Genomic DNA, 144179 nt, shown 5'->3' on the forward strand with positions numbered 1-144179 from the left:
TGTATATATATGTGTGTATATATGTATATTAGGGGTGCAATGATATTCGTATCGATATTGAACCGTTCGATACAGTGCTTTCGGTTCGGTACGCATATGTATCGAACAATACAACATTTGTAATTTATTTTATCAACTTTCCTTCTGACGATGCTGTCTGTGTTGAGCGCTCCGCCTAGGCTGCACTGTCGAGCGCAGATCCACTGAGCGCTCAACACAGACAGCATCCGGTTGTTCAGTGATGACGCGACGAATCCTACTTCCGGGTCTAAAGTAGTCTGCGTTTAATATGGCTTTTGTGTTGTTAACATGCTTAATGTTATGTATTTTCTTCTATTTGATCTCAAAAAGCTCCTAAAACAGTCAGTGATCACTGTTGACCTCCCTCGGCTTTTATTACCGCTAATCATTTATTTAAGCTCAGTTTTTAAAACCTTAGGATGTAACTACAGCCCAGCCCATGCAGCAGTATATGAATGACTGACCTCGTATTGTGGATGGATTATCGCAGTTGTTCTCCTGGCTGAAGTTTGGTCCTTTTACAGCATCCTGCCATGCGATTACATTTGTTCCTGACCACCGAGAACACTCACGTTAACTTTTATCGAGTGGAAAAAAGTTAGCTTGTTTATATTATGCTAACATAGCTGTGTCGCTAGCGGTCACGTAGCACATCATTATATAGCAGCTAGCCCAACTTCAGTAACCCTACAAACGTCACTGCTGTTTAGTTTTCTGTCTTCATTTATGCTGGAAGTGATAACAGAGCTGTACGTTTTAATTTGTTTCCAAAACCCCGCAGTCAGGACATGCTATATTGTATTTAGATAGAAGCTAGCGAGCTAACTCCCTGCTAACTTCTAACTCCGTTAAATGTCATAAATTCCGTTTTCATGGATGCCTGGATGTTAAACTCAATTGTTACACCTGGTAGAGCAGAACGCTGATCATTTTATTAAGGATGAAAGACTTTAGACAGTTTTTCAACTCTCAGTAATGCCATAGTGATCGTTTGATATATGGACCTGCAGCGGAGTTTAGACCCAGACACTGCTAGTGACGTCAGACTGAACAACCGGATAGTCAGAAGGAAGAGCGCAGGGCACCTCCCCCACCCTCATTCAGATCTGGCGTTTGGAATTATTTTGGTTTTCATGTGACGTATGACCCTGAAGGTAAGCGAGTCATGGACTAAAGTAAAACAGTATGTTGGATGTGCCATGCAATGCTCAATTACATGGGTGGGAGCTAGTGTGTTAGCGCAGTTAGCTCGTTAACGTGTTGGCCGTCCAGCCCCATGCACGGGGCGATCGGCGGTAGCTCGTTAACGGAGATTTGCCGTGTTGTGGTGTTAAGGTCATTTCAACGAGATTAACCTGAAAGCACTAGTGGGAACACAACGAATATGACTGCACATTTACGCCGACATCATCCTAGTGCAAAGACAAAAAAAGCAAGCATGCTACTAACTTTAGCCGAGTCATTTAGACAGCTGTTAGCACATGATTCTCCTTATGCTGCTGAGAATATAGCCCAGAAGAAGCGGATAGTATAGCTTTTATTTTGGAAAGAGACATTTCTCTGTAATAAACTCTCTTTTCCAAAGATGCATGATTCCTCAATCAGATACAGGGCTTGCAATATCGCTAGCCTGACGTCCTGGGGCTAGCGATTTTTTCAGTCGGGCTACCAAAATCTCTCTCTTCCCTGCCCGTCGGGCTATTGTAGGAAAAATATATGTCAATGCTTTTGCATTCTTTCAGAAATGTAGCTGGGTAATTATGTCATTGGCATCGGTGAGCCACTGTCAATATGTGACATATTGAAGTCGCGTTTGAATTTGCGCTTGTTTTTTTGCTTTCACTTTGCAATCGTGTGAACTGTGTATAGAGAGCGACAGCACTGATCTGTGAGTGATGATAATTTGTGCACCAATTCCTCTGACATCGTCTTATTAATTGTTAGCTTACTATGCAAACATGACAAGTGAAATCTCCCGCAGCAAGCTTAAACATGTGAGAGGTTGATCGCGCAGAGAATCGCTGAGCTTATGTGAGTGCCTGTGTAAAAGCAGCAGGATTTATATTTGACTACGATGACCTGGATGACTGAGAACCTTCACAGACAGATATATATTTTAGTTCTGCTGAGCCAAATAAGACAGGTCAGGGTGAAGAAGTGACAGCCAAAGAAAAGCTTACCACAAAACGGAGAAGTTATGACAAATCAGACTATAAGGCAAAAAGAAAGTGCAGCTTTATGGTTTCATGGACAAAAGAATTTCTGTGGCTGCAAAATGATGAGCTAAATAACCAGGGCTGCACATAAGTGGTCCGCAGGTGCGCATTCGCTGTCAAAATAAAAAACACGCACAAGGGTTAGGGTTAAATTTAAAAACTGTACTTTTGAGTTAAAATATATATTTATAATTTTAATAAATGACAAATTAAAAAGGCATGAACATTTTTTTTGTATCGAAAAAATATCGAACCGTGACACCAAAGTATCGAACCGAACCGTGAATTTTGTGTATCGTTGCACCCCTAAAATATAAATATATATATAAATATATATATATATATATATATATATTTATTTATTTTATTAATGGCGTTTACATGTGTAAAAATGATAAACCTAATACCTAATATTATGATAAAATACTGCTACAATAAACTCAACGAGGCTTAAACTTGCTACAGTTACCATTTGGGTTTATTATATAGTAAGATGACAATTTTAGAAGGTTGCCACGCCCACAGTGCTGTTTGAACTTTTTCCACACTGACCCCTTGTAAGTGTCCCTCTGTGTAAAGTCCGTCAAGCATCCCTCAGATTTGACAGTTAACTCGCATTGAACGATCCAAGTCTGTAATTTCACAGGCAATTAACATTTATTGTTCAATCTCATTAAACTTATGCATGCCTTAAGAATAAATCTTTAGATTTTTTATTATTCCTTCTCCATAACGTCAGTTTTATGGTTTATTTGAAAATAAACAGCACAATTATAAAATACAGTCTGTGAAATTACATTAATTATAATTGTTAACTGTGTTTTGACAGCTTACTAATATTTGCAGATGTTTTATACATTATAAACACCAAACTTTGTGAGAAATGTCAATTTTGTTTATTCCGTTTTTTTCTCCCCATTTTGCAATTTTATTGATAATTTATTTACAGCTATGTGTATCGAACTTAACGGACAGAATGTTTCATTGCAGATTCTTTTAATTTTAAAGCATAAAGGAATGTTTTTACTTTAAAGTATCGAACACTGTAGATTTCAGGCTAAAATTGCAACTTCTCAAAAAATGTGTTGTTGTCGAATGTGTCAATTTGCCAGGAATCAAGAAGGAGAAAAAAAAAAAAAGGGAAACGATGCTGCCTCATGACTCAAATCCTCAGGCTTGCTCACACATGCCAAATGCACTCAGAGGATTGAGAGCCACCTGTTTGCCAAGTGATAGACGCAACAGATGCACTGTTGCCTGACCTCTGGCCAATTTACACATGTACGCATGCACGCACACAGCTTTTGTTTTTAAGGAAAACTGCTGATACAAGAACAAACGCACCCACCCACAATCACGACTGTTAATCACACCGAATACAAAGGCTACTGCGTTTTGCGCAACAATACTGCCGTTCGTTTCAATTTGCAGCAATATTAAATAAGAAAATAAATAAATGCAAGAGATTTCTCACATGTTTTTATACATTTATTGAACAAATGATCTAATCAGTTAAATTGTTTACGTGGAAGGTTACAGAGGTGGTTAGTGGCTGGCTGGAAGTTGAGGTGAGTTGGGAGGAGATGGTGGAGCTGCTACTTCAGGACCCGGCACATCCACCTGTGTAGAAAACAAAAACGTGAAAACAGAGAGAAGAGAAACTAACATTCCCAGACCGTTACATCCCCTCTCCATCCTACTTTCATCAGAAATAAGCTAAAATATCTTTTTGCATATATTTTTAAAAAGAAAGCTTCCGTAGTGGTGGTAGTGGGTTGTGGGGGCATGATGCCCACCGTGGGGGGAAATTTGGAAGAATCTTTTTGCAGTGTGGGCGGTGGTGTTTTGGCCAGCTGGAGGCAGACAGGGGACATGCCTCCCTACTGCCTGCAGCCGGCTCACAAAACGCATCCGCCCACGTCTCGCTGTTTTTATAAACCTGTTCCTGGAGAGTCCGTAGGCTGGCACATACTGGGGGTGAACCAAATAACACTAATCTTTCAACTTAATGATGTAACAAATTACGCCTGTCAAAAAGGCCAGACAATTTGACATCAGTGCAAGATTCAGAGGCTTCATGAGCCTTCTGAGGCAGAAGACAAAGAGCTAGAAGCAGGGATGCAACACATAAATAACCAAAAAGTGTGCATTTTAAAAGAAAAACCTTCGTGTAATCCCAGCGAATGAACCTTAACAAGTCCATTTAGATAACTGAAGTTTCTCTCTCTGTTGTCTAGATGTACGGCGGGTTTTAGTATTGAACATGTCATCTATTTTCTAAGTAAATATATTTCTAAAGCTGCTATTAACATGAAATTCTCACTGGCTGTTGGCAGCAACTTATCCAATCCACACACACAAAGAAATCAAACCATAGAGGTCCAAAAGCACCACGCCAACAGTGAAGTTTGAAGGTGGGGACATCATGGTGCAGGGCTGTTTTTCAGCATATGGCACTTCCTTCATATAATTAGAGCAAGAATGAACGGACAAATTAAAATCTGCTTCCATCTACCAGGATGACGAAGATGAAACGAGGGTGGACATTTCAGGGAGAACATGCTCCCAAACACAGCCAAGGAAACTCTCAGAGAAAGAAAATAAAGCCAATCATCGGACCCGAATCCAGCTGATGATCTACAGAAAGAACTTAAGCTAAAGAAGGAACCCATGTAAGCCTGTTTGTGTGGAAGAACGGGCCAAAAGCTGTCATCACCATCTATCTTTGATTTCTTTGCATGTGTGGATTGGGCGGGTTGTTGCTGACATCTGGTGAGGATTTCATCTCAACAGCACCCTAGAAATATATTTACTTAGAAAATTGGTGACAAGTTCAATATTTCTTTTACCAGCTGCATGTCTATCAGAGAGAGAGAGCTGTTGCAATTCCAAGCCCCCCACTTCATACCAGCATTATGATTTGCAAAACGGTGCAGAAGAATCACCTAAAGCCAAAGGACGCTGCGGGTCATTTTTAAAGACATACTGCCATGTTGAGCAAACACAACATCTGTAACCCTCAAACGCTGCAATTTAAACTGCGATCGATCGTCACGGTAAATGTTGTAATTTAGAAAATTGTTTTGGTAGTCTGACATCATCTGATGAAATGCTGCTTTGACTTAAAACAGCTGAACAGTGAACACGAGTCACGAACATGGTGACTTTCACCGTAAAGACCGATCTACACTTCACAATATGATGTCAGGCACCAGAATGGTGACGATGCTAACAGAGTTACTGCTATCTATTCCTTTAACCTGCCAGATTCATAATAATTGATCATTAATAATCACACTTAAAGGCACAGGCTGAAATAAAAACACACGAACCTGGATTTGAAGCATTGCAGTGAATCCAGCCATTGTTTAACTGTTTAATAGTGAAGGTTTTTTCTCAGCAGTTTTTCCCTCCACATTAAGGAAAGACAGCTTTATTTCAAAGAGCTGAGCATGACAAGAACAGCCAGCCTCGGGCTGCTTAAAAGGAATGAAAAACACTCATGTGGTCTTAAAATGACGTCTGTTTGCCTCTGCAGGCTGCAGAAGAGAAGGAGAAGAGGTGCATTTGGCATGTCTGCCTGCATATGCTTTCTTATGGTGCAACATAGCTGTCCTTCAGAGATCTTCTAGGCCTCTTTCACTTTATAGCTCTTCCACTGATTAGCGGTAGCGACGTTCTGATAACACGGGACAAACGGGACAGAGCGGCTGCCCTTCGTACACCTCGTGTGCACGACAAACACGGCATGCATTAGAAGGTTGGCTGATAATATATAACAGTGACCTCCAAGACTATAAAACTGATGTGCAGCCTCTCCTGGAGGAGGTCAGCATGCTAATCCTGCGCTCTTAAAAACTCCATAAATATATGATCCAAATATTTCACAATTTTAATATCAATCCAACTCAGGTCTTCAGACTTTTGTTCTTAAAAGTGCCATTTTCAATTCCCCGAGTATCCCATCTCTGTGTATAAAATGTAGGCCATGGAGCACAGTATATCATCAGTTGCCAAATTAAGTGCGTCTATTAATGAGTACATCTTTTTTTTTTTTTTTTTTATTACGCAATCAGTGATGCACCGAAGATGCCAGAAAGGCTGCAGCGAAATCTATTTCGCCTAGATGGCTCCATCCAAAATTAACTCATAACCTAGTTTGAATTTGCAGAATTGATGCGTCTATCTTTCAGCGCTCGAGTCAAGCTCGGTTATGCAGACGGAGCGGATTCACCTTTCGCATCAATCCAGGCGTCTAGAAGTAGAGCCTTGAACATGCAGAGATTTAAAAATATTTTTCCCTCGGATCTTCACTCGGCGTTTGTGTTTTTGATGTCGACTTCAGAAAGCAGCCTTTGTCCTTCATGAGGAGGATGAGACCTGCCTTTTCCTTGAGATTACAGCCCGCAATACTTCCTGTCTCGGTTTTTGCCAACATAATAATGCACGGTAATAAAAACAGAGTGCTAAATCCTAACCTCTGGCTACTGGACAAATACTCAACACCGTCCAGACATTAAGAGTTCTCTCTGGGCTGGTTTCAGTTCTTCAGAGCTAAAAAACAGAGACATTTGCTGTTCTTTTCTCAAACATATTTTTATTAGATTGAAGCACATTTGCTGTTCTTACCAGTTTCTCTGCCCGTTGCCTCAGTTTCCTCCAGACTGTGTGGTGAGCCTGCAGAGAGAGGAAAACGTGACTTGGAGGCACATGTAGACACAATAAAGTGCTTTTTATACATCATACAATTCTTGGCAATTGTGCATGAAAAACTGTTGTAACAGATGGACAATCAAGTGCCATTTGATTAGCTTTTGTTCCACTGCTGCAACGCTTTTAAGGATATTAAAACAGAAAAACATGGACAATAAAGCCTTTATTTAATGTGGGCTGGACTGCTTTACATCACTTTTACAGTCCTAACAATCAAAGCACTAAAACATGTATGAAGTTTACAATCATATGTCTCTCAACCTGCCAGTGTCCTTAGTATGTGCGAAGATACTGGAAGAAATTATGCAATTAAAAAAATGGATAACTGGTTCCTATATATACAGCTTATACTAAACACACTTTCTCACCTGAAGCTGCAGAGGCAGGGAGAGGCCCTGTGCTCGACGATGGAGGCCCCAGGATCCCTGTCCCAGGCTGTGGAGGGCCGTCACCTCATACTGGGAGCACAGGCCTGTTCTGGCCACCAGGGGGCCCCCACTCAGGAGTACATGGTCGCCACATCTACCAAAACGGGTACATGGTTGAGTTCAGGTAAGTGCAGGAATAATGAAAGATTCTACTCTGCCCGTCATGCAGTGCAATAAGGAAAGTTTCAGTCTACTGGTGTTTGCTCAGTGTCCAAATACTGTTACACATATTTGCTAAATGCAGAAGCACAGCCTGCAAAGTCAAAGGAGACGCAAATTCATAAACTCTAACTAAAGTTAGGATACCTGTCTCGAGTTTAATACCAACTTCAGTGCCAAATAGTTCTCTTAGTTTAAGTGACTGCTCTTAAAGGTGGTCCCGCTCTTGATATGTTACTGCATATGAGATATGCCGATATCTGGATGTTGTGTTTTCTTTCTTGAACTGTGCGTCAGTTGTATCTGTTCGTTTATTTGAGCATGCATTGGTTGCGTTGTGTGCTGCTCTCTTGGCCAGGTCTCTCTTTTTGTACTTTAAATGCAGTGTCACCTGTAGAGCATCACTGTGCCTTTGGGATTTTGAGATGCTTTCTGTTCCACTTCTTCCTGCTTACACCTGCCAGAGTAGGAGAAAATACAACAAATAAAGCATTTAAACCTAAATGAGTCGTGAAAGGAGGTACGTGGAAGTGTCAGCTGTCTACACAGCTGAGCAGTACTCAGATGCCAGTCTACCTGCTGTGTGAGAAAGCCTCCAGTGCCACAGAGGGCGCCACTTCCAGAGGCTCCCAGGCCAGGTCTTGGTGGATGAGCTGCTGGGCTCCTCTGGTCAAAGAGCGTAATGACTCCTGAAAAGAAACAGACAGTAAAACATCAGCTGATTTTTGAATGGAAAATCTCATTAAAGAGAAACTTAACATTAGCCGGATGTCACTACTTCTTACAGTAAAAACTACAACCTGCCTGAACAGTTGTAGGTTTTTCTAGAGTCACAGGGCTTTTTCCAGTCGGGCTACCAAAATCTAACTCAGCCCTGCCCGTCGGGCTACCAAAATCTAACTCAGCCCTGCCCGTCGGGCTACCAAAATCTAACTCAGCCCTGCCCGTCGGGCTACCAAAATCTAACTCAGCCCTGCCCGTCGGGCTACCAAAATCTAACTCAGCCCTGCCCGTCGGGCTATCATAGAAAGGAAAAATATATGTCAATGCTTTTGCATTCTTTCGCAAATGTAGCTGGGTAAGTATGTAATTAGCATTGAAGAGCCACTGTCAATGTCTCAATGTCACATGTTTGAATTTGCGCTTGTTTTTTGCTTTCACTTTCACTGTGCGTATAGAGAGCGGCAGTATTGGTGAGTCACAGATTAATTGCGCACCAATTCCTCTGACATCGTCTTATCACTCATTAGCTCACTATTCAAACATGACAAGTGAAATCTCTCGCAAACTTGAACATGTGATACAGGCTGACTGCACAGAGAATCACTGACCGTGATGTGTGTGTGTGTGTGTGTATAAAAACATGGATTTATGCAGGTATTTTAGTTCTGCAGAGCCAAATAAGACAGGTCAGGATGAAGAAGGGGCAGCCAAAGAAAAGCTTACCACAAAACAAATCAGACTATGAGGCAAAAAGAAAGCGCAGCTTTTTTTGGTTTCATGGACAAAAGAATTTCTGTGGCTGGAATATGACGAGCTAAATAACATAATGTTCTGCCGGGTGTGTCGTGAGTTTCCCTCGATATCTGCGTCGACAAGCGCCTTTGTTACTGGGACCAGTAATTTTAAGAAAGACCCATCAGAACCCATGAGAAATGCAAGAAATGCATTATTGCCCAGTCTGCAATATCTTTCCCGGAACAAACACCAATTGCAAAAACATACTAAAAATAAACAAAGCACAACAAGAAGTCCTGAAAAAGCTGTTTAGAACAGCAAACTATGTTGCACAGAGTGAACTACCATTAGCAAAATTTAGCCGTCTTTGCAAACTTCAAAAAGCAAATGTTGTAGATCTTGGTTCCACTTACCTCTTACCCGGGACTTCAGTGGAAATTTGAGATTCAGGATCTGAAGTTGTTTCCTTTACAATATTATGCATTAAACTATAATATTGTAAAGGAAACAAAACATCAATCAGAAAATTGTTCTCTTTTTTTTTTCCGGGCTACTTAAATTTATTTTGGGCTACCAAAAACTGAAGAGAGCCTGCCAGGGATTTTGAAATTTTGCGAGCCCTGAGTTGTATTCAAGAGGCCATGAGTAGCTGCCACTGCAGTAAAACAGATGAATATTCACCATCTAGGTAAACAGAAATGATGTCGGCAGCGAGTGCAGTGGCGTAATAGAGCGTTGGACCATACACGCACCTCAGAGGGAGTCCATGAGTCGAGCTGGGGGTCGAGCACCACGTCACAGCAGAAGGCCCCAGAGAGGACTGCAGGGAAATACAAAGTCAGCACAGCAGAAGCAGAAATGTCAAAGCAACATTTTCACTTAAAAAAATGCTTAAATATCAAATATCAATTTTGTCACATACGTCATTAACTAAACACTACCTTGTTTTTTTAATTATTTAACATCAGTCAACAAAGACCAGGTCAAACATCAAAACACTCGAGGTCAAACTTCTGAAGACACATACTCGGGGTCAGGGTAAACAGTGGTTTTCTACCTGGCACTTCCCGTGTGCTGAGCAGCTCCACAGTATAATCATCCTTGAAGGCGGTCTCCAGCACCTGACCCAGCAGGGCAGCGCAGGAACGCCAGTACGCCTGAGCACAAGACAAGAGGACAGGACTAACACTCAAGTATTCACTTATTCTACAAACTGGCTTCCACGTCTTTACTGGACTTGCAGCTCTGATGTTCTGTTGTCAACAATATTTTCTTTTCTCAAATAAAAGGTGTGATCCTTCAGCAGCAAGCTGAATTTATGAGAGAACGTTTGTCTGTTAAAGTACCTCGTTGACCAGTGTGGGGTCGTTGTCTTTAAACGTGAGCAGAGTGAGTGAGCAGGAGTGGGTGAGGGGCTGGTGGAGAGGCCATGGTTCTCCGTCCACAAGAGCCAGAGCTGAGTTTGTCACATGATGCTCCGTCAGATCTGAGAGTGACAGAGCGTTTGTTTGGAGTGTAACAACACGTTATTAACACGTGCAACTGAAGCTTACGGTGGAGAATTTATAATCGGTTTGTTCTTTTCACTCACGTCTGGCGCAGCTCAGCGGGGTGGACATTCCTTTGTTCATGACGAGCAGCGCACCGTCCAGCCCGGGGCCCTGCATGGACACCTCGATCTTCTCGATGCGGGGGTACAGAGCTCTCTGCCTGGCCTGCTCTCTGGAGAAGACGGCGTTACGCTGACTGCGTACCTCAGCCAGAGATGGACGCTGAGCTGCCACAGCGGATGCAAAGCCTGTGGATGGGCAGGATGGATGGAAAGAAGAACTTAAAGGAAACCAGAGTGTAAACGATCCTGTAATGTGAGGAAGTTGAACACACGACGTACAGGTAGCAGGTCTGCCGTTAATGGTTAATTGAAGTGAATTATCTATGTTATCTATATGTTGTAATTTATATTTTATTTCAGAGGCTCTTTCGATGTCGAAGATTGCCGACTCCTGCTTTAGACCTTTATACAAATATTTATTGTACAATTATTTAAGGAAACAAAAGCTAAGAAGTAGACTTTTTTCATCATCATCATTATTATTCGTCTGCTGTACCCAACCGTGACTCCAAAACAGAGTTTTAGAAATTTGTACCGTTATACACCCGCGCACATACAAGGCGCTTTATTAGGTACACCTGCTGTCACTGAGCTGGACCTCCTTTCACCGGAAAAACTACTATGTACTTAACCTGTTCCAACACATCCCAAAGCTGCTCTAACATTTCTTGCGGTGACCCTCCTGTTTCCAGTACTTTCTCTTTACAATATAAAACCGTAAAAAATATCATATTTTATTGTATTACTTATTTCTATGACAATTAAATCCAGCTTTAAAGGAGCATTACTGCAGCTTACAGCTGTCACAAGCCTGACCAGCTACATATGCTAGTGCTACACGGATAACAACTGGTACTCACGTCGCTGGAAAACTCGACATACGGTCCTGCTCGCCATTTTCACGACTGTTCCTACAGCCACGCAAATTTTTTTTTTTTTTTTTTTTTTAACCGCAAACAGATAAATGTCTTTTACAAACGTCTATGGTTGAAGGACGCCATGCCTGACTCGTGTGCAGCGCATATTTAGGTCCGTAGAGGAACTGATGTTTTCGGAAGCTAAAGTTCCACGTGTAAAACGACACGCGGTTTTAGCTTACGACAGCAGGTGTCGCTGCTGGCAGTAGTTTCAAAGAAGCTAGTGTAATTTTGTATTAAGCCAGTCAAGAAAATATATCGTTTACTGTGATATTTTTACAGGCACTGTTCCTAACATATGGTGTCTAAGATGTATTTCAGCATCACTTCAGCTTCCATACCTTTCTAAGTGCTGAAAGACTTTTCCTCTTATTCTGATTGGAGGGAATCCAAAGTTATGATCCTGAATCTGGAGTCTCACATGCCCCCTTAGTTTCATCCTCTTAATGGACTCTAATGGCACTCCAAATTTGACAAATGCCCGCTGGATTTTTCAGGACCAGAATCTGCAGTAAGCGTTGGCACTAATGGCAACCGGCAGGGGCAGTAGCACAAGGACGACCAGCCAGGGGAACGCAGACGCAGGACCAAAACATCATAAATCATCTCGACGCAGGCCAAGGCAGTGCCAGATTACTGCTAAAGAGCAAAGCTGAAAGGCGGCTATGTTTTCTCAATGAGTGCAAATCTTATGACCTCTGGAGGTTAACATGAAAGGAGAGCGGTAACTTCAAAGACTGGGGAGGGGAAAAAAAAAAACAAAGGCATTTTTTGATGACACACAAAAAACCACGATCCAACAAAAAACACACACGACACAGTTGTGCATAAAGATTTATTATTTTGTTGAAAATAAGTGTTTCTGACATTGAACCACTAACATATCCGATGTGACTAAAGATAGATGAGCTACACACTGACACTGATGTTCACTTCGTACATTGTAACAAGGCATTTGTATCATCTGTAAGGTGTCTGCAGAGTGTTGGTACATTTTATCGACTGACTGACTGATTGATTACCGTCTCTTTGGGTGCGATTGATTGTACTCACTTGAGAGTGTGACAGTACAACTTCGTGCTCACGTCATCCACAGTTATTATCTGTGACATGAATGGGACATGAATCCCCCCCTAAAGGTGCGGCCTTTTTTGTTTGTTTGTTTGTTTGTTTGTTTCAAACACATTCGTTCATCCTGTCATTCATTTATTGTTAAGGTGGGCCCTGCTTCCAAATGCACCTTCCAGTAACGACTCCTTCACAGTGGTGTTAACTTATCTCTCCGGGTACTCGGTGAATGGCCGTTGCACTGGCAAAAAAACCAAAAAAGTGCAAAATAGAACAACAAGCAGAAGAAAAACAGGACAGATAGAACTGCTGAGCACGCCGAGCCGTCCTCCCATGGACCTATGGCTGCTTTCCCAAAAGCATTTAGCACTGTGGTCCTCTTTGTTGATGGCTTTTAAGATGGTTTTTGGCACCGCGCTGCCTTTGGGAAAACCCCGGGAATTCACTCTGGAATAATCAGCAAAAACCGTGATAGTAGCAGGAAGGTCGTGTGTTTTTGTTTTTTGTTTTATTTTAAGAGGGAAAAAAAATCCCCTCTGTGTTGGAGAAGTAGTGAATGTCAAAACTGAATTCCCCTTAACCTGCTTTCTCTGCAACTTCCTACATTTCCCAGAATCCTCTAGGAAGCAGCTAAGAATAGTGACACCAAAAGTGGGGGTTTGCTTCCTTTAACCCTGCCCCCTCTCCAATCTTCAAGTTTGTCTAACATGAATACATTTGGACTCTAATTTCTACTCCTCTCCAATCCATCCACCAATCACTCCTGCTCCACCTCCCCTCCGACATTCAGCTACTGTATGCTACAGGCGGGGCAGCAGGCCTCTCTCCGGTCCGGCAGAGGGCAGAAGTCCATCTGCCTGACGATCTCCGCGAAAAGCTCATCCACCATGGTCTTGCTCTTGGCCGACGTCTCCATGAAGGGGCAGCCCCAATCCTCAGCCAGCGCCTGGCCCTCGCTGGGGGACACCTCCCTCTCATCCTCCAGGTCCACCTTGTTGCCCACCAGAACCACCGGTACCTGCTGGTACCTGCAAATTAAGAGAGAAAGTGACATCAGTGGAATTGCGCTGCCTTCGCCACCCCGCTGGGTGTCTTTTGGTACCGACTACAGGAACTTCTTAATTCCTACGGGACGAAGAAAGAGAGGGAAAGAGCCATAAATGTGGCTGCTTTTGTGTGTGTGAGTGTGTGTGCATTGTTGGCCTACATACTGTATTTGCTCAATGCTGAAACAATAAGGGGTTTGAAACAATGCACAATAGAGAGGAGAGGAATAAACCCAGCTACACTCAGCTTGAGCTTCCCAGGAGACTCCTGCCGCTCAGTGGGCATCCGGTACCAACAGGAGGTTCTATCAGAAAACCGCCATCATGAAAAAACCCAACTGATGGTCCATTTATTGCTGAATACATTACATATGTGTTTGCATGGTGCGCAAGCTGCATATTTTAATGGATTCCAATTCTTGTTTAAAAATCGTTAGCTCTGCACTTTGCACTTGCACCATTTCCATCGTGCACTGAGCACGTCTTAAGGATCAAAAGCTTTCTCCCCCAACGCGTGGGGCTGACAAGCCCAGTCCTCTTCCCCTCTGAGCCATCGATACGAGGAAACCAGGCTGGGGAGAGTAATGGAATAAGTTATTGAATAATTGAATAAAGCTAATGTGCTGCTCTCACATGGGAGAGACATGAACACTGGGGCACTGGAAACAACTATTTTCTACTTCATATTCATCTTTGGCTATATTTGATGCTTGTTACTGCTGTAAAAACTCCAAGGCTTAGCATGAATTTATAAAGAGCCGTGTACATTACTTCTGGCTTTGAGAAGAGGCTGACATCTGTAATTTGGTAAGTAACTCCTTAAAAGTGCACTTTGCTCAAATCACACACACACACTTCTTCAAAACAGCACTGCCTTCATTCAGTGGGGACAGACAGACAGTGGGTCTATGATCAATATTTCATATTTTGTGAAATGGCCTGTGAAGAGGCCGAAGGAGAGCTCAAAGGAGAATGAACTGGACTAATATTCATCAGCATGAAGCAGAACTGCCAACAAACGCTCATTTTGCTGTGTAACTGTTGCTGGATCTCTAAAAAGCAACTACACTCACTGGCCATTTTACCTATTAGCTGCTTTTTAATGCAAATGTCTACACAGACAATTGCATGGCAGAAACTTGACGCATTTAGGCACGCAGACTTCGTCAAGACTACCCGAGCATCAGGATGGCAAAAAAAGGTGATTTAAATGAGACTGGTGGTGACAGACCATCTGGTCTGAGTATTCCAGAAACTGCTGATCTGCTGGGATTTTACTACAGGATGGTCTGAAAAAAGAGAAAATATCAGCAGTTTTCTGGGTGAAAATGTTTTGTTGATGTCAGAGGTCGGAAGAAAATGGCCAGATTGCTTTGAATTGATAGGACAGTGACAGCAACAGTGACTCAAATAACCAGTCACTGCAACCAAGCTATGCAGAAGAGCATGGGTTACAGCAGCAGAAGGCCACACTGGGTGGTCTTCTGGTGGTCTTGGCACACTTTGGGCCCTTTAGTACCTCGTTTATTCTGTACCACAGAGAATCTTTGGGAAAAAGGGAGTCCAACTCAGTAATAGCAGGGTCTACAGAGCATTTACTAATTGGCTCGTAATAATTATTGGTTGCAGTTCCTCAAATGGCCACTTGACGATTCCTAGGTGCACTGCCGCTTCACTGAACCAGACCTCTGTGCTGTTTTTCTGAATGCAATCATCCCGTTATTGCACAACATGTCTCTACTCCATTTTCCACAGTGTATGGACGCAGCTTGCTAGAGTTGATGTCAATGTCAATGTGACCATCTTTTAAATACAGTGACTTATCGCAGTTTTCCAAAGGTGGCAAACTGTTAGCACACTAGTTGCTACTTCACAAACAGACACTTATATTATACTTACATGAAGCGGGACCCCACTTTATTCAAGCAAAAGATATTGCATTTCAGTTAGATGCCCTTCATGTTTCCCGCGATTAAATAACTACACAATATCAATTAAAGTGGGTGTATATTCTCACAACAGGTAATAGCATAGACTACCTAATAGCCTTGGCCATCAGTCATTCCTAAGTGCTTTCCCAGCCTGCCTTATTGATCTGCTGGCACTATTGAGAAATAGGCTCTTATCTACAAATTGGTGGCCCGCTGCCACGCTGCTCAGCTGGGAGAAGAGCTGAGGCGTGGAAAAGAGCTGGCAAACGTTTCAGCGAGCTTACAGGGGCCAGAGAGCTGCAGGAAATGAATGCAGGCAGCAGGGCAGAGGACACTTATGGACCTGCTCGAGTGTCATTCAGCAAAGGGTTCTGAGCTCGACCTGTATCTGCACCTCGTTTTGGATCTCAGAAGCTTCTCCAAAGAGCATTTCTTTTGTCTTAATTGCCTATGAAGACGCTTCAAACTGTCAGACAGACGAAACTCATTCCACACAGCCGAAGACTTCCTTCCCTGCAGCCTGACATTTTCCCTAACAACAGCCACACTGTACAACACAAACGCACGCACGCACACACATGCAAAACAACAGCTGACCTCAGCAGGACAACCATCTCGCATGGCCCGTGTGTTTGGAAAGCTGGAATCTAAAGGGTGTGAAGTGTGAACAAGGAGAGTACCGTGGAGACAAACACAATCTGACAGCCTTGCAGGAGAAACTCTATATATATCTACAAAGACACAGGGAGAGCCAGATTCTCCGGGGTGGGGCGGGGAGTTTGCACGGCGACTGTTTATTGCAGCATCGAACTACAAGCCCCTCCTCATCAGATGAGGGGGGAGCAGCTCAGCGCACCGTGGAGAAAAGTTGTCCCACAGGGATCTATAGGCCGCTATCACTCCTTATTGACTAATATCTCAGGAGGTGTTGGAGTGAGAAGCTTAATGTCTTTATCTCAAGCATGACTCTTCACTATAGCTATGTGCTAACTGTGCTCGCTTTATTGAAGTGTTCATTTGCTTTTTTAGTTGATTGATATGACATAAAACAATGAATATCTCTGTTTCCACGTGATGCAGTGTAACTCGGTCATGGGTCCTTCTACCTTTGGGGAAGACCTGACTTAATTTAATCTACAAGTTCTACTAAATCCTTTAGATTAGGATTTGGATGATTAATAACAGGTAGAACAACTCTCTTTGACGACTGCTAGGGTATAAACCTAATTTCTCTTTTCTGAATGTTGTCATTCTGGCTGCTTACAGAACAAAATGATTGGGTGCGTGTCAGACGTTAGTGAGGGTGATCGGTAGGGATGGGTACCGGTTCTGACATAAACGGTAGTAACCAGACCGAAAAGCAGCGCACATTTCGGTGCTTTATTTCGGTGCTTTTTTTTCCTGAGCTGTGATACACTTTAGATTCTAGCCAATCATTTTACGTTTCGAGGATAGTAGGCGGGTCCTGGTACGTACGTTCTTTTAGAGCAGAGCTACAGATTAAAAATGCCCAAGGCGAAGCGGTCAAAAGTCTGGCTGCACTTCACAGCAAAATATGCAAACTCAGCAGCCTGCAACAAGTGCTTTAAGCTGATACTGTGATACTGTCAAAGGAGGTAACACCTCAAATCCGATGAAACACCTGGCGATGCATAGCGTTTTTTTTAAAAGCCGAGAAATGCGCAGTATTTGATAGCTTGCTGCGAGACCTCACACCGAGCACATCTACTGAGGGTGTGGTGCCTGTTATCGGACCCGGAGTTAGCAACATCCCCCAAAAACCCGAAGAGTAGAGTCCTGGCCCCTAGCCCTGTCAGTGTAGCAGAAATGATGAGGATGATGATGCAGCAGCAGCAGCCGTTCTTCTCTGCGTGAGTAGCTTAATGTTGTTTGTGTGTAATTTACGTTGAATAGGCTAACCACGTTATTACATTAATGCATGTAAGGTGAACTAGCAAACACCATCATAGTTACATGCGGCTGTCTTCTTGTTTGATGGCAGGTACTCCCTTCACCCTGGACAAAAAGGCTAAAATGACCAAAGAAAAAGCGGAAAACAGTTAAACATGAGAGGTTTAGGACAAAGTTTGTGTTTTTTCCATTGTTTAAGCACTGCTTCCAGCCAAGAGTGATACCATATATGCCACATAGCTGCTAACATTGTTATTTTTTTTTACAAAAAAACAGCTGAACATGAGAGGTTTTTGGACCAATTTTGTGTTCTCCATTCTTTACGCACCGGTTTGAGCACCGTTTAAGCACCGGCACCGTTTCAAAAGTACCGGTTTGGCACCGGTATCGGATAAAACCTAAACAATACCCATCCCCAGTGATCGGCTTACTGAGGTTATATACTGATATATAGTGAGGTCACAAAAAACGACATTACGGGTACGGCTGAGGTCGTCAAATGTCATTTTTACGGGAGGAAAAAGGTTAAATACTGTTTTTAAAATACATATTTTGTGCTTTTATTTTGAAATTTTATTTTGAAATCTTTTGAAAGCAGCTATAAAAACCCGTCCTTTAGCCTTTTTCAGTTCACTGTAATGACCCAAAACCCCCATATAAGTATAAAAGACCAGTTTCCCAGTTAAAGGCAACTGTTCTTTTTTATTTCAAAAGAGGAAATTCTTTTTTTTTTTTTTTTATTCTGTACATATTTTTAGTTATTTTAATTGAAATGTATCTTATTATGTTTACTTGGATGCATAACTTTGCACTAGTTTAAGGTTTAATATGTCGAGAGCATCAGTGAGGATTGTTTTGTATAATGCCTTGTGTTTACACACAGCAGCACTTTGAGCTAAAAAGTGAAAGTCCGTCTATATCTCTGATGATCTGCGTACTATCAGTTTTTATGACCCTCTTTGAGGAATGGCACCCTTCATGCTCTAAGCACTGTCGTCTTGGAGCATGAAGTGTTTGAATCCAGTCCGGGACTTTTTGCATGTTCTGCGAGGGTCCTCTCCATGTACTGTGGCTTCCTCCAACAGTCCAAAGACATGCACAGTGTGGTTAACTGGCCTCCATGTGATAGCCCAGAGACAGACCTGTCCAGGTAGTACCCCGATGGCATTGATAGGGTCCAGCCCCCCACCACCACCACGACCCTGTATTGGATAAGCAGAAGAACACGGATGCATGGATCTGTGACAGTTATTCCAGTTATCATGATACAGAATGTCCTCATGACTATTGGAGCCTTAACGGTATGTTTACCAGTGTTATGTTCTTCCTGAAGTGTTATTTTCCCGGCTGTATAAATATAAATCAGGAGAAACTAACAAACGCTTCTGACTCGTTCCTTTTACAGCACTTGGACACTACCTAGTATGGGGATTATCTGCACAGTTGGAACGTGTTGGGATTGGTTGGCTGAACTATACAGTTGTATAAATGTGCAGATTTTAGATTTATAAACAGAGCGTGAGAAACAATGCTAGAAATATAAAGTGGCTTAAGATAGCTTAAAAAACTATACCGATTTATTTTTTTTTAAAGTCTGTATTGATGTCTAAAATATTGCAGCATCCCTATGATGCACGTATAAGCCTGAAATAAAAGTTAGACACAAACGACTTAATGCCATTCACCTCTGCAGGCTGTTATTTCAGCTGCTGGCAAAGAGGCAAACACAAAACGCACCCACCCACCCACACAGAGAATCAGCGTTTATTCCTCACATAAAAAAGATGGCCTCCACATTTTCCATTTAGCCTCGGGGTACAACAGACTTGTTAAGGCTACCTGCTGTGCTAAATAGCTTCAGTGACCTCACTTACCTTTTGTTTTCGTTTGTTTTGTTTTTTTACAGGGCCCACAGCAAAAAACACTCATACAAATTACAAAAGAACAGTCAGACATCGCCTACACGAAGCCCTCCAACCCTGCAGCCATCTCTTTGCTCTCTGGATCTGCTGTTAATTACCAGTTGTAGCAGCAGCAGCGCTGTGTGACAGCCAGCCACGTATCTACATGTAGAACTGGATAGAGAAATCACACAGCCTATAGTGCCCACACTATGTGAACTCCCAAAGGGTGTGTTACTGCTGGAGAACAAAGCTTTGGTATCTAATGATTCTGTAATGCCTCGGTATCATGGAGGAAAAACCGCAAACATTCCTGTGATACACAGGCAAAGAGAGGGGTCTGCACAGCAGATGGAGAAGGTGTTATTTTAAAGATGAAACCCCAAGCTTCATTTCCGCCTTTAATGGTGCAACAAAGCTCCCCTGACAATCTTCTTCTCTGTTCAGATAGAAAGACATTAAAAAAGGATGTGAGTTCACGTGGCCAGTGCTGCTTTGTGCTATTATACCTGCTGTTCTGGGCACCTAAATGACAACAAGACTCCCAAAGAGAGAGATAAGCTACTGCAGGAAAGGCTGTTAATAAACCTATTATTAAAAATATTCCAGTTTCTTCCTTCATTGTGAGTGTTGAGCCTGAAAGCAGTATCTCAGTCAAGCAGCTAAAAAGAAGCCAAATGGAAAAGACTGATCTGCACTTCCTCTTTTGGTCACATGAGGCTGATCCAAAAATAAGTCCCCAAAGACCTCGATGTTCCTCCACAAACATGGAGCAGTGGGCTGAAATGTTTCTGAGTGGACCTGTGATTAGTAAGAAGTTCATTTAATTGGCAGTTTTATATATAATGCAATAAAGACTCTTTGCAGGTTCTCGGTCATCCAGGTCATGGTAGTTTTAAGACTTCAGCTCAGTTTTGGTTTCTTACCCCTCCCAAGTGCACACCTGAGGCTGTCTTTATGCTATTTACCTTAGCAATATGCTGGGTGTCCGTGTCTATTTACTCTAGAGGAGGCTGTGAAACTTTGTGCAATTATTCAGAAAGGAGTTGATGAATTGGTAAAGCTCACTTCTGTCCCATGACAGCTATATCGAGGTTGAGTTGTTGAGGGACTTTTCTGCCAGTAAGCATTATTGCTGCAGTAAAGCTCTTTTAGCTGCTGTTAGCCCCTGTTAGCTGCTGTTTTGTCACTGTTACCTGTGACCTACCTACTTAGTGAAACTTCTTTGAATTGGATCGAACACTGTTGGATAATAAATAAATAACAAATAAACTTTCATACAATGTATATGGTGTGTACGACTATAATGCTTATCAGAGAGAATGTCTGATTTTTAAGAGACTTGAGCCTAACATTACCTGGCATGATGTTAGCTTAGAACCAGCTGCTGTTGCTTAGCCAGCTCGTGGTCAGCTGTCGCATGGCTAAAGTAATTGCAACAATATATAAATAATTAAATAAGCATATTTAAGCATGTTTTCATGTGTTAAAGCTCTGACTTCAGTTCAGGATATGAGGCAGAATGGCAATGTCCATTTAACATGACAGGGCAACATGGCACCTTCCACAAACTTGCTTGCACTTGCTTGAATGTATTTTTGTAATTGTGAATGTAATCCCAGCTTTCTCTGCATAGTAAGGAATCAATTATAGCACGCTATAGGAGTTAGCATGACCTGTCACCTGATATGTGTATTACAAAAGGCACAAAAAGCAAACAAAACAGGCCTCCTCTTATTCACAGCCCTGTTCAATAGCACTCCTAGTGGTCTAATAACACTACAGGGTGCCTTTAACATTAGCTGTGCTCATGCTATTTGTACAAGTCAATTTAATACATCTTGAATGGCTGCATTAAACCCATCAATGCTACAAAGCTCTGACTGTTTTTCCCACTTGGGAAGCTGGCATCAATATGTGCAACATTAGAATGATTTAAAACACTTCAATAACTGCAACATAAGAATGCAAACTGATATAATCCATCCATCCATCCATCCAATTCTATTATCCAGTTGAGTGCCAATGCAAGTTGGACTATGCTGCAGTTAGTATCTATAAACAGAGACTTGCAGGAGCTGTAGGTGAGGAACTAGAAGTTTTTGGTAGCAGGTTTCTGGTTTATATTTACAGCCTGAATAATATTGACCAATCACAAGCTTAATGAACAAAGATTGGCACACACGACAGGGAGCTTCGGCCTGGATACCAGCTGGCTCCACGGGAAGCCCCGTATCACTGGGTGCTATCCCAAGAGATCGCGTCATCACATGATGTTTTCCTTCAGTGACACTGAAATGCATATGCCTTGCAGACTTTGTTTTTTTCACTCTGTAAACATTCCCTTAGGAAGTAGAATGACATCACTGTTTACCGGGTTCATAGCTGTGGCTCAAGTGATATTCATCTAAATATAGGAAGGTCCAGATACACATCAAGGCAAAGAATCTTTTGTAACCCTGAGGGATTAAAAGATAAACCGGAATGAATGCGAGATGATTCACAAGCAAGGAATTGTAATTTGCTGCACAAATGGTGTTCACTTTAGACTTTCCTGATGATGTTTGCTTTTTTTTATTGTACTACACTCACCTCTGGGCAAACTCGGCTTCACTTTAAAGGCTGGGAATAACCAGCCTTTAAAGTGGCTGGTCATTCCCATTCCATGGTTCTACCTTGACTGGATCAAGGTAGAACCATGTGTTTTCAGATCCCCTGAATGAGATAAATGGTGGCACATGATGGAAACACTTAAGCAAGCATAGTGCAGCAAATATGTTAAGTCTATAAGACCAAGCACTTTACTGGTGGCTATCCTCAGAGAGCTGGCTACTTAAACATTTCTCTCCTCACTTATGGGCGATGCTAAAAGCCTAAGGAAAAAAAGTGGCTTTGTACCTACACCAAAGTGCCCCCTGGGAAACGTAGTTTTGGTCTCTCCACCCTATTCCCACTCAGTGGTGCGTGCTGCTCACCTCCTGCTATTAGACACAGCATCAGTGCAGCGTGAAAACGCAGCTCCAACACTTTGAACGTGCTTCCTCCTCCTGTGCCGATTAAACTATAAACCTTAACATGCAAGCGAGGAGATCATTAGATTGCGAGGAGGGCTACGCCCAGATGTTGTTATCACAGATAGCGACTTAAACAGGGGTTTATGTGGTTAGACTAAGACCGTGCTGGAGCGTTCAGGGGGGTAAAGCTTATCTGCCGTGGTGTTTGTTAACCTAAATACGCACAGAAAATTGTTCACATATGTGAAGAAAAGCTGCTATACATCAAGTGTCTTTGTATTTAATGTATTTCCTGCTTCTCTTCACCTCTTCTTTAAGTCAACACTGTAATGTTGATGTATATGTGGCGCCAAAGTCGTGTCAGATGGTGACCACATGTCAACTTCAAATGTGCTCATCTGAACACATTTAAACAGATTTTATCATTTATAGTGTGGTTCAAAAACTAAATTAGCTGTTTACCCCTAACTATTAGCATTTCTGTTCCCCCTTTTTTAGCTAACCTTACACTTAGCAATTCATCATGTTTAGTGACCACTTTCTGCATTGTGTTTAGCAAACAAACTATTTAGACTGTATACTTTTAGCAAAGCTTTAAAAGTGTAATTCACACTTTAAGATATAATTTGAACTTCTAGCTCATGATTTCAGCTAGCTATTTTGATGTGTTAAGCTAACAGTTTCGACTGTTAAGCCATCCCTCTTATTTGAATACTTTTGACATTTTACCATAGGTTGTTTCCAGCAGCCAGACGTTCTTATAATATTTTAAAAGAAGCAATATTTCTCCAGTCTTTCTATATTTTCTTTGAGCTATGGTAGCTTTTTCACTAGTTTTCAGTCCATTCGTGTACCTGACTGCTTTTGTTAAGCCACTTCACATTGACCTATGAATCATTCATGCATTAAAAAGGCACATAATTTTTCTTCATTTCTTTAGTGGAATCTACAAAAAATGCTAAAGATAACACAGGTGGAAAGACAGAAAATAACATTTTTATACCAATAAGGTGATTCCCAAAGAGCTATTAACTGAAAATGGTTGGCATATTTCAGTATGGTGTTCAGTGGGCCCTTAAAAATTGTGAAGAAACTGGACAAGTGGAGAACAAAAGAAGTAGCAGCCTAAAAAAAAATCTCCACTGACGCCTGATCAGAAATGGTTTCGGTGGGAGGATGTATGTTTAGAAGCCATTCTTACGGAGGGGAAACGTGGAGAAAATGCTGATTTATCCTTTTCCGCTTATTCTTGTCAGGGTCGTGGGGGGCTGGAGCCTATCCCAGCTGTCTTAGGGCGAGAGGCAGGGTACACCCTGGATGGGTCACCAGTCTGTCCCAGGTCGAACACATAGAGACAGACAACCATTCGCACTCACATTCACACCTATGGACAATTTAGAGTTACCAATTAACCTAATCCAAATTACACAAGAACTGGAATGAAAATCAGTGGCAGTTTGAAAACTCGAAAAGTTTGCATTCAAATCAGTGTCAACATATACAGTGAATATCAAGAGAGAGATACAAAATTGAGCGTGTACAGCTATTTGTAAAACACAGGGGGCTTTGTCATGGTTTGCTCTGCACTCAGCCAGTGGTGTTAGAGATATTGTCTGGACACAGAAAAGAATAGAGCAAAATGCAGCCAACTTCCAAAGAAAGAGCTTTGAATGTCCTTCAAGAAGCCTGGAGAACTATTCCTGAAGAACTGTAAAGACTCGGTTTTTGCCTAATATACTATACTTCCATGTATATTAGCACGTTTCAATAAATCGCTGCACCTATTTCCCATTTTCTACCAAAATATAGAGAAATGAGGGTTGGCTTAAGACTTTTGCGTAGTACTATATTCTAAATGTTAGTATTTCAACCTCTAGCTAGCCACACTTTTAGCTAATCACGTTTCACTTAACAGAATTTACAAGTTTTTTTGATTATACTTTTAGCTAACTATTTCAGAATATTAGGCTAACAGTTTTAGCTGCTTAAGCAGAATTTTGGCAAGAAATTCTGCAACAGAGGTCATAATATTAGCTCACAATTTTAGCTATTAGCCACTTTTTAGTTTAGTGAGATATTTTTTAATGGTTACCCTGTGTTGTCCATTAATTTTAGTAAACTGTTAACTATGACATTACATTCGGGTTTTCTTTAGGTTGGGTAGTTGATCTGTCATACAACGAGTGGACTATGAGACTATGGATTCACGCCTCCTTAACCAAACAGCATATCTCACTTCTTGTCCATGCTTGGCACATGGAAAGCCTTGCATAAGCATTCTGGTTTATATGACTGCCTAATGGAGGCCCGATGTCTTCTTGGCTTTCAACCCAACACAATCCCATTAAGTTCTGGTGAGTGGGCACATACTATATCTCTGTGTGAGGCTCATTGTTACTGCTGCTGGCTCAGCAACAAGTTTGGGAGGAGGGAGGCTGTTTTTCTAAAGACAGCTAATGGAGAGCAGGAGCCGATTGTGACGGACACCTTAACGAGATCAAGTAAACAACCGAGTAGATCTTGCTAGTACTTCTACTTTTGTCACAGACTGTGACTGACCACCGTTTCTAGCCTCACTGACCATTCAAGTTCACACAGCATTCACACCTAAGACCAATTTTAAGCAGCTATTTACAATCATGCATGTCATTAAGAGTGTGAGAGGAAGCCAGGTACAGCGAGGCACAGGGAGAACATGCAAACACTTAATTTTTGTGTAATAATGTCTCTGCACAAAACTCAACAACAATATTATGTTTTCAAGTCTACTTAAGGGTGTTTTACTTATCTGCGGCTTTGCACATACAGTAACAAGGCCCACTTCAAAGCCAGAGCAGTGTGAAATACAAGCATGAAATATTTATAGGTATACACTTGAGGACGGCGATGGCTGCTGCAGTGTGGGCAGCCGCTTTGGGTGCTGGGGCACTTTTTTATCCATCATTACTATTAAATTAATATAAAGGAGTCCCCCCGCCCCACCCCCACGCATTCGCCATCACTGTGCATCGTCAGCTGTGACGCTCTCGAGCTTCCACTCGGCCTGTGACGTCCACACCACAAGAGAAGCACCGAGTTCACTCCTGGGAGGCAGATGGAAAGCGCCGCAGCAATACTCTACTGGTGAAATTATAAAAGTCACAACACTCATGTTCAACAAGCAGAGAAGGGGGCGATATTAAGTGTAATGAAAGGATTTTTTTCTTTTCTCTTTATGATGATAATGAAGTGCATACACCCCCCCCCCCCTTCCCCCCAATGATGATGCTCATGTAAGACCACTGCATGAGTCAGAGCTCCTATCTCACTTTGGTTTCCGTCTGCATGTCTTCTTCGCTGATTTAAAGTGGGGCACTGTTAGTGGGGATTTTTGTTGCCCTAACATAACCACACCTAACACTCCCCCATCTTCACTGAACATCCATGAAAAGTAGCATCAATCGCTCGTCTGTCAGCTGCTGGCATCAAAACAACAACAGCTATAAAACGTTTTTCTATTGAAGAAGTCATAATGATGCGCTTTTGTTGGGAATAAAACAAAGAAAAATACGTTTCACTCCAGTTGCACCCTGGAGTCACAGGCTCACACATTTACACAAGACTCTGAGCCAAAAAAAAAAAGAAATTCCAATGTGTCACTACCGAAAAGGATAGACCACAGCCTTTCTCCCACTCTCTCTCACTCCCAGGCTGTGAGATGAGCTCAGGGGATGTGTTGAGTAATGGACTGAGCTGATCAAAGCCGTGCAGAGTTAGTCATGTGTGAGAGACGCAGAGAATATCAAACCCTGGGAGAGTTCAGCGGGTTGATGTGTGACAGGTGAGCCGCAGCTGGGCTCTTATGAAGAACATATGAGCGGGATGCAGCTTCTCACGAAGGACTGGAGGAGAGCGTGGGGGTGAGAGAGGAAGAGGAAGAGGAGAGAAGACATGGAGAGGATGGCAGTTTTGTGATGTTTCTCAGCCTCAGTTTAAAATGAAAAAAAACAACAACAAAACAAAACACTGATTTGTACGTGTGTGTGTGTGGGGGGGGTGTTCATTACATTTATAGAGGCCCTGGAGGGGCTCCATGGGGTACTCCAAGCATGTTTACTGTTAAATGTGACTGTTTTATTTATTTGAATCAAGGTGTAAATATTTATTATCATATCCTTAACATTCCTTCACCGACACAGACAACTTCCGGGGTCCTTATTGCCCCAATATGGCTATTTAAGGCCCCTAAGACGGGTTTTTTTGCTGCCTTTTGTCTGTGGCATCAGAGCATTTATTTAGAATTACAATGAATTACAGCAAACTGGAAAGCCTCTCACCTTTTCACCCTGATGATCTGATCTCTCATGGGTTTGATGTCCTGAAAACTTTGCTGGTTGACCAGGCTGTAGACCAGGATGAAGCCCTGGCCGTTTCTGATGTAAAGGTCTCTCATTGAGGCGAACTGCTCGGTGCCGGCCGTGTCGAGGATCTCCAGCACCGACGGAGAGGAATCCACCTCGATCTCCTTCCTGTAGAAATCTTCAATGGTCGGGTCGTACTTTTCTATAAATGTCCCGGTGACAAACTGGACCGTCAGCGCGGACTTCCCCACCCCGCCGCTGCCGAGCACCACCACCTTATACTCCCGCATAGCGCTCCCGCGGAGTTAAATCCGGCATGCAGAGAATAAAGTGATCAGCAGCGGATCAAAGAAACGCATGCCCGTGCACAGCAGCCCAGACTCACGCTACAGGCATGACACAGCCTCCGGTAAACGAGATGCTCTTGCAGTTATAGGCGGCCGAATGATGCTGGAGCATTTAGCCCTGAGATGCACAGCCACACTGCCTTCTACTGAAATATTCCCACGCTATCTTGAAGGGACACCATTCCGGAGGCATCCATAATGCAATAAGGCGTCGGTGCAGTTAAAATAAGATCGGCTATTATTAGAAACAACTAGACGGCGCATCTTTTTATGTGCCGACAAAATAAAAGGCTAACACTACATTTCCCCTGCACAGTGGGGTACAGTGGAGTTAAAGGCGAAGAGCACTCTTTGGCTTATAGAAGACAACAGTGCTGGGAATCCACGCCTCTGGTGTGCTTCATCCACTGGATGCTACTATTTCCTGGAAGATATGGAGGGAGATTAGTGCCACATGGCAACAGGGAGCAGAGCACAGATGTGATGGAAAAGAAATAAGAGAGGCTGCTGTGACATAATTGTTTTTGACCTCGTTTTAAACGGAAATATAAGCTAATCTGTAAGGAATGCTGTCAGCAGCCAATGAGAGGCACAAGACAAAGCCAGAGGCTTGGACTTGGTTTGCAGCACATAATTTCTCAAGACAGTGTCAACATATGATGCTTGACTCTGAGCTCTTCTGAGGGATGTTAACTGAAGCCTCAGGTGAACTAAATAATTTGTTAAAAAGGTGAACATGTCAAATTTCCACTCTGCAATTTCAGTTTATTTTTATTTCTATGGCACCAAATCACAACAACATTCGCCTCATGATGCTTTATATCATAAGGTAAAGGGAATAACAGAGAGAAAACCCAACAATCAGATGACCCCCTGTCAGCAGACACTTGGCAACAGTGGGAAAGAAAAACTCCCTCTTAATAGGAATAAACCTCCAGCAGAACCACTGTATAAACACATAGTAAGTCTTTTAAAGGGTTTCCATTTAAACGGCATCTTAGAAGACCAGATCAACCAGAAGGGGACAGTGCTAAGCACAAATGTGAAGGTTCTGCATAATGCACTGTGATTGAGCACTTAAACAATTTTCCTACACATTTAATCCTTTAAAGGTTTCTGAACCATGCCAGAAAAATCAATTTTCTAAAGAAATGTAGATTCTGCTGAACCTTTTAACAAAAAAGTAATTAAAAATATTAATTTGCATTTATATAAGTTTTAATTTGTCTCATACTTGGTACATCTGGCATTTTTTATTTACATTTATTGCTTAAAATGTATCGTTATTAATTTAGGTTTTTATTGGAAAACTAAGAAATCTCAAAAACTCATGTATCAGATATAATACACTCAGAATTAATGGTTTAACCACTCATGGTTAAGTGTGCCCAGGGAAATATGAGTGGTGCAGGGCATGGAGGCTCTTTTTTTGTCTTGTATTGCAGGAAAGCACTTTGGCCTGCCAGTCTCTGGAGCCATAGTAGCCCATGTCTGTATATTAGCTTGTGTTTTGGATTTGCTAAAAGAAAAAAACAACCTGCTGCTGGACTGTCAACCAAGCATCAGATATCAATGGGTGTAATAACTGTGTAAAGACGTGGTGCAAGACAGGAACAAATAATCTGGACAGAGGCTGAAATTCAAACAAATTTTGGGGGCATTTTTATGATGATTCTTTTTACTTTCTTTACAGTTAATCTTTGTCACCATGTTTCTGCAATAACCTGTGTTTTTTATTTATTATAGTTTGTGTTAGCTATACCCTCTGTGATTACTTTGTTCTAGTTGTAGTGTAAATATCAAGAGCACTAGAGAAGGGAGGCTGTGTTCGTGTCATTTGTTCAACGAGGACTGCAGCTCATCGTAATGAATTTAAGAAGGCTATTATCTAATTAGTGACACATGATAAGCAGCTGCTGAGAGGCCCGTCCACTGCTGTCATCAAACGGCAGTTAACTACACATTACCATTGTGGTACTAATAACCCCTCATAGCTGCTTTCCCCCTTCAGAAAAGCACTACTCCACTGCAGTAATGGGAAATGGCAGAAAATAAATAATGGAAAAAGCGCTTACTTGTCCTGCTCTTGGGTCCTCTCATTATGTTTTATCAACTCCGGCAAAAACTTCATGCTGCAACTCTCAGATGTTTTAATGCACGCAGCTTTATAATCTCTTTTCATGAGAGCTGATGTTTATTTGCTTTTAAGGCAGTGGGCTTTAGGGACCACCAGGGGCCCTCGAGAGGGCCTCTAATAAAAACTCTGGGTAAAGCAGGATGTTCGGCACTGCAGTAGACAGAGCTACAGTACTGTTACTACTTAGAGCAAACATCTCTGTGGGTTACTGAAGAGAGAGTGTGACACAAACGAGATCCAAAGCAAAAATCATTACTTTAATTTTCTTTATTTCTTTCTTTCAATAGATTTTACACTATCTTGCTGGAACCAAAGAAACATTTGACTATAGAAACATAAAGTAGCACAAAATATATGCAAAAAAACCCAAAACATTTAAAAATGTTTACACTGAAACTAGAAATCTGACGTGGGTCTTCTTGTCAATTGGTTTTCATGTCTTGACTTTGTTGGTGAGGTACACTGCAACAATGATGACACAGGCAGCCACACTTCTTAACCTTCAGTCTCTGGTATAGTGTCCTCTGCTGGCTAAAGCTGTGAATTGCATGTTCCATTGTAAGGCAATGGGACCCAAACGATTTCACTCACAGATTTGGGAGACAGGAAGTAAAGATCGGTGACTGTTTGCTCTGCTGCAGTCTCCTCTCACTTTTGGCCTTGTGACGCATACGTTAGAACCTTAAAAAAATGATTTCCGATATAAAGATTCATAGTTCAAATGAAACTCTGAAGGGATTTGAGAAGAGAAAGAGAGAGACCCACTTAGGTCTGTTTAATAAATTTCATAAGAGCTCTTTAAAACATAAAACCTTAAGTACGATGGACTCAAGATAAGGCAAAGTGTTTGGATAAGTTGAGTCTGCTCAGTCGGCCAACTGCTCAGAAAGTGCTGTTACCATCAGTCAATCATTGCCAACACAATAAAAAAAAAAAAATTTTCAAGAGAAAGTCCATACACAGGGGGCACCAAATAAGGACATTTTGTGTACAGACATTTTTTTTTATTCACTAGAAACATTCAGTACGTTATAATTTAGTAAGAAAAGAAAAGATTGTTTTCTCTCATGCAACGTGTTGAATTGAAGTCATTTACTGGTAATATCTGCCATTTACTGATGAACAGATTTACCCTTGAAGGAAGTGAAAAACAGAACAGATCAATAAACAATATGAAAGTGCAATCCTAAAGACTAGTGATACATAAGCCTCGAATAAAATGTATCTGTGTGGAACCTAGAGGTCCTTTGTCAGGGGGAAAGTTGAACATCTTATTAATTTATAGATTATTTAGTTCTTATATTTATATATATATATTTTTTATATATATTTATATGTAATCTATGTAACATCGATGAATTTTATATCTCTAAGTGTTACAGTCACAGCACTATAGAGGCTGTTACTTACTAATGAAAATATTAGGTCACTGTCATAATCTCAGAGAAGAATAAGAAATGTTCATATCTTCTTTACAATCTACCTTGTACAGTGTTCTAGCAAAGAAAAAAAAAAAAACAGAAACAAAAACCAACTTAACAATGTCATTTACAAAAATACCCAACTTTAGTAATTGCAACATCTGGTTGCCACTGCAACAAGTTATGTTATGAAATACTATTATACTAGAGTGAAAAGTACATCTTTTTTGAAATTTTCTTTGCTTTTTTTGGTAAAATGTCATCTATACAATAAACATTTTTTTTCCCAACAACACAAGCAACTCTATAACTATGCTCATTACTGCAACACCGTGATCGTTTCTATGGATGAGAAGGCAAGAAAGGTCCAGTAGCTTTCCATCGAGGGGAGGGCTGAGGGCGGGTCGACGTTTAAACCCCTCCCACTCAAGACGTGCGCAACTTCTCATTCGCCGGCCCCCTACGGGTTAGACCTTGAAATGACCAACCGTGCAGAACGTAGCACAGCTCAATAAATTACATTCATTTCAAAATAGAATAGTTTACAACATTGTGTTTTCTTTTTCTGACTAAAATTTTGACCAAGAGTAACATAAGATAAATTACAACAAAATAGAAATTTTTTTTTTTAAACCACCTTCCACAAATATTACACACAGATCAGAACGTGTGTGAGGACATTCAAAGTGAATGAAACTCAAAAAAAAGCATGATTGTGGATTGTCGATGTTAATCAAGCACCATGAAATTACATCCGAATTTTGAAGAATGTCAAATAAAATTTAGTATAATGAGTTAAAACACACCGCTAGTCGTCAAAATACAAAAAAAGAAAAAGAAAAAAATGTTGGTGTAAAATGACCAAAGAACATTTTATGCTCTAAAAAAACAAAAACAAATGATTGTTCCAGGAGGTGGAGGGATTTTTTTTAGAGAGGGGGGGAGGTTCAAACATACTTTGATAGTAGACACAACACAAACTCTTAAATAACTTTGAATACATTTCTAGAACCATGAATATAAACTCTCAAAATAAGAGACACTTTACATACATTACACAGTTTACAATACATGTTTGTCTCACTCACGTTCCTCATGTAAACTATTCAGAACCATGGTAAGAAACAATGGTACACTGTGAAAGTCACCAAACATTCTACAAAGCTATTTTTGATTTGTCGTTTCTTACGTTTCTTTTTCAGTAAAGTCACTTGTGATGTTAATGAGCGCTTAGCTGGAAATTTCCTCCAGGGACGCCAAAAAGTGTGATGTCTTTTCCCCAAAGAGTCCTTGTAGCTCTCGACAGCCCAGTGTGTTGTGTCTGTGACTTTTTAGTGATACACTCTGGATGCAAGTGTTGTTGATGAGTAATTTTTTTAGGCACTTCTACAGTTTTCTAAAATGGAACAGGATTATCGGTGATAGTAGGGTTGGACAGAACAACCGACGGTCACAGATAGCCCTCCAGTTGAAGTTCAAGTCATCTGTTTGCTTGACGAGTGTCGTCGAATGCACCGTTTTTTTTTGTGTTTTTTTTTTTAAATTGTTTAGTCTTAGCACTTAAATCCTTCACCCTCCTCCAGGTAAAAAGCTCTCCTACCAGGCTTGGTGTCACCATCATGTGCCAGATCCCACTTTAAGTCCCAGTCTGCCGGCAGACCATCAGTCTCTAACACACACGCACACATGCACACGCACGCACGCACACGCACGCACACACACGCACAAGGCTTGGCATGTCTGGAACAAACCCTCGCGCTTTGCTGAGCCCTTGGCACACACCCCAGCCTTCAGGCTTTTTCGGTAATGGCCACGACTATCTTCCGACTTCTCCTGTCACGACTGCATGCACAATCTATCAAAGATCTGAACCCAGCAACGCAACTAAAAAAGATGGCGAGTGGGTCCTATTTGCAGTGTGGGCAATGGCAAAAGAAAAAAAAAAGTGACCTCTTCCAAGCCTCAACTTTGGCAAGATGTTTCCAGAGATGAAAAGTTGGCAGAGGGAAGGGAGGGAGGAGCTTCATCATGGCATCTTAACAGCATCGGGTGGCAGATGAGGGTCGCGCAGGAACCCTCGCAGGGACAATCACACGAAGAGCTCATGAGCCTGGCTGCCCCGAGGACATTCAACTTTTGCAGAGAGAAAAGCAACGACCGCAAGACGAAAAACCCTCGTGAAAGCATCGCGTGCGTAGGTGTGTTGTGCATGGGGTCTCTGTGACTCTTCCTTGTCTTCAACATTAAACACTATACTTTCATATAGTGCAAATCAAACATCTGTGTTTTTCTTGACTAACCAAAGGGATGAATATTGTGCAGGTTGGTTTTTAGAATAAATATGCAAGAAGAGGAGATCCACGGTATTCTGAGAGAACAGTTGTTAAAATGACCTCTATAGTGTGTCTGCTATGTATGTACTATACATAAGAATATTTTTTGATGTTTTATTGTTAATAGTTTTTTTTTCTAGCAATACATACAGTATATATCTTTTTATTTTTTCCTGTGTGTGTGTGTGTGTGTGTGTGTGTGTGTGTGTGTGTGTGTGTGTGTGTGTGTGTGTGTGTTACACCGGTACTGCAGTTCTTATGGTTAAATTGAAGTGTTACACTCTTAGCATGCAGGTTGCTGGACCTCTATGGGAGAGGTTAGGTAGTATTTACAGAGGGGATGTTTTGGGTTTCCTAGTGCAGCTTCTTGACACTCCGTTCCCTTCCTGACTCTTACTTCAGGATAATCTGCAAGACAGAGACAGAGAAAGCAACGACAAAGAAAAAAAGAGAGAGAGCGTTTCAGTTTACCTATAAGACAGAAATACAACTTTATCTGCACACACTATTGTGTTTAAAAGCTTTGGAAATTCTTTATAAATCAAAAGACTAGCACTACACCTAAAAAAAATGTGGCCATGTTTTTGGAAGAAAATCAACTTTGTTTATTTCTAAGATTACATAAAATTGATTAGAAATATTGTAAAACACAATCTTCCTCCTCTCACCCCCAACCTGTCAGACAGCTGACCTGCTCTGAGCCTGTTTCTGCCCGAGGTTTCTTCCTGTTAAAATTGAGTTTTTCTTTCCCACTGTCGCCAAGTGTTTGCTTGTAGGGGTTGTTTGATTGTTAGGGTTTTCTCCCTATTACTGTATAAATACACAGAGCCCCATATCCAGCTACAAGCAACCCTGTATTCAAGTGGAGCATGTTGCTATCTAATGCAAAATGTGCCGAGTAAAGAAGCAATAAATCTGAGCATCACCCTCTGTGGCTTTCTAGCATTCCTAACAACAAACCTAATAAGACACTTAAATCCCCATCACCTAGTCAAACATTTTAAAGAAGCTAACAAAGAAAAAGTGGTTAAAGCTAAAGCTGTTCGGAGTTTCGAGCTAGCCACAAGCCAGCAGCCTCGGTATGAGCAAAGGATCAAAGCAGATAAGTGGAAAAATATGAAGATGAGTGAAAAACAGAAAAGTGTCGACGTCCTGTTACTTAGCAGCTTTTAACACACTGAAAAATGTAGTACCTGAACTTTATTTTCTTCGATAATTCTGCTGCACCTGCTTTTGTTTTTGTATAAGTATCGTACATCAGATAAATATGTGTGTAAAACTCATTTTCAGCGTTTTCTCCCTTCCAGGAGAAAAGCACTTCATTTTCGTTAGTTTCACACAGAGAAGGCTATTTAATTGTAAAGTCTAACAACTAATTTATTATGAAAATAATATTCTGCATTGAAGCGAAGTTGATTTTTGTTTGAATGTGTTGTCATTGACGTTGTTGGAATCCTTAAAAAATAGCAATTGGTGCATCTCTAATCATTTTATTTTGGTTCTAATAAATGACAGCTGTTCGAGCTGAAGATTTCATACAGCACCTGCTGCCTGCGGGCCCTTGCTGTTACCACAACAGATAGAAAAGGTCCTCAACTGGCATCTTCATTAAATGGTACTGGTAAATGGTACCTGCTACATCCAGATTATTCAGCTGTTACTGGCATATCTTTATTGAGCTTCAGAAAAAAAGCTCATTTTTTAAAGGAGATTTTGAGACTATACAAAACCTGCAAAGTCTCAGCTGTGCTTGCATGACACAGTAGTATTTTAATATGATAAACGTGGATGATGTAACATTATGGATCTTTGTTATCTCTGCAAAATTCAGACCTAATAGAAATATGATTCCATTACCCATAAATGCATTTTATATTGTGACATTTATGATCAATTTAATGTCAAATATAAATCTAGATCTGGATCAAATCTGCCTTTTGTCTGATTAAACAAAGTCCTTGTTAGTCTGACAGTTTCTAAAACCTCCTTTACAATAATGCAATAACTATAACAATATATTTTTTTTAATTTTAAAAAACAGCCAGGTGTGGAGGTGTTGAAGTAGGAACAACTCAAACTTATCTCAGGGTGTTATTTGCACTGTTTCAAATCATTAGCTGAGCTGGTTAGCGTTAAATTAGTACAGCTGCTTTACAGCTCCTCATATGTGCTCAAGCGGAGGCTGTGACGAACTGTGAAACTTTTCCTTTTAGATTCAGTCCATGTGGCATATTGTGCATAATCATTTCTCTGAAGCAGACTGGCACCAAAGCAACAGGTAGGAGGTGTTTACCACAACAACAATGTGTGAGAAAGGTCAGATGAGCACAGATAAGTATTTGCCAGTGAATAATACATATCTGTCTTACTGATGAGCTGTGGCAACATCACCAGCTTGGTGTTTCATGCAGATAAGAACCAAGCTTCTAACTATTTGCAAATAGCATTTAACCCTCGTCTGGTAACCTCGGTTTGTATTCTCTCTTTAAGAGATTAAGCCTAAACCGCCACACAACAAAGAGAAAGCGAGACAGTGTGAGACTGTCTATAAGGGGGGGCTGACAGGTAGGAGAGATGCTGGCTGCCATCATGTGGGCGCCACTGGCAGCAAGCCAACGCAGAACAAAGCCACATGACGCTTGTTAATAGACAATGGACGGCCAGCAAAGGACAGAAGCCGCTGGTCACACCACACATCACAGGAGGTCACCACAGTGGGAGAGAGCGTGTGATGTGCACAGGTCGAGAGAGAAGGCAGTGCAGTGTGGAAATTAGGGGAAAAAATTTGGGCTGCCAGATGGGTGGGATTTAACAGATAGGACGCTACAAACTAATGCCAAGAACTGTTTGCAGGTCCTGTTTGCCTTTGATTTGGTGCAGTGATACCAGCAGCGTGTTTCAGCCCAGAACGAGTCAGAGAGACAGCAGACGAAGATGACGTGCTGCAAAATCACAGCGGACATTTAAACTGCTGTACTTCCTTTTTTACGCGTTAATATCAGCTAATTATAAGAACTGCACGGTATCACAGTGACCTAGTTTGCAAATTTCATAAGATGAAATATTAATTAAGTGATAAGAATTAAAGCAGGTTCCCTCTACAGCAAGGTGAAGCATCCAACTCTTATGCTCCAGCTGAAGAGCTCCTCGACATAACAATGTGAAATTCTACTTGAGCATAATCTTCCCATCAGTCCAGCAGCCAAAGCGATCCCCTCTAGGCTGCAAGTCTGAGTCGACTGCAGCACAGCGACAGCAGAGGGTGCTGCAACTTCACAATCTCCAGTAATATGTAGCACTTCACAACTGGAGACCCCGGCAGCATTAGGACATGCTTAATATGTGCAAGGACATGCAACGATGTGCGTCGCATGAATAGTTCAGAAGGTCATGAATCGACCAGACTCCTGAGGTCTTAACGAGTGTCAGCATCTTGGCGTCACAGGGGTGTGTAATACCCTTTAGACACAGATTTCCTCGGCTGAACACGACGCCCAATTAATTATCGAGTTCGGCTCAAACTGTCTCGGCCCAGGATTTATGTTAAAGAACCAATATAATAATCAAAGCTAAAAAGCTGACGGCAGGCCGCTAGTATCGGGACAAATGCGCCACTGTTTAGGACAGAGTGACGTCGGCAGCCCCGTACCCTCAGAAAATGCCTGGGTGTGTATTCGGAAAAGCCATATGATTTTTATGACTGCACTGAATGCAGCACAGCTGGTGATTACAAGGGCTAACTGTGTCCGAGGCCCTGCTCATACCTGGCATTAGCTGGAGGGATCTTTATATGGGCTGGAGAGGAGGTGAGAGAAAGAGTCGGGTAGGGGGTGGAGTGTAAGTGGGGGGGGGACAGACGGAGACAGAGAGCAAAGGCTGACGTCAGTGTTTCTCCAGCTCCTTGTCCCACATGCATCTTTAAAGAGCAGCTCTGCTTCCTGCTGCTACTGCTGCTGCATGCCAATTACAGGAAGAGTCGGTGACTCACAGGAAGTGCACACGCTGCTGGCCTATGAGGGGCAATAAAGCGCACAAGTGGTGGGACCAGACCCGTGGTTAATGATGGAAAGGGGATCTTGGAGAAAGCATTTATGTTCCTTTTTTTAATTTGAAATGTGAGCAGTCATTTCTTACGGTAAGAGCTCTAATCTTGATGTTAGATATCACTTTTATAGGCATCATGAAAATGTTTAATTTCAAGGAAATGTAAGGGTTTTTTTTCACATTGAGATAGTAAGCAAAAGTACAAAAAAAGAAAAATATGGAGGAGCAGAGTCTGAAAAAGAGGTGGGGAAGGATTATATTGGTCCTTGGTATAGTAGTAGGCACTGCTATTATAATAAGTGAGATAATTTTACGCATTTATTTGCGTCTTTCGTCGTGTTGTCATGTTGAATGTTTTCCTAAATTCAATTAAGACACACATGCCGTGTGGTGGAAATATTTTTCATGTGCTCGCCCGTGTGTCCTCAGCGTACCTCTATACAGAACTACCAGTAAATGATTGCCAGCTGCATGAGGCCGGTGTGCCAGCATTGCGCTGAAACTTCCAGGTTTAAAATGGGGCACACATGTGTCACTCTGGCATTCAAAAAACTGGCCTTGCTTCCCTGGCTCTTGCTTGACACGTGGCAACAGGAGAGCCGCCGATCAGGGGCCATTTTTAGACAGCTTCTGTGATCTTCTTTTTTTTTTTTCCTGCGTCTCTCACCCTGACAAGTGTAGCCTAGAACTGTTGCCTCACATGATTTATTCTCCCTTTTATCCTGCAACCAGGAAAAGGTAAAAAGGTGAAGCCGAGAGGAGTGGAAAACAGGAATAGATCCAACATAGCTGCTGTTACGAACCGGCTGTTAGGTGCTGCGGAAATCGTCTGTGTGTATTTGCTTGAACGTGTGTGTTTGCAGAGAACACAAGCAGTACAGATGAGGCCCCTACTGCAGATGGAGAGGCTTATTTGACGACAACAACAAGAAAAGTGGAAAATAAAACTAATTTTAAAAAACAAACAAAAAACAAAAAACAAACAGAACATGCAAAAAAAAACAAAAATCAGGAAGTAGTGCAACACAACACAACTACTACTTGCAAATGTGGGAGCTCTGAAGAAGTGCTTATTGGGTTTGCCTAATGCGGGCTGTGATTTATAAGAGGTACACTGCTTTTTGCTTTAAATTGTCTAGAAAACACCCACTCACAGGCTTTCATGCCAGTGTGAGCGTGCTCTGTGCAGGTGCACCGATGGACAGATGGGGATGGGCTAGGTGTGGGTTAAGGTTATCGCAGCCCAGTACTTATTCAGAGCTCCGGGGACTGATGAAAGAAAGCTTTAAAAGGAGCAAACCTGATTGGCTGGTGCTGTTGCTGCGTAGGGGACACTTGTGGCAGGAGTTGTTGCTGCAGAGACAGTAGCAGGCGTAGCACTGTACATCATTGGGACTTTGTTTTGAGGGTGGGAAAGGGAAGAGGGGAGGAAGAGGAGGAATGGGGGTAAGAGGGAAGGAGGTGGTAGCAATGGACAGGTAGGTGGAGCATTATGGTAGTTGTGGTAACAGTTGTGGTGCGTGCGTGCGTGCATGGGTGCGTGCGTGCATGTTGACGGGGTTGTTGTTTATTTTTTGTTGTTGGTGTTGATGGTGGCGGATGTTACAGAGAGCCAGCAAGCCATCGTTAGGGTTACACCGGCAGATGGCATGCAACCATTCACAATGCAAAGCAAAGGAGGTCAGGAAGAAAGAAAGAAAGGAAAAGAGAGCATGGGAGAAAAAAAAACAAGAGGAGAGAAGCTGATTACAATCACAAGTAAGGAAATTTATGTGGAAAATCAGTTTGCTGTTTTTCCCAGAGAAATTAAAGGGCACAAGACACCAATTAGGATGAATCGATGGCATGGGGATGGGAACTTTTCAATTCGTGTGGGCTGACGAGTCAAACAGCAGAGATGTGGCTGTTAGGGCTTATTTCTAGTCATTAGTTTACCTTGTTGCTAATGTTGGACCTGCTGATGTTATCAGCTGAATTTCTGGTAATTCCCATCCCCTGTTGTGCAGCGACAAATGCTCCGGTTTGTGTGTAATTTCTCTGGGAAACTGATTTAAATTTCCTGATCAACACAGCACAGCAAACAGACAAAACTATCCTACAGCTTAAGAACAGATCAGTCTGCGGCGTCCACGCTAACACTTTAAACATTAGCAAGAGAGTGAGTCAGCGGCGAGACGAGCGCTGAAAAGTCACATCTCTTCCAGGTGAAACAAAACGGGCAGCTTGATAATAACTCACAAGTGTTCGAATCATGTCCTTTTGTCTCACCTGCAAGGGGGGCTGCAGATAGTGCCCACTCATAACCCCACCCCCACCCCTCCATCCCCCAAAACTCCCACCTAAATCAGACAGTGTGTGTGTGAGAGAGCAAATAGAAGGTCAGAACCTACCAAGACTGCTAGCGGGAGTCATGCACAAGACTGACCCTGTTGTGTTCATGCAGAGAAAGATAAAGAGAGAAAGGGGGGAAACAGAGAGGGAGAGAGAGAGAGAGGGAGAGAGAGAGAGAAGAGGAAATAAATGGGTTAATCGAGAGGAAGGAGAACAACAAGGTTAGACAAGACACACAGAAAAAAAAAACCCAAAAGGCTTGAGGACTTCACTCAGCTCAGTTGCTATTGTTACTGGAGCAATGTCGGCTGATTATGAAAGCAAGCAGAGATGTATTAAGTTGTTGAGTTATTTATTAGTTAGAATACTGTTTATATGCAGCTGCAGCAAAGTTTAACATAAAGCAAACTTAGGTACGGAAAAATCTGGACAAGTTTAGCAAAGTGCAATGCAGCGCTAATGTAAGTCTGTCTGTCCAGTTTTCCATTTTTCAGGGAGTTTTTCCCGAGGTCAGAGGATATTCATTTTTGGTGACATATTGTATTAATGCATCATTTCAGGCTGCACAATATTTAAAAAAGACTTGAGCCTGCTCGTATTGTATGTTAGGCTTCTTACAACAACATGCTGTTCTGCATGTTTCTTGTTTTGGAATTTCTGAATAGCTGCACATGATTAAATGATCATATCAAAAAAATAAACAGACAAAGAAATCGCACTTTTTGGTCAAAAAAAAAAGAGGCAAGAATAAAACTGAAGAGGTGTGCCAGACAGCAGCATCATGCAGTATCAGTACAATGATGTGCACAGGCTTCTATCCAGATCAGATGGAGATACGTGGGGTTTTTACTGTACTCAGGTAAGCCTCCATCACATACATATTACAGGCAAACAACTCCTGAGACTTTTCTTTTTATCTTAACTTTGAAGAAACCCCACCTATCTGAAATGTAAAAGGTTATTAAAAAAATGCAACTGTGAGCCAGGCTACGCCCCACACACAGATACACACAGAGGAAGGGATGATGAAGCACCATTAGGAATCCCGTACCAAGGGAAACAAAAAGAGCAGGCAGGTAGTGAGAAGAGCGAGGGATAGGAGTTTTATCCTCATGAGTCATGAGTGTGGCTACAGGCTACCATATTAGCTGCAGTTAACTCATTTAGCAAGTGACTCAAGGGCCCTTCAGGTACTGCTATTTTCTGTGCGAAAAGCAGACAGAGTGTTCATTTGCGGGTAAAAATCACTGAATAAATTTGGTAAAACTGGAATAAAATTATCGCCAAAATAACAATAATCACCATATTTTGTATATTTTAGTATTGCACTTGTGCTGAAACAGTTGGGCTTGTTTTGCTCCTTTGTATGCTTGGGGATTAGACTGGCAGGTGTATCATATTGAGGTGGTAATATATGATAGCTTTCATTGCTCTGATCAAAGCGCGCACTGCCCTTCCACCTGGCAGCAATTATGTGTTTATATTTGCAGGCACTAGATCAAAGTTTTAGGGATGGCGCAGTGAATATTGAAAACACACCCTCACAGCGAAGGCCTTTATTAGCATCACTCAAATAAATCCATGCCAAAAGATGAAAATTAGGCTAAACAGATGTAAACGGTCATTTGAGAATCCCCTCTTTTATGCGTGTGAAGCTCCAAAACAACAACACGTTTGGAGGATAGCTGTGCGTCTGTGTGTGCGTGCGTGCTCCGCATACCTATGAGTGCTTTGCTTCTATCTGCATCTGCGTGCTGCGTGTGTGTCTTACCTGTGGGAAAGAAAGCGGGCTGCTGGAGCTGTGCGTTGGCCAGCGCCTGCTGGTAGTGCAAAACACTGGGGTTGAACAGGGAGCTCGCTCCGTTGCTCTTCTCAAGTGCTGGTCTCTTTGGTAGGGGCTGGAGGACGCCGTGGGGGAACGCCTAGCCACCGACAACACACACACACACACACAACAGGAGCACAGCAGATTTGAACTGTATACTCACACAAGTCGACACTAACATTTCCTAAATCTGGTATTTGTCTATGCACAGCACAAGAAGGCAAAAATGGAAACTTGCTGTAACTATCACAAGGACAATGAGAAACTACACCGTAGCAGGGCAATCGTCAACAACACATTAAAGAAAGTGCGATAGCTGGAGTTATTTTAACATTACATTGTAGTTGTTCAGTTAACAAATGTACAGTACAATCTAGACTTGCCACTGGTGATCATAAATGATACGTATTTATATCATTAAAGTCTTTTACAGGGTTTCACAAAAAACAAAAGAGCCAAATTAAATTTTGTGAGTGGCTACAGTACAATTAAAGAAGCTACATGCAAAGCAAAAGGTGAAAGGTCAAAGTACCAGGTCTACAGTTGCCTCGAGGGGTCGCTTCATTGCTTTGGCAGTCGACTGAGTCTTTAATTAGCAGGCAGCGAGCACATGATGGCAGTGGGCCAATGGGATTCAAGCGTATTAACATACAGGTAACAGCAAGCAGAGGTGCGTCATGGGGGACAGCATTGCATTGTGGATAGGTGAGAAGGAAAAAAACAAAAACAAAAATAATCTGAATGCAAGTATACCACATACAAAACAATAGGCATGCACATAAACAAAAATTTGTTTTGTTTCGTTTACTTTAAAGAAACATTGCTACTTTTTGAATTAGTACAAAAGCCAAAAAAAAGCATCTACAATTAAACTTTGGTTAAAAAAATAAGCAAGATTCTACAATGTACTCCAAAGCTACCGGGAAAGCATTTAGTAACTAACTACTTCTGAACAGCAAGAACAGAAAAGTAGTACGCTAAACACGACTGGCTCAGACTAGGAATATTGATCTGACACTTGAGATCTGCGCTGAAGTTCTCAGCAGTGTTCAAAGTAAGACACTACAGACCTACGCACACAACCATTAAGGCGCTCCTGGAGAAAGCTAACCTATTTGATGACGTGAGGTGGTTCGAGGCTGACAAACGTTAAAATGTACACAACAGACTCGGATGTGAGTGAGGTAAAAAAAGACACAGCCCTCACAACCAGCAGCAAGAACTGGATACCTTTGTGAAGGCAAATTTAAAAAAACAAAACAAAACAAAAAACTACAAATTAGTACAGTTACTAGCAAAGGCTAACAAAAATAGTTTAACAACCACATCCTTCTCTGTAGCGTCAATTCAACTACAGACACATCCTCAAACTAAATCTGCGTTGTGAGGGTGTGTGGCGTTGTTAGGTGTGATCAGTGAACTCGGGAAGGTGAGGCAACGTTACAGTTTAATAACATAATGTGGAGCTCTGTTTATTAAAATTCCTCTAATCTAACAAAGTAAAAATAAGTCATTTTATATCAATTGTTTTTGTGCTAACTTCTTAAAAAACATCCTGATATTTGATGTCACTGCTGAGAGGGGGAAAAAAAGAAAAAAGATGACACGGGTGTGATGAACACAGCACTTAAGGGTCCATGCACAAGCCTATGCTTCATGTATGTGGGTTTTTTAATAGTATGTATGTATGTCCAATTAAACAGCAACAATGCATTGCTGATGCACCACAGAGTTAAACATTGCGGTTAGTTAAAATGAAAGATGCTCTATTAAAGTGACATGAAAAGCAAAGATGACTGCATTCGCCTTTGTAATGAGGAAGAAGATCACAGCATGGCAAGCAACACGTAATGTGGCACAGTAAAACAACATAATCTCAGTGAGAGGACCTTTTTACTGTAACTGCATCAGTTAATGTGTAACCTTATCTACTGTGCGCTTTATCCTATTTGCTTTAGATTTTAAAAAGTGAATTATGGATAATGGTATTACCTATTCACAGCAGTGCAGCAAAACAGGTTTTATGGGTCTCTGCTTCAATAAAAGGACTAAAAGAAAATTGGAATAAAGGTGCTGACTAAACAACTCGTTGTCCTAAGGTTAGCCCTCCTCACCTCTAGTGCAGAATCTGACTGCACAATTTGGGAATTGGGTCATAAAGTTGATAAACTGGGGAGGAAGACGGGAGGAGTATGAGCAAAGGATTGTGAAGAGGATGCACCGGCAATATAAACTCGTGGTACCTTTAAGAAAACAGCGCAGTCAGGTCAACATCAGGTTACAGCGCCTTCGGGTCTCAAGGCCTTTTTTCTTATTTATGGATGCTTCAATTTGCTGTTGCTTGAATGCAGCTGCTAATATGTGCACACGCTAGCCTGCCTTATCATCCACGCTGTGGATCAGTCATGAAGGAAGAAGAAGGAGAGCAAGCAGCAATGGAGCCAGCCAATGAGAGGTGTGTGCGACGCACAAAGCATGCCCATGCCATGGAGGAAAAAAAGTCAGTGAGCACACTGGCACAGTGCAAGGTGTGCGAGTGCAGTTAGCCACAGGATCATTCAAAAGAAGCCGCTCAGAGGCCGGGGAAAGGCGGGGCACAGCCAAGACATAATGCCAAACTCTTCTCACTGTCTCTCTGGCTGACTTGAATTCTGTCTGCTCCTCACATTGTTGGGGAAGTTTTATTTATTTATTTATTTATATTTGGTCAAAATAAAGGCAGAGGTAGGATGCTGCATCCTCATCCGTCCCAAATTCAATTTGTATTGATCTGCAGAGAACCGCACTTATCATTGAGAGCAGTGGGGTTGGATGAGGGGGTGAGCCAGGATATTGTCTTTGTACGAAACAAGGGCATTGGAAAATAAAAGAGGACTGCAGAGAGATAATAACAGATTGTTCTTGCGGAGTTACACTGATTTGTTTAGGTCTCGCTAAAGCCTTTTTATTCTATACAAAGGCCACTCTTTGGGATGACTATTGTTGGTGAATTGTGCACTGGAGTCCACTAGAAAAAACCCGGCAGAGGTGGGTAGGTTTTGTGCAGTAATAAAGCAGTGCTCCACATTTTATGTTACTGTAGGTGACACGGTCAGCAACATGTGCTTAGGTTTCGTGTACGTCAAGATGATTTGGATTAATGTTTTGCCTTCAGAGGGCCTATGTGTTATGTAGTCTAACTAGTACAAACTTTACTCAGAAGGGTCTCTTGATCTGAAACATTATGTGATTTGTATAAAGGCAGGTAGCACCAGGCACAGCAGTTTTATTACCACCTCCCCTCTGCTATAATAAATTTGATTTCACTGCGATATACTGTATATATTATGTTGTGCTTCTTATGTCTATCCATAAAACTTCCAATCATCATTTATTTGATGCACAAATAATAGAAAAAAGTATAAAAGTTTTCCACAGCCTCAACTCTTAGAAAGTTCCAGGTATGCTGTATATAAGAGCTATAAAACAGCCCATCTAAATGTTACAAGCTCTTCCACTATAAACACTAAACAAGCAGAAACCTTGTGAAACTAGTATGTTTGTGTCTTTCCTGCTCTACTGCTGTGAAGCCACGAGACACAGAAGGTGGGCTGTACTCTCACCATGGCTGCAGCTGTGGCAGCAGCTTGCGCAGCCACAGCTGTCTGGTTGGCCTGGTGTTGGGCGGCCTTAATCTTGGCCTGCAGGTGGGCGGGGGGGTGGAAGTACTTGCACTTCTCGCGAGAGCAGCGACTCTTGATGTAGTCCATGCACACGGTGACCGTGTTGTCGCTGGTGTCGATCATGGGGCTGTCGCTCGGGTGGGCGAAACGGCAGTCTGTCTCGCCGCGAGCGCAGTTGCCCCGCTGGAACTCGCGGCAAACCTGGAAGCGGGACAGTCACACGCACACAAGGACACACACGCACACAGACAGACACGCATGGACACGTTCACACAGAGGAAACAAACACACGTAGAAGACAAAACAGTGAATGCTTTAGCTTTCGGTACATGTCAGGAAACAAAACAAGGCTGCTCTCATTGCTTTAGCTAGCAGCGGCTCCTTATATTTCTTGTCATCTTAAAGCAAGATGACTCAAGCAGACATCAAAATCTTGATAAGATTATTAGATTTATCTTTAAGGATTTGAAATTTTGTCATCTGACTGTTTTAACTATGACAAGCCTGAAACATCAGGGATTTTCCAGTCGAGAAAAGCTTCTGACACACCCAAAAGATGTCAAAGCCATTAATGCTGGGCATCATTTACTCAAATATTACCTACATTTCTGTTGATCAGATGATCAAAAACAACAGAATGCATGCATTTCTGTTCAATAAGAGATTGCTCTTTTGCTCTTTTTACATTGCTCTCACTGATAATGCTTACAAGCATAATCATCCTCCAAGTTTAATACTGCATAATAGAGCAAAAAGACTTTTTTTCACACAACGCCTATATGATAACAACAATAACAATTACCAACACATAATGAATTATGGCTGCAGTGGTTCATGTGAGTGTAAGGAGTGTGAGAAGCAGCACAGCGGGTTAATAAATAATATATTACATATATGGGAGAATATTAAAAGCACACTGTGAGATACTGTATAAACATTTGCCATATAGATTTATTCATAGTGATGCGCTTCTCTCCAAAAAGAAGATAACTGCAATAACAATCTTCTCTCAGCGTCCCCCAAAATAAAACGTATATGTGATACACATAATATTAAAAAAGGGAAAAATGAAAAAACATAATTTTGTGTTATTTGTTGTTGTTTTTTTTAAATAAGGCTATTAATTAGTTTTGGACACAGTGTGAAAAGGGCTCAACAAAACGTAACAAAACCTAAGTGTGTGTGTTCAACTGTTCAGAGGCTTGGGTGTAATCACAGGAGGGATCTGCTTTTGACTTCCACTCTAGGACTGAGACACACACACATATACAGGCACACACAGACATATACACACACACGTGTGCACGATGGCTTTGTGGGGGAGTATGTAAGTGTCTCAGAGGGATACTGTTTCATTAGAGGCTGCTTCATTCAGTTGCTAAGTGATAGCACTCTGCAGAAAAACACATACAGGCACACACCTACACATCACCTCTAGGTCTTAGGGAGATTATTGTTTATCTTTATAAATATAGCGGGGTAAAAAAACAAAAAAAAAAAAAAAACTCCACTGCCTCACAATCACAGAGCTATTCTCATTCAGCGTCGTTTGCCAGGGGGGCAGATGGAGATGGCTGAAGTTGCTGAAAGCGTCCCAGCCGAACTGCGTCTGTCTAGCAAGTAGCAGTTTATCTTGAAAAAATTCCAATTACAAAATCTTCAATAACACCATCTTATTTATTACTTCTACAAGGCATAACAAAATCATACCCCTTAAGTTGTGTTCAAGGACACAGCTGATATAAAGATCTATGAGGAGAGGAGCCTAATACTGATGTTTCCATGAAAAATGATCCCCCCCTGAAAGACAAAGCCTGGATACGTGCTGGTTATAAAACAGCTACCGCAGTTACAAATCTCACAGCCTCTTTTTTTTTTTTTTTATAAAAGAAACATGATTTGAGATTTAATTGTTTTGCTCCCACTTAACTTTTTCAGAGCCTGAATTGTTTATTTGGACTCATTCCAAGGCAACTTCAAAGTGTATTTATTCACGTCATTTATAACTTGCTTATAAAACAGAATGCTAAAAACTTGCTTACCCTTTCAGGTCATTATCTAAGGTAAATTATACTACAAGTAGCGCATTTAAAAAAGCTAATTCAAAGTGGAGAGTTTGTATATGGCTGTATTTTCATCGCTGCAAACTCTTGTGGAAATTAAAGGAAGTAGTTTGCATTTTTTACCAGTATAAAGAAAATCTTTGGAGAGAGCAGACATGTTTTTGGAAGTACTGCATCACAGAGGGTCCTGTAAAAGCTCCTGAACTATAAAGGATACTCATTTATAATCACAGTAAGATGCTACACTAATTACACTTCACAGCCTCAAAGAGTACATTCACTATGATTAAGTGCCATGCAGGAGAATTCTGATTGGGTGGGTCACCTCCAGCTTGTCAGTACGCAGAAGTTTCTGGTTGGAGGAAGAGCCAGCGGTCACGGAGACGGGCGGGCTGCCGGGGACGATAACCGGAGTGCTGGGCAGGATGTCTGTTGGCACCAGACCCATGCTGTGGGACATGGGAGTCAGGTAGGGTGTGTAGCTTAAACCTGCGCTGGACCCCAGCCCCTGGCTGACTGGAAACGTCTGCTGCAGATGGAGAGAAACGACATGTTTATGACTGCTCTTTCAGTAGCTATTTTTCACATCCTTAATTAAAATGGTAAGGATAGATAAAAAAAATGCTGAACTGAAAGATGATGGATGTAGGCAGGGACAGTGGGAAGTGGAGGGTGAAAGGCAGTAAGAGGGTATGGAGATGAGAAAGAAAGAGAGAAGTAAGGGGGAAAGAGACACCAAAGGCAAATGAACAGAGGGTGCAGCTGGGGAGAGAATGTGGCAGGTAGAGAGAGAGAGAGTGGGAAAGGGATCGGCTTGAGAAAAAAAAAGAGAGAGAGGAGTGTGAGAGTAGAAACAAGAGGAGGTTCAGTTTTTTTTTGTTTTTTTTTTAACTGTTATGTATCCCAGGAAGATTTTGCTGAGCATGCACGTTCTTTTTTTGTTACACCTAGCACTAAACTGATGCAGTTAAACAAAGTCACACCTGGCAGCTACCCAGTGCAACCACAGTATAGGGCTGGCTGCTGAGCAACTCCCTGAGGACAGCTGGGGACTTTTTGTACGTTGCACAAGGGCATTACAAAAGCGAAGAAAAAATTTCTGATCTTCCAAGCCTGAGACGTAATCTAAAAACAGTCAAATCTGAGAGTTTAGATAACAATAAAGTACCTTACCAAAGACTGGATAAAGTCAGTGAATCGCATTGCTTGACGCCAAACTTTTTAATGCTAATCACGACAATGGAATTCACTGCTATTTTCTCAGAGAGACAATCAATTCCCACAGTAGCGAGTTCACACTAACCACAGGTTGCATGGTGGTGCCGGGGATCATAAACTGCATTTGTTGAGCCAACATGGCGGCAGCTGTCTTCTGCTGGATCAGGTTATTTCGCCCGTTGATCTCCAGCTGGGTCTTCAGGTGAGCAGGTGGGTGGAGGTATTTGCAGTTCTCTCGTGTGCAGCGACCCTGAGCACAAGTAAACAAATGTGATGGGGGAGAGGAAGGCGAGAGGGCGAGGGAGACAAAACAAGTCGTTAATGGTCCGAAAACTTCAACTCTCTCATCAACAGCATGAACAGAAAAGCAGCCAGTTTTTTGTTGATAAAGCTGAGTGTGACTAGGCTGTGGGCCTGCCTGAGGATGTGGCAGATACGTGGGCACTGACTCCAAAACATCAGGTGCTTGAAGGCAGCATACATATTCATACAGAGTGTGAAACAGAAATTCATGGGGATGGTTTGTGCTTTTGAGCAGAAACAACGCTATGGAAGATGATTACCATTTGATCTACTAGGTTTTTAACTGGAAGGTTAAAAGGTCATGCTTGCAACATGGACACACTGTCTACCTAGTATTCGTTGCAGATTTTGGGGGGGGGGGGGGGGGGGGGGGTGTAGGCTTGCAGAGGCCATGGTGGATAAAGGCAATTACACTGTCAACCCAGAGGCTAACAGCAAACACAATAATCCAATATGGATCCAGGCTGCTGTGCTTACTGCAACGAGAGTGGGTGGAAGAGAGAGGGGAGAGGAGAGGTCAGGGGGGAGCGACAAAGTGAATGGTAGCATGAAAAAGGACTCTGGAGCTATGTGGAAGATGGTACATAAAGGCGAGGAGAGAAGAAGAAAAGATGTGGGCAGAACAGACTGTTTGGAATTAGCAGAGAGGACAAAGGTCAAGGAGAAAACAGGAGAGATGACACATCTGGCATGACACGGCAAGTCTTGGTGAATGTGATCGAGAGAAGAGGTAACTGAGCTAAGCTTAGCGCAGTCTCGCACAAACGGCTCTGCTGCTTTGTCCGAATGCCCCTTTAACTCCATGACACAGATGAGCGTCACCACAGTGGCCTGATTAGCATTATCATACTCATCACTCCTCTATATGAAAGTATGACAGGTCTGCCTAGCTTCCACGCAGTGATCGGTTATGACTGAGTTTAATTACACAAGCGCTGCTCTCAAACACTACATCCATACCCAGACAGACAAAATGACAACAAACCACCAGGCAAAGCTACACACAGGATGTGTCTCATGTACTGTGGCGGTCTGGCGTGTGCAATGATGTGTATTATATTTGACAGGGTAGGGGGACTCCAGCTGAGTAGTGCAGTGAATTGTGAAAATGCCAATGACAAACAAAAAAAGGAAACAGCCAGCTTCAAGTTAAGTGGGGAATGTATAAATATTATATCAGTCTCCTGATATTATTATCATTCTAATGATAGTTGTGATTATTAGTACATGATCTATATATATTATATATGCGTGACTGAAACCCATGTGCAAATTGTCGCTGCTAAGCAACTTAGGAGGCCTATTATCTGTCTTATGTATACTGTTACAGTAGTAGAGTTGATGTCTGTGTATGCAAAAAGACTTTTTTTCCACACAACGCCTATATGATAACAACAATAACAATTACCAACACATAATGAATTATGGCTGCAGTGGTTCATGTGAGTGTAAGGAGTGTGAGAAGCAGCACAGCGGGTTAATAAATAATATATTACATATATGGGAGAATATTAAAAGCACACTGTGAGTTGATGTCTGTGTATGTACAAGCAATTGATATAAAGTAGTAACTCAGTTTCAGACTTAAGTTTAATAAAGTTTTTCTACTCTTGGATCTGTTTGATATCAAACTGAGTGGAGAACCTTTATAATGGTCATCTCAGGGAGACTATAACTGTGAGCATCGAAGGGGTTCACCCACCTGCTGCTTCAAATTTTACAAGGAGGATGCCAGTCAGAAGAAAAGTGAGGGGGAAAGGAGCTAAAATACTTTGTTTCAGACCTGTTTTTTGTGTTGGAATATCTGAGGTTTAAATCACCAAATGTATCTGTATCGGTTTTAAAAATCCTATATGCATGGCAAAATATACATGAATGATTATTAACTATGATTCATGCAAAGCTGCTAAATAAATAGTCTCTTCAAGTCTCATCAAAGCAAAAACCAATATAACTATCCTGCTATTCTGTTCTTTGTGGCAGATATTAAAAGGCACTCCCAAACACACTGTTAGTGTTGTTCCAATTACAACTGATTGGAAGCGCAAGAGAGCAAAGCCACAAAGGATATGAAGTCTGTAAACACTATAGGCTCCTTTGCAATCACTTTTTCACATGAGTAATAAGATACATACAAACAAAGTTGATCCCAGGTTCAAGACTTTCAGAGACCTGGGTGCAGAACTATGAGTCAAAAGAGACTGACCTCTAAAACCTGGTGTCAGAGCTGCAGTGAGCCGGCTCTGGTGTCAGAGCTGGCTCACTGCAGCCACTACCTCCCTCCTCCTTCATGGCTCACACGCACAAAATCACACCTGCCCACACATACGCATACTAAATCTCTCAATCGCAACAAGCATCACCCACACACACACATACACACACCGGCTTAGGGATGCAGGCTAATGGATATACACACTGTTGTACTCAGCTCCATTCAGGCCTGTCCAGATCAGAGGAATAATGTTAGTGCTGGACCAAAAACCTCAGAGGTGTCCAAACTAATTGAAGCCTTATGCACCGCCACCACAGTCAAAAGTGACAAAAGGTGTGTGTCGGTGCTCTATGTGTGTTTTGTGTCTCTGTGTCCACAAGAGAGGATGCGTAGGCAGGTGTAACTGTGCATGTGTGTGTCTGTGCGTGCAGGAGAAAATGTGTGGGCAGGTATAACTCTGTGTGTGTGAGAAAGGGAGCTGGTGCTGAAGCTGAGCTCTGGACAGCATCCCAAACCGAGTCTGCGGGGAAGCGCAGCATCAATATCGCGCCCCGCAGAGATCACAGACACAGACGGACACAAATAAAGAGACACGCAAAAAAACACACACACCACAGACCCTCACCGCACACTATGTCGCTCAGTTCACTCCAGACTGCACTCTGGAGCCATTACCTCACTTTCTGCTCCATATTCGGTTCATCTACAGCCAGTGAATGACATATGCTTTCTGCAAATGCTCGTCATTAGTCTTCACTTAAAGCGATGAGGTAAATGGTGGCGAAGCTCCTTGTTTTGTGATTCTTACTAAATGCAGGCCTTGGAATTGTAGAACTTTCTCCTTTTATCTCGTCAAACTTTATTTAAGAGCATTTTCTTACTGATCTATTCACGATCTTTCACAGCATTGTGCTTGGTCTTTGCATAAATTTGTTTTAATTTATCCCAGTTTTCATCTAGTCTGTAGGTGGAAGAAGAAGCAATAAAAATAAGTAGTTTCAGGGCTGCCATGGCAATAGAAGACCCAGTACTATTAAACACAGTGAAAGGATTCAGTGCTCGAATTTATTATATAAACATCCCTTATTTGCAGGAGATTGCGGGATATAGTTCGTGTACGTAAGCTATATCGATCTCCGCCTATATTTACAGTGGTGTTTAAAGCAGAATAATCAATGTTCAGTAATTTCCCCAGCAAGAAATTTTTATTTGTTAGCAGGATTACTCAAAAATTTATTGACAGATCTGCATGATATTTGTTTTTATCAGCGGTGGAGATCTTAAAAGCACCTTGTATAATTGATCCAGATCTGGATCTATTCATTTTTGGAATTATTACCAAAAATAATTGATAAAAGACATTTGGTGCCACAGTTTTTAAAACAAATTATCCTGATATTCGCAGGAAAATATCACAAACTAATCTGCAGATATTTTTCTGGACCCAGAGTTGCAGTTTATGCATATCAGACCTTTTTTTCTTCTTTTTGTTGTTAGTTACTGTGTCAAATCTCAAAAGACATTAAAAGTTTATAGTGACACAAAAGTCATACAACTTATGTAGATCCGTGGGACTGAAGTAGTTAAAAACTCAAAGGTTAGCAGATGTTAAAACATGTTTCGGCATAAGTGTGTAAGGTAAGGGTGTGTTGGGGACTAAGGCCCCTAGGCAGTTAGCTACCTTTGATAGAAGTCAAAGTTTACTTAATAAATCCCGGTTGCTAATGTGAAATGGGATCCATGAAGACCAGTTTGAGTAATGGGGTCTCAAGACACCACATCAGACACTCATAATACTGTGCAGTGAGGATCCTTGGACTGTGAAGTTCAAGGCTGCAAGATACTAAAATACCAATTTGGCCGATATAGATAACAATATTTTTACAGTCTTTTAATTTTGTTTTTGTTCTTATTTATTCACCTTTTTGTTTTACGGTAATAAATTAATCTTAAAATAATTTACTGACCTGTTTAAAAGTCTTCAAGCTCTACAGCACACAATTTGTCTACCACAGCTTTAATAAAACTGATTTGACAGCCAACAGGACCGATACTGGGTGATACCTACATGAAGCCAATATATTGATGCATCCCAACTGCACATTGGCTTTTATTGCTATGAAACTTGTCTTGATTATTGTGTATGAGTACGCATGAAAGGCTGCAATCTTTTAGATTGATTACCAAAGCTGGTGTGAACACAGCCTTACCTTTAACGTGTCAAAGTGTCAGAGTTTGTTTTTCTGTTATTGAGTGTCTTTTAAGAGCTTAACCTTCTCTTTGGATAATCATAAGCGGAATATGAATGGGCTATAAATACGTTTAACTGAGCCTCAAAACGGCTTGTAAAACATTAGGTTTCAGACACAAGAAGAAATGAGGTCATTTAAAAGAATTTCAGCTGTGTTCAGACTAGATGTTTAAGGTCAGTGAATCTAAGACTATTACAGGCTAAAGCTAGACATGGAGACATAATAGTTAATGCTGAAAAGTTCAAAGCAAAGAGAAGGTTAATAAAAACGTACACCCCAAGACATAGAATATTCATTATACTCATCCAGGTGGTAATTTTGGTAATTGGACACAGCAGCAAAGAGGGATGAAGATCTAACATATGCTTAATCGCAGACATGATAATAATAATTCTTGCTTAAATAAAATATGGCAAGGCAAATTGCAGTTACGATCTAGTGATGGCTACACATATCAATTTGGGAGTGCGATAATGATGGTCATGAATGAAGGGTCCAGGCTGCAGTTTGAAATGCCACACTTGATGATTCAAAGCACATAAGATGAGGTAAGCTTTGTGGAAAGGCACCGCTGCATCGCACATAAAAACGAAGCGTGTTTATGGCTTATGGTTTAAGCAGTGAGCTGGTTCACCAACGCATCGATGACGGTGCTAAAAAGCTGTGGCTGATGACAGTGCTGTGCCATCATCTGGTTTTAAGCCTTCATCCTTTGAGAGGGTGGCAGGCACATGCAAATACACAAACTCCCACACAGAAAGACACACACGCACACACACGCACAGGCCAAGTGCACTATGCCTTCTGTCTAAGCTACCCACTCAGAGCAGAGCAGAAATCCATTCATCATGGGCATTGCCTCTGAGCAGCTGTCTATGAAAAGGATCTTTGAAAGCACCACGGCACCTCTGTGATTCGTACGCCGGCCGCTGGTGTGTAGCCATAGCTACACTGCAAAATTATACCTTTCTCGAGGATCGCTCACATGGCAATTTCTTATTGCAGGCTGCAGGGTTGCCCTTGTATGGATGAATGCTGTGATCCATGCTTTGGGATACACTAATAACTGCTTTGATTCAGATTGGATAATTATTTGCATCGCAGTGAGAAACAAATGACAATGAAGGCGAGATCAAAGATAAATTAGTGGTTGCTTTCACCTGACATAAAGCCTCAGTTCAAGAGCTGATAAAACATATTACTTGCAGTGATGTCCTTCAAATCCCCACAGCCATTGCCAACAAAACAAAACAGCACTTACTGTTTGCCAAGTTTTCATATACGATTATTGCCCATACAAATGGGCTCCACGTTAGGGCTGTTCCGAGGGGGAAGGGGATAAAGAGACCTAATTTCATAAACAGATTAGGATTACACTCACTTCACCCACTGCGGCTCCTTCAGTTGTTCATGGAAATCAAACAACAATGTTAAAAGCTTTTTTTTCTTTGTATTATATTAACTGCTACTATGTCACATTTACCATATTATCATTTTACTTAATGAGGATAAGTCTGAAGATCTCAGACATTGTCTGGCGTTTGTCTCGAGTGCCTAAACAATGTGTGCCTTACTTTAAACATATATCTACAGACTGATATATAATAAAAAGCGTGTTATTTGCAGACCTAAACTGTTGTCTTGTTATCATTCATGGCACTGAAAAAGAAGGATAACTAATTTTTCTCAGCAATCCGCTGATCACGCTCCCAATCTGTCATGGCCACACAGTTGACAAACCTTTAGCAAAAGGCAAAGTGGGAGAGAAAAACACACGGCAAACATTTACTGCAGCAAACACGCTGGTATGAGAACACAAAACACACACATACACACACACACAAACCTTTTTACACAGTGACAAAGTGCTGAGGAGGGTACAACAGTGCTTCTACACAAACATGACAGAGCTATCACACTGCAACACTCACAGATACACAGAGGCAGGGCTAAGCCTACAGAAAACATCCTCTGACTGTGTGATGCACATTTTAAACTGCCAGTGCTGAACTACTTTGTTGTGATTTTTGTCCTTTTGTATTTTTTTTTCCACGGTCAACTTTGGATGTCTGGATGCACTTCCACAGTGAAAAGACAAATGATTAGGTACACCACAGCAAAGTCTAATTATCTTCTGAGTCAGCTGTGGCTGCTAAGCACCTGATTCAGAGCCACACTTAAATTAATTTGCTACTTTTGTCAGTTAAAGCAATAAAACAAATCGAACAAAAGGTAAATTAAAACTATTTTTTACTATTTTTTTTACACAGGATAATTACTACTACAATTACAAAGCCATAATTACACTACAGCCACTTCTGGAGGTGGCACACATTAGTGAAGTGTAAAATAAATTCACAGGGAACACTGGCTCAAACGGCCCATGTATAACCCTGGCATCTTCATCAGTGGCAGAAACCCCTTCCACAACGCCACCCCGCCTCCTTCATCAGCCCCGGCTGAATGGTCAGAGTGATGACTGTTGTGTGTCTGTGGGTGGCACAGACACAGAGGGCCAGTCTTCCACCCCCTCCACAGAATAGCGCTTCACTTGTGGGCCCCTCCGTTCACCACTGTAACATTTGCATTTTGCCCTCAATGGGCGCTCTATGCTCAGCACTGCTGGAGACAGAGAGGAGCTGCCTATAGGCCGACAGAAGAGCTGAAAATGCCACTGCAAAGATGTCTGGCAACCCGCCTTTATGCTACACTCCTGTGGTTCCAATCAGCCTTAATGGGTAAACTAGGGCCCTGGTGCTTATCCCAGATTGATACGCTCGAAATGAAGCATTGCTTTTCTTTCGCACATCAACACCTCAAACTGAGAAAAAAAACCAAAAAACAATATTGATCAATTAGGTAGTGTTGAATCTTAAGGGTCCTGAGATGTGAGTGTGCATGCATTTCTCCATTAATCCACCCCAGTTTTCGCCAGCAGCACAGAGAAGCTGTGTACATATCTAAGCCCTCGTGATGTCTTTCTGACGTGAGAGTAGCTCTCAGTGACATGATCAATGACAGTGTGATTGGCAATATTGGCAGACTGCAATCCTGAAGAAACAATGAGGGAGGAAAATCATGGGGAAAAGAGCTTAAACACATGCATGGTCAGCACAAACCAGGCACTGGCTACATGATGGCTGAAGACTTTAGAAGTGAAAAGTCACAAAGATGGGACTCTAACTGATAATGTTTAAAGTCCAACATACCTAGCTGACTTTGGCGAACCACAAAAACGACACTAAAATGCTCACAAAGGCAGCTTCTGCAGACATTGCTTTAAAAAAAAGCTTCTGCCTTTTTTCCGACAGGACGTCCATCAGAGAAGCTGTAACAATGTCTTCTTCCCCACATTTATCCGATTGTCCTTCTCAGCGTGAAAGCAGGAGGGCTGCTGTGAGAAACTGATTCAAATTATTCTGACGTGAAGCCTGTGATATGTGTAATCCTTTTACAGCATAGCCAAAGAACCTGTTGTAACCCAACTGACCAGCAAGAAGGGGGTGGAAAGGCACTCGCTCTCTCTTGTCTCTCAGCATTCCCACATATCTCCTTCTTTTCTCTCTCCTTCAGTGCCTTGTCTCAGCAGTGTGCCATTTATATCCAGCCTTTTAATGCTAAGCCATTTACATTGTTGAGAAATGACTTGTGGTCTTCCTTTCATTGGGTGTTTGGTTTACAGGTATTTGCACTTGTAGCTATAAATATCCAAATGAGAACATTTCATGGCTTGCAACACTTACAGTACTGAAAGCTTAGCTTAGTTTGAACCCTCAACACTCAACACATTTTGCTTTTTCTAGGGCATCCATGAAAAAAACCCCAGTTGCACTTGTTCATAATGTCCTTCTTTCTCTCCTCTCTTAGTTTACTCCAATAGTGTCTTGTTCCAAGGACCCTAACAGCTGGTTATGGGTCAGCCTGTAACAGTTAGAGGAAAGTACTTTGGTGAAAGCCCCCAGCTATGAGACACCAACAGGACAGGCACTCTGGTGCTCAGAAGACTGGGGAAAAAAAGCAGACCCAGTGATCCCAGCAGCCGGTAAAGTAGTGAGGCGCTAGATGCACATGGACAGGGCTTCCCTTTATCCTTGAACCCACAGAATGCTCCCTCTTAAGGATCTTGTTTTGTTTTTAGGCTCTAATGGATCTGTTTGGGCTAATGGGTCTGTTTGAAGCGGTGAGGCCCCGGGACAGCAGGAAACACTGAAAATCCATTATGAAATGATAGCCAGAGGCTTTTTGTTTACATTTAGCCTGGTAATGGAGAACAGGAATCAATGGTGAAAAGCGGGAGGAAAACTAGTCATTTAAACTTAAAAACTGTGGCAACTCCAAACTTCCTTTCACGCCTGATTGTACTCTGCTCAACTCTATTTAGCATAACATATACAGAAAAGAAAACACCACTGTAGAGCACAGAGACTTGGTATTTTAGAAGCGTCTGCTTTCTTCACCTTCGCCCAAGACACACATAAGACATGTGTTGTCTCAGCAGTAATTAAGTGCCTTTGTTTCATGAGCTATAATCCCTCAGATGAACAAGTGGTAGTGTTGCTGACACGCTTGAGATTACCCAAGAAGAGGGGGGGGAAGGACAGAGAGTGGGAGAGTGGGATTAAGGTGATATAAAGTGTGTTGTTTCTTCCTTTCTTGTTTGTCCTGGGATGCCTGGATATCATGAATCTTTCTCCCACAGGCCGTAAATCTAAACACTCCCACCTCCATCTGAGGAGTGTAATAAAGCCTGTCCTTGCTGATCAAATGTCTTCAGCAACTGGATGTGTTCATTTTTCTTGTTTGGACAAAACAAGAACAAAGAACACATCGAAATTTCATCACACTGTGTCCTTATAAGTCTGTGTGGTAACATCTCTGAACAGTTGCAGCACGTTGTGCATCAGCTGAAAATCACATGCCCATGATCTCATGACACAGAAATGCACTGGGAGTCTTCAGTTAGTTAAATCCATAAAACTCTATAAAAAGAAAGTGCCTTTAAAATGCATTATTTCTAATGACCAGCAGGTAACGAGGAAGATATGGCAGAATTTGCTTTACCATGTGACTGACAAGCTGCAAGCACACAAGTATGCAGTGTCCCAATGATCATTACGTCTGGTTTCCAAACAATGAGATGACACGGCCAAAATGCTCAGCCTTCAAAGAAATTCACTAATCAATGGAAGAAGGGTTATAGACAGTCTGACTCACACCGCAGATCAGGCAGTTCAAGAAAATGTTGGAGTTGTTTGTCTAAATTCCTACTTAGAATTACAAATAAACGCTACACTAAAGATGTTTTGGTAGTCAATATGTGCCTGACTTCATGAGAGAGAAATGAAAAACAAAATGTTCTTAATCAATACACAGGGTCTTCATTAATTTTCTGCGCTACTGTGGTTAAATAGTCTGCAGGGTATAAACAATTTTCTATCAGGAGCTGTGATATATATACTTGTTGCAGGTTGTGAAAACAACCTATAGTTTAACCATCTAGGGTATGGATCGAGGAGCTTTTGTGCAGTCGTGGAGCAGCGAAAAAAAAAGAAGCCTATCAGCATTCAGCTGATGGCTATAATAACTAACTATGTTGGATACGAGTGTGAGTATTGTAACCGTCTTTTGAGGAGGCAACGTTCAAAGTGTGGCTGCAGTGGCACCGTTGCGAGGCACCTGCAAAGCCCCGGTTCCCGCTGCTAATCCAGCTGGAGGCTGAAGCCTTGCTTCAGTTAATCTGATCATCTGTGACCTGCTGAGACATGAAACCCACCCTGCAGAGCTCATTTACTCTGTACGCACAAAAACGTAAACAAGTATCAATAAGACACATAGAGGGAGATTGGCGAGGAAGCTGACATAGACACTTGGGCACAATCATACAGCGTGTTTGAAGTGAAGCAGCTGTCTCACTTTCCCATACACGTCTAAAACTATATACTATCCAAAAGAAAGGCTCAGCTATGACATTGCCACCTCTCAGTCTGTTGATAAGTGAGTCACAGCTAGAAGACGGAGGCATTAACCTGCTTTCAACAAGCTGTCATTTCCCTATGCTCATCCTGTCAGCTCTGCAATGATATGAGGGCAGTCCTACAACTAACTTCAACTAGCCATATTGGTGAAAGACATCATAGAAATAGGTTATATGATGTTGATGGCCTAGTTTGAAAAGAACTGTGCCACATCCCCAAGAGGAAATAGCAGAAAGCCGGTAGGCTCTTTTTTAAATTTCCTAATTTTACATTTGTTGACAGATACAATTTCAATCATTCTCTAGCGATCAAAGGCAAAACTACTCCACAGTGGTGCAAAAATAGCACAAATCAGCTACAACTGCTAATGAAATAAATAAAATAATGTGGGAACATGAAAAAAAAGGCTAGCCTACATCTTCTTCTCTGCTGACACTATCGACCGCATGTCAGAACATGTTGAGGAGTTGTGTAAATCCATAAAACAGATAAAGGAGGATAATGAGATGGAGGGGAGAGAGGAGATCTATTCATCAAAGCCTCTTTCTAACACACTCAGCAGATAGGGGGAGAAACGCTGGATGGCTGCTTACTCTCCTGTTTGGAGATTAAAGCTTTGGTTGCTGACAAAAAAAAGTTGCGAAGTGCAGGTTTATGATTCAACCTACAAAGAAACCACACAGTTTCTTTTACTCAAGAATTAATTTTACAATCAAACTAATAATTCAGTTATTGAGTATAATCTTGTATCTTTGATGAAACTCCATATGTCGGAAAGTTATTTATGTTTAATAAATACATGGTAAGCAAGACAAACCACACTCTGTGTTTCGGACTAACCTAAACATTGCGCGATGATAAATCAAGAGATGACATTATAAAAGGGAGTTAGATAGAAACAGTATCTGTTCATGCAAGCATTTTAATACACTTTCTAGATCCATCTATATGTGTGAAAAAACACAACACAATATTGCTCATGTACATTGGGCGTGTATGTGCTCACGTAGAAGCCATTGCTTTTTAAAAATTCTTCGGAAGAAGAACCAGAAGGGCAAATAGTAAAACCAGTTTTCTTTGGCTAGGTCGATGATAAAACTGATGTTCTTAATGAAAGGAACACATGGTAAAGGGTGGCGATACCAGCAGAAAACATAGCTTGGGAGTGGCTGCGAAACAAAAAGGCCCGCATATTAGAGCGGTACTGGAAGCATTATCTACTGCCAGAAGTCTCGCCTGCACCGCAGGCAAAAAGTACTCACTACGCACCACTGACTTTGTTTTAAATGAAAATACCTCCTTGTCAATTCTGTTTTTCAGACAGAATTCAGAAAGCTGTAGAGTTGTTTGCAAGTGCCTCAGTTAATACAGTACCTTGCTAAAACACCAAATTAGATCCTGGGCACTAGAGCACTCATTTAATGTAGTAAAGTCTAAAATTTTTAACCAGCTAAATGATTGTTTTTTGTCTTTTTTATGGCTCAGAAGCATATTGTTTTCCACTCCACTGGGCAAAGTTTCCAGTCTATGACATCTTGTACACTATTTCTGTTGCAGTGCAAAAGAAGTACCCACACAAGCATGTTGAAATAAATTGTGCGTAGCTATATCAGCAACTAACTTGGATATCTGTGTCACGCTTTCCAAAAGTCTGATTTTATATATTTACTACTGTGGAATCTAGATGTACATGTAGTGATAATTTAAGGTTTGAAAGTGTCTTCAAACGCAAGTTGTTTTTGTGTTTTCGTTCTATACACAACCAAAGGTGAATAAGAGCAACATCACTTGGTTGTTTGTTGGCCCTGGTGATGAGGCCACTGAGGCCTCTTCTCTCTCCTGTGGGCTGTGAAGGCTCTAATCCCATATGGAGATGATACAAACAGTCCTCATAAGTTTGAGAACACTGAGGAAGACAGAGTAGAAGAAGTGCTCATACCTGGTTAAAGTAATAGCTGCCCTTTGGTCAAAGAAATAAGATCAATAAACCACGGTAGTGACACAGTGACTCAGCCTTTGAGCTGCAGGGTGTGTTTTATCTTAAAATCGTCCGAACGAGGCAAACACATTGATCACGTAATTCACTTATGTCATCACCTTGTCCTTTTCCTGTTTTCTCCAAGGGAAGTCAAAGCTTCCCTTGGAGAAAACAGGTCCAAAAGGAAGTGAAAGCAAACTGAATTCAGTGGCACTATGGAAATGCAAACAGGACCACATTAGAGAGCGGCAACAGTTTATTTATCAAATGCAAAATGTGCCTTTTTTGGTAAGATGGAAACAGGCATGAATCACAGGCGGTGTGCACCTGAGCCGTGCGGCTGTTAAACCTGACACTCTTCCTTCCATGCGTGTTTCGACAATTTGCGGTGCCAATTTATGCTCACCACTGTCACCACTACTCTTTCACTCTCACCCTCCTCTGTCTCCACCTTCATTCCCTCACCCACCATGGGTTGAGCCAACTCTGCGAGGGTGCGCTCTGCCAATTAGTGTCTCCCACCTGTCGCTGTGGGTCACTGGAGCAGGCATCTGCTGGGTGTGAAATTGGCCATCTCACTTTTGTCCATGAACTTTTCAAGCCCCCCCCCCCCCCAAGCTCCTTGTTGGCCCAAACATACAACCACCCACCCACAGGAACAGAAATGCTGCTATGACCTAAAGTTGACCTTTATGGTATGGCCACCCTCTGTGGTAGGGGAAAGGAGGCAAGAGAGTGATACAAATACAAATAATACCTCTAGCTTGGGTTTTAAATAGAACAGAAGGATGCATCCTGCCAAATATGTTTTAGTGCATCAAAGGAAACACAAAAGTTGCCATTCCTATTCTGCGTAGTGATATTGCACCATTCCCACAGGTCAAACTTAACACTCTGTGTGTACTTTGTGCTTTGAGTGCCGTTAGGAATGATATCCAAAACTACATAAATAGGACACAGGTGGAAGTAAACACGGCTCATCCTTTATTAACAAACATCAGTTTATTGTTGCTGTGGGAGTTCATAGCCAAGCCAAGAAAAGAAGCGTCGACAAAGCATCATTTGAGAACCAGTACTGGATCTAAATAAGCAGAGTATGACTATGTTTTCTTAGCTTTCCTTCTAATTACAAAGCTATAAAGGGGGCCTACTGTGCTTTTCCTATTATTCTGCCATATTTTACAATGATGGAGATTCAGAAAATGACTTTGCATATATACAGGTAACACCTGTGAGCCAAAAGCTCAGGCTTCAGACAGGATCTGTGTGTGAGGGGCAGCCAATCAGAAGATAGCTGGCTTAAAGGGAGGTTGTTTAGACAGTGACTGAACTAAGGAGCTGGTAAAAGATACATAAGGATGATTATGAACCGTGAACCATACAAAGCTACTGTAGTAGAGCCCAGCAATTAAAAACGTGGAGCGTAACAGGCTCAGTTTAAGCCTTTCATTCACTAATACAGGAGCCATTTACACTGACGCCAAGACTTTCATCTAGACAGGCTCTATCAAATTACTCCATCATAGAGCTGCTTTAGCCTGACCTATTAAGCTTGATGCTCGAGAAAAAAACTAGACTGGCCTTGAATTAATAGTCTGCTCAACCTTGTGCCACTGACTGCAACAGCATACTGGTTTGGGCGATCGGCCATTTCAGACAAAGGCACAACCCCGCATGATCTCATCAGCCTAATTCAGTCCATATGCTAACTCAAAATAAGACAAGTGACTGTCTCTTTATTATGTGTGCCAGTACAAAGCACCAACTTTTTAAGTGCCATTTCTCAAAATGGGGGTCTCCATTTAGCTCATCAGTATCTGCAGCGCAGCAGCGCGCATTGGAAGGCTTCAACAAGTAATTATGGCAGATTCCACTTTTACTGCGCAGTCCGTCACTGCCACTCAATGAGCCTGAATAGGATATGAGTCAGAACACTTCTAAAATGGAGTTCACACAGGGCACACTCCATTGTCACTTCTCTTTTTCATATGCAAGCCCAGTGTCAATCACTGTCAGTGTAGCTTTTGGTGCTTACTTTATTAGCAAAATGACTTTTTTACAGTGACATACCGACATGTAGGCTTTTGAAGTTCGCAGCACTGACAAGTCTCCACAAGGGATTGGGATGTCATGGTAGGACTGGTTTACAACTGCCTCTGACACAGCCCAACAGTCATTTAAACCAAAAAAAAGAAAAAAAGAAGAGGTCCCCTAAAGATTGCCTTTATGTTGCCTCATTAGATGGAGCCAATTAAGGAGATCTTTGTCTAATTATAAAGACTGGCCCCTAGGAGACAGCTGGGCCTGTCTGTCTAACTGTTTGCAGCTCCCAAGGTGCGTCTGCCTACAAACTGAGGGTGGTTGGGTGGAAGCATCTTGAACTCCGTGCCTCTGTAAGCTTGTCCATTTACTTATCACCAGAGAATTAAAGAACCCCGAGGAAGCAGTCAACACATTCCCAGTGAAACGATTAATTTCAGTGTTTAAAATGGGCTACAGCCAACGCCATATGCTTCAGTACACTGGCAATACAGTGATCATACTGCGGCTACCACTAGGCATCGCTTGCCCTTCCAAAGGGAGGAAAAAAACACAGAAGGCTGAAGATAATGATTTTTTTTTCAAGCATGATATACAGTGCATTTTTAATCTAAGGTTAGGTTCCAGTGAATAAAGCAGGTAAATATGTGCTACCCTTAGAAAACCTGAGTCTGTCTCTCAGTGATGATGAAACTACGTATCAATAATTAATGGGGCTGATACTAAAGGTCAACCGCACAGCATGCCTCCTGCCTCACTCTGGCATAGATCTGCCTTCTGCTTTACTGCAGAGGTGCTCACAACAGCAACAACTACTGCAGCAGTAAGGGAGTTTGAGTCCAGCTGGCTTTGAAATCATCAAATGTGAGGATGCCATTGACTCTGCAGCACTGATTTAAGTTACCTTTTTTTTTTCCACAGGCAGAAAAAAAATAATGCAGAAAATGGAGTACTTTATCAGCACTGTGGGCAGCTGAGAGAGATGGAAAAAGAGGATGACTCAGAGGTAGTGGGTGGACTGAGACCAGGTGAGACACTGGTACAGCAGATGGGCAGATTTTCAGTGCTCAGTCGTTCCATCATGTTGCAGGCAGCTCATTGGATGAAGAACACCTACTATTCAATCTGACATTAAACAACAGTAATGCCATACATCTTTTTTTGCTTTTTTTAAAAGAGAAGACATAATAGAGTTCAAGATCAAAACTACAACCCCATTAGGTGATATAACAAAGGCTGCACATTAGCAGAATGGGAAGCAGAGAGTGCTGAATACTGGACATGTTTATCAGGCCTCATTATAGCACTGATTGGAGCGATGTAAAGCAGAACCGCCTTGGTGTATTTTTGATAAAATAACACAGTTTTTCCTGACATTTACTTTAACAAAAGTAAATACTGCTTATTCTCATCTGTCTGACATCTGAAAACCCATAATTTCCACACAAAATTGCATGAAATATTGTCCGATGATTTTCATTTGGCTCCTTGTTTTATTTTTAGGTTGGCTGCCCACATGGAAAGGAAACATTTTCACCAAAAAATCCTGTTGCTAGAGCACAAGATTTGGAACCAACAGCGCCAACAGTATCCCAGCAATTGAGCTCTGATTTCTCAGAGCAGCAAATGAGAAATGTGGAGCTGATATTGTGGAGTTTTTCAGCTACAAATGGCAGACTCACACAAACAACAACGTTGAAGCACACTGACCAACACAAATGTGGGTCAAAGCGGTGGCCCAGTTAAAATATCGGCGTGTGTTGACTTTGCTGATCAACAGCAGTAGTGTGAAATTTTAACCTGAAATTTAATTTCAGCTAAAAAAACATGTAACATGTCAGAATAACATGAAATTTAAAAGACATGGAAGCATTTTGGCTGCTCCAGATGTTTTTATTGCTATGCCATGCTCCTTCATAATACTAATTATAAAAGCATCTTGATCAGACTATCTTAGTCAGCACAAACCTTTTGTAACACAACAAGTAGAGATGTCAGTACATGTCATGTTGTTATGCCGATATCAGGTAACAACGCCGATAACAACTAATACTGACTGTTTAACATCAATGGATCCCCATGTAATATAATAATATAACACAGAAGACAACATTTGAACTTCTACAGTAGGGCTGGGCCATATTATACCGTTCACGGTAATACCGGTATAATGTTAGGCAACGATAGGAAAATGAAATATCGCGATAGAATGGGAGTAAAACGCGCATGCGCAGTGCCTTTGTTTTCATACGCACATGGCCGATTGTTGAGTGAAACAGATGAACCAGAATTGGTTTGTAAAAATGGTGCAACTTCCGTGATGTGGAACTGGTTTGGTGTTTGTCCGTCAGATACACGACAAAGCACATTTTTTTTGCAGAACATGCAAGCGGCCGTTGTTATTGTCATATTTGTCGGACTAAGATGCTCTTAAATCTGGGAGTAATCTGGGTCCTAAACTCCGTATACTTCAGGTCAAACAACACTGCAGCATCACTTAGAGTTAAAAACTGTCTAAATTCTTTCATCTTTAATAAAACGATCAGCATTGCTGCTTTACCAGGTGTAACTATAAAGTTTAACTTCCAGGCATCCATGAAAACAAAAGTTATTACATTTAACGGAGTTAGAAGTTAGCAGGAAGCTAGCGGAAGTTAGCTCGCTAGTTTCGCTAGTTACCTAAGCATGATATTGCATGTTCTGACTGAGAGATTTCTGAAAAAAATCAAACGTACAGCTCTGCTATCACTTCCAACATAAATGAAGACAGGAAACTAAACAGCAGTGACGTTTGTAGGGTTACTGAAGTTGGGCTAGCTAGTATATAATGATGTGCTACGTGATCGCTAGCGACACAGCTATGTTAGCATAACATAAACAGTGAAGCTGGAGGACGAACACTAACACTTTTCCACTTATAAAAGTTAACGTGAAGGTTCTTCATGGTTAGAGACAAATGCAATCGCATGGCAGGATGCTGTAAACGGACCAAACTTCAGTCAGGAGAACAACTGAGATAATCCATCCACAATACGAGGTTAGTCATTAATATACTGCAACAACATGGGAATAGAGCCGCTGCCAGAGAATTCAACATTAATGAATCAATGGTACAGAAGTGGAGGAAGCAAGAAGAATGAGTTTAATAAAGTTTGATTTATCTGACTGCTTTGTTTCGCTTAATGTGCCTTATAATCCCGTGCACCTTACGGTCCGAAAAATGCATACTGCACACTGCAGTTTAATGTTGCAAAGCACCTCTTTTTAACTTCAGTGGATATTATACATGGTTATGCTCAGGATATGTCAGCCCATTTCTACTGGAAATGCCTTTTGGTTAAACTTTCAGCAAGGAATTTGCATTTGCACTGTTACATTTTTATAAAGCTTTAATGTACATAAAAACCAGCTTCTTGTTTAAGTGAAAATAAATGGAAGGTTGTCTTTTTGCGCTAGTAATGTTGTGGAGTTGTATTTTGTCTCGCATCAATTATATCGTCGGTTATATCGTTATCGCAAATTTTCAAATATATATCGTGATAAATATTTTTGGCCATATCGCCCTGCTCTATTCTACAGGATGTAAACTATCAACCAAATTATAACACACAGTCTCAATGATCAACATATGACCTATAAATGTGACCAGATGTAAAACAGAATTTTCTACACTGCTCAAGGACTCCTTACAAATCCCACTATAACAGTGATCTATCACTGGGGTTTAATGGTGGGTAATATGCTTTCACATGCATAAACAAATGTTTTTGTGGTTCTTCTTTTAAACATTTCCAGCACACAGAGTGACCAGACTGACTAACTAGGCCTGAGTAGGAAACAGAGATCTGATCAGACTTCCCTCTCCCTGACTCTTATCTCTATACCTTTGTAGATGTTTTCAGATAGACTGGGGCTGTGGAGGGGGTGAAATCACATGGATCAAATGAAATTTGGCATGGTTTGCACTGGCAAGATAGTGTGTGTGCATGCATTTGTCTGCCTACGAGGAGGCCTGTTTAAGGAACGGTAGCAGTGTGGGGTCTCCTAGGGGCTCATCAAAAGCATGCCGCATCCACTGCAGCCCCACATTAGGCTCAAGTCAGTGCCTCATTGTGTCTGGGTGAATGACCCTGGGGGGACACCAACTCCTGCTGCGCGGCATACATTCCCCTCCACATGTTTGCTCTGCCCAGGGTGTGGCCCAGTTCGGGAGGATTACACTGAGGAATGTAGCCGAGCCCATCTTTTAAAACAAGAGAGGAGAAGCAAACTGAGGCCACGGGCAGAAAGTTCATGTTCACTGAAGCTTCCCACAAAAATTCAAATGTACTGAGCTCAGAGGGGGGAAGCTATGGTTAAGTTACAGATCCATTAAACTTAAAAAGAGGTCTTTGGGCTGCATTAGTATTTATGTTTCAATGTCTGCTTTCTGTCTTGACAGGTTTATCTGGAGTAAGAAATTAAATCAAGGTAGTAGGCACACTTCTCTTGAATCCTAATAAGAGTTTTTGATAAGTGGCTTAAGTTTTTGCTCTACTTCCCTACCTGGTGAGATCTGTCGTTTACAGACAGGAAACAACCTTAAAGTCCCACCTTCACAGTTTTACTCTTGTATTTTTATTCTCTTAACCGTTCAAATATGAACACCTTCCCTTCTTCCCATGTTCCCTCGCTTCTTTATTTTCAGCCGTCCCACGCCCTCCGATAACACACTTACAGTGGAGCATGCTCTTTTAAAGCACAGTCCGGATTAAGGTGTTCTTACTAAGTGAGGGAAACCAGGGCGCTTCATCCCCATGGGGACTGTGGCGAGCTTGTGATACAAATGAGAAAACACTGCACACCTGAAAGTAGTAGCTCCTATTGTTTGTCCTGCTTCACTGCTTTCTTTTTGACGACTGCAACTTGACGAAACATGATCGCGCTCAGATGCAGCAGGCTACCCCCCACCCCCAGCCCCAACTCTCAGCCTACGGAAGCTCATTCAGGCGTGGTGGTCACCTGGTAAAATGTTACTGGTGCAAATAAGTGTGGGGGAGGAAATCTAAACAGACCGTGCTGTCAGGCATTCAGTCTGTTTTGTAAAGGCTTCAAAGTCTGCAAAGGCACCAGTGAAACTCTAAAATGGCTGTTAATTTTCTGCAGCTGATTATTATACATATGTGTCTTATGCTTTAACTTAGAATGAAAAAAACCCCATCCAGACATGTCAAATATAGTCAAACCTAACCACTGACGAAAGGCTGATGTCTAATGGTTGCACAGTCAATGTGACATCATCACATGACCGGCATGATTGCATTTACTCCATTAAGGTAGGTATTCTCATTCATTTACTACCCAAGCCCTCTCTTCCACTCATCTCTACCACCACCACCACTCTATGATGGTTTCCATGGTCACGGTGCAACAATTATCAAAGAGCTTAAAGGAAATGGCTTCAACCACAACACATCTCTGAAACTACTGGAGACACAGAGCTGCCTCTCTCGGTTTTCTATCATGTTTAGCTCGAATTATGTCAAAGTTGCAACGGAAGAAATTATGTAAACAGATTAAGACAAATCAAGGTTCAGATGACAGCACAGACTTAACGTTCTTGTTTTGACTTACTGATAGAACTATATCTCCATATTTATTTAGTTTAAAATAAGCTAGCTGTATGGAGGTAATTTGCTGCTGACATACAACAATTTGTATTCATATATGACATTTAAATGTCATGTTCTGTCTAGCAGCCACCAAACCTGTCTGAACTTGTTCCATTTGAATGTCATTTTCCTAATTCAGAAGATAAAACATAGACAAGATTGTTAACACCACTAACATATAGAATAGCCTTTTATTCTCATTCTACATGTACAACGAAATTGTGACTATCGCAAAGCAAGAGAACAAACATACTAAAACTATTTGGACAGTTATGGGAGCAGAGCTGGGCTATAATGGGCTCCATAGCCATGTTGGAAATCTGATATGTGGTTGAAAAAACAGTTGACATATCTGAAAAGTTCCCACTGCGAGGTCACCACTCCCAAACGTTCCTGTCAGGTCTCAATTGAAACGAATGATACTTTATAACCCCTCTCATGCACACCGACTAAATGTTAGTTCAGCTTTAGCTGGACAGGGATGAAGAAGCTTCTCCTATTTTGAGAGATGATAAATGTAGCATAGAAGGGCTGTTTCTAAAACCCACAGAGTAAAGCAGGGGACAAAAATAATCCCCTAGAAATTACACCATAGAAATGCTGAGAGCAGCACCGTGTGAGGGTGCTGCAAGCGTTATGATTGAGAAAGTAGGAAGTAAACGAGAAAGGAGTGATCCCTCACCATTATTTAACCCATGCAAAACTCTCTAACAGAAAATGCAAAACCAGATATTTCAGATAAAAGAAACATGCACGAGCGACTGTTTGACCACACTACGAAAGTCCCCCTCTAACGTAGACATGCATTTGCCGTAAAACCCATGATCTGGTGGCTTCACTGCTTGCTGGAGTTTCTTATTATTGGAAATCTAAAAAGCCACGCTGTTCTTTGGGTCTCTTGGGTAAAGACGGATCCCCACACAACAGCAATAAGTGAATTATGCTTTCAAATGCAATTTATATCCAGCAGAACTACAACGCCCAATTGTCCGCCAATTCTGCGAGGTATAACTTTCCACCTTAATTAAGCAGTCCTGCTGCATCATGTTTTAATTGAATTGCACCTTTTAGAAGCTGCATTATGAAAAAAAAATGACCAAAACAAGTCAGAGATCCCTGCAATTTACATATCACCATGCCCCAAGTCATTAGATTTAAAAAAACAAATGCTGTGCAGCCCAAAGTAAAATATCAGTAAGAAAATTAGGGCATAAGCGTTCATCCAAAATAAAATAAAAAGCAAATGCTTTTATTTTGGCAGAGAGCTGACAAGTTTAAGATAAAACTATGATGGTGCAGAGCCGCTGTGGTCACAGAAGTGTTTTTAGAAACTCAAAACAACGACCATTCCTTGGAATGTTTGCCTACTGCTGCTCGACAAGCGCAGCAGCAGTGCTACACCTCCTTCTCTGCTCCTTTCCCAAGCACTACCATTTACGTGTTTATGAGAAAGACCGTTCTGATCGTTGGCCAAGTCATGCCTGGCAGCACCCAACCCTGGCATGATAACCCTATCGGATGAGAAGACCCAGGAAGATGATACGGGCATAATGGGGGTGAAAATCAGCCTGCAATGGACTGAAACACACTTCCTAATGCATAATAAAGCATTCATTCTCTTGTCACGAGGAAAGTCTTTGCGAGAGTGGGGGTGAGTTGGAGTTAAAAAGTACAGAGAATACTGTATTCTCCTTCTGTCAGTGGGCTGGATGGGGAAATTAGGGTTAGAAGGGGTGAAATTTTGTGTCTTTGTCTATACATTTAGCTTTTTAGTTGCATTAGGAGTTAAGCTGGGTTAAGGAGGCAGTCTTCAATGACAGCAGAAGATCGTAGATTAACAGGCTGCCAGACAAGTCCGGGCGGTAAATGTAAGAAATGCTACTGTTTTGCTAGAATACTGCAGTATAATGCAAGCCACTTATGGAAGGGAAAAAAGCCCATGTAGGGGAGAGATACCAGCAAAAAACTCTTATCCTGTGTCATGACCTTTAGATTTTAAATTTTTTTAAAAATTAAGAAACCCCCCAAGCAGTAAACCAGCACTTATATGGATCAGGATGGTGTAATAGCTGGCAACAAATACAACAACATCAACGGTGTGGGAGCAGACTTATCTATTTGTTATACTACCTGTCTATGGTTGTGAAGCTGTAGTTAGGCGTGCTTATCTTTTTTCTGGTCTAACGTATACAAAACACAAATTTGCATGGCATGAAGTAGAGCTGAGCCAGTAATGAAGCCACAATGAAGTTGTATGCTTGCGTAATAAAGTATACCATGCAGAAAAAAGAAAACATTTCACCTTATCTGGGGCAAATTTAGCAAACTTTTCAAGTTTTTGTTTACGTGATTTTATGCATGCAATCCTTAGGACCCATCCACTACTGATGTAAAAGTAATGGATATCTCCCCATATATTTAGGTAGCTTCAGAAACTGTCCCAGTAACTGTCAGGAGGTTTTGCTGTTAAGGAAAAAAAGGCTTACTTGTAGATGGCCTTTGGTCAGACCACAAAAAAACAAGAAAGAAAGAAAGAAAGAAGAAGAAGTCTGGTCGCTGTGGTCAGAAATCCCTTAAGGAAACAAATGGGAATCAGTCGAGGATGCTTGTAGTCCATACCTGAAAATGTTCTGGGTAGAAACTACCATCAAGATTGTGTATTATAACAGAAGTGATAACATAAAGGCATTTTTAAAGTATGTCAATAATGATAACTGAGAACAGGGTTTACAGCATAACTTGAGGCTTTGATATCCAGAAATCCTGAGTGCACATTGTACACATAGACTTTTCTTTTATTCTACAGCTTAAGCCACAGCTGAAGAATGAATTGCCAGATGACTGCCTCAAAGCCAGTGTTTACACAAAAAAATGTCACAGAGCACAGTCTAAACTAAACATAGTATGAGGTTGACTACTCAGGTCATTCTAGTTCCCCTTCAGCCAAGAATGCCAACTTGGAGTTATTAAGGAAATCATAGCGATTGCAGAGATTCCATATCAGGCTTAACCTTACTTGGTGCAACAACAAATCAGTTCTGATTAGAGTCAGCTGTTTGCTCATTAAACAATCACGGCATAAGAGCTCAGAAGATCTGGCAGCTGGGAAAGAATGTCACTCAGTGGCTGACTGTTAGCAATAACTTAGCCAAGGAAGGAGCTTGTAGCAACATAAAAGCAGCTTGTTTCTTTACAGTGTCAAATAAATAAAGACCATGAGAAACTTTGGAATGAAACTGACTTCTTACACATTTTGCAATGTGTTTCATGAAGGTTGCGATCAAGATTCAAAAATGTCCTCTACCATTATTTCACATTTTTAACATTCAGAGAAACGTGCCAATCTAGTAGAACCGCTTTTGGCACGGGCCTTAAAAAATGTGAAATGCACTCACCACACATTGCGCTGTTCTAAATGTGAAATGCAGCTACAGTTTATACCTAAAACAAAGACAAACTCCTTACAGTTCTAGTGTTCTGCTCTAGTTTCTTTGGCTATTTATCATTGTCACATCTGTTTTTCAGTTCTTTTTTTCCCTGCACAGCCTGAAAATAATAAGGGTGCTCTCGGATCTTATTTGCACCATGAGGGGGGCATGTGTGAATCGACCTTGTTACGACTGGGTTGGCTTTAAAGTGTCTGGTGTTGAGCTAATTTAAGTGATGTTTTACTACTATGAAACTGTGCAGTAAAATCTGTTTCAAACGTACAAATTAAAACAATTTAACTTTTGATAAAGGGGAGGGAGCAAACAAATCAACTACAAGCCTTATTAAAGGGATAAACACTTCAACGTGGCTTTGAAGGTTCTAGTGGATTTTCCCTGAACAAAACGTGGTACAATGTAATGCCGCACATATTCAATCCATGTATTCAGGCTGACAAAAGCAGATTATCCGCATTTTGAAGATGTAATGCCTCTTCTTGGATCTGTGTGAACCAATATGACAAAACAAGCACTGACTGGTGTTTGTTGGTTGCATGTGACAGCTGACATGCATCCAGGAATAGAAGCCCTGGAGTGACTCAAGGCGATCAGATGCTCACCCACAAGTACGCATGATGGACAAGGCACAGTAATATTAGAAGAACTTCCCATGAAAAAAAAAGAAAACGAATTGCACACACATGACAAAACCTCTGTGGCCTTTTCACTTCACAGGTCAGACTGGTCGGCTAACAGCAGCACAGCGTGGGGACATGACATGACGCGCTGAGCGCACAACCTACAACACGCTGACCATTTGAGAGCACAAAGCTGTAACATTTTGTGTCAGGTATTATACTGCTTCTGCAGAGATGTAATCCAAGTGCACAAATGTGTTTTATATCACACGGCAGATATAAACTAACAGTAATCACTTCTGTATGCCTGGGATTGACAGATAACAAATCAAGCAGCTCAAATTCTAGACGTCATGAACAGAAAACTGCAGTCCTTACCTTTAACGAGTCAAAGCAGGCGATCACTCTCCCATTCTCCACCTGGCAGCTTTTGGGTGGGTGGGCAAATTTGCATTCTTCATCACTGCGTGAACAAGTCCCGCGTTGAAACTGCCGGCACACTTCCAGGGTCAGCCATTTTGTGTCCCGTATGGAGGCAATGTTTAGAGCCATGTCAACAGCGCTGGCTGTAGAGCCGGGTTGCAGCAGAGCCACTAGGTTTAATGTGGAGGTTATCCTCTGAAGAGGAGCACTCCAGTTAAAAAAAAGAAACAAAAACAAAAATATCCCCAAAAAACAAAAGAACTAAGAAGCAGCAGAATGTGTAGCTATAAATGATCTGCTTCAGGTCAGTGGATCAGGCTTGTCCTTGCAGACAGGAACGTGGAGGTAATGGACTGGCAAAGTCTCTGTGACCTGAACATGGGACTACACTATTGCGCTATTGTGGAGTTTCTCAGTCAAACAGCTAGTTGTTTATCAATCAGTAAGTCTCAGGTGCGAACGTCTGGAAAGGCAGAGGGGGCATGCTCAGAGAAAAGCTTTAGTCGATGTACCCGTGTCCCCAAAATGTCCTCTGCGTGAGTGATGATATCTTTGCAAGGGGTGGATATCAGGGTTATTTTGAGGTACAATGGCACAGTTCAGGATAATACAAAGTTTGTGGCTTTTTATTGTTACCCTCTCTCTGAGCTTTGGCACGTTGGCCAGCTATGCAGCAGCTCCAGCAGCTCTTTACTTTTCCTTCACACAGATCACAGGTGAGGACAAATCAAGGGTCAGCGATCCTCACAGCCGAGCCGTGTGGCGTCACGATCGCAGAGGGCAAAAAAAAAAAAATCTGGAGTTCTTCAGAAACACTCAGCGATCTTCAAGTAGGGATGCTGTCTCACAAGGCACTTTCTGTCAGTGATCTAAAAGGGAGAAGTGAAAGAGAGAAAAGTAGAGACAAGAGACAAACAGAGTGAGGCTATTTTCACAGTGAGAAAATGGCTCGCTAATTATGACGGGAAACAATTTATCTAACAGGCTTCAGCAGGCGTTAACGGTGTTTGTTTTATGCGTGTCAATCTGAAGTTGTGTGTGTACTGCCCCAGAGGAGTGCTAGCTCCAAAGGGGACAGGCCTGATAAACCAGAAAAAAAGGCAGTTAAAAGGTTATTCAGAAGCCATTTGAGTCTAAGTCCCACAGTCGCTGCTGTCCGCCTTCGTACGGGGTGACTGCAAGCCCAGTGGCTTTCCAACATATTGCATACAAAGTGGGGAATGGCAAAAGCCACTGTGCTATGAGACAGTGGACAAGAACGCAGAGTCAGAGCAGAGATAGAAAAAAGCCCCAGGGTCCAACCCGCCCTGTAGAGCCATGCACGGAGGGACGAGTTCAGCCAATAGAAAACCGCGCAGAGCAGCACTATTCCGGGCAGTTGTCCAGCAGCCGGAGAGGGACCGAGACAGATGCATATGCCAGTGCCAGACACGATTATGACGCTGCCCAGTGTCCGGCAATATTCACTGGTCTCCCACCATCCAAATTAGGTACTGGCTCATTGACGGCAGCCTGTCAATTTACATTCATTGGGGGGAGACGTGCGTCGGTGCGTCTGTGCTGCCTGTCTCATCCTGCAAAGACGCTGGTCCCTGTGTTTGGCTGTTGTCTAGGGACTGAGGAGGGACAATTGGTAGAGCAACAATATGAGGAAGTGACCTTTAGTTTGAGCATATGAAATCCATTACGGAGCTACTGCGCAAGGAGCTCTTTCATTGGCACATCTGGAAATATTTTTCTGCTAAATGCAGGCGGGTAAGGGGCTGAGGACACAGACTGAGGGAGGAGAAAGAGAAGGACTGTAAAAATATATAGAGTTCTGGTTAACAGATTACCCCACTGGAAAACATCTTGACCAATCTCACATGGCATATGAAAGGCTACACTTGTTAATGAAGGTTTGTGGGGAATTGTACACCCGTGTTCGCAGGGTTTGTCCCTGACAGGGAAGCAGCTGTCATACAGGTGTATGCTACTGGCAGATTCAGCACAGTATTTATTTTAATCTCTTGTCCACAAGACAGAGGTCTGAAGTAAGACGCACTTATCCTTTCTTCCTGGAATCTACTAAATTCTTCAGTTTGACATCCAAAATAAAAATTACATCTAAAAGTCCAAATGGAGAAGCCCATTTTTCTATAAGATAATTGATTTTTTTGTTGTTTATTTCAGGCATATAGGAGGGCAGATTTTTTTTTAAGCTTCTCTTGAAATTACCCACCAACCTTTGTCTAGCTAATCTAATTGTCCCACTTCAGAGCTGATCATGTGAAATGAGATCAGAAGCTTCCTCGCCTGATCGTACTGACGCCCAGGCTTCACTCTCCAAGGTTGGATTTAATTTCACATCATCACCCCAGGGAAAGAGCCAATCACTGCAAAAGAGACAGTCAGGTAAGAATCATGTCAGATCTGACCTTTAACAATTAATCCCTTCTTATTTTTAGGAGCCATAAGAAGTGTGTGATCAAGCTAACCTACTTTGTCAGAGAGTGTAAAGGGATGATAGTGCCATTTCTCTGAGAAATGACTTACTTTGAAAGGTGCAGCAAGTTGTGCTGAAATAGTAGGGGAACACAACCACTAGTCATTTTCTATTTTTCTATTTAAAGCAGGGGTTTACAGCAATCAAAGTTTGGATGAAAAGAAACAGCCTGACAGAGTGGATAATGCTTGGTCAGGGTCATCTGAACACTCCGAGGTGTCTCAACAGGCAACATTCAAACAATGTTTGCCAAGAAAGATATTCAAAACGAATGGTGAGGACTAGAGATCCAAAGGAGACTTATGTGGGTGGTAATAAGACTAAAACGAAGGAAAAACAGAACATAAAGAAAAACAAAGAAAATCTGTTCTGATATTGTATAGAACTGTATGTTTATGTAGTATTACTGCTGTCAAAAACACAAAACAAAAAACAGAATAGAAAAAGTAAAGTAAATATCTTAATAATATCCAACATCCTGACTAAGAAGCATTTGGTAATAACAAAGACATGCCGGTTCCACCCTGCTTCCAAAGAGCCAATGAACAGCCAAACCTCAAAAGATATTGTGTTGTTGCATTGACATATGCACAGATTAGACTGTTTACGATAGTTTTAACTATGTTGTGGGAGATATATCGACGTGCTATATTGGTAAAAATTTAGGTAAGAGTACTTGGCTCATCTACAAATAGAAATTTAATCGGGTTTTCCATCAAGATTAAGCTCGTAACAAGAGCACTCAGAGAACTCCCCCTCAACAGTGTGACCTTGACCTTGACCCGATTTTTAAACTAAATTAAATCAGCTCAAGCTGTTATTGGTATATACCATCACACAAAATTAGCACATGATATCTTGAACACTGTGGACACTGAACTGATTACATATTTCCTCCCTTTGGGGGGGGGGGGATTAGAGTCTGTGGGGCCAATATATCTGTTGATATCAGCTATTTAACAGTATTATAACGGTATCTGCATTTATAACGGACAATAAATGAAAATTTGAAAAGTAAAGAAGAGATAGCAGAAACACCCTTCAACCATGTTTCAAATTATTGATTTGCATAATTTGTCCACAAGAGGGCAGTCTGCTACATCCCTGATGGCAGCACACATAATTACCTACACATAACAAATGTTAGGGAAAAACAGTTTATGTTTCTTGTTTCTGAAAGAAAAAAAACACAAGAAATAAACCATTTAGATTGGATTTTAACATCACCAAATATTAGTATTGCTCTTAAAAATCCTATATTGGTCAGGCTCTAGACAGAAACAGCAAAATAACTACCCTTTTATCTGGAGGGGTTGCTAAGATGGCAGCAAATTGCTGAGTTGCACTTACAGAGGTTTAGTCATTCATTTATATGCCAAATGTTTAGTAGACACATAAAAATTAATAATATATAACTTAATAAAGGAAATAATCAATAAAGCAGCCCTAGCAGTATTTTTAAACAGACGCTACATGTGCTTCGTTAATGTAACCTTTTAAGAGATGGGATATCTAACTGTAAAGTGATGTAGCCATAAATGCTAGCTAGACACTCTTTAGCGGTGGCAACTGAGAACACTCTTATATCCCTAAAACATACCAAAGCCCCTGCTAGGAAGTAAACTGTTATCATGGGGGGTGAACCTCTTATCTGTGTCATATAATTACACCCGATCCTAAGAGCATGAGAAACTCAAGCACAGCAGAAATAAATTGCTTTGGAATAACTACTATTGAAAACTGTAGCTGAAGTCAGAGGCGGTGCACACACTGTAAATTTAGGCTACTTTGACAATCCTTAACAATGTGACTCTGACATATTTAAAACTGCCTTAGTTTGCTCATGCATTACATCAACATGCAGCATGACTTAGTTTACACTGAGCTCTGTAGTCACGCTTTGAGGACAATGCCAATGATATGAAAGGACGGAAGGGCAGATGGTCAGCAGGTAGGAAGAGCCACACAGCATGTTCTGACTACTGCTTTTCTGCATAGGATCACTACTAAACACTAAATCCTTTTAATACCATTTCAAGGTAAAATTTGCATTAGAAATGAGCCTTTCTGCAGATCCTCATGGCTGAACCAGGCATTGCTTCTGCAGATCTGTGGCCTTTCTGGGGCAGAAAATTGCACCGCGGCTTTTGTTCTGCAGAAATGAAGCCTCTCTGTGAAGGACTAGTATAATAACGTGGCTCCAACAACACAGAAATATAGTCTATTTCAATGTTACTGTAATGAAATCGATTAGCCATTATTTTATAGCTGATGCTTGCTGGCTAAAGTCCACTATCCTGTTTCAGAAAGGCAGCATTTTAAATGACACTCAAACTAATAAACTCATACACATGCACATTAGTGTATATGTTAGGAATTTTTTTGTTCTGTAATTTTTTGCTCTGTAATTTTTTTTGCGATGTTGAAAGAAGACTTTGTCTCCTCTTTGTCCTGTACAAACAGTGGTCAGACAGGGTGACCTGATAAAGCAGGATAGAGATGTAAAGTAAAGCACCACAGTACTAGACTTTATGGATTACTGATGCTTACCAAGGCCAGCTGGCTGAAGCATTATCTTGGTCAGTCTGGTTAGTTGAACGAGAGTCAGAGGGACTGGGGTGTCTCGAGTGAAAGTCATGGGCTTGACCTCTGATTACCACGTATGTAACCCATTATTCTGGTATCTGTGCACACCGGCTGTGCTGGGCAATTTATCTTTAACCGCATGTATTTGTTTAGGGGAGATGATAAGCTACCTGGTTCCTACTGGTCATAAGCTTTGTGGAAACGTTTTCCATGGCACCAGCAAGGTGTTGCTACCAAAATAAAGTCAAAATACAAATGGCTGTGACAGATGAGCGCATGAGCAGGGAGCCTGAGTGGCTGAATTTCCATTTATTACCATTTTGTGCTGGCAAACTGCAATTGTATGGCCATTTGCATGGCCAAGAGGAACAAGTGGTCAATGTTTTTCAAGGCTGTGTAGAGAGGGCCTCATTGTAGAGGGGAAATAGGAAAATGTTCAGTTTCCAGTGAGTAATGGAAAACGAGTGAGGCTTTTAGTTAAGGTTTTATCAGAATGTTCTCTATTCCTAAAAAACCAAACCGAGACGTCAAGTATGACATCACCATCATGTTCCTTTTTGCAAAATCTTCCTTTGCATCTTCCAGTGGGGATCAAGAGCAGGGCTAGACCTTGTAGCCTAATTCGTATTTAATACCCTGGAGGCTCTGATGCTTATGAAATTGTCTTTGGCATAAGCTATGGATCCTTCAGTTCAATATCATCAAATGCCATTAGCAATAAGGATGGGCTCAGCAGAGGCTATACCCGGACTAAGCTACTGTTCGGAGGCAACGCAAGAAGCATTTCACAGAGTCAGCACATAGGTGTGTCCCATATCATAATAGCCTTAGCTAAACCAGAATGACCTGAATAGCCCTGCTCGTGGTATGGGACTGGCCACTTGTTATCCGTGATCCTTTTCATAACTGGATGTATTTTCTATGTTTTTATAACCACTTAATTGAAAACAGGCAGGAGAAAGTTTCAGTAGATTTGATCGATCTTGACCCCTGCACTCAGTAAATGGATTTGTTTTCGTGTTGAAGTGAACCTGTCCTCTACCTAGTTAGCTACAAGGACTCAGGCAAGTCAACTAATTATAGTGCAGCTGGCAGCCGGAGATGAACACTGCTGTTGAGATAAATATGATGATTAACAGGACGTCCAGTCCCACTCCATTTAGTGAAACCAACACAAAGTGCACCTACTGCAAATGGAGCCAAGTTAAAATCTTACTTGAGCACTTGAAAACATAAGAGCTCAATGATTCAGCAAACTTGCCCTTGTATCACAGATCAGTTGAAAAAGCTCTGTTATGCAGAGGATGTCTGTAAAATCTACCAATCACTAAATCCTTTTAATATTAGCTCGAGGTAGAATTTACATTAGTGTCAGAGAGCGGGGATTTCTAGCTGACAAAGTCTTGCAGTAAGGACATGTCTGAGATTAAGACCCCATTATTTTCTCATCAGGAAGGGCTGGACTGATGTTCCATTTTAGAAAACACCCACTTCCCCTTGATCTACAGCCAGACGCATGACACCACTCTAGCCTTTTCCATGCAGGCAGTAATGTCCACTGCTTGGCTGCCACCGGCCGAGCGTCTATTGCAAGGCTAAATGTAGACAGACAGCGGTAAGCTGAAGACACGTCAACCGTGCCCCATCTCACTCAGAGGTTAATTATGAACTGTGCCTTATTAGAACTGCGAACTTCCAGCTCATTTGAGCCATCGGCTATTTGTGTCCACAACACCGGCCTGTGCTCTTAACAAACAACCTTTGCCTTGGGAAATTTGCGCAAGAGTCATGAGGAAAAACTTACACAAAGTGAACAGCGACAGGACAGATGCCACACAACAGGAAAGTTTTTCTCGAGGCAGTGAAAAATATACAGCCCATGTGGCAAAAAAGGAGCTCTTGACATTTGTACTGAGGAAGGGGCAAGTCAACCGCTGTGATAATGCCTCTCCCGCAGGAGCTGAAAAAGAGAAAGTCCATTAACGGGGCTGGAAACTGCAATGAGGACAGTTGCTGCGTGGCTGCAAGCTCCCAGTGCTCCTACGCATTTATCCCACTCTGTCTGCATTTTCTTCCCTTTTCCTTGTTTTTAAGCATTACACTCTTTTCTCTCACACAGATAAAACATTCCCTCTGGTCCCTCCCCACCCAGACTGGTATGCAGCGCACTGCAGCAAAACTCCTGAAAAGAAAAAGGAAAAAAGCCAGCCAATCTGTCGGCTCTTTCCCACCTCCTTTCACCGGGGGTCCCGTAGCTCTGTGTCTGTCTGTCTGTCTGCTGTCCCAAACGCAGGACGCTCCCGGTGCTTCTGTGACGCGGAGCTACAGCGCAGCTCTCCCCTCAGCCTCAGCGACAGGAGTTAATGACCATGTGTTCTGCTGTCATTCCTCGCGAGCTCTTGACTGCTTCTGCCGGAGGTCCATGCCTAGACAGGGATTTTTCTATCAGTATCTCTCTCTCTCTCTTCCCCAAGCTGCCGAGCAAGCGAGCGAGGCAGGCAGGCAGGCAGGCGGGCAAGCAGGCAGGCAGGAAGCAAAGAGTGTCTACTCCAACTATCTGGCTGAAACACTTCCAGCCAACCCCTCCAACACCCCTAAAGCCAGCCCCTTCCTGCCCACCAGCCTGTGGCAAAGACCTGCCCCTTACCATGTTCAGCCAATGAAACAGCAGCTACTGCAAATCTGTGTCTCTCCATTGGAAGAGCACAGACTAAGTGATGGGGTGAAAACTGCTTTACAGTATAACAACCCCTGAATGCTGATCTGAAAAGGTATTTCCCCAATTTCACACCCTGCTTAACCAACTATCACAATATTTATTTCTTGTCTATTCTGGTGATAATATTCAAAATGAAATCATCATTAACTGAACTGCATTTAATAGAATATAGATAAATATACATGTTTGATGTAATTAAAGTGTAGCTGCAGATCCATGCTGAATATCACGTCCATCGCCATCATCACCCCAGGTAACAGGATCACTACATTTCTTCCCTCGCCCCCTCTCTCCTCTACCTCCCATCAGCATCTGTCCTCTGAACTCATTTGCGACATCAACCAGACAGTCAGACAACTCTCTCCTCTGCTCTTAATCACCTAATTCTATCCCCCGCCCCACCTTGTCTCTTTATCCCTACCTGCATGTTTTTCTACATTTCTATAAGCTATCTTTCAAGCTGTATTTCAATCCAATTCCTGAGTTCGCTGGACTGGAAAATTACACAGTAATGAACATTTCTGTTATTGTTATTGCATCAGAATTAGCTTCGAGAAAAGGGAAAGGGGAAAAATAACATGACGGCGGCTGGTATTGGAAGGTCCCTTCCACCCAGCTGATGACATGCTGGCTGGCATCATATGAGCCGTGAAACTGGAGCGTCACAGAACTGATGAGTCAGAGATCCAGCTTCATGACTTTTCGATCCAGATTCAATAGAACAGCTGTACTGTCTGTCTCTCTCTCTCTTTCGCTTGCCGTCCATCCGTCTCTCCCTCTCTCTCTCTCCCGCTCTCTCTCCCTCACATACAAAGGTTGTGGATGACGCGGCAGCCTGGGTGTTTCGTTGACATCAATGAGGATAAAAATGCTTTACAGTTCCACAAGAAACAAACCTATCAGCTGTGTGATTAGGCTTTGACAGTTGATGCTCCACAAGCGAAACATTTGTCAAAATGTTGTGAGAAGATAGATGCTCGGGGTGATTAATCCCATTCGGCATGAAAAAGTGTCTACTTCAGCAAATGATGCCGAACACTGACGTCATCTTAGGGATCAGGGCACCTGTAGGTAAATGACACAGACAAGCGCTCTGCCGCTGCATGAGGCACGGGCTGGGAGGCGGGGCTATGTCATCCTTTGTTGAAAGAAAAAGTGCCACCTTACACCATCAGTGAAAGTAGTTTCACTACTACCGTGTACACAATACCAAGCGATCATTTTAATGATCCTAGACGGTGAACATTAGTTATGACCTGAATATTGAATGTAAAAAGCAAAAAGCAACTTCCACGGATGAATGAAGCTTATCAATCTCTAATTTGCCTGCAGCCAACTTCTCAATAACCCTCACTGAATAACTGTCAATAACTGCATAACAAGCCAAGCCACTGCTAATTTCCACTGGCAGACCTCAGATAGCCTACCTCCTAAATAGATTTGTCCGACAGGAAAACAAACAAAAGCCTGGCAGCCAAACAAGCCGAGCTACTTCCTTCCCGCATGGTATCCCCTCCCCTCTTATTATCCCTGTCCTGTTTGACCCCAAACAGCTTGGCTCACTCACACACAACCAGATTTAGGATTCTGCGGCCCAAAGCAGCTTCATATTCAAATATAATAGGGGAATAATCTGAAACAATGGCTAATAGAAAATGAAAACAGTGATGGGTTAAGACTGTGTTTGAAATACTCTCCCTCAGCACAGAACACTGTCTGTGCTTTTTCTGTTAGTTACATGCGACAGAGAGAGAGAGAGGGAAAAAAAGGGCTCAGAAATAGGGCAGTGAAGACAGATCAATGAAAAGGCAGCTGTCCTTTTCTATTATTAGCTGTAATCAAATATCAAGCAGGAAAGAGTTGTGCTTCCTTCCATTTGAAGCCCATTCTGATAAGTCTGTCAAATGCAGAGTCTGCATTAAAATATAGAAGAGCTTAATGGATGCAAGGGTCAACCAGGGCTTTTTTTAAAATAAAATACACACCAACAAAGCCATTCAAGTATATTTCATTCTCACTGAACTCATACTTTCTGGAAACTAATCTAACATTTGTTTTATCCTTTTCAACATTATTGAGCAAATGTTACATTCCTTATTATACAAAGCTCATTTTCCACCAATTACACTGTGCTGTTGAATGTCATGTCTTACTTGAGCTTTAATAACCACGACATATTCCATCCAAATGGCAAACCAAGGTCTGGTTTCCATATGAAAATAAAGACACTGGTGCAATGCTCTTCTGTGCTGCTGCTTTGCATGTTCACAGGGATTAATAATTGTAAATAACCGATCAGAAGGTATTAACCTTAAATGTGTAAAGGCTCTAATTTGAAAAAGCTGCAATGGCTAAAAGTTTGTCTCCACTCATGCCTCATCAGTCCTTTACTTTTCCTTTAAATCGAACAATCCATTAATCCAAGTAGCAGCTAATTTATCTCAAAATGCAGAAGTTCATTGAATACTGAAAAAAACGCACCGTTAATGACAGCTCAACAAACTCACCTGCAGAATTAATAATAAATGAGTTGTTATTAAATATATTCCCAGTGGGCTTCGTTAGGTCATTTCCCACTTCATAATGCAACATAAAGCACTGGACTGAACACTTTTCGGATACACAGGGAGCACGAAGGTGCAGCATCTGTGGATTTGAGTTATATTATATTATATTTTACTTACGAGCTTTCAGCTGTTTTTATTAGCTATTTGGGCACAGATTGGCGGCTAGCCCTACAAAACAGCCTTCCGTGAATTATTTTTATGATGGTGGAGTAATATTAGCCACCTCTGCTGTTCCAAGAAGTCACTATATTTACCATAACGCCACACCGTGTGAAGTACCATCAGAGTCGAGGTGTGCTAACACTACCTGCTAAGCTAACTACCTGATGCTTACCTGATGACGAACCTGTCACATCCAGCTGCACTTCAGCCGCTACCAACGGTTTCTCGAGAGCGCTGTTTCGGTTGATATGGGACTCACGGTTCGGCACAGGACGGCAGAAACGTTCTTTGACTAACACTTGCCTCTATTTGCGTTCCGCAGCAAACTTTTTCGCTTTCAAAACAGATGTCAGTGAAAGTAAGCTATCAGTCGCTACACGCTAGCTCGCTAACTACTTTTAAGGCTAGGGCAGGAAGCAACAAGCGATTTTGACAGTTCGAGGAAATGTTGAGTGTGCTTCCCTCAGGGGGGGTTACTACTATGGTGTAAACGTTAATAGAGTATTTATTATCAAATGTTTGAGCCACTGTAGATGCTACTGAAAGAAAAACACTTTTCGGTTAGAGTGAAGTGTTACATGTATTCCGTTTTACCATTGAATTCTACTTCTATTCGATAGAGAAGATAGCCCGCTCACCCTAACAGTAAATATGGTACAATCCAGAGTGAGCAAGGGAAGGGGTGGGGGTGGCTGTTACCTAGGAAACAACAGTGAATCTCCCTCGGGTAAAAAATGTGGCCACTGATTTATGAACCAGTGCCTGTCTGTCTGTCAAAGTAGCCTCCAATCGACAGGATAAAAACATTGAAGGCATTTGATAAAGCATATTATCCTTCAAGATGCTCTGGTTAATCCAGATAAGTTCTAACACTTTTTGACTCCAATAACCAATCATTTCTCAGGTAAATATCATTTTTATTAATCGTATTTTAGGGGGTATTTGTGCAAGAGTGATTTCAGAAACATTAACCTTTCCTAAAGTAATATTTGGATTATAGATATATATGCTGCATGGTGGTGTATGAATTTGTTATAGGCTAATGTTGTTGATGTTTCAGATCAGCTGAGAGAAATTATCCTGCTAAAATGATCATAATTCAGCCCATCGTCACTGCTTCATGTGCAGCAGAGCCTGCGCATTTTGCAGCGTAATTGCATACAGCTGGCTGAATTTAGCACTTTGTGACACACAGGGACCCGTTGTCAGCAAGGAGCGCAACGAGTCAACAAGGAGCAAGTCACAAATATCCCCGGAATGAGCAGAGAGGCACAAATTTAGCCCCACTGACTGCTGCCCACGCCATGTGCTGCCTATTGAGCACATGAACAATGAACATAGCCAGATCGCAGACTGCCATGTCAGGGCCGAGGCCTGCTTCAGTGGAATGCTACTTTGGATAAAGGCATCCCAGTTTGTCAGGAGGCAGCAGCGTGATTAGATGAAGATTTTGTTGGTGGGCTGTGGTTTGATGACAACTGTAATAGTCAGAAACTCAAACAGTTGAGTGTTGAGTGTGTATAATTATGGGATCAAGTTAATATTTGTTATAATAATCTGACCAGGGTCAGACTGGCACATACTTTTGGATTGGATTACCTCGTGTCAGATATTGGTCACACAGTTCAGCATGTGACATTTAATACCCATCACACTGCTGACATCTTCATATTTACAAAACATGATCTCAGAAGGGCAGCAGTAAAGGTCTCAAACAACACCAGGAGATTTCTCTTCTCCCTGCTCCTGTTCTTGTCAGCATTTTATCAAGAAAAAAAAAATCACCATGATCTTGCATGCTCATGTAGGATGTTATAACAAGCAGAAAAGTAAACTACATCAAATCACAGCACCACAATGGCGAGAATCTAATGATTATGAAAAACCGCTCACATAGGTCAAGCTCAACCCCATCACCCCCCTGAAGACCTAACATATCGATCCCAATGCAGAGGAGGCATTTGTAAAAAGAACTGAAGAAATCCTGCTGCCGGCATCCTTTTCTAAAAGTCCCTGAACGCCCACACTCTTCAAACACACTCATTGGGGCTCGCACTCATAAAAACGCACGAGTAAAAACAGAACAGGCTTCAAAAATATCAGTTTAACAAGACGCTTTCTTTATGTGACATGTTTGAAATGAAGTTGGAGGTTGAAAATGATGGAGGCGTAGCACTGATGCGCTTCAGTCATTTTCTCCTCCTGCGTTATCCAAGACAGAGTCATTTAAAGTCTGCACACTTGTATGAGCGTGAACAGCATTTTGGGTATAATTTGTGGGAAAAAAAGAAAAAAGAAGAAGAATCTGCTCGGGAAACAGGTGGCTCCTTGTTGCCGGAGACACGGATTCATCAGAATTCAAAATAAATTATTTTCCTATGAGTCATAAATAAGGAGATGAATGTGCTCATATGTATGCATTCAAGAACATAATGTATTTGAAATATACACGTATACACACACACGCGAGCAAAATAAAAAACAAAACAAAAATGACCCAAAGCAGATGCCTGTGTGTGTGTGTGTGTGTGTGTGTGTGTGTGTGTGTGTGTGTGTGTGTGTGTGTGTGTGTGTGTGTGTGTGCTGGGCTCATTAATGGGTTTTGACTCTACATTTGTTGCAGTAGCAGTCTGGACCTTGGGATCAACTGAGGAGGCGTCAGGCAGAAAAACAACCGCAGTATCTACAGGACGCCACTGATAGTTTCTCTCACACAGAGAATAAAGAGAACGCTGTAGAAAACAGTTTGCACCCGCAGACAGAAATCAGTAAACAGACACTCATACGGGGAGAATACATGCAACATACATGCACATCACCGCCGAAGCTCTTAAGTCTGAGGCACACATACACCTACACGCAGTGGGCAAAGCTCCACGTCAAGGACAGTATTGATCTTTTTAAATGAGAACGCACCTGATTATGAAAGCTTTTAACCCAAATGCCTAATGCAGCACAGGTTTAATGGAAAGAGCTTAAAGCGGATACAATACTCAGGAGAGAGGGCGCGTGCGCGTGCGTATGCGTGCATGGTGAGCGTCCACGTGCACTCTCCACTGAGGTGCAGTCAATTTGATTGATTGTTGAGAGATCACCTAGGCATTTTACTCCTGCCATGACGAGGATTTTACTGATCAAAGAGGCTTAAGTAATGATGGATTGAAGATGGTCCCGCCGTCATTAAAAAAAAACAACACCAACAAAATAAAAAACCCTGATCCCAAAAGTAGTGCACAGCACACCAGGCAAGACTATTCAAAATGCTGAGAGGGAACCATTTCGAGGCAGGCTCATTTGTTCACTGAGAAATGACCACTTATGCATCATCATAAATCATCTGCTGCAGCTGTTTGTTCATATTGCTTCATCCATTCCTCCAGGATCCCTTTCAGCATAAAGGCAGATGCTGCATAATCCATAATGAATCAGATTTTATGAAATTCACAAGGAAGTGAAATGTTTGACTCATCAGTTTATTATGCACCAGATATTTACACCAGATTATGAAATGTATTTCCAGTAAACAGTGAAAGCTAACAAATGCATTGTTTGTTTTGTTGAACTTGAAAGTCAATATTTGGTATGACCACCTTTATTCTTCATCCTAGTTTGAACTCTTTCTTGTCATTGTTTTATTAAGTAGTCAGGAATAGTTCTCCAGGTTTCTTAAAGGACATTTAAAGCTCTTCTTTGGATGTTTCTGCTTTTTCTACTGTTCGCTGTCAAGACGATCCCACACCGCTTCAATAATGTTGATGTCCAGGCTCTGGGGAGGCTAATCCATCGATTGCGTGTTTTTCTATCCAGGTATGCTTTTACTGCATTGGCACTGCGTATGGACTCATAGTCATACTGAAAAATGAAGCAGTTGCTGACTAGATGCTTTCCCAAGGGGACTGCATGGTGGATCAAAATACTTGGTGGATCTTACCATACTTTTCTGATTTCATAATTCCTTGAATTTTGACAAGATCCTCAGCTACACTAGCTGAAATCAAGCCAGTACAGCTAACAGCAGGGAGGAAAGCTAACAAATGTATTGTTTGTTGAAGTTTTGTTGAACTTGAAAGCCAATATTTGCTTCCAGTGATGCTTCCAAACAGGAAGTCCAAGGTTTAGCAGTGCCCCAAACCGTGACAGAGACTGCACCAAGTTTTACACATGGCTGTAGACGCTCACTGTTATGCATCCTGGTCTCCTCCACTCATTTTTTTAATCCAGTTCTTGTGTAATTTTTAATGCCTCAGCCTTTTCTCCTGTTTCCCTTCCTTAAGGATGTCTTCTTCACAGGCATCCTTGGACTGAGACCATTTCTGATGAGGCTTCAGTTGATCAGCAGTAGATGATCAACTAAAGGGCCAGATGCATCTCTCAGCTCCTGTGTCAGGTTTGCTGACATTTTTCCTATTTATTAAGGACATACATTTTGGATACTACTGTAGATAGTTTTTTAGTCCACTTGTCCAGTTTCCTCAGATTTTTTAAAGGACACACTGCACACCATGCAGACATGTTTTCGACTGATAGCTCTTTGGGAATCACCTTGTTGGTGCAAAAATACTTTTTTGATCCTGACAAACTGTTATCTTTGCAATTGTTTGTAGAATCAATTCTATAGAAATGGGATAAATTGTGTTCCTCTGACAGGCCAAAAGATACAATTTAAAACCTATTCTTTGCTGTCTGCAATCTGCAGACACAACACTGTGTCATCATTTGAGTTGGTACCTTTTTTACGTTTGAATAGGGCAGTATTAACCCCTTGAGGGTGGCTCAAGAAATAGACAGAGAGGGTTTGGAAGCGTTAATGTAGCACAGAAGGCGCCATTCTTACTAAAACAAATCCTAAACTTTAAATGCTAAAACTGATGCTTCCAAACAGAAAGTCCAAAAACAAATGGGGGATGTCATGGTGGCTACTTCCATCTTTTATATACAGACCATTGTTGTTGGTGTTTTTCTGCTATTCTTTTTATCTTAGCACAGTGGGGAAAGCACAGCCGATATCTTGGTTCCACTAAGTGTGCCACTAAGCAGTGTCATATTTTCACAGACCTGTCTTAAATTAAGTTCAGCCATCATTAACACACCCGAGCTTTCCTATTGTCACAAATCTGCAGTGAAAAGGACTGTTGATTGAAAGAGTGGCTCATATTTAAAACAGACGATTAGTGATCTGTTTGAATATATTGAATGAATTTTCGAATTTTTAAAAGAGACACCTCACAGCCACAGAATCACACGAATAATGGGAGAAATTTAAGGTTGTATCCAATGGCTTCATCATTATTGAACCCAAAAGCATCACAATTTGCAGCAACTTTCCACCATAGCTGCCTTATATTTGAGGTGTTTTACAGTTGTAGGATCTCATCTCACGAGAGAGTAAATCCAATAACGAAGGGTGGCCTTTCAGAAAAGAAAACATACTGGCAGAGTAATTGTGAGAGATGAAAATCTTGGAAATGTCAGGAGAAATGGCATATTACCATGACAACCCAGCTATTGTCTCATCAAGGTTGCAGTGCGTGGAGTGTGGCAACAAAACGAGACCGTGACTGTTGTTCACCATCAGGAGTGATTGCAATAAATCGGCTGTTTTCTACGAGCCATTGTTCAACACTAAAATTGAATTGACTCATTCCCTGAAATTGCTCAGCCGAAAATCAATCTGGTATCATCAGCTTCCCCCCACTAGAGTCCAAAGTGCTTCCAAATACAGTAAAGGAATTTATATTATTCATGAGCTCAAGGTTCACACAAGGCCACCAGCGAGGCCCAGACTCCTTAATGGCTTAACCGCCCTTCATCACAGCCAAGCTGGCCCTGTCATCCTGATCTGGCAGTCACGTAGCCCAAAGGACTAAGGCTCCTCTGAAAAACACTGTTGAAAAAAACAACAACTAATTTTTCACATAAAATGTAAAAAAAAAAACGTAAAAATACGGTTGTGTTTATAATTACAACCCACAATTTACTGTTAATTTTTAATTATATCAGTGTAATGGGGTTTTATGCATGTTTTATGCACGTTTATGCAAACGTGCATGTTTAGTAGATCTTTATTGTTAAAAAAGCTTTAGCACTATAAATTTTAACTGATTTAAAAAAAAGGTCCAGAAAATGTCATTGATAATACCACGACTGTCGTATGTGTTTAACATTTATTGTTCCAACTTCTTATATTTCTGAATACTATTATTTTTCTGTAATTTTTCTAATTTCAGTCAATAAATTTAAAAGATACATAACTACTCGAAAATTAGTCTGTGAAATTGCAGTAATTGTAGCAGTTTTTAATTACAATACTTTTTAGATTTATATAATATAATTAAAAAAAACAATTAACAAAAGAACCCAAACAATTAATTAACAATTAACAAACAATTAAAAGTACAAAAAATGTACTTATTTTCACTCATTGCATCAATGAAAAAAAAGATTAAATGTTATGTTTATTCTTGGTTAAAGTTTTCTTAAAATGTTATTTTACACTATAAATGTTAATTCGCAGTCTGTTTTTTGTATATTTATTGACATTTCCTGTATTTAACATATTATATTTAACATAACATATTATTATAACGTATTATAACAGGGAAATTCTGTAAAAAAAGATTCTCTTAAATCCCAGTATTTTTTACAGTGTATTTAAGAATAAATTAAAGATCACAGACAGAAGTCAGCTAATTATGTTCACACTGTGTTTCTCCCTTACGCAAGCACTCATAAACACCAAGGCAAATTGTGGAGGTAGTAATTAAGTATTTTGCTCTTTGATAAGCTGTAATGATGTAGGAATTTTTGTGAATGAAAAATGAATGGGTGCGTGGGGATGACCTGTTATTCCGCCTTCCAGTGTCTGTGTCAAGATCGGTTGATGTGACAGCAGGAAAAAATGTTTGCGTATATGTGTTCCCCTCAGTGTAAGAGACAATAATAATCTCAAGGCGACCCATCAAGGTGAAATATTGATGCGTCTGCTGCAAAGCTGCTGCAGGAGGTTACAGGGCCACCTCCATTGCCTCACTCCCACAGAAATGCTGACCTCCAAGATCGTGTAACAAACAGTAGATATCCCTACATGGCTTATGCTGGTTCTATCACTCGGACTGTGTAATAGGAATTTTCTATTTTTGCACTACAATTTTTATCAGTTTAAATATTACGCTATGATTTTCCGAATTATAGCGTGTTCGGGTGTTCTTCATTTATACTGTAAACAACATACAACTATCACTTGGCTTCATGATGCTGCTGCTCTAGAGTTCAACCTCCTTGACATAAGAAAAAAATTCCATTGAACTGTTTAGCCGTCAGCAACTGATTGCAAGTAATTACAGCAACCAACTGGGTACTTAAAGGCTGAGTGGGCAACACCCTTAACCTCTGGCCAACCACTTTTGATCATGAGACAATAGTACAGGTTACCGCGCACAATGGGAAGCAACTTGTCTTCAAATAATCCTGGTATGACTTGTACTGACTGCTATCACTCTCACACAGATTTGCAAACACAGGTTAAATTTTAAACATGTGAGTCTGCACTGATGAGCTCAACTCGGTTGAGTTGCCAGCTGGTTTTATTCTGGTTATATTCCTACATAAAGCAGGGTTGCTGGGTGCCTATGTCGTGGAAGAACTAAATTTAGGTTGGATTAGTTTTTGTAAATGTCTGTTTTAATGGGAATTTATGTGCACGTAGATAGCAACTGATTTGAAACACACATCAACGGATTTTGATTTATATTAATATAAAAGTGTTCATCACAAACAGATTGACTCCATTTAATCACAAACTATTAGCAGACTGACTTCACTTTAATGCTGTTAACTCCCATCTCAATGTATCAAGAACCTGGTCCCCATGTTGTAAACAGCTATTTCAAAGGCAACCACACTTTGCACATGGTCACAACAATGCTGGTTGTGCTGTCATGTCCAACCACTGTAGCATAAGTGAGAGGTCTCTGAAGAAGAAGGTTAGCTTGCGCAAAGCCAACTAGAAAGACTGGGAAAACATATGTAGATAACTAGACTGGACAACAGTTTGTTTGTTTTTCGCTAAATCAATCAAGTCTGAAGGAAAACCCTTTACCAGGATGGAAACAGCATTGATTACGCTTTGTTTGCGTGTTTGTCATACTGTGACCAAAACCTCTGGCCTATATTCCAATCCCACATTTCCAGAAAGGGAAAACTAGATGTGTTAAATGTAAGGATGATGTTGTTTGTAACACATTTAAACCACACATAAAATTCACAGATCTTTTCGACTGTTTTTTACTGCTATTTCTTCTCATTTGTTTTATTCACTCCCTATTTTTAAGCACTATTTCTCAGGAGCACCTCTACAGGTGGCATTTGCTCCTGAGGGCACCTGACCTGCAAAAGGCTTGCAGCGTCCTCTAGGCCTGTGGGCAGCCTAAGGCAAGAGAGTGGAGGAAAGAAGGCATAAAAGGACAATTAAGGGCTAAATATGCTGTATAACCTTCGCCTTCCTTTTCCCCGGGGCCCTGTCTCATTTTTCCTCTCCTCTCTCTCCCTCCCTGTTACCTTTTTCCTCATTTCGATCAGGCGCTCCACATCCCAACACACAATTCCCAAACCACCCACACAGACAGTTACACAGATAAAGCCATGCAAATCCACAACACGTCCTTTTACTGTAACAAGCGATAAAGTCTATGAAACAGAGCTTCATCTGAGTGACATAAAAGTCCAGTGTGACTGCTCATGCAGAGCTCGTATTACAAGTGAATGAATGAATAAACAAACAAACCTGATTTAGGGCTCCGTATGGCATGGACAAAAACAGATGAGTCATATATAAGATAAAGAAAAATCAGCTTGGGTCACTCTGAATGTCAGCTTCTTTCTGCTGTCCCTAACTAACTTAAAAGCTCTGCGGGTTCAGGTTAACCTTTCTCGTGTCCTTAACATTGGACAGGCAAAAGTTAAACAGAAATCACTGTAAGATTTATCCATTATATAACAAAAGATGTGACAATCAGGATCTCACTGCTCTATATGTGATTCTGTTAAATGGTCATAATGCTGGTGTGGCTTTAATCCACCTACCATTTACATTTATAGCATGCTTTTGTAATGCGCACAAAACCTAAATGACCACAAACGAATCACCACGTTAATGGTAAACTCAGGGCCTTAAAGCCTGCCCGAGGGCTTGAATTACCCAGCTATTAGTCCAGATATGGAAAGATTTTTACACTGAACCCAAATAAGATCCTGAACTGAAGAATTCAGAAATATTCACTGATATGATATTAAATTTTAGTCAAGCTTTTGGCCTGGTCTGTCCTAAAAAGTCATGATACACATACACAGACACAGAGCAAACAGAAATGTCCACTGTCCAATGGTCACAATGTATACTTAATCTTCTCACTCTGTTTTCTGCACCACATCCTGCTTAGTGGATCAAACAGACATTCAAACATCCACTTTGCCGCTAAATGAATCCAGCATTGCAAAAATTTCACCGTAATTATCGATTTCTAAGTGGCCTTACAAGCAGCATCAGTCAAAGTCTCCTTCAAACACAACAATTATTATATTACAGTAACCATGGTGATTTATTTGCTGTATGATTTGCAGTGGAAATGTATTTATGGATGGGAGTAGGCGGAGGATCAGCAAGTGTGTATGTGTGAGTGCGTTTGTGCCAAGGGCTAAATCAATTAAATACCTTGCCAACATACACTCTCGGTCTCTCTCTCTCTCTCTCTCTCACACGCACACACACACATACACACACACACAACCCCTTTGACCTCTGAGCTATGAACACAGATTTATATGAGAACGAGATGCTTAAAAAGTCTTCCGCATTTATTAGTAATAATAATAATATTGTTGCTATTTGCAGACATTTAATTGGAAATAAAGGTTAAGTTGGTTTGCTGCTAATAAAACAATAAAATATTCATATAGATGAGTAGGCAGATATTAAAAATGCTCTGACTTAATTATTCTTCAAGCATGTGTGTTTATTTTGAAACATTTTTCATCAGTGGTACAAAAGCTGTTAACCACTGAAATTCTTCAATCGCAACAATGGGTGTATTGCTCCATCTAGTGGACATAGATGGCATAAAAACATTGAAAGCTGTTCTATAATGCACGGGCTTATAGATCCAGCGCATTCAGATTGAATATACTGAGTGGACTGGTGCTTTTAGACTGAAAGGTACACTTCCTGCCATGATTTCCCTCTGTGTCCCCATCCAAAAATAAATAAATAAATAAATAAAATAAAAATCTTTTCAACTGATAACCACATTTCACTTGTTTAATCTTATACAGAGTCATTTTTTCTTGTCTTGTATATACTACATACACTATATTTATTTTATATATTTATTCAATTTCGTTGTTCTTAAAAGCACAAAGACAATAAAAATTCTGATTCTGATCTGAAAAAGTGTTGGTTAAAAAAACCTCCCATCAAACAGTGTTATATCTATTCATTCTCACAGCGGGTTATATTTACATGATAAATATTAGCTTATTATTGGAACACCATATGCAATAAAGAATCACATACACATGCCATAGCAAAAACAACAACTGACTAGAAGCCCAATAATCAACAACATTCTTATGACATGACTAACAGCTGCTTTGGTATACCTTTCCCCAGTCACCCCTTACCTAACATGTGGATTATAAACAACCCTGTAAGCTAAACAAAAATGACACTGGTTAGACCCAGATACACAAATCTGCCTTTAAGCTGCTGGGTGACTTTCTGTCTATATATACTTCACTAGTAATTAAACCTGGAGTACAAAGTTCTGAGTAAAAACACTCAGAGGTTCTTTCAGACTGTTCTTTGCCAAAGTAATGTATCCTTAAATGTTAATATTCCTCTGTGGTCCAGCACTGAAGGCTTTTCAGGGAGTTTTTTTTAAACAACCTGATAATAATAAAATACAAAAGTCCAGCCTAGAAGTAATAAATGCATGAACTAGTTTTTCACCATCACTCTGAGACAGCCCGTAATAGTAATTTCTTAAGTCTGCTCCCCCCCCAGCAGCTCTTTATCCCAGTGGGTCATATATCAAGATGGAGGTAGCCATCATGATGTTTACTTTGTGAATTCTGGATTTAGAAGCGCCATCATTGTGTGATGGAGCAGCCGTGCTCCTGCACGAAACGATCGATGCTGACCTGACCGTGATTCACAAGCCAGAAGTCACAGGTCGCGATTCTGTAAAACATTTTGCAGAGGCAAGTCATTTATTGACTCTATGCACTTAAAGTCCAAAAGCCTGCCATGCTGTTCATCTCTGTAAATGGAGCAGGAGGTGGATCCAGGAGGTGGGTAAAACGAGGGCCAGTTTCTGGCACTTCTGCACTGGCTTTAATTTTCAGCTCCGGAGGTTGATTCACCGAGTTTTGGCAAGATCTATTCTAGTTAAATATTGCTACAACACCTAGCTGCATTTATCTTCATTGTAAACTGTAACCATGTTTCAGTTCAGTTAGCCAGTGGGTGACCCTTGGCTTACTACATCCAAGCAGCACGGCTCTGTCCTACATGAGTGCAAATATCAGCTGGAAAACAGGCAGCCAACAATCAGAAACATTTAACCAGGATCTGCTCACATTTTTTGAGTTAACGCGCAACTAATGATATTTGCCTCGACAACCTTATGCTTATGAGTTTTTCAGCTGTGAATACTCAGCATTACAAAGTGTTATAGTAGATCTACAACCAGATCCACTATAATATTTCAGATGTTTCAAAGGCAAATCAAACATACTTGACAGATGTAATATTTCCAGCCCTCACTAACATGTTTCACCAACTACCAAAGGCTTAATTTTTATTCTACCCAATACTTCCAGTCATTTTCCCTGAACACGATCTGTGCTGAATACTATTCTGTTGAGAAAAAAAACCAAAGGAACAGCTTCAGCTTACATTGTATTGTGCAAATTATAGATTTTTAGGGATAATAGCCTGAATTTGCTGTAATTTTGTTCAGTAGTGCCAACTACCCTGAGCCTAGTTCTGCCAAAGCTTTATTCATGTCTGGTCTTTACCTTACAAAGTAAAGTGCCTTGATATAGCTGTTGTTGTGAACTGACCACTGAACTGGTCATTCAAAGGCCGGCCTATATACAAAACGGCACAAATAGTGCACTTCTCCCGGGGTGTCTGAGGTCCTCAATAACTGAATTGTTCTGACCTTGTCAACACTGCCAACATAAACACACATTTATGTCAATATTTAAAGGATTTAAAATGAAACTACCATAAAAAGAAACTGCACAATGTCAGCACTGGTTATCCCATAATGTGCCACTACCTTGGTCTGCCACTGGAGTGCAGCATAGCAAAATAAATGTCACAGAAAAAGCAGCAAATAGGTTTAACTATATGTTACATATTGAAGTATTTATTTGGATGGTCTTAGAAGATAATCCTTGAGCACAAATAGCACAGTTTTAAAAACAGCAAAGTAACTGGCAAGTGAAAATGTTCAACTAGGGGCACTGACAGTCTTACTCTGTTCATTTATTACTGTGATAGAGTCACTATGTGACCTGTAAAACTGCAGAACTGGCATTAAAATATGACCATCTAACAGAGCATTCATGTATTTGAAATCTGCTCAAGGCAAGTAACATTTAAAAAAAAAATCAAATATCTGTGTCTGATTGATCATGTCTGATGTTGAGGCAGGCTGGTTGCTTCAGCTGCAGGTGGCAATGTTGCTCTGTGATAGATGGCTCCGTTTTTTTTGAGCTCCTGTGTGGAATAGAGACTTCACTGAGGCACACATCATTAAAGGTAGAACAGATTATTCTTGACAAATTGGATTCGGCCTGCGTAGACAACAAATCATAGCGGCGGAAGAGCGGCAAGCTGAGATGTAGGAATTTCTTATTTTGCATTATTTTAAAGTGATGCATCCGGAGTTTTGGTAATCCATGAAACGTTGATTTTAAAGGCTCTGGAAGAACATGAAAAACAAAAAAAACAATATAGATCAACCAGGTTTTTGAGTCTGGACTGCAGATTAATCTGTGGTCCCCTATCCTCAGCAGCCACAGGTGTCAAAACAGGAAAAAACTGTACATGGGTGTGATATAGGAAGCTAGTGGTGGAGAAGCAAGTAATGGCTAATATATCTTACAAACAGGTTTAAAGGCTGACAATGTGGAAAATCCTGTTTTCTTTGTTCCCAACCTGGAAATTGTGCTGCCGATTTATCAGCCGTTGAAAGATATAGGCCCAGTGCAGGAGATAAGCAGGAAAGAGGGATCATGTATGGATGGTGTGGCGGGATACATACGTCTCACGCACACGGAGGGAAATGACTCTCCGGGGAATGAAAACCAGGAGGATGGGTCGGAGAGAAAAACAGGATTCTGCCTCTGTATGAGGCAAAAGCAAAACAGAGGTGCTGACGGCTTCCTCCATCCAGACCCGGTGGGAGCGCTTATCCAGTTTTGCGTTGTGAGATAAGAAGGGGATTTATTTATTCAGGTTGATAGCCCTGGCACACTTTGAAGGATAAAGGGTGTGTGCGCGTATGTGTGTGTTTGGGTGCTGTGTGTTCATCCACTTTCAGCATGCCAGTCAGGATTAAAGGTCATGGTCTATAGGACAAATGTGTGTATATTAGAATCCATAAATGAGGGGTGTGAGTTTCTTCATTTTCTTATGCCTTTGTCTGGAGACTTGTTCCTGTTTCGTGCACCTGAGAGCAGCGATCAAACACATTTCCATTTAAGCACATGAAAAACATGAGAACAGGGGGAGTGGGTGGGTGGGTGGGGGAGCTCAGATCAAACGCGAAGGCCAGAATATTTTCATCCATTGTCTTCCAAAGAAAACCACATCTAAAGTGGGAATAAACGGAAAGGGAGCCCTTTGTTGTGGTTATCCTCCTGGTGGTTAAAAGGAAGGTGTTGGGTTCACTGTGCAATGGATCTGATGTTATTTCAGTCAGAAAAGACATCTGTTCAACTGTAAGTCACGTCCGTGCTAACTTCCCTGGTGCAGATGCTTCCCTGCGCGGTGATTTATTTGTCTCACATGGCGAGTGTTTTGGGCCGGCGAGGTTCTGAGCGGTTCTGTTGGCGCAGCTGACGCGGAGCCACGGGGAGAGCTGGCCTTCGGGAAATACTTTCTTTTGGTTTTAGGAGATGTTGCGTTTGGCTCGTGCACCACATCTACATACGGTTAAGAGGAGAGCTGCTTTTGAACCACAGAACTGCAAGCCTGAGAAAAGTTTTCAGTGAATTAATTCTTCCTCTGCGCTCCCTCTTTCGCAATCTTTAGTTCTGAATTGGCTGTCCAGATGTGGAGCTTGACTCAACACTGACATCCCAAAATATGCAGTTGGCTGAGATTTGTTCCACTACCGCATGCAGACACAGGCTGTCCCTATTTTTATTCTGAACATTACTTCACATGGTCCCCCCAAGATATTTGACTTCACTGAAAATTTTAAAAGCAACCAAATGAACCTTTAAGTAATACTTGTGGGTCAGGATACTATTTGTGAGACTAATCGCGAATTGGGCAACATCATGGGAAACACAGGATGTAGAAAGACAAGCGAAGTCTAAACAAGGGGCTTTATTTTTAATCTAACAGTGGTAGATGCTGGGTTCAAATCTCTGTGGAGGTTTCATGTTCTCTCTGGGCCTGCGTGATCTCCCGGTACTCCGGCTTCCTCCCACAGTCCAAACACATGCAATGTTGGGTTAACTGGTGATGCTAAATTGGCTGTAGGCATCAATGTGAGTGTGACTGATGTCTCTCTCTCTTTGTAAGCTTTGCAAAAGACTGGTAACCTTTCCAGGGTGTACCCAGCCTCTTGTGCTATAACAGCTGAGAAGGGCTCCTTAACTCGGTAAGCAGAAAATGATGGATGGATGGATTTGCAAGAATAATTTGAATGTGAATTTTTCTAAATTAATTCAATGAGAAATGTAATTCATTTAATTCATTTGGCCCAACAACAACATCCAGGACTAAACATCAAGCCATTTAAGAAGTTGCTGCAGTTCCTCAAATGGCCACTTGAGGCTGGCTCCAAAAGTTAGTCAAATAATGAACGCTCCGGTGTTTTCTCCCTTTATGACAAATGCAATTGGTGGGTCAGTGTTTATATAAATTACCTGCTTAGGTCTAAAAGCCTTTGCAAGAAAAAAAAAGACATGTAATCGAATGAAATGAAAACATTTGCAAAACTTTTTAGGCATCCGGTGAGTAAAGTTAGGTGTAATTACAGGTTTGGCTGTTTCAAGTGACAGCCCAGCAAACATGGTTGAGACCCAGACATTATATCTCTGGTCAAACTGTTTGAAAAATTGAACCGATCTGGACAGATGAAAACGTTTGTACGTAGACTAGATGTCTAGTAGGATTGTCTCTTACCAAGTGACAAGTTACTGCAAAGGATTTAAATGCATCTGTCATTGATTTCTTGTGACAATGGCTAATGTAATGGTTATTAAGATAAGATAAGATAAGATAACCTTTATTAGTCCCACACGTGGGAAATTTGTTTTGTCACAGCAGGAAGTGGACAGTGCAAAAGTTATGAGGCAAAAATTAGAATACAATAAGAATAAATACAGTACACAGCTGTACAGAATAGAATAAAATAAAATACTATATACAGTAGAATAAAATAAAATAAATATACACGGCTGTGAACAGCTGTGAATAGAGACAGACTCGTATTTCCAGATTTGCATCTAGAATTATGCCTCATTTGTTTGAATGGTGAACTTGACATGTGAGACTGTTACAAATTTGACTCCTCTGTCCACAGTGTCAGCATCATAACCACAGGGAATGGACTGGTTAAGTTTGAAGTCAATTAGTGCAGTAGGCTGAAAAAGAACAGGGCTTGAAAGTGTGAGATCTCAAGTTAGTGTCACCATCGAGCACAAACAATTCTTTAGGACAAATCTTCTCTCGCTGTAAAGTCTGACAAAGACGTCTAGGCAATACTGAAGATGTATCTCAAATTGACATCTTGGTATGTCCTCAGCGTTTACGGTCAGAGGTAGGAAACTCCAGGCTGGGAACCGCATAAAGGTCTGTCTGCCAGCGCCATAGGTGGCCCCACGGGACCCTTAGAGCCTGAATGACAAAACAAATTTCACAATAGCATCAAGTGGAAAAAAAGAGATCAGAGAGCCTCCATCAGGGATGTCTGGGGATACATTATGGGGGGGGAGAGTAAAGGTGTGGCACTGCAGGTCAAGCCACTACTTCCCTCTTTCCTCCTCTGGGAGAGACCCCAGTGTCTCTTACAACAGGAAGAGACTGAAGGTCAAAGCACAGACCCATTGTCTTCCTGCCTGTGTGACAGACGTCTGTCTATTTTGCTTTATTATCTCTGCCTCAAACATGCTTAAACAGACACCTTTGCATATGAGGTAACAAAGAAACATGTATTTTATACATGAAGAACATGAAAACCTCTAAGTGCTCAGCAAGTATGCGCTTTAATGGCAACAAGTGGCTGCAGTTACTTAGAGTACATTTTTAAATTTCAACTTTTTATGTTTTACTTCCTGTGAGCTGAAAAGCCTTGCAGCCTTGTTGCAATTTTAAATATAGGCTGTGATGCCCAATATTAATCTGTACTTGTGCTAATATATCAAACATTTGATGAGATATGTGTGCACATGTGGACACAAGAAACAAGGGCACAAGAAATGTGCTAGGTACCCACTCTAGGAGGATGTCCTGCTGGGGATGTAAAATCTGCCCTGTATAGCACAATTCTGGCAGCTGATAAGCCTCCAATGTATTGGTAAATGGGCTGGTTCTTATATAGCACTTTTATACTCTACTAGAGTGCTCAAAGCACTTTATTCGATATGCCTCATTCACCCATTCATAGAAGTACTTTTTAACCACAAAAACATACTCGGGGTTCAGTATCCTGCCCAGTGCTAGCATGCAGATTGGAGTAGCCGGGGATTAAACCACCAACCTTTGGATTAGTAGATGTCCTGCTGCAGTACGTCTTGAACCACAGCTTCACCAGTGGACATATTACTCAGGCTGTTCCTGTGGTTCATGTTCTGTTTTCTTACCCATCCAAATTAAAGTGCATAATCCTAGCTATGGTGGCTGCTGAAGGACAAACCACTTTAGCATTGCTCATCTGTTGTGTGTGTATGCTGTTACTCTGCTGTTTGCCTCAGAAATATGCCAGGTGTCCACGTCTATTTATTCAAGAGGAATCTGTAAACCGTGTGAGTTCAGTACAAGTCAATGTTTTTTGCCACCACTGGTTGCAATTAGCCTCTGTTAGCTGGTATTAGCTTTTGCTAACTTCTGTTAGCTAGCGTTAGTGAAACTTTCTTTAAAAAGGAGCTAACACTGTTGAACTTGGTGAATAAACTCATACAATCAGAGAATATAATCAAAATGTTTATGGTAAATAATTGCTACAGTATTGTGTGTGTGTGTGTGTGTGTGTGTGTGTGTGTGTGTGTGTGTGTGTGTGTGTGTGTGTGTGTGTACAAGATCTGGATAAAATCAGAAAATGGACAAACTACAGACAATGACAGACCAGCAGGTTTACAGGCAGGCAGGAACTTATTGGACTGAAAGGAAGCAGGGGCTGGTGGCATGCAGTCTGACAAGTAGACAGAGCTACACCCCTCCAGCCACCATCACTTCTCAGTCTATTATCTTGCCTCCATAATGCCCTCAGCTAACTTCATAGGCATTTCCTCAGTGTGAAAGACACACGTGGCCTCTTTGATAAGATAAACGGCAGAAAATAAAGGCACGGCAAACCGAAAACCCTTTTTGCTTCTCCAGCCAAACAATCCAAATGTCTATTTCAGTAGATAAGGTCGCACAGACAGACCGCCACACCCCTGAAACCTCAGAGACGCACACTTGTCCCTTTGTGCCCCGATAAAGGAGTCCGGTGGATACATGTAATCAGCATATTATTGATAGTCTTAATAAGAAAGGCTCTGAGTCACTGAAGCCATTAGCCTGGATAAAAGAGGCTTAATTGTTTTGTGTGTGTGCACGCCGGTACTTGTGTATGTGTGTCTTAGGGTGTGCACACGTTCCCGGGCTAAGATCAGGCTAATTAAATCCATTTCCTTCGTTTAGAAGTTTTTTTCACTCTTAATTAAGAGGGTTAATCATGGGTCTGGACAGAGGTGGCGTGCATGTTTGCGTGCACGCACGCTCTCCACACCATGGCTGGCTGTAAACGGTGCAATCTGTATGAGAGGAATATAATAACACAATGAGTATTCATGGATTAAATTAAACAGCCTTTGATATTTATCTGCATTCAAAAAAAGGAGCAAATATTTTAGGTCAGATAGGATCTAGTAAATGATAGAGTCGTCTGCCTTGAATTTCAAAAGCTGAGTGTAATAACACATCACAATCTCTTTGATAATGGTCCCCTGTGTCTGTCTTTGTTAAATGAAAAAAAAACAACACCATCACAGCTCCAGTTGAAAATAACAGCAGTTTTCTTGTCTCAAGGAGGAATCAGCACGCTGTGGTTTCTTGTCAAAACCATCAACCAACAGGTCTGGTGTTAATACCAACTTCTGTCATCACCACCAATGTGTGCTATGAGAGGACGTCTGCAGCATACCAATGGTGTGGAACAATATTCCCCAGCACGCTCCATCTACAGCAATAATATCGTTATGGCTGCCAGACATGAGAGGACTCTCCCTGCCTGCCACTGGACACACACCATTACTTTTGATGGCCCGCGTGTATGTGTGTGTACATGAGAGTAAAAGTGGCCGTGTGCTCTGAGTGTCTGTGTGTGTGAGTGGGTGTGTGTGCACTTGTGCCCTTAGGGTCACACATCCTGTTGGGGAAAACGGCTGATTCAGGACTCTCAACCATTGTGCTTGTCAACTTGAGTCCGTGCCTCTATAACCGTTAGACATCTGTGGGTGGGCAACCATCTTCAGTATGATGATGATGATCTGATGTGGCCATAACAACACATTAACACGTTTTACACTCTGTTGACTCCTCCAAAAGCTGCAGGCTTGTTTTTTTGGGGTGAGTTTGTAAAAAACACACTTGTCTTTTCAGCCCGCATGTGGAATTTAGATTGTAATGTAGAAAAGAGCCCCATGCCGGCTAAATGAAACGTGGTAGATGTGCCGATTTACCAGAATGAAATAAAGCATCAAATGACTTCAGTTTATATTAGAAGCGTGGATGTAGCTAGGGTTCAGTTTTATTTGCCACCTGCGAACGGGAGGCTCAGCTCCACCTGTTACTTTGCGGTGTGTTGACTTTAACTTTATTTAAACTTTAGATTCAACTAAAAATAGTACAAAGATAACATTAAAATCACAATCCAGCGTCTGTGAAGCTGCACACACTCGTTCACACACACGTTAGGCACTAACTAACCATTGATATGTGATCAGCCAATCACACGGCACCAGCTCAATGCATTTAGGTATGTAGACGTGGTCAAGGCGATCTTCTGAAGTTTGAACTGAAGATCAAATTGGGGAAGAAAGAGGAAAGAAATAATTCCCTGGTCTAATGAGTCTGGAGTTCTGCTTCTGGTAGAGACAGAATTTGGCATAAACACTCTGAATCCGTCCTGCCTCGTATAAATGGATCAGGCTGCTGGTGGTATAATGGTGTGGGGATACATTTAATCACCACAGCCTACCTGAGAACTGTTGCTGACCATGTCTATGTCCACAGAGTGCCCATCTAATGATAGCAACAGACTAACACACCGTGTCACAAAGGTCACATCTCAAATTGGTTTCATGAGTTGGCTGTACTTAACTGGCCTCCACAGTCACCAGATCTCAATCCAACAGAGAACCTCTGGGCTGTGGTGGAACGGGAGATTCTCATCATCGATATGAAGGCAACCAATCTGAAGCAGCTGTGTGATGCAATCTTGTTGATGTGACCCAAATCTCTGAAAAATGTTTCCATCACCTTGCTCAGTCTATACCACAAAAGAATTAAGGCAATTCTGATTTGCACTCTCTGACTAATAAGGTGGCTGGTGATTGCAATGCCTTGCTTTTTGAGGCCAAGCTACATTCCACAGGTATCACACCAGTAAGGCTCAATAGAAATTCCAGGTGCAAATCTGTTGTGTCTGCAGTCCTAAAAAAACTTTTAGCACACAGTGTTGTTTTAAAAAAAAGAAAAAGAGGTGGTTCAGCTCAGAAGGAAATTCTTTAAAAACACAATTCTGTTATCAAAGTCAAAAATGAACGCATTTAAGAATAAAAGTTTAGATTTAACAGTGAATATGTAGGCTCAGATTACATTTCACATACATCCAAAATCTATGCCTGTACCTGAGACTTTAAGTAGAGACAAACACAACTCTACAAAGTGTTTTAGCTTATTTCAGCACCCGTGGTTTAAGTTTAGTCTAGCTCTAAATGGACTAAACAACAGAATGCAATCAGCATTTATGACTTAAAGAAGAGTATTTTTCTCTCACGCTGGCAGAGACTAAAAAGTAGAGTGAATATTAAAATAAAGCTAATGTGTCTTCTGGATGCGAGCTGCTAAGAAAATGTCAATCTCACTTTTCACATTCCCTCCAAATGGGCAAAAGTATTAGTTGCTATTTCCATTATGAAAAAGGCAAATATGTTTACCAGTGAATGCAAAGCCAATTGTGCGTCCTCAGACTGCAAAAGTAAGCCATTCTGTTGGAACATGTGGCCACTGGTTTCCTGTTCTCGCCTCTTTGTTCTCTAGCTTTTTGCAGAAAGAGGTTCGTGTCTAGTGTGTTAGTGTCCATCACTGTGCCTCAGAGTGTGCATGCTTGTCGCTGTCATGCGTCCTGCTGGTGCATCGTTAGGTATGGCTTTTTATTAGCCTCTGGTGTGCTGGAGATGGGGAGGGTGGGGGCGGTCAGCATCGCTCTGGCAGTAAACTAGCACAGCCGTCAGCCCTGCACATAGGAACAAACACCCCATTAAACCAAGGCCTTCACATATTACTGTAATAAAAGCCCCTGCTCTCGCCTTTATGGGCTTTTTAATTAGGTCTATTCGTCTTCCCGGGCTTGTGAGCAACAGTTCATGATGAGCCCCATTTCATGAATACTCCACCACTGGCAGAAAGCTGGAGGGGGGTGAATTAAAGGGGACACACACACACACAAAACAAAAAACATGAAAATGGCCCGAGTCTGAAAATATGACTATTGCTCCTGGAATGGTACTTTTTATTTTACCTCGCAGTGTGTTGTCAGTGCAGCTACTTTTACCATTTTTTTCCCCCCTCCGGAGTTCTTTGTTTTAGATGTGGATTATTACAAAGATGGAAAAATCTCAAGCAGCTCAAGTGAATTGCATGGCAGCTTGGTAGTAATGGCGTGTATTAAATTAGCTCCCAGAGAACAGGGCAGCGGCTGGACAAGCTAGGAGGGAAAAAAAAAAAAAAAAAAAAAAAAAAAAAAAAAAAAAAAAAAAAAAAATGAACCAACCAAATCATCCCTGCATGAATTTAGCAAAAAGAGTCTGCACCCAGGCTCATTTTATACCTTGAGTACTTTTCCTTTGGTGCGCTTTTACATTCTAGTTTGTTCAAAATCATATTGGATTTACAATAAAGGTCGGGCAGTGGCCACACCCGCCCTGCGCCATATGAAAACTCTGAATCACATACAGTAATGTGTTCACACCTTGAAGCAGGCTCAATGTAAGACCCTGCCTGGTATTAAAGGATACTGATTGATAGAGTAATATAAAACATGTTGTGTTAACAGTGTACATTTTATGGCCAAGTCATTTTCTCGCAAGGCTGGCCACTCCAGCACAGCCCCTTAACCACAAGAGTACCTAAGCATGCAAGCATCACTGTGGATGCCACCAAGCAGAAGTGAAAGCAGAAAAAGTTCAGCTGTGGAGAACCTTGATAACCCCCATGTTCGAATTTGGAATTTATATCCATTGCATAATGAACTTTGGTTAAATAGACCTCTGGTCCTTGATCTATACTTAAAGGGAGGAAAACAAAGATCGAGGCATGGGTATGAATGCTTTATTTTCTTAAATCAGGTGCAAACAGAGTATCCAGTGGGTTTGCAAGGGCTGCTGCAAATCACAGTGCTGGTGAAAACTAACACCACAGCAAGCGCCATCCAGACTCCACACAGCAGGGCTACTGCTGAAAACAAGGCTGAAAAAGGGAGGATGAGGACAGAAGACAAATATTACCACTTCTATTAGCAGTTGAGAGAAAACTCAAGGGAGTGGGAACAAAGTCAAGTCAGAGTGTTTTTTTTAAAACCCCTTGAGTTGTTTTGTGGGTGTCTAACCAGCTCGAGTGACTTCTTGTGTCTGCTGCAGAGAAACTGGTTCTGGAGGAAGCTCAAGCGGCTCAGTCGACCCCTCTTCCAGAACGTTCTCCTCCAGCAGGATGGGGCCAAGAGCAGCCGTCCCCTCCCACCGCAGAGCTGCATAAAAATAAGCAAATCCAATATGGGCTGGAAGGGAAACAACAATCTTCTTAGTGCATTTAGCCAGCTGAGTAAACCATTCCCGACACGACTGATTGGTTGGACAATTAAAGGGATTAACTCAAAATCAATCCACCACATAAATGGCATGTGTGCCAAATGAGTGCAAGCAAGCTCGTCTAAACACGGGTGGAACCTCTGCTTGTGTAGGTTTGTGGCTGATTGCATTATACTCCATATGAATGCATTTAAACTAAATACAAAAAAGTACTTCTAAAATATGTATGTTTGCTACTTTTATGGCATTTTAGACAGCCTTGTATCAGCTAGTCACAGCCCCTTAACAAAAAACACCTTTTTAAAATAATGTTTGCCAAAATTAAATCAACAGATTCTGCATATGCAAATGCTTTTCATAATGAAAGTGGTTAGAATAGCATAATTCCCCCCCACTGGGCCGGCATCACATGTTCAGGACCTGTCCCAGGTTGTCATGTAGCGTCGCTTCTGCAAACTGTACCATCATTTGCTGCAAGGCTTCTTTTCCATCTCTGCGTGCCGCAGCTGGTCTCACAGCAGCTACACACCTTATTGTCTCCACCTGATGCCACCCATCTGTCCAGAGCCGAAAATGCATTGTTAGGAGGAAGCGCAGCAAAGCTTTGCATTAGCATTAGAGCCATGGCAACGAATCTGAAGGCAAACACCTGTACAGTAGAGCAATCTTTGTGTAAACTGACCTCTTGGCTTCAGACAGGAATGAGCAGGCTTTGTGCTCCGAGTCGACGGGTGCAGAGACTGGCGTTGCTTTCAGCTGACATGTGATGTAGAGCTATGAGAAAGTTAAACGACATGGAAATGTATTAGTGTTCAGAATGGATGTGCTATTGCTGTGCAAAATATGACAAACTGCATCAGTAATCCTGACAGGTATGGAGAGCCAAAATTTAGTGATTTATTTACTTCAGTACTCGTGGGCAATATACAGTAGCTTGCAAAAGTATTCGGCCCCCTTGAACTTTTCCACATTTTGTCACATTACAGCCACAAACATGAATCAATTTTATTGGAATTCCACGTTAAAGACTAACAAAAAGTGGTGTACACGTGAGAGTTGGAACGAAAATCATACATGATTCCAAACATTTTTTTACAAATAACTGCAAAGTGGGGTGTGCATAATTATTCAGCCCCCTTTGGTCTGAGTGCAGTCAGTTGCACATAGACATTGCCTGATGAGTGTTATAGACTAAATAGAGTGCACCTGTGTGTAATCTAATATCAGTAGAAATACAGCTGCTCTGTGACGGCCTCAGAGGTTGTCTAAGAGAATATTGGGAGCAACAACACCATGAAGTCATAAAGTTATTGAGAAATTTAAAGCAGGCTTAGGCTGCAAAAAGATTTCCCAAGCCTTGAACATCCCACGGAGCACTGTTCAAGCGATCATTCAGAGATGGAAGGAGTATGGCACAACTGTAAACCTACCAAGACAAGGCCGTCCACCTAAACTCACAGGCCGAACAAGGAGAGCGCTGATCAGAAATGCAGCCAAGAGGCCCATGGTGACTCTGGACGAGCTGCAGAGATCTACAGCTCAGGTGGGGGAATCTGTCCATAGGACAACTATTAGTGGTGCACTGCACAAAGTTGGCCTTTATGGAAGAGTGGCAAGAAGAAAGCCATTGTTAACAGAAAACCATAAGAAGTCCCGTTTGCAGTTTGCCACAAGCCATGTGGGGAACACAGCAAACATGTGGAAGAAGGTGCTCTGGTCAGATGAGACCAAAATGGAACTTTTTGTTCAAAATGCAAAACGCTATGTGTGGAAAACTAACACTGCACATCACTCTGAACACACCATCCCCACTGTCAAATATGGGGATGCCAGCATCATGCTCTGGGGGGGCTTCTCTTCAGCAGGGACAGGAAGCTGGTCAGAGTTGATGGGAAGATGGATGGAGCTAAATACAGGGCAATCTTGGAAGAAAACCTCTTTGAGTCTGCAAAAGACTTGAGACTGGGGCGGAGGTTCACCTTCCAGCAGGACAACGACCCTAAACATAAAGCCAGGGCAACAATGGCATGGTTTAAAACAAAACATATCCATGTGTTAGAATGGCCCAGTCAAAGTCCAGATCTAAATCCAATCGAGGATCTGTGGCAAGATCTGAAAACTGCTGTTCATCTAATCTGACTGAGCTGGAGCTGTTTTGCAAAGAAGAATGGGCAAGGATTTCAGTCTGTAGATGTGCAAAGCTGGTAGAGACAGACCCTAAAGGACTGGCAGCTGTAATTGCAGCAAAAGGTGGTTCTACAAAGTATTGACTCAGGGGGCTGAATAATTACGCACACCCCACTTTGCAGTTATTTATTTGTAAAAAATAAATAAATAAATAAATGTTTGGAGTCATGTATGATTTTCGTTCCACTTCTGTACACCACTGTGTTGGTCTTTCACGTGGAATTCCAATAAAATTGATTCATGTTTGTGGCTGTAATGTGACAAAATGTGGAAAAGTTCAAGGGGGCCGAATACTTTTGCAAGCCACTGTACATTCCTACCTTCACTTATGATAACGGGATCTGGGTAGTAACCAAAAGAAGGAGACTATGGATACAAATTGCAGAAATAAACTTGTTCTAAAAAGGTGGTCAGGTCTCTCCTTTAGACATTTGATGAGTTTTGTCATTCAGGAGGAGATTAGGGTAGAGTTTATACTTCTCCATATCAAAAAGGAGCTAGTTCAAAAAAGTTCAGGCATCTGGAAACTACCCAGATGAGGCGTTTTGAGTTTGTAACCCTGGGATCAGGCCCCGTGGCAGACCCAGGACCTGCTGGACAGATTATATCTCTAGAATTACTTGGGAATACCTCATCGTTCCCCCAGAAGAGCCCGTGTATACAGAAGCACATGAGAAATGTAGAAGGAAGAAATGTAGGAAACGAGAATTCTGAAATAAACCTTCAAAACAATTAAATATAATTATAATTACTTCCTATTGCATTTCCTGTCTAACAAAATAAAACTGTAATTATTTAAATATAAATGGAAAATTCTAAAGATACAAAAAGGAAGAGACGGGTAAATAAAATGAAAACTTGATTTAAAATTCATAAAATTAAAGCAAATACAAATAAATACGAAACATAATTCATATAAGCTTTCCTCCAATTCCTTTGGATGTCACTGTGGTGCATTTCATAACGAATAATTTCTTTATAACCTTTTAATTTTGGCACTCTTTGTCCTCCACAGCCCGGTGTTTTCACAAACAACGTTAGCCCGTTTCGCATTAGCACATCAATAGCAAAGTTTTTAGGCTCTTATGGATTCAAAGTGGCTTGCTGCATTTGGGAGGTAACGGTTTCTAAATGGCAAACTGATCAAACTTAATGTAATGTTACGATCCAACGCTGACGTAAAAGGCACACAAGAAAAGCTTTTCTGGAGTTGATACTGGCTCATATTTATGGCAGGGATCCTAAACCTATAAAATGGTTATCAATGGTTACCACAAAGGGCATTCATTTCCTCCATTTCCACACAAAGCTTCTGAGGATACTGTAGCCTTGAAACAACACTTTCAAAACACATATATTAGGTGTCGGCTTGCTATATATAAAAACTAACAGAAGGCAAGGAGAAAAAAGTGGTTAAACTAACACCTCAGGTGCTGCAAATCGCACCTCTCTATAGTAGCTTCAGGATACGTGATCAGTAGTTTCAAAACTGCATAAACATCTTTATACTACTTACAGTCTTCCTGTCGTCTTGGTGGAACCTGAAGGCCTTCAGCTGGAAGTGGAGTTTATCCTCGTGGCTCCTCGGCATGAAGTAAGACTTGGATCCCGTCAGCTTAGTGTCAGTTAAACATCTCATGTTTGGAAAAAAAGAACAGGTGTGAGTTTTACATGCATAAATCTGCTGATTATATGCACCATTTGTTACACAACTGTAACCCTAACAGTAAGTCTTGATTATTATGTCTAGCGGACTCTTTGAAACAAAGACAGGCAGTGACGTATTTAGTGTCACTTTAAGGTACAGTATTCCACAGACGATCCACAGCTTCTCACCCGTGGTTGTTAATGAGGCTGTATCTGGGTTGTGAGTATGGATCTGGGTTCGCAGTGGCCACGCAGCTGTCCACGTAGACCCTCAGAGGTACGTGGTTACCCCTGAGGACCGCCGCCTCAATGTGCATCACGTCATTCAGGAAATAAACGCTGGAAGGCCTCTGCGACTGCCAGTCCTCTAATCAAATACAGAGGAAAAAAGTATGAGTGTAATGCTGGGGCCATCAATCCGATTAGATGAAACTAAAATGATGCCCGTGGGAGAGAGTGTGGCACTGTTTCAGCAGACAGTAGGATATCGGTACTGGAACAGTAAGAGAAAAATACTTTAAAGAGGACAATAAATGAATCATTAACCTGAGTAGGAAACACAAATGAGGTCTGTGCCTTTAAAAACTAGTTTAAAACTTTCATAATTTCCTTTATAACTGCATCCAGTCCAAACAGGGTTATAGTAAGTAAATCAGAGCTGGAGTACGGTTCTGCTCATATGATGACGATGATGAACACCAGTGTGGTGCGGTGCCTGTCTGCAGCGCATAGCTTAGAATTAATTAGAAAACACACAATCAGTAGTATATTGATCACTCCATTGTGCGAGTGACCCCGTCGGGTCAGCTGCGAACTACGAGGCATGTAATTTCAGCTCATCACCATGCAAAAGTTTCACTCCTGTTTATCAAGCCGGTGTTTAGCATCTTTAACAGTCGCGACGAAGACCGCGAGGCCTCAAGTGATTGCAATTACGCCTGTCGCCGGGGAAATTAGCCAGACCGGCTGGTGCACATCAAAAGTTTCTCTTCCCCTCAGAACATAAGCTCCAAGTTTGTCATTTCTGACCTGCCCTCACCTGTCATGAGATGCAGGGAGAAGTGCAGCCGCTGTTCCACTTGCATGAGGGACGCAAACGGCTTCGAGGTGGGTCTCAAGGCATCGCTGTTTACGTAATGCCTCCTGTGAAGACAATTACAGGAAGGAGGGGCGTTTCACTCAAGAGAGCCCCATCAAGGATGAAGAATATTCACGCCACGGACAGAAAGATAGGAGTTAAACATCTGCAGGTAAACATACCTATAAAAAAGGGGTTTGTGCATGGCTCACCAAGGCGAGTTTAGGGGCATTTTTAGTACTATATACTGTAGGATGAACTTTAAACCAGTTTAAGCTACAGTTCTCCGTTACTGGTGTGAGACATCATGCATCCTGACACCTATAGATGGTAATACTGACACGGTGCTACAGATTCATAAGCCCTGGAGGTAACTCTGTACAACCTGTGCTAACAGCTAGATTTGTATACTCTAGGAAATTTGGACGACCATCAGGCTCAGGGAAGTGAAAGTAATGAGAAAGGAGGGTGAATTCCTCTTGGTACAAAAGGTCTAATGATTGCATAAATGTCAGTTGAAAAAGATAAATATCTTTATGTTTCAATCATGTGGTACAACTTTTATTGAATATAATATGATTCCTGCCTCTTTCCCCTCACCCCGAACCGGTTGCTACAGATGGCTGCCCTTCCTTAAAGCTAGTACTTCTGGAGGTTACTTCCTGGTAAAAGGGAGTTTTCCTTCCCACTGTAGCAAAGTGCTTGCGCATAGAGGGTTGCCTAATTGTTGAGGTTTTCTCTCCATTACTGCATGGTCTTTACCTGACAATATAAAGCATCTTGGTGTTGTCATTTGCTGCTATACAAATAAAAATGAATTAAACTGAATATTTAGAGAAAAAAAAAATGGCACTTGTGCATAGCTGCCTTAGGTTTGGTCTCTCCTATCCATCCATCCCCTCCAGCAACAGAGAGAAGGCAAAATGCTGAACTCATAGCTTCTGACATCACATTGATTACATTTATCCTTTTACAGACATTTAGAATGAATCTCTAACGAGCATGGGGGGTAAACCACAAGGCGTTACCTTTTGTAGTGGCACTGAATTACCACTTCAACAGGGTTGGTCTTTAAAATGAAAGTGTTGCTAATCGGAGTCGGAGAGTACATCAGAGTAAATGTGTAGATGATGGCTTCTTCAGTCATCTGAAGAAAGTATTAAACAGTTAAGAGTGAAGTGAAATGCACAATAGTAAATAGGCCTGAGAAAACGGAGCGCCACACACCGTCACTGTGCTGCCGCAGCCCTCCAGCTCTGTTTGAAACCCCAGGACGAGTTTCTCAGTGTCTACCGCAGCGCAGTCTCCTAAGGTCAGATCACTCGGACGGATCAACTGACCGTTTCCTAAGAACAAAGCGGAGAAGGCGCAGCTTAAATCGAGACCATTACCTGAGGCCATTTTATTCTTCAGTCAATAACACTCACGAGGAGTGGAGGTTCAGCCACAGGACAAACAGAAAAGTTTCTTAATGCACTGCTGTAAAATCAGCATTCGAGCACCCGACAGACAAGCCGAATGCCCCTTCACAGAGTGAAGAAATAAGAGGAAACGTAATATTGATCACCGAGACCATTGTCTGTGCCATTTGCGGTAATCAGCAGTGAGTATCCCATCTTCACTGTTCCATTCAATTTTCCAATTTGGGCCTCTAATCTAAACCTTTCCTTTTTAGACATCAGAGCAGCAAAAAAAACCCCTGCAAATCCGATCAATTTAAACAAATAATGGGCAGCCATTACCTAGGAAGTTTCGCTTGACCTCAATGGTGACCTTTACTTCGCCACAGTGCACCACTACACTGTCAGCTGGCACAGGAACCTGCTCCTCAAACTTCACTGGAACCTGGAATATCATCCGAATGGATTATATAGTTCAGAGAATTCAATAATTGCTATGTAGCTGTCCAAAAATAATTTTTTTTTTTACACTACCTTTGATTTCTGCTTGACTGCTAGGTTTAGATCTGGGTCTTGTTCCTGCAATTGTGACAACTCTTGAGTTTGGACGGTCTCCCCCTGCTCCAGCTGGGAAGGTTTTTGCTTCCTGAGCTGGTGGCTCCTGACCCGGTAGCTGACAGGAAAGCCGGCTGGATCCTTTTGTTCCATCTCGCTCGAGTGACGTCCGGCTGTCTGCAGTGATCTTGGCAGCTGCGAGCTTGTTGTCACTTGTTCTTTTGGGATTTGGCTAAAAGTGTCATTGGTGCTGACGTTTAACCAATTTTGTGTAGCGAAGCAGAAGTTTCCAGCTAAGAAGAAAAGCAGAAAGCTGAACACAAACCCCAGCTCCATTAGAAGTTTTCACAAAACAAAACAGCACTGCTGTGCTTGTCTCTTCACCAGAAATCAGGTATAGGAACTTGGCACTGGCTCCACCTACTCCTAATGACTTGATTGGATTCCAGCCTGGAGTATTTCAGTATTGATTGCTGCACTTGCTCCATTATACAGCACCAAATCACAACAGCAGCACCTCAAGGTGCTTTACTGTAAGATAAAGATCCTACAATAAAACAAAGAACACTCCAAATATCAGATAACTCTCTATGAACAAGCAGTTGGTGAAAGTGGGAAGGAAAAACACCCTATTAACAGGAAGTAACCTCTGGCAAAACCATCTGCCATGACAGGTTGGGGTGAGGGGGAGGCAGCACAATAATGTGTATATTTGTATTGTGGGGAAAAAGGCGGGGTTTGTGTTCATCTTTTTGCTTTTCTACTTTAGCTGCGCTACACAAAATTGGTTAAACGTTAGCACCAGTGACACTTTTAGCCAAATCCCAAAAGGGCAAATGCTGCCATCTGCTAAATGTCCAGCAATGAACAAAGACTTTTATAAACAGAAACAAGCCTGACCCCCTAACAGTAAGTGGCTTTCACGGCCCTCGTGAGGCAAATCAATCTACGCTCTCATGGAGTTTGAGCCCCCCGCCATCCCTCGTGTTTTGATGCTGCATGATCTTGAATGTCAAGGCGATGCGGTCAGCAGTTAGCAGAGTTCAGCAGAGATGCTCATAAAACTGAGATTTATGATCATCCACTGAGAGATTTCACAAATGTCACCACCGCCGCTACCAAATGTATGAGTGTGTGTGTGCTGGTCAGCGGCGTGTATGACGCGTAACAGGAAGCATGGGGTGTGTCTTGAGGCTGTGCCAGCAGGCATGTCAGTCTTGCAGATGCCCTGCTTTCTTCTTCACCTGTTTTCATTCGACCTGTCATAAATATCATCAATGGTTTATGGTCTGTTTAAGATCTAAAGTTTGATAGATAGATTGCCTTGCTCCATATCATTTATGGTCCCTTTAAAATCTTTCTAAACTTGGTAATGCAATGCAAACCCAACAACTTGTTACTGTCTTTCTAATTGCATTTTCTGTGCCTCAGAGGCATTTCCAAACCAACAAACAATATAAAGTCAAAACATTTTCAATAACAACACAACAGAAAATGTGAAGTATTTTGGAATACACCTTGAAGGATAACGTTTTCCTCAGAAAAATATGTTTTTTGCTGTGCCTTGCTGCACAGGCAGTCAGTCCATGAGTGTATTTCAGTCTATGCACACCTCCAAGATGCTTGTATTTGTTCACAGTGTGGATCAGTTTTCTGGTAATGAAAGTGGGCTGGGTTGATGGTTTCCTCCTAAAATCAACTGACATTTCCTTTGTCTTTGCGGTGTTGAGGATGAGATTTGCACTCTCACACCATTTAATAAAATGTTCAGTGGCGCATGTCTTTCCTCTCCATCATATAAGAGGCTTGCTAAATCTGGATCATCTGCATGCTTAATAAATGTCTGTTAGGAAAAGAGTTGGTATACAAAATAAACAAAAACAGAGATAAAACACAATCCTGAGGGCAATCAGCAGCAGCTCCTTGGAGTAGTGGTTTCAACATTCGCCTTACGTATGTGAGATCTTTGGGTAAAGAGTGGGCAGAGACACAAACCCAGCCTCAGGGAGTCACAAGCTAGTGTACTGCTAGTGCTGATCCCAGATACACTATCCAGGTCCCAAGCCTGGATAAATGGGAGCGTTGAGTCATGAATTGCACCTGGTGTAAAAAGCTGTGCCAAATCAAGCATGTAGGATCTACTGTGGTGACTACCTTTAGTGGGGTTACACAGTGGTGCAGTGGTTGGCACTATCAAGAAGGTTCTAAGGAAAACTAGAAGTTATCACCTTATTCCAGATTGGGATGTTGGGAATTTTCTGCCTTTGAGTAAATGGATGGATGGAATTTAATGCTACTAAAGTTCCAATACCATCCCATATGTTGGACAGATAATGTGAATGCATTCATCCATCCGTCCATCCATCCATCCATTCATCCATCCATCCATCCATCCATCCATCCATTCACTTCCACTTATCCTTTTTCAGGGTTGCAGGGGGTGCTGGAGCCTATCCCAGCTGTCATAGGGCGAGAGGCGGGGTACACCCTGGACAGGTCGCCAGTCTGTCGCAGGGCTAACACACCGGGACAGACAACCATTCACACTCACATTCACTCTTATGGGCAATTTAGATTTTTCAGTTAACCTATCCCCACAAAGTGCATGCATACAGTACATATTAAATGTACTGTATGTACTATTAAATCGTTATTTTACTTCAAAAAATGTTGGCTAACTTCATGTATTGGGTAGATTAACATGTACATGTAATATATCCTGGCCCCCAAACCTGCACAGGGTATCTACCCCAGTGCTAAAAGTGAGCGTGGTGCTCTTTTCATCCAAGGTGTTCCTTTTTCAGTCCAAATACAATTTCACTTGTTTCCAAAAACAAGTCTGGTTTAACCAGATGTTTTTCGCCCACTGAACCTTTCCGCAGCTTTTTTGCCGTCATATGGGTTTTGTTTCGGGGTTTTTTGCTTTGCCCTTCTGGCCAACAGATGTGCAGCTCTTTCAGATCTTGTTTGGTCCATAACTGACCTTTCCTAATGCAGTTTCAGACAGAAGCAAGCTGAAGACAGTGAAATATATTGTCTGTTGGCACGGATTTCATTTTCAGATCCTCACTCGGTTCAAGGAAGGGGTTGGGATTGTCACCGTGCGACCAAAACACTAATATTTAACCTTTCGAATTATTTCAGGCTAAAGAAGTCAGTAAACGTCTTCTACAGAGTGCTGTAGGAGAGAGTGCACATGTCACATTAGTTGGGGTTTTTTTTTTTGGCTTTTTAAAGCGTATGGCATAAAAAGCAACCACTGGCACCTGTAATTTCGATATATCTGAGGAAATAAACTCTATTTATGCAAAACTATAACATTACCTCAAACAAAAACCATAATAAGATCTTCTTGGGGGGGAAAAATCCTGCTTTAAAAGCTAAATGAGTTTAAATAGCTTCCCCTTGATACAGACACACTAATCCTTGCTGACCTACAGGAATACATTATAGCTCTTTTTCTCTCTCAGGATCTCCCTGCAGACTACCCAACAGAGAGGCTGCTATTGTCAGGAACTGGCTTTTATCTTTTGCTGATCACTGGCAAAACAAAGAGAGGTGTGTGTATGTGTGTGCTAGTTTGGGGGGGGGGAGTGAAATCAGTCCATCCCTGCCAGTCAGACCCCCGCTGCCGCCAATCTCTAACTTGGTTAGCTCCCTCTAATTTGGCCCCCGGAGGGCCCTAATGTGGTTCCCTGTGGGGGTTTGTGAAAGGGCCTGGCAGCTTCTACCCCTAAGCACGCACACACACACACACACACACACACACACACACACACACACACACACACACACACACACACACACACACACACACACACAGCTGCCACTCCCATCAGCTTCTGTTTCCAATATTCCTGATGCATTTTTGAAACAACAAGGACAGGATGATGCAGGTAAAACAGGCCGATTCTCTGCTAAGACAATAAACACACACACGCGCGTTCTCCCACTCACTTCTACCAGATGGAAAATCATCAAACGCCATGGCACACCGACAACACAGATGCTCAGAGAGAGCAACACGCGCACGCACGCACACACACACACACACACATACATGCAGGAAAACACACGTGTCCCCTGTCACATTTTGCTGACAGCACAAAGTCATGGAAACAGCTCGATTTGGCCCTCGCTGCACTGCGCCATACGGATTACGGTTATGGAGGCTCATTAAAAACATGTAGTGGGAGATGGATTAGTTATAGCCTGCTGTTGTGGTGGGCGAACAGTGCTTCAAGATCAGCGGATTTCTGTGCGTTTTGTCAGCGCTCATGTGGCGGTGAATAGGTTTTGCGTGGGATAGGGGAGATATTTCTGAGGGATATTTTGCCTTCCAACACGTACTGCCATGTGCTTTTAAGGCACTGGCATCATTTATGGGGCCACTGCTTCAAACTATCTTGGTAGATTGTCAGACTTATATATATATATATATATATATAAGTCTAAGATAGTTGAAAAGGTTGAAACTGAAGCACGCGAGGGGAAAAGAACCAAGGAAGTAAGTGTGAGAGTAAGAAGAGAAAGTGAGAAAGGCCTGGGAGTAGAAAGACCGGGGGAAGGGAGGGAGAAAGTCAAAACAAAGGAGGGAGAGGAGAAAAATGTGGCTGGGGTCAGTGAACCTTGGGGTTGGGGATAACAGACAAGCAGCTCTGTGGGTCCCGGCGGGCGCAACGTGAAATAACAGCACGCTGGGCTCTGATTCACGGCCCATCAGCGGCCATATCCAACACATCTCCACACAAGGACGCACATTCTGCTTTCACACAGTCTCGGGTACAAACTCGCACATAGGGTTCGTGCACAGGCACACACACACACACGCACGCATGCAGGGAGCTAATGGACTGTTATTAAAGACATGCATCACACTGCGTCACCTACTGACCACACGCAAAGCCCTCCACACATCTGCACATTGCTGCAATGCACACACACACACTAGTGGGATAACAATCTCCCAGCACAGCAATAACAGCTGATGTATCATTTAGCAGAGAGCTGGAAGTGACACGGCGAGGTGACAGTGACACAGACACACTCCTAACTCTGACAGCAGACACCGCTGCCCGCGCTCCACACAACCTAACCTTGTATTTTAAACACAACATCCGTGACATTTCTCATGAAGCCGGCAGCGTCTCCCTCAATGGCCTGCGAGCGGCCTTTGTCACGCTGTAAAGGTCTTCGGCGCTGGCTGATTGACAGGTGTCATCACCCCCATGCAGAGGAACAATGCGCTGACCTTAAGCCTCCACTCGGTCCTACATCGCGAGTGCTCTCAGAAACTTTCCTGTTTTACGATCTGATTTATGCACAAATGCCTTCATTAACTTTGTCCAGTCTCTAATTTCACACTTTCTAATTTCACAGTTCACACTTTGAGGTGGAACATTAACCCTAATCCTGTCTACAGAAACTAGAGGAATATGAAAACTAACTTTGTTTCAATTAAAAACCAAATCACTAAAAGCAGCCACTTTGCGTTGTAGGGTCTTTGCCCTCCAATAAAAAACGAGAATGCCCCAACGACTCCCTGTGAGCAAGCACTTGGAGACAGTGGGAAGGAAAAACTCCCTTTTAACAGGAAGAAACCTCCAGCAGAACCAGGCTCAGGGCAGGGTGAGCAATCTACGGTGACTGAGTGGATGGAGACAGGAGAAAAGACACACTGTGGAAGAGAGCCAGCGATTAATAATAACTAATGATTAAATGCAATCACAGTGCATCATGGGAAGTCCCTGCCACCCTAGGGCTTTTGCAGCATAACTAAACGAGGGTTCAGGGTCACCTGATCTAACCCCAACTATAAGATTTCTTAAATATTAACGATAGACGAAGATTACCCGTCTACGTCACCTGTAAGGTTTCCTCACTTTTAAAGCCAGGAGACGACAGGAAACAAATGATCTGAACATATTAACAAAACACGTGAGAAGGCTTTTAACCAAAGTGCCGTAAGAACGTGGGTGGCCCCACTGGGAATCAAACGTCGAAAGTGTTAAGAGCCCGCGGACCGTGCCGCACTCATGACCTCACTGTTTTTATCCCAGTGTTTACGCTCGCAGAACGGCTCGCAACGATCGCCACAGCTTCTGTTGTGGAAAGGGACTTAAATGGTGCGTTTTTGAGAGAAGAAAAGGAAGCTAAAAACCTGCCTTCCTTACATGGGCATATTTGTGGCGCGCACATGCTCGCATAAAAGTCTCGCAGGCCCCCCCGCCCCCACCCCTAACTCCACTACTGTCTCCTGAATCTCTCTCTCTCTCTCAGCTATGCTGCAATTCAAGCCTTTTGTTTAATAAACAATTTGTCAGTGATGTATCGAACTCCAGCTCTAATTTGATTGTCTGTGAAATGTGTATGGAGGTGGCTGCCTGCTCTCTTCCTCCTCTCTCTCTCTCCCTGTCTGCAGAACCAGCCCCCCCCCCCCCCTCCCAGCGTACAGGTCCGTGCTCGTGGTGCATTTTCAGCCTGTGTCTCTTTGCGCGCAGGGATGAGGATGGAAGAGCAATCCTTAAGGGTTTGCAATTACATCTAAACGGCATAATCAGACATGATGGATGGCTGTTGCCTCTTCCACAATGTCTAGACCTCAGCTCTAGCGGTGCAACAAGGTTATAAGAGAGTGGTAGATGATGAAAGATTTAATAGTTTTGTTCTGCTTTCCTCAAACTCTGCTACCTGTTTTTTAGTTTTTATTTGACCGTTTATGTCCCCCTCTCTGGCGACCTTGCCGACATTTGAACGATTTAAGCACCGACAAATCGGTTTGTGTTTTTTTGTTAGGGGTTTTTGGGCTGAATAACTTAATTCTGATATTTTGCAGTAAAATGGGACATTTAGGAAGGACATATTTTTTGGATGGTTTAATCCTAATTAAACCTCAATTCTAACGTTTTTTTCTTTCTTCTAAAGGAGAAATCATGGAAGGATTTAGTTATAATATTATTCAAATGCTTAAAAAATAAGCAATTCCAGCTTAAAACAACCCATTGCGCCGCTTCCTGTATGATTGCTGAACTTGTGTTGGCCAATAGGTGGCACTGTGGGACCAAAAGTTCATTTCTAAGCACCTGGTTGAGGCAGCACCGACTCAGAGAGGAGCTGAGCACAAGCACAACCCGGTAAGTGCTGGGTGGCAGGTAAAATGGTGTTAAGGTTCTTAAAGTTGTATTCATCCTACATCCTTACAGTCAGAATTATATGGTTCATTCCAGCCATCAGGCTTGCAAATAAATGCCTTGGAGATGCCACAATGATCAATTTAGGATCTGAGGTAAGATGTTAAATGGACAGAATAATTGGGAGACTTCACTCTGGCAATTTCTTGCAAGGTTCTTGCAATTATCTTGGACAATTGCATCCTTTGACTCGCCAGGTGCTTTAATTGAAACGAGAGCAGTTACAATATAAGACAGTGATTATGCACGAGGGAAGAAGAAAAAAAACGCATTCATCTGCGAGAGTGTAGGTGCTCAAAGCTCGTGACTGCTCGCAGACACGTGGACAGGACTTGTCAGTGCTGTCAACAAGCTGACTGGTAAATAAAAAGAGAGAGGTAGCTTTGTCAGCTGTAATTATCCAGATGGGCCACGTGTGTGCGTGCATGTGTGTGTGTGTGTGTGTGTGCAAGGAGTGAAAAGCAGCTGGTAAAGACAAGAGATTGTCATTTCCAGAAAACAGACATCTTCCTCTCAGAGAATGGTCAGGAGCTGCTGTCACTCGCATTGTTACCAAAGAAGAAGAAAAAGAAGAAGGCAAGGGGGGGAGAGAGATGTGAGAAGCGGCCTCGCTTCCTGTAAAATGAATCTTTGATTGTGCTTGTTCATTCTGTGACATCACTGGGGCGGAGGCGCCCGGCTTTCCCACGAGAGCCTCATTACCCACAATCCCAGAGGTTTCACGACGATGTTGTCATTACCTCAGTCGCTACCATCTCTCTCTCTCTCTCCCTCCGTCTCTCCCTCCATCTTCCTCCTTCTCCACCCTGCATGTCTTTCTGCTTCGATGATCAGGCTGTCGCTCGGGACCATCACACAGATGTTGGTACAAAAAAAACCTAAACTAAACAAACAACTCAAAAATAGACATGATCCCTGTCAGAAACACACAATTCACGTCCCAGGCTGAGGCTGTTTTTGTGGCTGATGAGAACAGAAGAGAAGAGAAGGTGGAGGCATGTCTTGCCACAGTCCAACTCTTAATCTCCTCTGATCAACAGGCTTGTGGTGCAGCTGAGCCCACCTCACACGACTTGAAATGAGCTCTTACCCAGCCTCTGAACCCACCACCGTATGAGTGCTTCCTACCTGCATGCTGGCCATGTTGATCACAGTCCTTTGATCAGATCTACAGCTTTCCAGACACGACTTGATTTACCCACCGTGTAGATGAAAAAGCCTCGTGCGCAGATGGGGAGAAATGCGGCCTCGCTGTCTCGTCTGTTTGTCGGACGAGACAGTGTGAGAGTAAGAAGAGAAAGTGCCCGAGGAACTTGTCCTCGGGCATCTTTGGCCATGTGCACCCAGTTATGCTTGTTGTTACCCAGAGCTGGCCCTGATATTTGCTGCTGCGTTTTATCTTAAGGGTTCCTTTAGCATCAAAACGTGGCGGCTCCTCCTTTGCAGCGAGCTATTAAAACACCCACGCCAATTTGATCATTGGAAACGTGGCAGAAACAAACGACTTTGTGGAATAGCCGCCGGCGGAGAAATCATTCTTGCCCTAATGTTGGCTGCTCGCAGTTCTGACAATGAAAAACAGAGAGGCAAAGGGAAGTACTTTCACCCCCACACCCTCGACTCTCCCTGTGACATTCGGGGAGATATTTACCTTGTAAAGATCTTGACATTTTGCTGCGCGCTCTAATAACACTCTGAAATATGAATAAGAGTGCAAAGAGTGGATAGGAGCCCTGCAGAGCTTTTGTTAACAGGTATTGATTGATACCGAGGGGGAAGGAAGGAAGGAGCTGAGCCATGGGAGGACCATGGAGAGCCACTTTTTACTGATCGTCTATTAACCTTGTCAAAAGACCTCGCCCGCTGCCTCACGCTGGCCAGGGGCATCCTTGGTGGTCATCACAGCCTCTGTGATTTTCTTATCAAAGCAAAAATCCAGCCTAAAGCGTAATTCTCAGCTCAGGCTGACGATGTCAGAAGCCCGGTCGATGGACGGATGTCAGTATTGCTGTGATACAGGGAACTAGGTGACTCAAATCTTTTCAAAGAAATTTGCAGTGGTGCCCTTGTCTGCACGCGTCATCCACTCTAAAGGCCATTTGAGCCAAACAACACACGTTTTATTATTGCAGTAAGAAAAATGATTTCTTATGCTTACAGAAGTTATTGACATATACTTCCTGTGTGGTCGTTTTATGTTGCAGTTAGCGGACCAAAGCAAATGTCTGCAGATCAACATTTTTTATAGGAAATTATCTCAATGGGATTTGTTTCTGAAATTAGTTTAACTGAGATCCGGTGTATTTGTACATTTTATGATGAAGCCTAGAAAAGAACAAATACAGTAAGACCTTGAAAATACTTATATAATATAGTGAATATAGTGAAGACTGCAATCTTACAGCAAATATGACAATAACAACAAAAAATTTTGAAATCTGTGTGGGTTTGTTAGTTTTCTATGCAATCATCAAGTGTTGTGCAACCAAACTTGTCACTTTGGGTCATCTTAGGCCTCTGAAGGTTCTTATCTATATCAGCTATTATGATGTCATAAAGTTGTATGGTAACCGCCCAGCAACGGTCTAAAATTACCCGTCATATAGCTACAATAGTTTATGAAAGGATACTATTATTTTAATTTCATGACAATAACATCCAAAGTTAAATGATTTATGCTTAGCAACCACTGAAAGCAAGCTAAAATAACCCTGCAGCCCCTGGTTGTTTTTTTTAGCTTTTCTTAACGTCCTTGCATATACCAGTTTGCTAACAGGACAGATCAGATAGTGCTGTTGCACTGGCATGTACAAATCTGTTGTAAGTCATCAGATTGCAGGCAGGCTCAAACAGCTCTGCCTGAATGTGTAACAATCAAGTAAAAATTTCTTTTACCAAATCCCATTAAATGTAACATTTTATATTGTACTTACAACATTACATGGACAATTTACATGAAATTAAAATTTAATTTTTTTCAGCTCACTCGACCTATAACCTCGTTGCTTTAATTGCTAGTTTCTCATTGGATTCAACATATTTATTGTGTAAATTATTTTACCCATGAGAGGCTGATAAAGTGAAGTACCCTGTTACTGTTAAGCCACTAGCACGTGAGCATGCAGATGCACGAGCATGCATCCAGTCACATTTATCCCATTCTTGTCACATCTGATTTCATAGCACCAAGATGGCAGCAGTCTTCAACACAGGACTTCACTTACCAGTGGATGAAGTCACAGTGACTGCATTCATCTTTTAGATACAGTCTATGCTCTATGTACCATGCACACAGGGCCCAGTTTTGCATTTGTGCTAAAGCACTTAACACAAAGTGCAGCTGAGTGATGTGCTAATGCAATTTTCATGATTCCCTGAGGTATCTTTTTTTCTTCTTCTTCTTCTGCCTGTGTTTGTCTGTCACTGCTATCATTTTTAATGTCAGTCTCCATGTGTTTAGTGTTGTTATGATTCACTGCTAGTTATACTTTTTGGTTACTTCCTGTTTTACTCTGAAGGTTAGTTCTCGTGTGTCTGGTTTTGGTTTATATCACTTCCTGCTTTTGTTGTTTTCCTTCCTTGTCTGTCTGACCTGCTTTCATTAGCTCTACCTGTGCTAGATTTTTCCCACTTTAAGTGTGTCCCATCTCTAGTCTCTTTAGAGCTTGTGCCACCCAGAACAAAAAAGCTTGGACAAGTCTGCATAAAAAGTTAACTCGCCAGAAGTTTGCCCTTTGACAAAATCCATCCAACAACTTTTAAGATATTTTTGTCTGTAAACCTGGCGTTGTCAGACCTAGAGCGATGTGGTCATTTTACCTGGTTCTGTGGAACTATTATTTTTGACAGCTTGTCTAACAAAGACATGACTGATTGTGCAAACTTGCAAAACAGGCTGGAAGATAACTGTTCACACTGTCAAGCCTGCAAGCACAGACCTGAACATGCAAACTTTTTAAAAACAGACTTTTCCGATAAAAAGTGAAATCCTTCTGAATTTCACGGGGGTAGAGGGGAAAGTATATTTTCGAGAACCTGGTGGCATAAAGAACTGAAAGAGGCCGTACTCCTGCTGTTTGAAGTGAGAACCACTGCTGTAAGTGCTAATCTTTATGATTGCTGCGATCAAGAAGAACCTCGGGGAATTCAGAACGAGCGCATACATTACTCGGTTTTATTCAAAACCTCCAGGAGTTCACGATGAGTGCATGTATTAATATATTTTATTTTAATGACATGTAATTTGTTGCACACAGTAGCTCTGGATAATTTCTCCTTCCATGATACTAAAAACCAGTTTAAGGTAATTAGAAGAGATTGTTTTTAATGGAAGATAAATGGCTTACTGCAGGCTGCAGCTGAATCAATACTTTACTACAGTTTGAAACAGTGCTGCATCATTTGCTGAAATTACCACCATTGATTGGTTGCTATCAGTCATTTTAATTTAATTCTGAATGACTGTAAGGATGAAAATCTGACGGGGACATTTCTTTGTTTGACAGCTTATTGCTTTTCTACCGAAGGATTTTAAGCATGTGCTATGGAAAACCGAGTAAATTTCCCCCCTGAAGCAATACTGAATAAACCCCAGTAATGAGTGAGCTTCAGCTTTGGTTTATTCACTGTAATGTAATGACCGTGCGGTTTATATTCCTGTTTTCTCTGAGATATTGCCAAGTTTGATTTGCTGCAGCGCATGTAAAGGTGTCAAAAAGTGCCTTAATTAACAGATGAGCCTGCTCAACTGAACAATTTCTCCACAGCTCATTATCAGTCAAAAGTTCCACAATCCAGGCTAAAATCTGTGAGAGTGGGATGATCGGGTATAAGGTCAAACACTCAAGTCAAACGCTGTGCTAATGAGCTTGAATCATGCCATTGACCACCCACGCGCTGTTGACTCTCAAGCACTTATTGATTTTTTGGCTCAGACAAGCTGTTCCTCCTCTGCCCACTCAACGACCTTCCATACTCATCTTTTTCTTGATCTTTCTCTTATCTTTTAATGTTTTCACTGACCTTTTCTTTCTCTGTTTCAGCTAGAAACTTTTTCAAACATGACGGCTCTTTGATTTCTTGAATTCTACTCTCGCTGAGGACGTGACTCCCCGGAGTTAGAGAGGATATCAGATAACAAAAAAAAAAAAAAAGCTGCTGATTCAGTCCTTGGCAACAACGCTGCGTTCAATCTGGGATCACTTGGAGGGCGGCCGGTCTTACCGCAGTGCTACAGAAGTAATCAGGCATATCACTGACTGTTCCACTTTCTGAACTCTGACCTCCAGCGAAATGTGGGAATTATGTGTCCCTTAGAGCTGTTCAGTGGACAACACTTTGCAGTTCTAAAAAGCCTGCAAAGGGCAGGATAGCTCCCTCTTTGTTGTATATGGTTACATTTTGCAGCTACGTCTCTTTAACTTCATCGCAGCTGATCACTCAGTTGAGCACTTTCAACTAAAAGTCTTGCTGAGATGGCAAAAGTAGAAGTACAGATACTTTTGTTAAAAATTAGAGGTGTGTGGATCGATCCAAATATAGATAGTGTCGATACCAACTCTGGTATTGGTATCTAATTGATACTAGCGTGACAGGATTGATACTTTGTTTCTATCCTCTAAGTTCAGCATTATCCTACTGAATTGTGTGAGATAAATTGTACCTCATGCATGCACAATGAAAAAACCTTTTTCTGTTGACTGTCTCGTCTACTTTATTTATAGCTAATAGCACATTAGAACAACAGACATTAACCCAACGTGCTTTAGAAACCGGCACAATTACTTTCCAAGAATTGTGAAACCCAGTTTAAAAAATACACAAGAAGCTTTAAGGTGTGTTTTGTTGTGTTAATTAATTACTGTGGAAATCATGACACACTGTTCTCTTCTAAGCTGCCTTCATAAGTTAAAAAGTATTGGTATCAGTATTGGTACTGGCAATACTTGCATTGACTTGGTATCGGATCAATACCAAAACTTGCAGTATTGCACAGCACGTTTAAAAATACTCCAGTAAAAGGTGAATTACTGATTCAGCTTCTAAAGTGAAAAAGTGCAAGCTTTGAAATGTATTTTGAGTAAGAAAGTTAAAAGTTGTTCTTTGAAGGACATTTCAAGCAGCTCTTTTGGTGCTAAGAGAACCTCATGCTATATTAATATAATGATAAATTATTAGTATGTCAGAATACACACTTTTTTTGACTTTGCATCCACAGGTAAACAGAAGCATGAGTACAGTTAGGGGTGGAAGTAGGATTCAGCAGGTGGGGGAACCCTACGATCAGCTGTAGTGGCTCAGCTTGAGGATAAGTGTCACAACTAACAATAATTACTACTGAAAGCGTTGGTAGTTTTTTTTTCAGAGAATCAAAGACATCAAAACACATGATAATGTGACAACCAAAAAAGTGCAGCTTCAGCCAACTTACATGGGCACTGGAGGGCATCCATTAGCTGCAGGACTCAGATCTCAGCCAGTGACGTGAAAAATGAGGTCCTCAGAAACCAGTGGTAAGGATGGGTGGACCTCAGAGGTCAGGACCTGAAAGCAACACAGTAAAAAACAGTTTATTGTAAATTTATCTCAGTACGGCAGGCTAACTTGTTTCACCTGCAAAGTGCCGAGTATTCGAATAACACGAAGTTAGTATTTCTCACTTTCTTCTGCAGAGCCTTTCACAAAATAAAAAAAAAGTATAGCTTAAATGATCACACAGATGACGAATTTGTTATTCTTACAGCCTTATCCATCTCTGAGTGAAGTTATCACACTTTCTATTCTCTCTGGGAAATGCAGCAGCTGTGCCTTTAGCTAGCAGACATGCTGTGTGGCAAACTGCACGGAAACAGTTTATGTGTGTTTTACTTATGCTCATATTTGTTGAGCTGATAAAATCTTTGTATTTGATATTAGCAGCCACTTAAAGAAAGAAAAGTACTGCAACCACAACTTACACACATCTACATCCATTCTAGCCCACTTGAACCCCTGAGTATAGCTCAATTAACAATGCATACATTATATGTCTTTATGTGCAATAAGTATCAATGATGCATACATCAATAGAATTTTCTTTTATGTGCTATTGTTCCTTCCATTTAGGCTCAAATCGCTTTGATGTTTAAGGGAGCGCAGTGATGAAAAACCTCAAATGCGATAAAGCTAAAGTTTGTTACTTTAGCTTTAATGCTAAGCCTGTTTTGAAAATGTAAAGAGTATAAATTGTAGTTATTTGTGTAAAAATGTGGGGGAAAGTAAATACTCAAGTAAAGTACAGATACTTGAAAGCTCTACTTAACAATAGTAACAAAGTATTTGTACTTCACTACTTCTAGCTCTGCCACGTGAGCGTTCAAATTTCATGAGTGAAATACTGATTTGCTTTAAAATGGTTCTTCGATAACTAATTGAAAATTAATTTATTTAAAGTTGCACTGTTTAACCAAAAGTGTTGCTTTTGTTAATTGAAATTCAACGTGCTGTCTGAAGCTTTTAAAGAAATGTGAACGTGTGCTAATATTTGCTAACCTGGTTGTAGCAGCTAACCTCTGGGGCTAAAAAATAAAGCCATTAGGGGCAACAAAAGCAAGTCAATCTCATAAAAAATGCATACAGCAGAAGTGAGGATGTTTACAGCCTGGAACCAAAAACAGGGTGTGTGTATACCTCAGTTCCTCCTTTGTGACAGCTATATGGGTGTGAATTCTTATATAGCTCATCCATTTATATTTGGGGTTAATTCAGGACATGCCTGCTTTGAGTGACAGGTAGGTGCGTCTCATATTCAGGCACTCCAAAGAGCCAGCTGTTCAGTTCGTCTGGTTAGCTGGAAAATATTTCAAACCTGTTCCCACAAGTAGCATTGCAGTTGTTTAAGATACACCTTGATAACCAAGTTAGCTAATGCTTATCTTAGCAGCGAACCCCCCACATCCACCTATTCCTTTACAAGCAAATCATTTTTATTATGATTTTATACTTTTAGGTGGCTTTTGTTGTGCCGAAATGAACACAGTACAATTCAACTTTTTGTTAAAACACTCACACTGATTTTAGTGATTCTGAATGTGACATGGTTGTTGGTGTCAGACAGGCTGCTTGGATCTCCACAAGACCATGTCAAGGGTTTATGGTTTGAAAAAGATTATGTAGTGATCTGACAGGAAGCAGCAATAACTCAAATAACCACTCTTTACAACAACATTATGCAGAAGAGCATCTCTGAACCCATAAAACCTTGAAGTCGGTAGTAGTAGAAGAGCACAACTGATGCAGGATAATCAGGCAACTACTCACATGGGTTTGCCAAAAGTGAACCATTGCCTGGTCCGATGAGTCTCACTTTCTGCTGTTACATTGAGATGAGAGGGTAAAATTGGCTGTAAACAACATGAAAGCATAGATCCATCCTTCCTTGGACCCACTATTCAGGCTGCTACTAGCATTAGCATAACAGTGTGAAGGTTATTGATTCGGCCGCTTAGTACTCAAATGTCTTCCACAGTCACCAGTCCAATCCGGTCGTTAAGTGATGACGTGACGAATCCTACTTCCGGGCCTAAAGTAGTCTGCGTTTAATATGGCTTTTGTGTTGTTAACATGTTTAATGTTATGTATTTTCTTCTATTTAATCTCAAAAAGCTCCTAAAACAGTCAGTGATCACTGTTGACCTCCCTCGGCTTTTATTACCACTAATCATTTATTTAAGCTCAGTTTTTAAAACCTTAGGATGTAACTACAGCCCGCCCATGCAGCAGTATATGAATGACTAACCTCGTATTGTGGATGGATTATCTCACTTGTTCTCCTGGCTGAAGTTTGGTCCTTTTACAGCATCCTGCCATGCGATTACATTTGTTCCTGACCACCGAGAACACTCACGTTAACCTTTATCGAGTGGAAAAAAAGTTAGCTTGTTTATATTATGCTAACATAGCTGTGTCACTAGCGGTCATGTAGCACATCATTATATACCAGCTAGCCAAACTTCAGTAACCCTACAAACGTCACTGCTGTTTAGTTTTCTGTCTTCATTTATGTTGGAAGTGATAACAGAGCTGTACGTTTTAATTTGTTTCCAAAACCCCGCAGTCAGGACATGCTACACTCAACAAAAATATAAACGCAACACTTTTGTTTTTGCTCCCATTCCCCATGGGATGGACGTAGAGACCTAAAATTCATCCCAGATACACAATATAACCATCCCTCCCAAACAGTGGTCACAAATCAGTCCAAATGTGTGGTAGTGGGCACATCTGCTATATTGAGATAATCCATCCCACCTCACAGGTGTGCCACATCAGGATGCTGATCTGACATCATGAGTAGTGCACAGGTGTACCTCAGACTGCCCACAACAAAAGGCCACCCTGGAATGTGCAGTTTTGTCTCACAGCAAAATGCCACAGATGCCACAAGCAATGAGGGAGCGTGCAATTGGCATGCTGACAGCAGGAATGTCAACCAGATCTGTCGCCCGTGCATTGAATGTTCATTTCTCAACCATAAGCCGTCTCCACAGGCGTTTCAGAGAATATGGCAGCACATCCAACCGGCCTCACAACCGCAGACCTCGTGTAACCACACCAGCCCAGGACCTCCACATCCAGCAGGTTCACCTCCAAGATCGTCTGAGACCAGCCACCCAGACAGCTGCTGGAACAATTGGTTTGCACAACCAAACAATTTCTGCACAAACTGTCAGAAACCGTCTCAGGGACGCTCAACTGCATGCCCGTCGTCCTCATCGGGGTCTTGACCTGACTCCAGCTCGTCGCCGTAACAGACTTGTGTGGGCAAATGCTCACATTCGATGGCGTCTGGCACGTTGGAGAGGTGTGCGCTTCACGGATGAATCATGGTTCACATTGTTCAGGGCAGATGGCAGCTGAGAATGTCCCAGTTCTTGCATGGCCAGCATACTCACCGGACATGTCACCCATTGAGCATGTTCGGGATGTGCTTGACCGGCGTATACGACAGCGTGTACCAGTTCCCACGAATATCCAACAACCTCGCACAGCCATTGAAGTGGAGTGGACCAACATTCCACAGGCCACAATTGACAATCTGATAGACTCCATGCGACGATGTGTTGCACTGCATGAGGCAAATGGTGGTCACACCAGATACTGACCGGTTCTGGGTCCCCAGACCCCCAATAGCGCAAAAAACTGCACATTCCAGGGTGGCCTTTTGTTGTGGGCAGTCTGAGGTACACCTGTGCACTACTCATGATGTCAGATCAGCATCCTGATGTGGCACACCTGTGAGGTGGGATGGATTATCTCAATATAGCAGATGTGCCCACTACCACACATTTGGACTGATTTGTGACCACTGTTTGGGAGGGATGGTTATATTGTGTATCTGGAATGAATTTTAGGTCTCTACGTCCATCCCATGGGGAATGGGAGCAGTAACAAAGGTGTTGCGTTTATATTTTTGTTCAGTGTATATTGTATTTAGATGGAAGCTAGCGAGCTAACTCCCTGCTAACTTCTAACTCCGTTAAATGTCATAAATGTCCGTTTTCATGGATGCCTGGATGTTAAACTCACTTGTTACACCTGGTAGAGCAGAACGCTGATTGTTTTATTAAAGATGAAAGACTTTAGACAGTTTTTCAACTCTCAGTAATGCCATAGTGATCGTTTGATATATGGACCTGCAGTGGAGTTTAGGCCCAGACACGGCTAGTGACATCAGACTTAACAACCAGATTGAGCAGCTTTGGGATGTGGTGGAACAGGAGATTCACATCGTGGATGTGCTGTGTGATGCTGTCATGTCAGTATGACCCAAAATCTGTGAGGGATGTTTCCAGCACCTTGTTGAAACTATGTGATGAAGAATCAAGGCGGTGTTGAAGATAAAAGGAGCTCCAGCACAGAACTAGAAAGGTACCAAATGTATATCAAAATAGTATCTCTTAACCTTGTGGTGTGTGTGTGTGTGTTTTTATGTGCGTGTGTTGGACGAGTGTAGCTATGACAGCCCAATTTACAGCCCACTGGTGTGTTTAATGGAGCTGATGAAGCAATGATCGCTCATCCAATCCTTTCTCTCCTTATACCCTCTTCGCCTGGGCCTGATATTTGCCACAATCTCTCAACACACACACACACACAACATCTATGTGATGCGAGATGGTGGTCACACACCTACCCCAAAGTTTACCTACGCACACGCACGCACAAATCCCGCTTTATAGGGGATAATCCAATGACAGCCAATTTGCTGGAGGGATATACTTTTTTTTATTTCATTCTTTATTTATCCATTGCTTCTGCGTTTACAAGGCAATTTGTTAGGTGGCCAGCTGGAGGAGGCAAGTATTAACCTAGACTTCCATTACCATGCCCCCTCCCTCCCTCCCCAACAACCACTTTCTCTCTTACTCCCCCCCAGCCCCTGCATCCCCTTGCCCGCTCATCCTTTTAAGATTAAGCCGCCCCCTTAAAAAAAAAAAAGAAGGAAAGGGTGGGGGTCTAGTGTAATCATGAAAGTGTCACATTTCAGCTGACAGAAGAGGAAACGGTGGCTTCGGGGTCAACTCTGAAATTCTCCACTCTTCACTCTCACTTCTTTTCTTTTTTTTTTCTCCGCAGTCGCTTCCACCCACCTGTGCTCTTTCCATCTCTTTATTGCCCTCCCTCTTGCTCGTTCGCTCCTGTTTTCCTTATTTATTTATTTATCTCTGCAGCCATCGTCTTTGCACTCTCTACCCCTTTCTCTTTCTTTTTGATTTTGTCCTCACTTTTTCTCTCCCCGTCTTCCTCTCCAGTCTTGTTATGCCTCCGTCTCCCCTCTCTCCCTTTCTCCTCTCTCTGACAGTGGTTCAATAAGCAGTGCCTCCAGAGTGATCTTGCTCAGTCAGTGGCCAATTACCCAGTCACACTGCCTGTCCTCTGGGACGGACAGGATTAGCAGGATCTGTCGTCCAACCAGACACACATGCTCACTCTTGCTCGCGCGCACACTCAGCCTTGGACACCTGTCACTTAGACATGGACAGACAACCTGTGGGTTCTTTTTTGTCTGTGGAAAAAAATAAATAAATCTCAGGCTCCACCATCTTTTTCTCCAACGGGCAATTTGACAGGCCAGTGAAGAGAGGCGTGGGGATGCTGTGGAGAGGAGGAAATATATGCCGTATCAAATGCATAAAAGCACAAGTACAAGCTCCAGTGGTGCAGGTAGTCAGTGTGTGGTTTGGTAGCCAGTCAAGCTGCACTGAGGGATGAGACCTCACCTGGAGCAGATTTTTGCTTAAGGGCAGCTAGCTCAGGGCAACTCGGATTTGCAACCTGATGACCACAGCGGTGCAGCTAGTGAAAGCAGCAAGAGGAACCTAATGTCACTCACCACTTCTCCCTACGGCCCGACTTCTTCTTTGTTGTAAGCATTTCACTTCTGCAGTGCACTGCTCTCAGTGCTGAGGTGTCAGATATAGACTCTTGCAGTATTTTTTGATAACTTGCTACAATATGACACAAAATCCATTTTTACATCATTCAGGCTAAGTTGATAATTCAACTCGGCCTGTCTCTACTAAATGACAACACCAGGTTGTGAAAATGCACATCATCTGGTGCACCCTGCACATAACTGCACTAATAAACATAACTGACCAACAAATGTATTTAAAAAACACTCTTAAAAGTATGAAAGATCATTGAGTTGGTGACAGAATTTGCCCGTGCCTTCCAAACTCACATTAGCATCATCAGATCTAGGAAAATATCATCAGGAGTTAACATAAGTGATGACCATTCATTGTCATAGTTACTATAATGAAGTGATTATTGTCTAGCATGGAGAACTTGGAAAGTGATCTTGTTAATTTTTTTTAACAGGTAATCTTTTTTTAATGCTGTAAGCACTTTGATGGTACATGGGAGGATGGATCCATGCTTATATTTGTTTACACCAAATTCTGACCCTGCAACTCTGAATGTTTCGGTTCAAATTGAGACTCATCAGACCTGGCAACATTTTTACAGTCTTCTGTCTGTGTGAAATGTACCATCTGTTTCCATTTTTTAACTAGTATTAGGGGTTCCTGGTGTGGTCTTCTGCTGGTGTTGCTCTTCTGCTTTATTTCACATTCAGAGACGGTCTTCTGCATACGTTGATTGTAACAAATGGTTTCCAAGTTAGCTAGTGCTAATCTTAGCAGCGAACCCCCCACAAATGGTTTTTGATCCCAGCAGATCTGCAGTTTCAGAGGCTACTCAGACCAGTCCACCAGGCAGCAGCAACAATAACACGTTCAAAGTTGCTTAAATGATCTTTTTTCTCTATTCTGATGCAGAGTTTGAACGTGTTAACAAACAGTCGAACAGCTGTATCAAATACTGTCTAGACCGTTCTCACTCCCGAGACGTAATAAGGTGACCTTCCGCGTAGAACGACTGTCCTGCGGTGATAGACGTTCCAGCCATGTATTCCAGCCCTAACCATAACCTTATCCCTAACGGTTAGGGATAAGGTTAGGGTTAGGGCCTAACCTTAACCACCACTTTAATGACGTTGTTGTTTTCCAAAGCGATTTAAGTAAAATAAACGTACATGTGTAGATTCATTCCAAACGGAATTTTTCTGATCTCATAATATAGGGATGTATTGGATGCCCGGAAGCATAACATACCGACAATTCACCTAGCGTAAAATGTTATGCTGGGAGTGAGAACGTGTTGCAATGTCAGAATATATATTGAGTACTTATTGTCCTTTGGTGGATCTGACTTTAGGCATGCTTGAGTATCAAGGGTGGTCATATTTATATACAGTTAAAGAATGATAAGTATCAGCTCCTCTTGTTCTGTAGAAAGTGCTGTATCTCTGTTTTATTGGAAGGTTGCGTCTTTGAGTAATAGTCCATGCTCCTGTGAGTGAGACAGTACCTGAACAGTTTAGCAGCAGCCCATTCTTCATCGCAGATACGATCACCGTCCTGCCTTCGGTTTGAAGCAGCGCCTTAGCCCGGTCTCACGCATTATTCATGTGCTTAAGTTATTTTTGGGAAAGGTTTATGTGGTCATTGTAATGTTTTTGTTTCCAGCAGAGAAAATCTGCCAGCCTGGCTGTGGCTTAACCTCTTCAGCCCACACAGTTTCACCAGTGGGTGTCCTGATCAAACATATGGTGCACAGCCAAGCTTTGTTTAAACTTGCTGACCTTCATTTTGAATTCTGGTCAAGATTCTGAAGTTTCCAAAGATACCAAACACATCAGGCTGAATTACTTTGAAATGTGGGTTCAGTGATCCCCAAGGCAAGTCTTGTTTTCTCTTTTGGCGGGCATGTGTGCATTGGTCTCCAGGGTTTTGATGTTTCACTAACTTTCTTGTGATATTCAGTACATACACAATCTGTTTTTTCGAACTTTGAAAGGAGTATTTTTAATCCAAAATCAAAAACCCGTTAAGCATATCCAGACCCTGGCAAGCCTGTTTGCCGCTGGAAGCACAGCTCAGCATGGTGACTTCTTGGCTCCCGGAGGTCACGGTCAGAGTCATATTTGTCCTTTTCGGTCTTGGCAGCCTCAGACCTGTGGGAGAACTGCTTTGGTTCCACTGGTTCTTCGACTGTCAGCACTTTCTGCTGTTACTGAGGGAGATAAATGATGACAGAGGCATGATTTGGCTTGCAGCAAGCAGAGGGGCATGATATGGGAAGAAATAAGCACTGCCTGAAATAAAATGTCTTTGTTTTAGCCAAGCTGCAGCGTCTTGGGCTGAAAAATTAAGCTACCATGAAAGTGCCATAAACTGCAGTTCCTCGACTGGCCACTTGAGGCTGTTTCAAAAGAGGGTGAGTCCCTATAGACTCTCATGTTAAAATGCACAACTTTGTAGCCAAAAACCTAAGGTCCCTTTTGGTGATTTATTCTTTTTATATCATGGATTTAAATAGCGTCAAGGACTGACGTTATACATTCTTAGCGGTGTGGCTGCTTTGAATGTGCAGACCGCTTGACTGTGTTTGAAGTGTTGGTTCCTTTTTGACCAATTTTAATGCAATCATCTTACAAGTAGTATGATTTTCTGTGCAGTTTATTATACCAATAGTCTGTCCAAGAAGTTTCAGTGTGTGAAATGTTAGTATTTTATTTGTCTGTTACCTATAGTAATTAGCAGGTTTTGGTGTCTATTTTAGCTAATTTCTCCTACTAGCATTAGCTGATAACCTAGCACTGTACCCACAAATATTTCCCATGTCTGCCAGAAAATGTTCAGGGAGCATTTTGAAGACTGTTCCTGGTGTTTGCCAGCAATTCCCAGTGGTTTAAGGTTGTCAGCAAAGAACAACTAACACCCATGGACTACCAGCTAAGCTTGGGATAGGTGCTAAGCTAAAGGGTTTATATGTTGTTTACCTTCTGGAAAAAATGTTAAATATTTCAAGTGTTTTCTCTGTTAATTAACTAATGATAATTGTATGCTTAGATAAAATACTTTGTCCTGAACTAACATTTTTAGTATGATTTAGGAACATCACACAGATCGTGCATAACATGGGCGTGGCCTCAGCAAAAAAACAAAACAAGCCCCCCCCCCCCCCAAATTATTAATGGCAGATCCATCTTTCATACACAGTTCATGGTTTTTTCCATATTGGTGCTTAAATGTTCAGCAGATAAAAATATTAAATAAAATAGTACCAAATTAACAAGGTACATTAGCACAAAATATTGTATGATATTCATGAGTTCAGTAATGATGTGTACCTGCTAGACTAATATGATTTTTATCACCCGCCGCTGTTCATTGTTTCTTTTTTTTTTTCTTTTTAGCAAATGTCACTAAGCTAAATCAAAGCTGTAAACATTCAGTTTTCCTCAATCAAGGAAACACAACGATCCAAATTTTGAAAAAAAACTCCTACGTTGATCTTTCTGGCATGCCCTCCTAGAAAGAAGAGACTGACACTTCTGAGCCACTTTCCCACAAACCTTCGAGGATTCCCCACCCACCCCACCTGATCTCAGAGCGTTCACTGACACGGTGGGGAAAATAGGCTGGATTCTTCCTCTGTTTTGAAAATCCCTCAATGGGTCTTTTTGAACTTGTCTGTGTCCAAGGCCGGCTTATCAAGCCACTTCAAAGACACTGCAGACTGCACATTACATCAGGGCTGTGGTGGCCATTGACGCGTTCGTTCACGCGAGTGGAAACAGAGAAGAATGTCCTCTAATCTCAGTCCTGCAGAGAGGGGCTTTTAAGTTAGGCCTGGAGTTTTCCTCCTCTGGTTAGAGGTAAAAATAATACTTTTCACCAGGTAAGTGGCACCCTGCTTTTTGTCGCCTCAAGGATCCTATCAAGTCCCTGAAGTTCACTTAAGCGCAGCGATGCTTTACATATAATTTTTTCACTGCAAGGTTGCATCAAATTAACTTCCATCTTGAGCTTGTTTTCTTTAGAAATCAGGAACCTGATGTACTTTTTCTGTAAAAGCATTACCATATTCCAGGTGTAAGAGTGCGTAAATCTGTGTCGCTTTAGTCTGAATTTCATTTCCAGTGTAGCTTTTAAAACCAAATGGATTTAAAGTGAAATTGCATTCATCTTAGGTCTACACAATGGCTGAGAGATGTTGGACAGGCAGCAAGATGGGATCAATATTAGCTATTTCTGCTATTAAGGGATTTAAACTATACTTTTAGCGAAGTCCTTACTTTTAAATTACTCTTTCAGTTGGTGAAAAAGGCACAACAGACATATCTGACAACCTCTCATCCATAATGAGTTTATTGCTCACGGAGGGGAGGGGAGAGGGGGGACAGTGACAGCAGCGAATGGAAACCAAACAGCTTCAAAATTACTATCATTCCCTACCTCTCTTCCAGAAAAGCTCTTTTTGATATTGACTGAATCAAAGAGGCGTCTCTGAGTAATTAAGTAAATTATGGCTCAGCAGAATTGTAGACTTGGTTGAGAAACTACGCTCTATGGATTCCGCTCTAATTACAAAGAAGAGCCGGGCAGAAATAGCTTTTCCTTTCATCCCCAACCTTGGAGTAGTCTAGATGAAGCAGCTGTAAGCCTGGACTTAACCCAGCGATCGACCTGGAAGACGAGAGAAAGGGCCAAAGGTTTATTTCCTGACTGCTCTGCTCCATCCATATTTATAGTCTTCCTTGGGAAAGTGTAGTTGGGATTTACAGAGATGAAAAAAGCAGATACAAGACAGAATATGATTGAATTAATGGGGATACATGGGCTTGAGATTAGAGAAAAATTGATAGTCGCAAGGAAAGACGCGGCCTTGGCTTTACACGAGGCGGGGCTGCACTCGGGACTTCAGGGATACTTGAAACCGGCTTTAAGCTTTGTCCAGACTGCTTGTTAAATAGTCGGATAGCTTTGGAAAACCCATGTATCAGTTTCTTTTAGATCTCAAATCGGGGGTTTGAGTGGATGACATCCTCAGTCTTTTTAAATTATTTGGATTTCTCACAATTTATTAATTTATTTTTCTACTGCAATTTTATTTTCTACCAGGAATGAAACACAGTTGCAGCTTTAAATATGAGAGCCTTTACTATATTGCCAAAAGTATTCACTCACTCATCCAAATCAATGAATTCAGGTGTCCCAATCACTTCCATGGCCACAGGTGTATAAAATCAAACACAGACCATACCATACCATACCACCTTTATTTATAAAGCACTTTAACATAAAACCAGAGTTCACAAAGTGCCGTACATGCTAAAAGCATAAGTAAAGAAAATTAAAATGAGATAAGATAAAATAAATAACTAAAAAACTAAAATAAATTGAAACATGTCAAAACAAATTGAGTCAACCCCTCTAATCAATGCCAAAGGCTTCAGCGAATAAATATGTTTTAAGAAGACTTTTAAATTCAGAGAGAGAAGAGGCCTGCCTAACATACAAGGGTAGATCATTCCACAACTTATTCCACAACCCATTCACTGCTTCTACAAGCAGTGAATGGGTCGCTCTTGGGAGCTCAGTGAATTCCAGCATGAATCCTTGATAGGATGCTACCTGCGCAACATGTTAAGTTGTTAAATTTCCTTTATATTAAATATTCCACAGTCATTTATTAGTTGTATAATTACAAAGTGGAAGAAGAGCAGGAGCAACAGCACAACAGCCACAAGTTGGAAAGCAGATGTGTACAGATGTGGTCAACTTTCTCCAGACTCTTACAGACCTCCAAACTTTATGTAGCTTTCAGATTATCTAATGCACAGTGTATAGAGAGCTTCATGAAAGGAAGCAATGCAAGTGCAATGCAAAGGGTTAAATGCAGTGGTTTAAAGCAGCGGTCCCCAACCCCCGGGCCTCGGACCGTTTGGTACCGGGCCGCGAGAGTTGAGGCTCAGGTGTGAAATGTATGGTTTTCAGGGTTTTTATCGGTTTTCAGCGTTATTTTGTTAGTGTTTTTATCGTTAACTCGGTTTTCCTGGGTCTTTTCACGTGTGTTATGAATAACTCTTCTATTTTTCAGTACCGGTACTAGTTTTATTTTGTTGTATTTTTCCGCGACACCTTAAAGGCCGGTCCGTGAAAATATTGTCGGGCATAAACCGGTCCGTGGCGCAAAAAAGGTTGTGGACCGCTGGTTTAAAGCATGTCACCACTGGACTCAGGCATTTTCAGACATTGAGCTCAGATCCTTAGTCCCAGAGAAAGGTACTCTTAATGATTTCTGCATACCAAGATATTTTGTAGCAATTTCATACTTCCAACTTTTGTGGCAACAGTTTGGGGATGGCCCCTTCGTGTTCCAACATGACACAAAACAAGGTACACAAAGACATGGATGAGCAATTTTGGTGTGAAAGAACTTGACCTCAACCCTGTTTTAGCACTCAAAGTGTCATTCACCCAATCACATACACAGTCTGATGGATGCATCGGGGGGAAACTCAGGGTTCAATAACTTGAGGATCGATCCACCGATCTTTGAGTTAGCAGCAGTAAAGGACTATGTTCTACCCCCTGAGCCACAGCTGCCCTGCATCTGCTCCTGCGTTGACAGGATATGTACATATTTTCAAATTTAGCAAAATCCTTCTAAACATAACAAAGAATGTAAGGAGCCTCCACTTTGCCTGCACATGACATGATCCCAGAGATTTCCATATTTCTATGACTGTTTCTTACCTCAAGCACAGCTTCTGCATGATGTCTATGATATAGCTGACTTTTACAGAAATACACCTGTAAATTGAAATTTCTTGTGTGTATTGTGTGCAGGCCTCTTTTTGGGTTAAATAATAATTTGCCTAAAATGCTGTATGTAAGTCACCTCGCCCCCAAAAGCATGGCGCCAATCAAATAGTGCTGTCTCCATAGAAACGGTTCTCTCAAATCAAATGGTGGAGCAGCTAGCTATGTAGCTGCTGCTGGGTGGTGTCTGTCAAACCAGACAGTCATTACCTGTACCCCCATCCCTTTGTATCACAGGCAATCACAGTCTATTCACAGTCTGCAGAAAGCAGGGTGCCTTTTCTCTCCCAGAAAGTGATCGAGGCTCGATTTTGAAAGAAACCCAGTGTGGCGCTTTCCCTGTGACAAGTTCAGACCACTTTCTCCTCTTTCCACCTCCTCCTTGTCATTGATCAGGGCTCCTTTCAACCACACCGAGCGCCTCCTCCCCGCAGAATCAGGTCCAGGCTGGTCAAGTGAATAACAACCTCCAGACGCGCAATCATGCGCCGCGGAGAGTCTGCTCTGTAATGACAGAAGAGACACCCTCATCACCAAAATCTTCACTTACGGAGGAAGATTCAAATTGGGGCCATTTAGGTTAAAAGAGCTTCATCACTCTGTACTGTGCTAGCTGAAGGGATACAAAAGTAATTTCGGCACTCCCTGATCCTCCGTCCTCTTCTGAGGAACCAGCCTGTGCTAAAGTTCCAATAACCTGTGTAACAGGGTGATTGAACTCGAGTTTTCGGCCAAGACCTTTTTCTCACTGCGTCATTTTTGCCTTGTTGAACTGCTCGTCTCCCCGGCTCCTTCTGTACACCCATTTCTCAGTTGCCAGCCTGACTCTCAGCCAGCATAATAGGAACATCTTGTTGATACTTAAACTCAGGGTTTTCTCCGACCCAATTCTGCATGCAAATCAAAGTTGGATCAATCTGGGATTGTCTGATGAACTAATTATGCAGTAATTGTTCTGGTCTAGACCAGTGATCCATTGTATGAGAGGGACTCTTTGTGTCTTTCCCGTGCTGATTGAGAATGATAATTAGGTTTTTTGATTGGCAGGGGGGCAATTTTGATCTCCCTCTTTTTTCCCCCTTTGGCCCACCGCACACACCCACACAAACACGCACACACACACTCGCTTTCTCTCCTCTCTTCTAACCCACCCTCTATTCATCCTCTATTGAATCCCAGAGACAAATCCATCTTGCAAGCTAAACTGTAAGATAGGGAGCCTTTAAACAGGTTGCTGAGGGTTAAGTGGTGAGGCCGGACTGTCATGCATTTGCAATTAGAGCATTTGCATAACTTAATTGAGAGTGTTTGCTGGATGTTTTGTCATTAGTTCTCCCATCACACGCAGGAGAGCTGGGTTGACGGCCACTTCGCAAACCTTTATGCCCGCAAGAAAGAACTCCACGTGCACAAACACGAGACAGCGGTTCCATGTTTCTTTTTCTCTCTCTCTGTCGCTCTGCTCCTCTGACCTAACCTCACTGTGTTCTTCTCTATATGAGCCCAGTCATAATCACCCTCGTGCAGAATTCCCACAAATTGACCAGGATCATATAACGGCAACAAAACCCAGTCACGTCCCTTTGAAGTCATGTCAGTCAAAACAAACATCTGACCTGCTGGAAAAGTAATGAAACCCCATAATGAGGTGGTGTTATTACAGTAAAGCCTCTCTCAACTTTCTGCCTTTCTGGCCTTTGACCTCAGGGGCCACAGCCAATTAGATGACCCTTCCAGCCTGTAATAGGATCCGGCTTGTTTGCATGCAGTGACTGAAGCTTGATGGGAAACAAAGGAGAGTTTGGAAAATCAGAAAAATAGACATTTTCTTTGCCTCTCGCAATATGAAGGCTTCTCTAATTACAAATCAACCAAACTGAATTCAATTTCGGGGACTTGAAGTAATTCAGCTACTCTTAAGCAAAAATACATTAAAAAAGGTGCAGCATAAACCCACAAAAGTAAATGCAACCCAAAAAGGAAATTAATTAATAAACCAAATGACGAAATAGATAAATAAATCAAAATTCAGCTATTTTTGATTAAAGGTTATTTTAAGTGTTCATTACCTCGTAGCCTCTTAAAAAATCTAAAAGGACAAATACTTAAGGTTTTTGATTAATTCTTCAAAAATTCCATTTATTAAGTGCAATCACACAGTCCAATCATTCATGTTTACATTTCACAGGTACAGTGTAGGTGCAGGTAATGTCCATATATTGCTCCATTGCTATAAGAAATGGAATAAACTTTAAGGTAGAAAATGAAAGCATTCATCATCTAACAACACTCTGAGATTATACACTATAAACTAACAACATGTATTACATACATTTGAATTAGACAGGCCAGGAGTAGCTAGTAAGTAAAACTTTGTGATCAATATGTTGAAATGGCTATATCAATAAAGTGCTGTGCAAAAGAAAACAAAAAACATTAGACATCAGCACTTTGAAATAGTTCATTAAAAGCAATTTTAAAAAGATGAGTTTTTAGAAAATATCCCAAAACTATATTTCAGTTTCTTCAACTTCTTAAAACTTTTTAACCATCTGTTTAATTAACTTTGTGGTGACACTATTTTGGGTAAAGAGCACTGGGTTTCATTTTTGATTGGATCTTTGATGCCAGTCCCCTCCTATTTCTCATATTTTCTGCTCAGCCCATCAATCTCAATGAAGGCATAAAGAAAATGCCCAAAAAATGCTCCTCTAAACCAGCTTTATTCAAACCATGTGTTGTGTTGTACATGTAGCAATTTGCAGTTTGAATACAGTGCAGGAAGTATTGCTCTAAGGGTAGAAATTATTTATATAATGCATGTACATAAATTAGCTTTGCATAGATCATTTATGCATATAGATTTATGGAAATGTGCTTATCCAAAGGCTATGCAACTTAACTAGACCACATACTGCAGTCAAGCCAACTGCATTTTTTCTCGTCTTTCAGTGGATGCATGTTTTACATTATGTATAGTTACATTTAATGGCAGTCGTGAGAAACAAGCAATGCTACTCTTTGGGCCGAGCTTTGGTTCACATCAGTGAACAGTAGACCCAGCAAAGCTATACTTTTGCCACGTTTAATCAGTGGTGGATTCATAACAACTCTAGGAAATAAAGCAGAAACTGATTTTATGACATTTTAAAAACTTTAATATCACAAACACATAAACTTGATACAGGTGAACGTGGAAATAACCCATGTGTGCAGGTGCTTGCTGTGAGGGTTAGGGTCAAATCACCAGGCCGATCGAGCACAGGAGAAAAACCATCGTGCATGAGGTGTAAGGATGACATCACCGGAACCTTTCTAAACTGCAGACGGAAAAAAAATGTGCCCTTTCAGAGCCATTAAACTATTTAAATATGTGGCCCCATCGTGCACCCCCCCCCCCCCCCCCTTTAAGCACTTAAGTCACCAGCCTCCACCCCCAGCCACATTACCCAACCTCCAACCTCACCTTTCCCTAGCACTGCTTTTGCCTTGTTTGCTTTTGTTGCCAACGTGTGCCCCCATAATTGCCCAAATCAATGCTCAGCAGTCTCTCTCGCTGTGATTAGGCGGAAAATGAGGTTATGTGGCAGTTGCCATGGTTTCGAGGCAGCAAATTTCTAAAAAAGATCTCCCGCGAATCCAGAGACTGGCATGGTATAATGAACTTATATTAAAGCTACTTTTGTCTCAGTGTAGATTTTAATTACCCGGCGACTGTCTCTGACAGAAGGAACGAGGAAGGAAATGAGAAGAAAACGGCGAGAGAACAAGAAAGCGGGTGAAAGAATGGGTGAAAAACAGGGTTTATGTGCCAAAGCACTAATTCGATCCATTAAGGGATGTGTGTTTGCGAGAGAGAGTGAGAGAGAGTGTGTGATGTGCTACCTGCCTGGTGAATATAAAGTCCCATTCTCACCCATCAATGAGCACGGTGCAAAGGGCGAGAGTCGTGTCTTGTTAAACTCCAGGCTTCAGCTGAGAAAATTCTAATTAGCCTAATTAGGTGTGTGCAACAGTCAAAGATGGAATGACTACTCCTGTGTGGCTTCCTTGCAGAGAAAAGTGAGAAAATATGTTTCCTCTTCAGAAATTGTGTGAAAATACGCGCAGATGCGTCGGTATAATCGACAAATCCACATCCTACCTCCGGCTGTGATCACCTGCAGCCTTGTTTCTTCCTTATACACCTGCTCTATGGAGTTTTTGTGAGTGTGTGTTTTATGATGGAATAACTCCTGGCTTCTTGCCAATGGAGATGCTTCAAAAGTTAATGATTAACAAAAACCTTGCTTGACTGCTTGCATAACACCTTACAGTGAGTCAGTCACTGGCAACAGCCTCCCCGGAGTGCACTTCTTCAGATGTGTTTTACACTCAGATCACACGTGCCTGGTGTCAGCCACAAGTGCAACGTACACTCAACCACATTTTGGGAAGTCAGCTCAGGCTAGGACTTCCTGGTTTGGTTCCATTGAAGGAAAACAAAGCTTGAGCTACAATGACCATTCAAATCATTTCATTTGGATGTGATTGTGTCCAACTGTACTCCACAAATGTGCGAGTTCATCTCTGGGGAGTATTTATAGAGCAGAAAACTTTGAGGAAAGGTTTTCTAAGAAATCCAGCAGTCCTGCTTACAAGAAGTCTGACAGGATGAGCTTGAATGTCGATTAGCATAGTGCAGCTAATACAGGAAACTGAAAACAAATGGAAGGTTTTTTATTTAGATGCTTTTTAACTGGAGCTATCCACATGATCTCAGGAACTAGGAAGTAAAGATGAGCCCTGTTTCCTGAAGCTTACTGAACGTAATACTTTTCTCAGTGATTACTGT

The 144179-nt window shown here is 41.8% G+C and overlaps 4 protein-coding genes across 18 annotated transcripts; all 4 read right to left on the bottom strand.

Annotated features, from left to right (window-relative positions):
* Positions 1-3712: 3712 nt before the first annotated feature.
* On the bottom strand, positions 3713-11646 carry mrpl39 (mitochondrial ribosomal protein L39). Its single transcript, XM_085397284.1, has 10 exons — positions 11468-11646; positions 10587-10793; positions 10342-10481; positions 10053-10152; positions 9748-9815; positions 8114-8226; positions 7929-7994; positions 7319-7472; positions 6867-6914; positions 3713-3857 (listed from the first exon to the last, which is right to left on the bottom strand). Exons 1-10 carry the CDS (start codon positions 11502-11504, stop codon positions 3783-3785), a joined length of 1008 nt encoding a protein of 335 aa, XP_085253410.1. The 5' UTR covers positions 11505-11646; the 3' UTR covers positions 3713-3782.
* A 683-nt stretch (positions 11647-12329) lies between these two features.
* On the bottom strand, positions 12330-27498 carry LOC146642563 (ras-related protein Rap-2a-like). Of its 2 annotated transcripts, XM_085397286.1 has the most exons (3): positions 26712-27498; positions 18623-18682; positions 12330-13620 (listed from the first exon to the last, which is right to left on the bottom strand). In XM_085397286.1, exons 1-3 carry the CDS (start codon positions 27023-27025, stop codon positions 13383-13385), a joined length of 612 nt encoding a protein of 203 aa, XP_085253412.1. In that variant the 5' UTR covers positions 27026-27498; the 3' UTR covers positions 12330-13382. The 2 variants fall into 2 exon arrangements, with proteins under 2 accessions (XP_085253412.1, XP_085253413.1); XM_085397287.1 differs by lacking the exon at positions 18623-18682 and having other exon boundaries at positions 12331-13620; positions 26712-27493.
* Positions 27499-32786: 5288 nt separating this feature from the next.
* Positions 32787-83945, bottom strand: mbnl2 (muscleblind-like splicing regulator 2). 14 transcript variants are annotated; one of them, XM_085397412.1, is made up of 12 exons: positions 83711-83945; positions 80322-80516; positions 75245-75394; positions 72975-73888; positions 48202-48366; positions 47224-47427; positions 44776-45036; positions 41706-41759; positions 41120-41270; positions 39408-39443; positions 38318-38412; positions 33235-33381 (listed from the first exon to the last, which is right to left on the bottom strand). In XM_085397412.1, the coding sequence occupies exons 4-12, from the start codon at positions 73146-73148 to the stop codon at positions 33367-33369; spliced, it is 1155 nt and encodes a 384-aa protein (XP_085253538.1). In that variant the 5' UTR covers positions 73149-73888; positions 75245-75394; positions 80322-80516; positions 83711-83945; the 3' UTR covers positions 33235-33366. The 14 variants fall into 14 exon arrangements, with proteins under 14 accessions (XP_085253548.1, XP_085253538.1, XP_085253537.1 ...); XM_085397411.1 differs by lacking the exon at positions 75245-75394 and having other exon boundaries at positions 83723-83945; XM_085397413.1 differs by lacking the exon at positions 80322-80516.
* A 21663-nt stretch (positions 83946-105608) lies between these two features.
* Positions 105609-113307, bottom strand: LOC146642565 (zona pellucida sperm-binding protein 3-like). Its single transcript, XM_085398261.1, has 11 exons — positions 112918-113307; positions 112726-112828; positions 112211-112329; positions 112012-112130; positions 110945-111048; positions 110095-110272; positions 109775-109892; positions 106754-106845; positions 106534-106628; positions 105873-106010; positions 105609-105733 (listed from the first exon to the last, which is right to left on the bottom strand). Exons 1-11 carry the CDS (start codon positions 113272-113274, stop codon positions 105609-105611), a joined length of 1548 nt encoding a protein of 515 aa, XP_085254387.1. The 5' UTR covers positions 113275-113307.
* Between the last annotated feature and the right edge of the window lie 30872 nt (positions 113308-144179).

This window comes from Rhamphochromis longiceps, linkage group LG23, assembly GCF_057381845.1.
Source record: "Rhamphochromis longiceps isolate RC_006_pf linkage group LG23, R_longiceps_female_GT1.1, whole genome shotgun sequence".
Classification (NCBI taxonomy): domain Eukaryota; kingdom Metazoa; phylum Chordata; class Actinopteri; order Cichliformes; family Cichlidae; genus Rhamphochromis; species Rhamphochromis longiceps.

Coding starts and splice junctions, on each gene's coding strand:
- LOC146642565 (XM_085398261.1), bottom strand. CDS start 113,274: ATGGAGCTGGGGTTTGTGTTCAGCTTTCTGCTTTTCTTCTTAGCTGGA. Junction 110,273..110,944: donor CTCCCTGCATCTCATGACAG/GTGAGGGCAGGT, acceptor GTATTTGATTAG/AGGACTGGCAGTCGCAGAGG. Junction 109,893..110,094: donor AGCCTCATTAACAACCACGG/GTGAGAAGCTGT, acceptor TCCAAACATGAG/ATGTTTAACTGACACTAAGC.
- mbnl2 (XM_085397422.1), bottom strand. CDS start 73,148: ATGGCTCTAAACATTGCCTCCATACGGGACACAAAATGGCTGACCCTG. Junction 45,037..47,223: donor TGCGTACTGACAAGCTGGAG/GTGACCCACCCA, acceptor TCCCGCTTCCAG/GTTTGCCGCGAGTTCCAGCG. Junction 33,382..39,407: donor GACTCCCGCTAGCAGTCTTG/GTAGGTTCTGAC, acceptor TCTGTCTTGCAG/ATTATCCTGAAGTAAGAGTC.
- LOC146642563 (XM_085397286.1), bottom strand. CDS start 27,025: ATGCGGGAGTATAAGGTGGTGGTGCTCGGCAGCGGCGGGGTGGGGAAG. Junction 18,683..26,711: donor CAGATCATCAGGGTGAAAAG/GTGAGAGGCTTT, acceptor TATCCAATACAG/GGTCGTGGTGGTGGTGGGGG. Junction 13,621..18,622: donor TCGGGGTACTACCTGGACAG/GTCTGTCTCTGG, acceptor CTTAATTTGCAG/GTACCAGCAGGTACCGGTGG.
- mrpl39 (XM_085397284.1), bottom strand. CDS start 11,504: ATGGCGAGCAGGACCGTATGTCGAGTTTTCCAGCGAC. Junction 9,816..10,052: donor CAGCACACGGGAAGTGCCAG/GTAGAAAACCAC, acceptor ATTTCCCTGCAG/TCCTCTCTGGGGCCTTCTGC. Junction 7,473..7,928: donor GGCACAGTGATGCTCTACAG/GTGACACTGCAT, acceptor CCGTTTTGGTAG/ATGTGGCGACCATGTACTCC.